The 144179-nt window shown below is 30.1% G+C and overlaps 5 protein-coding genes across 6 annotated transcripts; 2 read left to right on the top strand and 3 right to left on the bottom strand.

Annotated features, from left to right (window-relative positions):
- The first annotated feature begins 240 nt into the window (after window positions 1–240).
- LOC129967018 (THAP domain-containing protein 3-like) lies at window positions 241–3407 on the top strand. Its single transcript, XM_056081649.1, has 3 exons — window positions 241–698; window positions 1648–1742; window positions 2843–3407. The coding sequence occupies exons 1-3, from the start codon at window positions 395–397 to the stop codon at window positions 3329–3331; spliced, it is 888 nt and encodes a 295-aa protein (XP_055937624.1). The 5' UTR covers window positions 241–394; the 3' UTR covers window positions 3332–3407.
- A 6693-nt stretch (window positions 3408–10100) lies between these two features.
- On the top strand, window positions 10101–17760 carry LOC129967148 (THAP domain-containing protein 1-like). Its single transcript, XM_056081841.1, has 3 exons — window positions 10101–10607; window positions 13693–13775; window positions 15843–17760. The coding sequence occupies exons 1-3, from the start codon at window positions 10298–10300 to the stop codon at window positions 16326–16328; spliced, it is 879 nt and encodes a 292-aa protein (XP_055937816.1). The 5' UTR covers window positions 10101–10297; the 3' UTR covers window positions 16329–17760.
- Window positions 17761–19035: 1275 nt separating this feature from the next.
- Window positions 19036–44306, bottom strand: LOC129966611 (uncharacterized). Of its 2 annotated transcripts, none has more exons than XM_056081111.1 (9): window positions 44118–44306; window positions 37950–38033; window positions 35768–35856; window positions 35457–35642; window positions 33743–33880; window positions 32920–32975; window positions 29157–29293; window positions 27648–27769; window positions 19036–19213 (listed from the first exon to the last, which is right to left on the bottom strand). In XM_056081111.1, exons 1-9 carry the CDS (start codon window positions 44236–44238, stop codon window positions 19073–19075), a joined length of 1074 nt encoding a protein of 357 aa, XP_055937086.1. In that variant the 5' UTR covers window positions 44239–44306; the 3' UTR covers window positions 19036–19072. The 2 variants fall into 2 exon arrangements, with proteins under 2 accessions (XP_055937086.1, XP_055937084.1); XM_056081109.1 differs by lacking the exon at window positions 19036–19213 and adding an exon at window positions 23641–23831 and having other exon boundaries at window positions 44118–44305.
- Window positions 44307–46129: 1823 nt separating this feature from the next.
- On the bottom strand, window positions 46130–67316 carry LOC129966435 (uncharacterized). The gene is made up of 9 exons (XM_056080859.1): window positions 67196–67316; window positions 64122–64205; window positions 61182–61270; window positions 58414–58629; window positions 56836–56973; window positions 55822–55877; window positions 51728–51864; window positions 47826–47950; window positions 46130–46270 (listed from the first exon to the last, which is right to left on the bottom strand). The coding sequence occupies exons 1-9, from the start codon at window positions 67314–67316 to the stop codon at window positions 46130–46132; spliced, it is 1107 nt and encodes a 368-aa protein (XP_055936834.1).
- Window positions 67317–72842: 5526 nt separating this feature from the next.
- LOC129966437 (transient receptor potential cation channel subfamily V member 5-like) lies at window positions 72843–104181 on the bottom strand. The gene is made up of 15 exons (XM_056080860.1): window positions 103900–104181; window positions 102560–102743; window positions 100816–100974; window positions 99503–99657; window positions 98602–98745; window positions 94070–94151; window positions 93874–93989; window positions 84925–85044; window positions 83962–84072; window positions 81398–81549; window positions 80764–80873; window positions 78655–78770; window positions 76902–77063; window positions 75672–75857; window positions 72843–73958 (listed from the first exon to the last, which is right to left on the bottom strand). The coding sequence occupies exons 1-15, from the start codon at window positions 104179–104181 to the stop codon at window positions 72843–72845; spliced, it is 3195 nt and encodes a 1064-aa protein (XP_055936835.1).
- Between the last annotated feature and the right edge of the window lie 39998 nt (window positions 104182–144179).

The following is a 144179-nucleotide window of genomic DNA, read 5'->3' on the forward strand; positions in this document are numbered from 1 at the left end:
GGAGAATGATTCCACTTATTAAAAAAATGGTCGAAAATTAAGCTTCTAAAAATACAGGTGGGAAGAGAGAGAGAGAGAGAAGAAATCTGTAAGTTCTGTCAAAAATCGCGCCAAATACTATAGTGATGGCGCTAAATATGCATGACTAATAACAACGTATGCTGTGTTACGTCACAATTGACGAATGAACAGTGAGCCAATGAGGAAGTTCGGAATTCTGCATGGTCCGTATGCAGCTGGGACGAGGATATCAGGAACGAGCAGTCAAAACGCCCAAACCTGATTCGAACTCGAAGAAAACGATGTGATCGGTAATGTTTACAAACAGAACGCACTTTTTGACGTTTATTTCATCAGAGAGGAATCTGGTTTGAAGGAAACAATTGATTCTAAGATGACACGGCACTGTTCAGCCTTTGGTTGTACAAATACATCATGGAAAGAATCATGCAAAAAAAAAGGAATAAGTTTTCATTTTTTTCCTAAGGACGAACTATTATTGCAGCGGTGGCTTATAAATATTAGAAGAACAAATTTTAAACCATCTCGAAGTTCCTTATTATGTTCAGAGCATTTTACAGATGATAATTTTGTATATCAGCCTTTTACAAACCGTAGACAGTTAAAAAAAGATGCAATACCTACACAATTTTCATTTACAAAAGAAGAAAAATGGAAAGCAGTAACAGAAGAGACATGTGAGTACTGAAGTATTTGGATAAAATTGTTGTGTTTAATTTTGGTTTGTTATCATTCATTTCATCCTTCATTTCATATAGTTTTCCATTTCATCTTTTCTTTTTTTTTTGCAAAAAAAAAAAAAAAAAAAAAATTAAAATTCAATTATAAAAATTGTTATTTATCTTTCTACTGTATTTTCTTAATGTCCATTTTTAAGTAGATTTTATGTTATGAAGAGTATGCCAAGTAAATATCGGACAAAACTGTCAAATCAAAGAGAAATAGTCGCCTAAGAAATATGAAGTCCTGTGTGCAGGAATTTCTTCTACGTATGAATCTTGTACACAAAAGGAAGCTATTTATTGTACTATTATCAATGATGCTAAAAAGCAAACTTAGAAGTGTAAATTGAGTCATTTCAATAAAAGAGCTGTAGAAAAAAAAAAACAATAATAATGTGTCCAAGTATGCCACAAAGGTCCATTGACCATTAAAGAATGTTTACTTAAAATTTTAATTAGCTATGTGTTTAATTAGCTATGTGTAAAGTGTTGGCTTTCCCTATATACATCAAAAAATTTCTCCTTGAAAATATATTTTTAAAGTGTTTTGAGGAAAATTATATTATTTTTATAAATATTTAAAAATAAAGATGAAAGTTAATTGGGCTTTGATATTTTTTTTTCTTTTCTGGACCTGTTCTGTTGAATTAAAACTTTTTGTATGCTTTTCCTTCATATATTATTTTGTGTTCATTTTTTGATTTCCTCTTTTTTGCCCTTTTATCTTTCACATCCTTGTTTGTAAAATTTTGAATACTAAACTATGTTCAATTGAGTATTTTAAAATTAGTAAGTAGCTAAGTAATGAGAAAAATATAATCTTAAGAATAATGCATCTGTTATTGTAATGTTTTTAAAATTTGAAACTTTTGTTTTATGATTGTTTTTGTTTTGCTTCTTTTAGCTAATAATTATTTATCACATGAAAAGGGAGAAAATGAAATACATGATTCTTCTTCTGATTCTGAATTTACTGATAGTGATATTAGTTTAAATGAAGTAAGTTTTTCTTTTCATATATATCTCAACTTATATTTTTAATCTTGGTCTTAAAAAGAATTTTTAATTCTTTTATTTATAATTAATATGCTGAAATTAATGGTATTTTATCAGCATTTAAATTAACAGTAATTATAAGGTCTTTCATAAAGATTAAAATGATATGAAAGACCTTATAACCTTTCCTTTAACTTTTTCCTTTAAGTCCCTTTAAACTTTTGTTAGATATGGATACTTAATTTTTAATTAAAATGTTTAATAGTATAATGTTTAAATGTTGAAAGGAGAAATGGTGTAGAAAAGGAGAAATATATTTGAAAAATGCTCAGAGTTATATAATTTTAAGAAAGTTCAACTATTTACAAGGAATATAGTGGAATATCTTCTTTGTCTATAGATTTTGACATATCTTTGTAATTTTTCTTTGAATCATAAAAAGAAAAGAAAAATATGAATGATTTATAGTTCAAGGAAGATAGTGACAATATTGTTAAAAAAAATATTAGAATTGAGAAGAATTGGAATAAAGAATAAAAAAGTAATTTGACTTAAACTAATGAAAAAAAAATTCGGCAATTCTAAAAGAATTTTTTGAAGTTAAAAAAAGGAAAGAAAATTTTGAGTATTTAATAATGGCTATGACAAGTACAGTGCAGTGTATATCTCTATATTGAAAAACTTAATTATTGCTTCTTGCCAAAATATGTAATATGAAATGAATTTCTATTTGCCGTTCAACTTCATACAAATAATATTATAAATATTTTCACCCCTCTTCGCAGATGCATTTCTAATTGGTTACAGTGTTTTTTGATAAAATTAGTTTTAAAAAATTAGTAATAGTAAATGGCACCCAGCCATTATTAAGAAAATATTAATTATCCGATTTAAGCCATTTTCCCTCTGCATTTATTTCTAAATTATATGCACCTTTTCATAAATTTTCATGCTTTTTATATTTTTTAGTATTTGTTAGTCATTATTTTAAAATTTATAAAACATTATGAAATATAAATTTAATTTTTGTAAATATTTATAATTTATTCATTGCATTAATTAAAATTTGTTAACTTGTAAATTATTTTCTTATTTATATCTAGATGGAGAAGAATAATTCTACTTTACTTGACGCCTCTATGAATGAGAAGTTTTATTCTCCAGAACAGTTAGAAACTTTTACCAACAGTTTGTCAAAATACTCCAGTTTAAGTCCAAAGTGTTATGACATTCTCAAGAAAAAAGCTCTGCTGAAAAAAAAACTAAAGGCTAAAATTTTTCTAAAAGCTTTAAAAAAACAATGGTTGGATGCAGAAATCAAAGCAGCTGCTGCAAAAAGAGACTATTATGAAACAAAAAAATTAATGCTCACTAAACTGAAAAAGGATGTAGATTTAGAAAATAACTCAGATTTTGAAACAAATACTGCTCTTCAAAACATTAAAAGTCATCTAAAGAAAGAAGAACTTGCTTCTCAGATTGAAAAAAGAATGTTGAAGCAACAGCTAGAAGATGCAAAAATTGCTGCTAACTTCTGTGAAAAAGATTATTTAAAAGCTGAGCGTGAAATATCAAATTCAGATGATATATAATTATTATACTAGGTACTTTAACCTCTTCAATACTGTTTTTTAAAAAACTGAATAAAAAACCTTTGTTAGATCTCAATAGTTTGAGGGAAAAAAAGATTGTTAGTTAAAACAGTTTTAAGTTTTATAATTTTAAGGTACACATTTGAATACCTCAGGTCTTAAGCAAGCAAAAGTATCCTCGATAGAAAATAAATAAATAATAATTTTCCTGGCTATTTAATAGCTACATTTTTTCTATTTTAAGGCCTTATTAAATGAAAAAAAAATACATAATTTATTATAATAGTAATGTATTAAATTTTATTTTGAATGAAATTTTTAAACAGTTTTTTTAATTTACATAAATAGATTATGTATTTTGAACACTTATCTCTACTCCTAGATTTGCATCCTGGATATCTGTATTTTTATGCATATTTATTGCACATGTATTGTGGTAGATGGCTTTACATATCAAATCTTGTTCCTTTTAATAAGGTAAGAACAACTTGTTTTTAGGGGTATTTTCACCACTGGTGATTTCATCATCAATGGGGAAAAAATTTTTTTAGGTATAAAGACCACTAGTGATGAAATCTCCAGTGGTCTTTCAGTTGCATTTCCATCATTTGAGACCATTCTTCTACTAATTTGTTTTCATCGAAATATGATTTTTTATTTGCTCTTGATCTTCTTTTCTTGCTGATGAAGGGAATTCTCCCATATTTCAACAGGGCCCGTCTTATATATATTCGGAATTGCAATAAGGAAAAAAAAACATTTTTTGGCTTCATTCATGATAGTTCTGTATGTTATTTTCCCACTATTTTACAGTATATTCCACAATTGACTGCTACTAAATATATAAAATATGTGAATACACATGTTGACCACTTTGTTTTTGTCCTTATTGCACTGGTAATAATCAAATAACGATCTCATAAATCAATGCTTCCCATATGCATTTTATATGATTTTACAATAACAAGTTGTGTTACATCAACATTTTGTTTCAATTCTTTTGGCCATTTTCTGCAAATTTCAATTGGCTCACTACCTATACATGTGGATAAAATGGAGTAAGAAATTTATTATCATTCCAAACAAGGCACATTTTACTGTCTCCTATTATTCGTTTCAGTATTCAGAGATGACCACTTTTTCGACGATTCTATCTCACTAAGTGGTGACACATGAAAGGATATGCGACATTTCCGGAATTTATTTTATTGTTAAATGTAAACATCTCTTTTCACTCACCGTTATTTTGTCGAATTAAATCCATCCTAACGCATGCTCAAAGGCCCAAAGGGTTTTAGAATCCGTTGACAAACAATATGACCTATTCTCTTTTCATGCATTTGTCAAGATTCAATCTTTTAGATACATGAGAAATCTATCGTTTTCTCTAAAATCACTTTGTTCTAAAAGTTCAATAATCTCTGCTTTGGTTAAAACCCATAGGCTTAAAAAAATTGTTATTAACATATAAAATTCTGTACACTCTATATATGCTGGTGGATTGAAATATCAAATAAATATTTTTAAATTTATATTTTGTTACATTACAGAACATAAGAATTATTCGTTATAAAAAGATATACAATATATTCAAGAACAAGCAGTGATAATTTGAAAACAAGGGCTCAAAAGTTAAACATCACGACGGAATACAAGCAGTCAGGAAATGGATGTGTAAATACCTAGAATCAGGGGTGTTTGTGCTCCGGGGAAACCCCGGAATTCCGGGGATTTTGAACTTCGATCCCCGGAATTTCCGGGGATCGTCGTTCAAAAGGAAGTAGGAATAATAATGAATTATTTATTTTGATCTGGGTAATTTTGTTTGCTTTTAAAGTAGAAAACGCAAGGTCAGTGTGTGTGGTGAAAACTTTTCCTTTCTTTCTCCAAAGGCAGTGATAATGCGTGAAAAGGGGGGAAAAACTTCTTTTTTGTTCTTTCCTTATTGCGAGTTATGACTCATTCCCCCGGTTCTCGGACATTCTCTTCTGGATTCTTTTCGGCAAGTAGGCGCGGCAGAAAAAAAAGGGGGAGATTTCGTTCGACCAGATGTGCGATAACGTGACTCTGGGTTCAAAGGTCTTATCTCTACTGGCGTGGCGCCAATAAGTAGAGAAGGGGGATTTTTCGCCGTATTAGCTATTTGTCATTGATCGCTTCGGAACTTTTTTTTCTTCGCTGTGTAAAATTTTCGTTTCATTTATTGATGCACGTGTAAATTTTTCGTTTCGCTTATTGAAATATTTTTTTATTTATGTACGCAAGAGAATTTCATTTAGAAATTTCAGCATATGAAACAGAAATTACCCCTTAAAAATTCATATCTAATTAGTTTTACAGCATTAGATCCAGAGCTAAGAGGTAAAACCAGTACAATATTAGCTTTTGAAAAATTATCATCTTTTATGTCCCATATTTTTAGTGATAATGAAAAGTCAAAAGTAGAAGCTGAAATAAGGTTATACCAGAGTGATATTGATATCAAAAAAGAAATGCTCTACACATCTGATGAAAGTGGAAATCAAGTCAAGTGTACAATTGATAAATATTGGTCTAAAGTTTTTAATTTAAAAGATGATTTCACAAATGATTATAAGTATCCTACATTGGCTAAATTGGTCAAAGCCTGCCTTAGCTGCTTCCATGGCCCATTAGTGGAAAGTGCATTCAACTTAATGGATACACTTGTCACTGACTATAGAACCTCTCTTAAGATTGATTCCCTAGATGCAGTGCAGACTATTAAATATGATTTAATGGCTTCTAAAGAAACCTCATGTGAAAAATATGGCTCAAAAAATCCAATGACTGATCCAATTCACAAAGATCTCTTACTGAATATGAACAGAAGTTGGAAAACATATCAAGAGGACTTAAAAACATGTATTTCAGATGAGTCACCTATAAAAGTCTCTGAAAAACCTTCTACATTAGCAGAAAAGCAAACTGCTTCTACCTCTGCATGTGCAGTTCTCGAGGAAATTTCTTCAACTGTAAATGAGGAAAATAAAAGTCAACCTTCCTGCAATTATGAAGTTCACCACAAAAGAAAGACAAGCCCACAAACATCAGAAAATAAAAAAAAAGCAGCAGAAATTTGATAATTTTTTTTAAAAGAATTAATTCAGGTAATTTAAAAGATTTGCATAAAATGTAGTAGTTTATATGTTTGAAAATTTATGGTTATTAATTTTGCAAAAAAAGTAATTCATTGAACTTTTATAATTAGGTCATTCAATACTTCATAATTGTAATTTTTCATTTCTCCCCCCCCCCATCTCGAAACTCCAAAATGCCGGTAGTAAGTCCGTAAAAGTTTCCGGGGATTTTTTGGGGTCCCACAAACACCCCTGTAGAATATACATATGTGTACTCTAGTTCAATTTATATTTTCACTGATTCTATTATAGATAAGTTGATATACTTTGGTTATGATTTCAACAAGACATTATAAAAAATAATAAATAAAGTTTAGAGAGAAAACAGTCTCTCTGTTGCCAGCTCTGGTGTTGTCGGGTCATCTGATACGGATTAATCCTTATCAGATGACCAATTAATTCCTTAAATTCCAATATTCGTCGTAAATTGGCTCTCGGTTATTTCTAAACAAGTTGGCAATATAATTTAACTAGTTAAATTGAGTTTAAGGAAAAGTTTACATTAGAGGCACTAACATTAAACAACCGTCTTATATATGTGCCGTTTCATTAAAATCTCTTAGTTCTAGTACTCTTATATCTTTTTTGGTGGAATTTTTTATTGAAATAATCTAGAATGTTTGGAAATTTGTTCAACTATGTAGAACATGCATTTTTATGCTTGCCCAGTTTTTCAAAAGTTTTAAGCATATTTTTTTATTTATAAATATGTAATAGCTTGTTAATTTGAACCTTAAATAATTCCATACCCTATAACAGACTCAAATAAAAGTGTCACAATATTAAACTTATTTCATTGTTTAATCGCATTTATCATTCAACAGCTTTAGCTAATGCTAAAGTTAAGTTGCTTTCTTCAAACATTTTCATTTTTGCTTTTATTATGAAGAAGAAAAGCAAAAATTTTAAGATGTGCTCGCAGCATTTACAGAGTAAACACTGACTTTTAAATTTGCTGATTTCTTTAATTACCTGTCTAATTTTATCTTATATTTTTGCCACATTTTCAAACTTTTGAGGCTCCCAATTCACAAACACATCATATATATATGTAATGATATTTTAAACTCTTAATTTCATCCGAATTAATTTCCAAAGCTTTATCTTAATTTAGTAATTTCATGCTCTTATTTCTTGATCCTACTCCACTTTCTCTACTTAATTAATTCAAGAGAAGCTTTATAAAATTGCTGACTAAACGCCGACTCTTTCACACACTCTGCGTGAAGGGATAAAATACCGCTGCCTTTACAAATTTTAAAAGATCCCTGTGTCTCCCTTGCTTTTTGATTGGGATGCCATGGAAATCTCTATTAAAACATCACAGTATATAAGACAGGGATAATTTGTTTCTCGCTCTTTTTAAGCCCCTTCTTGACTAATTTGTTGCTGTGAGCGGACGTGATTGTCTGCGCCGCTTGTACGTAAACATGCCTGCCTGTCTCCCGGAAGAGAAAATAAAGCGAACTTAAAAACTTCCTTGAGTCTTTCAGTCTTCGAAACTGCAATCTGCTTCAAACAAAATAATGCTTACATATATACCATTACTGTTTTTCACTTTCAGTTTATTGAATAGCATTTTATTTAATTTAATAAGTGTGTTAATTTTTTATAGCATTAGTATAAATCCACTTCAAAGTTTTAAAATTCATCAATACAGATAAATGTTCAAACATTTCTTTTTACCTCACATTCCCTACTATACAGACTTTCGACATCTTTTAATATCTAGAATTCACTCTTTTCTCCCCCTCCCCTTGTTACTATTGCTACAATATGATCAGGATGCAAAATTCAAATGTTAAATATTAAGGAAAATGAATAGTAAACTCTTAAAATTGTATAGCTATAAGAAATTGGTGGCAAGTTTTTTTAATGAATTTTTTGAGGGGGGATCTAGGGATTTTTACATATTTGTATTAGGCATGGGCCATTTAATTTTATATATTTTTCTGAATAGGTTGTTATGTTGAAGTTCAATTATTTTTTTAATTTGTCTTGGCAGCATATCCCCACACCGGACCTGCATATGTTAGTTCTGGACGCAAGCCAGAGTAAATAATTATTTTATTTTGCCTACTCTTTTTGGAAATCTCGAGAAAGTAAGAGGGGTAATTTACGGAAATAATACTCGAAATTTTTTATAAGTGTATATAAAATGAAGCTTTCAAGTTAATTTTTGAACAAGAATTACGTCTAAATATTGGCATTCCTTAGATCATGGGACGGGAATTTTAACGAGGGGGGGGGATTGGTTTTACTGGCCTTAATTTCAATATTCCATTTCACGAACCAATCCTCAAGAGACTTAAGTTATCCGTTTAGAGCTATAGTAATGAAATTTGCATTTTTTTTTCTAGCTAGTATTGCCGTGGGTTCTTTTCCTGGTTTTAATATTCGGATAGCTGAAGTTTTTTTTCTATACAGACTGATAATGTCCTAAAATTAATATACTGTGGATGATATTAATTAAAAATTTAATAAAGTTATTTGGTAAAGATTTAAGTATTTTATTATTAATACTGTCTAAACCAGGGGCTTTTTAACATTTGATATAACCAATAATTTCTTCAGTTGTAGGGGCGGATATCCATAAGTCTGCGTGACAGGAAACTGGAACTGCGTTTGCACTTGAAAGCCTTTGACTGTATTATTTATAATATATTCTGTGGCGTCGTCTCTAAAATAATTAAGTTGGAACTGTTTCTCAAAGCTGTGTGCCAAGCAGTTGGCTTTTTCAATATCAGAATTTGCAATACTAACTGGGCCTTTAACGGAGGAATATTTTATTTTTTACTTTTAAATGGTTTTACTAATTCCCAGATTGAACCGTCTTCTATGTTTACATTAATGAGTTTGTTTATGAAGTCTTTATTTTCAACTTTGGTGTTAAGTTTTTCTATATCTTTGTTAAGTCTATTTATTAGTCTCTTGAAAACTGGGTCCCTAATTTTTTTGGAAATATTTCTTTGAAAAATTCTTATATCTTATAAAGTGATTATCATGATCGTTATTGTCCAGACTGTATAATAGGCTCACACAGCGTCATCTATATGCAATTACGAGTACCACTGACTATTATGTGAAATCGATTATTAAACAAATAGAGGCTGTGGTTTTTTTTAGAAAGCTTTTCTTTAAATTTAAAGGTGAAATAAAATATTCTCTATTACCATTCTTCGATTTAAATTTTCTAACAAAACACTCTCAAACTTGATACGGACGAAGTTGTCATCCACGATCATTACCATTAATCCAGGGAAGAGCAAAATCTCAAATTCAGTGCAAATCGCAGTTTAGATAAACTTAACATCATTATTATTCGGAAATTTTTTGCTCTCTTGATGATCCTGAAATAACTAGAGAATGAACAAATGGTTTTTTTTGTAGTTGATTTAAATGTTAATAAGATTTATAAAATCATCCAATAAAAAAACACAGAAAATGTGAAAACATTTGAAAAATGTTTTATTGAATAATTTTCTAAAATAATTTTTTTTAATGTTAGTTAATTTTTCAATCTTTATCAAGCTAGTGATAGAAGTTAACTTTTCGGTTGTAGAGAGCGCCATACCTGAGACAGAGCTTGAACAAATACTTGTGTCATTTAAGATCAGGTTTGGCATCACAACACACTAGCATTGTAAACAATTCTTGTGTACAATGTTAATTCTTGATTTAGGAAGTAATTTTTGATAATTATAAACAGACGTCTATTTTCTGTTGGCACGATTTTATTTTCATTTAGACAATTCTGGAATATGTATGGTAAAAGTTACAAATAAAATTTTCCTTGTAAAATAACAGAATGCCTACTCACTGTGCGGCTTTTGGTTGTACGAATTCATCACGCAAAGAATCGTGTAAAAATAAAGGCATAAGTTTTCACAAATTTCCATTAACTGACAAGATACTTCTTGGTCGATGGCTTGTAAATGTTAGAAGAGCCGATTTTCAGCCCACGCAATATTCTTATATATGTTCTGAGCATTTTACGGAAGAAGACTTCGAATACCAGCCTTTTACAAATCGCAGAGGATTAAAGAAAGGCGTGATACCTACAAGATTTTCTTATAATTTTCATAAATCTGGCCACAGAAAGAAGCAAGGAATATCACGTTAGTTTCAAACTTCTTAATTTATATATAATTTTAAGTCTTTTAATTAATTATTTCGTTTTGTATTTCATTTTTAATATTTTAGTCTTTTCTGTTTACGTTATTATTTTTGCATTTACAGGATAAATATTGTCACTTTTTAAGTATATAGTTGCAAGCAAAAAATAGTATTTCTTTCATATGTTGTTAATTTTTATTATTAAAAATTATATTGCCACCATTTTAAGTCAAAGATTAAGCAAGTAGCAGCTAGTATCTTTATTCTTGCCATGATTAAGACAAGATGACAAATGTTTATTGTAATATTAACTTCTGTCTCATAAATAATTTTGTGATAATTATCAGGTAAAATAAATAGGTTACTCGACTTATTGAACTAGGTTCTAAAAATAAATGAGATATTTAGAAAAAGTTATTTTTAGTTATATATATTCCAAAATAAAATTGATAGTGAAATAATTATTGCCTTCCTTTTATACCTGCATATTAATTGCATGTTAGTTCTTAATTACCAATGATGTCATGTTTATTGCAACTATTAGATAATCACCTGAGATGCCATATTAGTCTGTTGATTGTGTTCACCAAAAGCATGCAGTTAGCACAAAAGTTTCCCAGTGATTTGCAATCAATAGATAATCTGTTATTATCACTATAATCATCTTCATAAATTAAAAAAACCTGAGTATAATGAACTTAAATGAATTGAGCAGAAAAAGCATGCATGAGCAGAAAAGCATATAAAGTTACAACTTATTTAATACCAAGAAGGTAGAATATAAAAAAATATGATAGCCAGTAAAATGAAGGAAATGGTCCATGTAGTTGACAAAGGATTCATATCCCATTTCAAACTGTCATATGTTTCTTATGAAGGTTGATATGGTGTATAATTGCCAAATGCTACAAAATAATCAATCTGGACATGCTGCCTCAGTTATTGTTGATTTTAGTACTTTTATGGACTAAACAGTACAAGTTATGAGGCTATTTATTTTATAATTGAATCAGATTTGATGTCAATTATATCATAGGTTGATTGGTTTCAAAATTAATCAACATATTAATAATTTGTTTTCGGTTATTTTCTATTTTAATAATGTAGTTGAAATGTAAATGTATATTTATTTATTTTACTTCTTTTTTATTTCTGGTATCCAGATTTTTTCACAATATTATTGAATCCACCATCTGCTCGTCCCGCAGGTTTACAATCAGTCCATTTTCTATTGCATCTTGTGCTTTTTGCAGTTTAGAGTGTTTATTTTTATGATTACAGATTTTTATTATATCATATTATTATTGCATAACATATAGTATGAGGTCATTTTGTTCGAAAAATATTTGAACTTATTTGCAGATATTGGATCTGAATAGTGATTTTAAAAAAATTAAGCAGTCAGAGGGTTCTGTGTGGTTTTCAGTTCCTGGGATACTTCCATATCTATCTGACTACAATTTTATCAACTCACTTGTCTGTCTCTTGAAGATGAATAAAATGGCCTCAGAATCATGACCAATTATTTATGCAATCTCAGACTTATACACTAGTTCTGAACTATATTATATTAAAGTGGTTTCCTTTTAAGCAGACTATCATTTGCTCAGTTCCTTTCAGGTACTTTCTGCATATTGTGGTAACTTATTTCAGTCATTGTGTTATGCAGAAAACAGGCAAGTTATTCCAAAAAATATGTATAGTTCTGTTCCATCCAAAAATTTTGCACTTTTATGGTTTTTCTTTTTAGATCTCAAATATTTTAAATTTATGTGCATGAGGATATTTTTCATCCAGGCTAATTATTTTACTAGCCAAATTATGTTTAAATTACATATATAGTAAAGCCAGAATATAAAATTCTTAAAAACTAGCATTTAAAAATGGTTTTCTGGAAAATGCTTTATATTTTAAAAGATGGGGACCTTATGAATCTCTCTCTCTCTCTTTTTAATTATTATTATTATTGAATTTTTTATTTGCAGGTCAGAATATAAAGTTCATTAAAAATTCAGATTTTTTTTTTTTTTTTTTTTAATAAGTGAATGACAATGATTTGGATACAGTTGAAAGCAAAATATTTTCTAAGTATTCTACTTAGATGTTTGATAGTAATTGTATCAAATGATCAACTGCTGGTAATGAAAATTTCATTAACTAATGAAATGAAACATTTTAAAATGTTTTATAATATTATTGGGATATAAATTATCTCACGAAAAACTGCTTGATTTCCATAGACATTTTTTGTTTGTGGGAGGATGTTATTAGTATCAGTTTTGCTGTGCATTTTCCATGATCTGTTGAACCAAATAACTGATCACAACATATTTTGGATTCAAATTTTTTAATCTTCATGGTAATTTTCATAAAACTAGAATTTAAATTGTTAAGAATAAATACTGTACATTTTTTTTTCATTTAATAATGGGAAGTTTTACTTTTTAAATCATTACATTTTTAAAAACTTATGGCATTATATTTTTGGCATATAATAATTTTTTAATTTATAAATTCAGCTATTTTTCATAAATAGGAATGGTTGTTTTGCTTTACCTTAAAATTAATTATCTGTTTATTTGTATATCAGCATAAAATCTTTCATATTATGTTCAGTTCCTCAGTTGTGTAATGTATAATTAATATGCATGCTTTTGGCTTTGAGTTCCTGCTTATAAATGAGTTATTGATGTCTAATTGGCTGCCTGTGAAAATACATTTAGCATTTCAATAGTGCTAAATTATAAATATTGTAGAAATAAATTTTTCTTCAGTGAAGCTTGAACATAAAGTGTAGAAAAGTATTTATTTATTTTATTTTTTAATTGGTATGAGAACTACTAAAATTATGTTAAAACCTAGAGAGGACATAATAAATTAATTTTATTGTAATGAGTGGTAGTTAGAATTTTGTTGGTTTTTAATAAGAGTTAAGGATGGCTGCAAATACCATTTAAATAGTCCCATAAATGGTTAGAAACTGTTTCCAAATTATTTTTTTTTTTACACCTAAATGTCTCTATGTTATTATCAAAATATCTTTTTATAAATTTGATATATATATATACATTTCCTTCTCTTCTTAAGGTAAAAATCAAAAACCTGAAATGCATGGTGAAGATTACACGTGTGAACCTGTATTAATTGGAAATGACATGGAATCGAATGAAGTGAGTCCTTCACAGTAAATTTTTCTATTCATCAATAATACATCTTATTTTGTTTCATTTGTCTTCCATTTTTATTGATTCTGAAAATTTCTTATTTCTTAAAAATTTAATATAAATACACATAATGTAACTTAAAATTAACATCAGCATACTTATAGAATAGTGAACATACATTGTAATTAAGTTCTATTCTTATTCTTTCTTGTGAGCATATTCTATGAAATGAATGCTCTTTCTGAAAGTTTTCTTTTAAAAAATGATATTTCTGTTAAAAAATCTGATATTGTCTGAAAGAAAGGTTATTATTAGTAATACTGAAACCATTTCCCTTCTAAAATATTGAACCTCTTTGTATCTACTTCATTCAATAGGTGCTAAGTAATCTCAGTGCCATGTCAATACCCATATCACCTGGTTTGCCCAGAGATTCAAAACTTTGATTCAAGAATTCCATGATCCATCCCTCAAATCAAGGAAATTGTTCAATAGGTTTATTAATAATTGAGTACTATTAAAATGTACTATAGGGCATTGTATTATATGAAAATATTATATTTTACAACACTTATTTTGAATACTGAGAAAAGCTATTTTTGAATAAACATTAACAAGGCTTTACATTTTAAAATTATTTTAGTAACTAAATTATAATTTAAAAGTATTGAATGTGATATATTTGAAAATCATCTATTTTATTTTCTAAATTTTATATTATAAGCTATAAATCTGGTTCAGAGAATTGCATGGTTCTTATTATTGGTGATTGTATTTTAATAATACAAATTGTGAATGAAATTATTAACATTTTTTATTTTAACTAAAGAAGCCTGGCATTTTATTGTAAAATTGCTCTATTTTGGTGACTGTATTGTGAGGTTTTTGATTTTTTTTTATCAAGGCTAACTATGTTGGTGTAAAGAGACATTTTGTTTACCCTAGAGTTTTGAAATAAATGCATAATAAAGTATTGATAAGTAATATAATTGAATTATATAATAATAGTTGAAATTTTAAATTTGAAAATAGTTATTAAGTACATATTTATGAAAGAGTTTAAGGTAAGAGGATTGATTAAGCTTTTTAAGTTTATAAAATTTGAGAGATTTAAGAATTAGTGAGTTCTTACACACATTAAGCTGTGGATCATAACATATTTATTGTTATGATCCACAGTTATCCATTTGATTAAAAAGTTTTTGTCTATCCATTTTTATAAGATCAATTTTTCAGTGATACCAATTTTTTGCAAACCATTTTTTTCTGCGATTTTACCATTAAAAAAAAAAAAAAATATTTTCAACTATATTTTGCAAGTATGTATTTCATTCTTGTAGTTATTCCATTTATACTCCTCCATATTCTAACAGTATTAAATATCCTTTTCATATGCTCACATTATTATTGTTATATAATTAAGATTAAACTATTTAAAAGTGTATAAACAAAATTATTTAAGATGATATGGAAATTAATATCATAAATCAAATCTAAATCATTAGTATGCCATGATTTTTTTCAGATTAAAGTTTTGAAGCTTTTTAATTTTTCTTCATCTATAGTTTTTTAAACCTTTACTAGAAGTTTAAGGTTGCATTATTTCATCCTTAATCATATATGTATAAGCATGTAATTTGTAATTTAGTTCATAATGATAGTAAAATGTTTGCTGTAAATTTTTTGTTTAAACAAGGCTTTTTTTTATTTTATTTTTTTTATTATAAGTTGATTTCCCAAAAATATGGGTATCTGTGATTTTTTAAAAGTTAATATGAAATAAAATGCTGCTTAACATCTCCTTTTTTCCAGTAAATTTTCATTGCTCTCTTTTTATTAAATGTTTTTAAAAATCATTATGAGAAAAGGTAGAAGCTTAACAAATCTTTGGTTATGGTTTTAATTCAGTTCACAATTATAAATATATTAAACAAAACAACAAATTGGAAAATATTTATCAATAAATTACAAAAATGCACACAGGTAGTTTTAAATGTATATTTTTAAGAAAAATATTTTGTACATTTTTTTCCCATCAAAAATTTAATAAAACATCTGGTTTTTTTCTTGCAGGTTCAGTGTGCTTTAGTTGAAATTTCCATGAATGAAAAATTTTACTCCCCTAAGCAACTTGAAGCTTTGGGGAATGATTCGGCAGCATCTACTAGATTAAAGCAAAAGAGTAGTCATGCTGTAAGTGAAAGAATTGCTGCTTTAAAAGAAAGTTTGCATGCTAAAATTCTATTAAGAAGTTTAAAAAAACAATTACTTAATGCTGAAATAAAAGCAACCAATGCTAAAAGGGATTATTATGAAGCAAAAAAAGCAATGTCTCAAGTTCCAGATGTTTTGGATTCAGATGACAGTTCAGAATCTGAAACAGACTCTCCATTGGAGAAAATTAAATCTAAAATGGAGGAAGAAGAGTTAGCAGCTCAGATTGAAGAAAAAATGTTGCAAAAACAGTTAGAAGAAGTACAAATGCATGCAGCTAATTGTGAAAAGGAATATTATGAAACTAAATATGAAGCTAAATCGAGCATCTCATCTTTTAGTTGACAAATTGCATTGCATTAATCTTTAATCTTGAATTTTCTATTTTTTTATTTAATATGCAAAATTATCTTTATTATAAATATTCTGTTAAATGAAGTTGATAAATTATATTACTAATTTATTATTTGCATTGCTTATTTTTATTTTTGTATACACTATGCATAATATTTTTACTCATTTGTATTTACACATCTGTGCAGAATTTGACACAAGTTGTTTTTCTTTGTTATTCAATTATTGACTGTAACTCTATGTATAATATATATTAATTCTACTCAATCCTGAAACCAACACTAAATTGTAAATTTTGTGATTTTTTTTTTCATTAAAAAATCTGAATACATTAGAAAAATTTTGGAAAGGTGTTTCATTTTTTTTCTAGAAAAGTGCTTTTTTTTTTATTGATAACGTTTGGTTGATAATAGACTGTAGTAAATAAAAAGTCAGTGTTTTTTAAAATTAAAAAAATTAATTAATATGGTGGAAAGTTTTAAAAAAATATTTATTACTTCCCACAGATTATGGTATGATTGAGGACATTATTTATCTTGTGTTGAATTTCTTGTAAGATTACATATTGCTATTAATGGTATTGAGATGCTTAATCACCACAAAAAGATTTCCCTGAACTGATCAAGTTAGCCATGAAATTTCAAAGCTCAATCCAGGCAATTTATTTCTGTGAAATAACCATCTTTGTTTCCTCTCACTTTCAAAACTAAGTTAACCTGAGGGCATGTCAAAAATACCATTATTTTTGAATAAATTACAATCCTGCATATATATATATATATATGCTATATTTTTTGTTAAGTTATATCTATTATAAGTATTTTTCACCCATCACCTTCCCTAAAACATGCATTCTTATGAAATCTGATGAATTCTAGTTATATTTGTTCTATATTCATTATTTTAAAGAATTTCAATTAAAGATATGGTGAAATTTTTAAAAATGGTAGTATTAGACATAAGTATGGCAGAACTGCTGTGGTAATTATTTATTTTATGTCGAATTTTTTTGAAATCGAAAATTTATAGACTGTAAATATTTCCTGATTTTGCTGTAGAAAATTGATTTATATCAATTGTTAAGAAAGGGACATGTTAGATACTGTGCTTTAAGTTTAGTCAAAAAGTCCAATGTAAAATCTCTTATTTTGGTTTTTCTGATAATTTTAACAGAGCATAAATGATATTGTTAGCTTCTTAAGTCTCATTAAGCTCCTCAGTTGATGGCAGTATCGATTATGAATGACAGTTTTCAGTATTGATTGTGTGCTTTTTAAAATTTAAATTTCATATGAAATAAATATATTTATGCAGTTTAAATAAATATAATTGCTAGTATTCAGTTAAGTGACAAAAAAAAAAAAAAAAGAATTAATCTTGCTTTGAAATTCTGTTTCTGTTGCAGAAAAATTATAGATATCTGTGATGCAATATATATTTTATTTATATATTTTTTGTTTTAAATATGCCATTTTAAAACAACTTGAACATATGATCTAATTCTTCTTTTAAGTTGGTCATTTTTAGTTATATGTCAATGGTATTATTTAAAATTATGAATAAATATGATTTTTACATGGATACTGAATTAAGAAAGAATAAGGTAATATTAAAAAAGAAAAAGGAAAGCACAGTTTAGCATATATTTTATTTGATATTTTTATATATTCATGTAACTGTATTCAATATAAAGTTTGTCCTTCAGACATGAAGAAAAATTATTTCTCATACTTTAACATTGTTACATAATTTTTTCATTATGTGTCTAATAAATTTTTACTCGTCTTTTGAATTTCTCAGATAGTATCTGCTGTCATTGGATTTATGGTATTTGGCTATTTTGTCTTTATTGAGAAGGAGTCTTGAGATCATTTTAAAATATATAGCCATAGATTGTTCATTTTACGAATTTTTGATAATACTAGTTCAACATTAAAAAAAAATAGTCTTAAGCTTTTAAATACACTTTTCAAAGGAATAACATTGTTGCAGGAATTTGATCTTCAAGTTTTCATTTTTATTAAAATCCACAAGAATTCCAGCCACATGAAATTTTTAGTCTTTTTGATAGTTGGATGTAGTATTGAATAATTATCAAAATACATATATTAAGTATAGCTTTTTTATGAAACATGGTTAAAAAATTCTAATGCTGCATTATCCTAAAAGAAGTTATTGATTTTTAAATTGCCTGTTACATAATAGATAGGGATAGATTTCAATTTTACATTGCAGTTTAAACACACTTAGGCACAGTTACAGTGAAACAGAAATACATAAATTGTGGGATGTTTTCAATTTCATTGGTTTGTATACTTCTAAATGTTAAATAATTCCAGTTGTTGTTTCTACCCTTGGTTCAGAATAATTATGTTAAGTGAAGAGAAAGCAAGAATTAGCCTTTATTTATTTTTTTATTTTATTTTTAGGTAAAAAGTTTTTTTTTTTTTTTTTTTTTTTTTAAGTTTTGTTATTGCATATAAATTTTGGATATGTTCTTAAAATCTCAACTTTTCAGAATTGCCACAATTTTTTTCTTCTAATTAAATTTCATGAAAGGATTAATTATTATTGAATGTTTGCCAGATGTTAGATTCATTCAAAGTCATAAATTATTATTGATAAAAATTTAATTAATTCAGTCATTATGCAACAAATGTTTCATATCTAAATTTGTGGGAAAGAAAAAAATGAAAAGTGTATGTTAAAGAGTAGCATTTTATTTCTCATCTTTTTCAGCCTAATATCTTCCTGATCTTTTGTAGAGCCCATTCTAAATGTTCTTCATTCAAGTCGGAGTGGATCACACACCTGACTCGATTTTTATCCCTTAGACCAGCTTTAACTACAACTGCATCTGGATCTTGTTTGTTAGCCTGAAAAGACAGGGAACAACGTTTATTTTTAGACTAATTTTCTTTGGGTAATAGGGAATATGTACGAGTTTAAAATGTTATGAATTATGTGCACTCAATAAGGCTTTATGACTTTCTTATTTATATTCAAAATGATTAAAACTGAACTCGCACAACTAATAAAATTGGATTTTTGGCTAGCTAGACCATCTGACTTATCCAACTTGAGCATGAACATTATAGCAATAAATCAAACTGCCAGTATGGATAAAGTTACACATGTATCTTTAAGATAAATAGCCCTGAACATAATCGGATTATATTTAAAATTCTTTCTCTCCCTCTGTCTATACATATAAATTTAATATCCATTTCTTTATTTGTACCATATATAGTTCCACACTCCTTGACAGAATCAAATAACATTTATCTTACTTTTGAAAAGTTGCTATGCCCCCTTAAATGAAGGTAGAATGATTTTACATTTTTTTTTGCTGTGAATTCAGAACTATTAAATCAAAAATTTTCACATCATCCTAAAATTCAAAACAGTATTTCAGTGACATCAATTTCATTTTTGAACGACTATTTCACAAAATTTGAACCGATCTTTCAAATTTAATTTCAACACAATAAATAACGATTCGGTTTTACTATTTAATTACATCCATCTTTCGTGCACTTTTACCAGTGCAATTTTTTTCTTCAGAAATTTTCACTTTTTCTTTTTTTTATTGGTAGCTTTTTACCTTTAAATAGTTTTAAAACTGCAATTTCTTTTATAATTTGGGCTTAATATTGTTTCATATTTTAGTAGTTACAAATTTTTTCTGTCCATTTTTATATCATATGCAGTTTTTATCGCTTTTTTTTTTTCGTTTGGGCTCAAAGAATATGATTTTATTTTACTTGATAAGTTTGTCAATTTAATTTTTATTGAGTGTTATATATTTAATTGGCTAATTTCAAATTCCTATTTTTTAAAGACATCAATAAGCACTCTCTTCTAGCTCTGACAAACTGCTAATTTTTGGTCTCTTTTTAACTTTGGTAGTTTCTGGAATTCATGCATTTCTTTTTTAAATTAACCTGTACTATCGATATGATTGTATCGTTAATGTTCAAGCATCAGGGATTGCAAATATTTGATTAAACATTGTAGATTACATGTTTCTTTGAATAATATGGGTGTGAACGCAGATTACAAAATCTGCACAAAATCCAAACTATTTCCATAAAAATAATAAATAAACAACAAAGATATTTAAAAAAAAAGAATGGGTATTTTTATTCTGTTTGAATGTATTGTGCATAGGGATTGCAATACCGGACCAAAATTTCAATACCGGTATTCGGTATTTTTTAGATCTTAATACCGGGATACCGGTTTTAATACCGGTATTTGAAATTTTAGGAAAAGAAAGAAAACCAGGTGTTTCTTTGTTTTATTTGCCAGTTTTATAAGAGAGTGTAAATATCACAAAAAATAATATGTCACTTACAAATTATAACAGTATATAAAGAATCACAAAAAAATAAAGGGACAACTTATTTATTTAAATCACAAAAAAAGTGTTAAATGTCACTATACAGTCTTTGATTTACAAATTTTTGAAATGTGATCTTGAAAAACCTAATGCATGCAATGCTGAAAAGTAATTTTTTTTTTCAAAATTACCAGCTGTCGAAAATGCTCTTTCGGCATCTTCGCTAGTTGGGTGATACTGTTAGCAATACGCGATATACTTTTTCCAAGTATTTCCCTCTAAATCCCTCATCTTCAAATAAATCGATTTCTCGTCGGATGGTTTTGGATATAGCTGATTTCTGTATTGTATTTTGGTTTGTTGAATTTTTTTTATTTATCGCTAATTCTAATTTTTGTTCAAGAAACAATTCCTTTTCACTATCGACATTAGTGTCATCAATATCTTCGATAACTGAACCGAATTCTTCTGAATGTGGATAGGTTTGTGGGTAAAAAATTGTAAGAAAATTTACTATAAACTTAATCAGATTTGAATTGATTATTTTCTTTTTCATTTTTAAAATCATTATAATTATGTAAATACCATTAGACATTTTCTATTTCGGTATGCCTTTCTTCTGTGCGACTTTTCAATGTAATATGTAATTCTTCAGATAGTGATGTGTGCTGTTCATTTAGTGACTGCAACATGAAATTTATTGTTGCATTAGCTGTTAATAAATTAAAATCTTTCCGACATAATGCCTCTATAGACAGTTTTATTGGAAGGAGAGCTGATATAGTTCTGGATATCAAGTCGAATTCACTGTCGGAAAAATTTATTTGCAGGTTTAAGTCGATTATTGCTTTTTGGATTGGATTTCTAAATTTCAAAAACCGTTCCATCTTTAGGAGTAAATTGTTCCAACGTGTCTTAGAATCTATTTACTGCGGATTTGATGTTCTTTAATTACTACTGATCAACAAAAAAGAATCCACATACCTTTCTGCTGAACAAAGTTCGAACCAAAGTGTCCAGGATAGAGCTTGCCTACACTAAAAATATCCAATAACTTCTCTACTGACCACATGACAAAAGCAGTGAGGACGTTTTCTTTAACATTTTAACATTTTTAATGCAGATTATTAAATTGCAGGCACTCCTTTTGGAGTTGTAACCGACAACTAGTTAATTCCATAAAAAACAATATAATAATGATCCCTTCTGGCGCCACCAGACCGGAAATGAACAGATGCATCATATAAAATAATAAAAGCAAATAAAAAAAAGGAATTACAGGAAACTACGAAAATAAAAATCAAGTTTGTTCGTTTCCCGTTGCAATATTATTATTAACATATATTCTGTTTTATTTTCAGTTAGTATATATTTTTGTAATATGGCATTTTTTGTAGGGGAACGTTTAAATATCTTAATAATTTTTCGAACTTTATAAATTATAGGAAGCAATTCTTGATGGGTTAATATTTCATCCTCATTAGCAATATCTTCTTCCACAATTACATTGCCATTATCTTCATTGTCAATATCACTCTCACTCTTACTCTCTTCAATGTCGGAATATGAAGTTTCTATATCCACACTCTTTGGATTCTTCTGTTCTTTATTTTTTTGGTATAATACATCTATTACTCCTAATTGAATTCCATGAGCATAGCTCAATTGCTGATTTGCACCCATCAACTTTCCAAATTTTTTCATAACTGTTGCTCCATTAGTCGTTATGGATACAATATCTTCTTTCAGGTATAATCCATGTTTCGCTAATTTAGATTTAAGCCATTAATTAGCTAATTAATTTCGCCAGTTAGGAAGACATAAAAACAAAAACGTATACTATTTTGCTATGTTGGCTATCCCTGAACATATAGTGGAGACAATTTAAAAAATTTCTAGTAAATACCGAAAAACCGGTATTTAAACTTGTGAATACCGGTTTTACGAAATTGTAAAATAGCTCAAAATACCGGTATTCGGTATCCCGGTATTGCAATCCCTAATTGTGCATCTTGTTCCATGAAAATAATTTACTTGTCTATTTAAATATTTTAATTGTTGGAAATCTATTTTTAAAGGCAGTTAATATTAAGGTATCTATATATGTTATTATATTAAGAATTAAATCAAAAGTTTAGAGTCCAATCTTTTAGGTTGCTTTCGATTAAAATTGTTCATCTTAGAAGTTAAAGTTGCCAATATCAACTTAGAAACTTCATATTTCGCCCTTAGTCGAATTTATACTGCCATATTCTAGAGTTATATTCCAAGTAATCTTTATATATATATGTGCCAAATCATGACATTCATTTATCTGAAATATTAATTAATGTTGATATTAATTGAGTGCTATTCTAATAAGATTTGAAGGCTCTAAAATATCTTAAAAGCAGACGCAGGTGTAACGGCGATTTATATGATATATTGAAATAGTTTTGAACACAATTAATTTACTGATATTCTTTTCAATGACTCGCTTGTTTAAAATGGTAGTTGTTTAATTTTGTGAAATTCTACTACCTAAACGCATTGTACAATATCCGCTGTTAATGGTTTGTAAGTAAAGGCTCCATACCTGCAATTTGATTTGTCATTGGTTATAATATCTTTGAAATTTAAATTTTCTGTTTTATGCTTTTTCTCGATTTTTATAAAGTAATTCTGTCACATACTAATTCTTTTTATAGGTTTCTGCAATATATTACTAAGACAGAATCATTCTTATAGAATTAATGTAATGTTTCCATGCTGTTGTGATTGGGGTTATTCAAATTTTTTATCTCCAATCAGAACAGCATAGAAGCATTACATTAATTCTATAAGAATTACATTAATTCTATAAGAATGATTCTGTCTTAGTATTGTTTTTGTAAGAGTATAAAAAAAACATGATGTTCGTGTTGCTAAAATTAGTGCTTTTTTGGGAATATTATTCGAAAAAAGAAAAAAAAAAGCGGAGTGTTTTTTTTATAACTATTTCAGTGGTTTTTATTCTATTTAAGGATATTTTTTTACAAAACGATGGCGCGAATCTTCATTAGAGCACTGTCTAAATCTTCTTGAGTCAAGTCCGAATGTAGAACGCATCGGACTCGATTTCTGTACCAAGGGCAGGCTTTCACTACAACTTGTTCTTTGTCTTCTATTTTCACCTGTAAACATAGCGGAAAAAATATAAGCGGTTATTATTCCTAACTGATTTGCAAAATGTTTTCTTATTTAAAGAACAATGTGGTCCGAGTTTTTATCTCTAATTTTCCGTTTTTAAAACAAGATATGTAATCACATAAAACTAATTTCATGGGTTTGTAAGTTGTATTAAATACAATTCTACAATTTAGTTCAACATTCATTCCTCTTTCTCACTATTTCCAGAGCTAATATATATATATATATATACTAGCTGACCCTGCAAACGTTGTTTTGCCATATAAATTATTTCTAGTGAATATTTTGGTTGTTAATTAAAAAATAACGAATGTATTGTAAGTGTGTGGGGATGGGATCTATAACAGAAAGAGGACTGGAGCGCTGTAGACGATGATCGCCGATGAAAACAAAAAAACGCCAGCCATTCATTTTCTCAATACAATGTATTTTCACTAACGTAATGAACATACACATTGTTTGATCTCTTAATAGTTAAACGTAAAGTGAAAAAAGTAATATATTTTTTATTCTAGGACAATTCAGTGTGCGATATTTTTTGTCAGTCCGTCATTAGCCAACACAAATAAGCTCGATGGTTTGCCCATACAAGAACATGCCACGTATAATTGTGTGTGTGAAAAACATGGTGTGCCCAAATCGAAGCCACAAATAGACATCGTTTGGCCTTCCGACTTATTGATTGTCATTGCGAATGCCAATCTAATAGAAAATTGAACGCGTTTGAATTCAATTGGCACATCTGTTAGAATCATTGGAATTCTTGGCAGCAAAACATTTTCGGTTCAGAATTTGCCATTCAAAATGGTGGCTTAGATAACGTTTTTTATCAATTTTTTAATGACCAATCGCGTGTCATTGCACAGCCATGGTGGGTTCAAATTTCGAAGTAAAATAACCGGAGATCCAACTTTTAGTCGTAGAAGGTGTGGTGACATGCCTGGCAAATCCAGTGAGTTCAAAAGCTCTGTTGGATAATCTACAACTTCGTTAGCATCGCAAACTATATCGATCGATTTGTATGAATGATACCAAGTCGCCTGGCAACGACTGCTGTATTTTGAAGTTTAAATCGTCGACGTCCACATTTTTTGCTGCCAAAATGGCTCTTTCTGCCAGCCACGCATGATTTATGTATTGTGTGCGTACATCGGGAAATATGCGGTCAACGGGAGCATTTTGCGAATTAACGATAGTGCAGAAATTAGTGGGCAATTTTATGCATCCAGTATTTTCATAGATAGCAACATTTCAATCGCCGATATCTAACAATTGGTCCGAGAATGTGTCAGCAGATGGATCTTGTAGCATTTGGACGTGCGTGTTTAATTTTTGTTGGACTTCAACATTACGCCACAGTGGCGATGATTTCAAGCAAGCGTTGATCTCATCAGTGTACGTTGAATGTGGAATAACGGGAAGTGTTTGTCTGAAATCAATCACCTGAAAGGAGTAACAGAGTTCAGCCGAATAGTTTGTTATTGTTTTTTATATCTTTGAGTGTTCTGTTCAACGCATCAAGAGAATGTTTGTGTGCCATAATGCATTCATCCCAGATGATAATTTTGCATTTTTTTCAGTACCGTAGTCATGGAGATTGTTTTTTTATGTTGCACACTGCGCTTGGGTTATTTTGAATATTCAGTGGCAGCTTAAATGCTAAATGAGCTGTTCTGCCTCCATCCAATAAAGTTGCTGCAATGCCAGATGATGCAACGGCTAACGCGATGCCATTATTAGATCGTATTTGGTCGAGAATTAGCGAAATGAGAAATGTTCTGCCAGTTCCACCTGGTGCATCAAAAAAAAAAAAAAAAAAAAAAAAAAAGAATCCACCTTATCTCGCCGAAACTGCCAGCATAATGCAGTCCGGTCGTAAATGATTTTTTGTCCATGTGTCAGTAGTAGGACACTGCGAGTAGCAATCGCTGCCGTTTCTGCAGTATCCTACTGCAGTTCACGATTCATTTCGGTGTCCATTAAATCAGATGTACTTCGATTTGGCGAACTCATACCGAAATGACTGAGTGATAAATTGGCAATGACAACTTGATAGTAATCAATGCTTTATTGTACATAACGTAGCTGAATGTAATCGTTAGATCGTTGCACCGTGTATGAATTCGATACAATATATCGTCAGTCATTGAATCTTTGTGCTTATCCCACAACGTGTCTGCTCGTCCCGGGAAACCTGTAGTCAACACTGTAGCGAATAGTAAACGAATTTGTGTTGCTATACAGCCCAATGCTGCTTCAGCAAGCATATCGACATGCATCTTTATATGTTGGATACTGTTGCCCATTCACTTTGCATATATCTTGGAATGATCGGTGGCATTAACCAACAACAGTCGCACACCGTAATTACCTAGCGTTATGAAATATACTTTACGACCTATTCTCATACCTACCAAATAGACATAAAAAATTTCATAAAAATCGGTCGAGCCGTATCGGAGGAGTACAAACACAAACATCGTGATACGAGATTTTTATATATTAGATATAGGAAGTGATATATGCTGTAAACTTGTTTTACGGATGGTGATTAATTGAAGTATTTTAGTTGGTTTCGATTGTGAGAGATGGCGACGCCAATCATGTCAAGTCAAATCAGGCTAGGTTTTGGCATCCAATAGGAGAGGCTAGCGCGCGTGGGACATCAGGGCGCCTGGGGAGGCTCCTAAAGGTGTAACACTCGATGCTTGCGGTGGCTATGGACGAGTGAGATCTGACGCTGTTTACGTGCTCCCTTTACGTACCCTTTACCTGCTTTCTTTACGTTTGGCATCCCCCATCTCAGGTGAATCCTGCTCCTAATTAAATCTTATCCCATTTCTGTAAATATTAAAATGTTTAATTATATGTAGTCTTAATAAATTAATTGTTTGTTAATTCGGATGTTATTATTTCTTTCTTTATTCAAAAAATTCGCTTTACCCCTAGACGCCGTCCTACATACACACACACACACAGAGAGAGAGATTTCTAATTTTTGTTTTTTAACTTCTATGTGCTATTTTAAATTTTTAGAGCCTACCATCTCAAATTGATGGTACCAAGGAAGCTGTGGAATGAATCACAGGCAGAGAAGAATCTTGCACTGCGTTTCTACAGATCACAAAGTTTCCATGATACAGATCAAACAGAATCCCATATAATAAAATAGCATTCATTTTAAATGCAGAGCTTCATTATAACGCATATCGATTATGACTAAGTGTTTTTATGACTAAATTCTGTTAAATATATACTGCTTATTTGTAAATACATTAGAATCATATGCAGACTATGTAACTAAGCCTTAAGTTATTTGCAAAACTTTTCATGTGCTGTCAATTTCAATTATTACTGATAGCTGGACTACTATAAAAAATTCGCTCAAATGAAAGCAGATTAAAATATATTCGATGGTTTAATTTCTTTTGTTAATTTTTTAATTATGAAAATGTTTGTCCCATTAACCCTCTGATTACGTAATTTTTTAAAATCCCTATTTATATGCGATGTTTCCAAATCTGTTCAAACATTTTTCAAATAAAGTGAATTGATACTATCTATATGTTATACGATAATAATATGATGTAATAAAAGTCTGTAATCGTAAAAATAAACACTCTAAACTGCGAAATACGCAGGATATAATAGAAAATGGACTGACTGCCAACCCGCGGAAATCGCTGGATAAGCAGCTAGAGGGTTAAAGAAAATCTGTCCCAATTGAATAATTTTTCTTATTTATTTATTTATTTGTTTGTTTTCCACTGTTTTTATAGATTGATTCAGTAATAACTTACCTCAGCCATTCTTCGAACAAAATCTTCATTTGTAAAGTTGGGTGACGGAAATTGAAGCAAAATCATGTTTGAATCGATCGCTGGATCACAAGTTATAAGCTTGCTTTTCAAATTGTAGATCTCTGAAAGTGAGCAATAAGAAATTAATTGACTCTGTCCATTCTGTGAATTTGCATTATATTTTTTTCTGAATTCTTTAGATTTTTTATTGAAGGATTGAAGTTAGATTGCTAATTCAGATTTATTTATTTTATCATTACGAGATTTCCTCCATTGCTTCTCATTAGACGAATTATGAGCGAGTTTTAGTCTGCCATGCGTTGATTACTTCAGAACTAAATTAATATCAAAAGGAAAAAAATTGATTATTATGTCAGAGACTATAATTGCATCAATTTTTTGTCGCCACAACATTTCAGTTTCTTATACCAGTTTTTTTCTTTTCTTTTCTTCCTTTGGAAAGGCAATTAAAATTATTAAAAATGCGTCTTTTTCTTATTCTTTAACCACAAAAATAATCACAAAAGACCAATTACGGAATTATTGAATAAACGCTATAAGTTTTCAATATCCAACTGTTAAATTATTTAAAAACAAGTATCTTTTTTGTACATTTTCATTTCCTACAATTGTGAAGTGAAGTAGTTAGGATAATTGAAATCTTCACATGTGGTTCGTCTTTCGTGCAAATAGTTAAAAGTATCCAAAAAGCATATAAACATGTTAAATCTAAACTTGTATTGGAAAAAAAATGTGAAAAATTATTATTGAAAAATGTGTTTTCGGTTTTCGAGTCCGAAGTTTTGTCAATTTCAGTGGACTCAAAGTGTATTCTGAAAACTTTTGGAATGATCTGCTTTAATGAGATTGTGCCTGAATATGGGAAATGTTCAACCCCTTATTCTTTTATCAAAACGATTTGCAAACAATGCATTCGTCAGAAATTCAATGAGTCCTGGTTAAATTCACTATATGAGGAATTATTTGCCCAATGGTTAAAAAAAAAAAATCTATTATTAAACATCGATTATTTTATTTTTGTAAACATTTATTTAGCCTTGTTATATTATATATTATTATTTATATAACCTTCATTTATATATAACTTATACAATGTAAATACACATTGTAATCTTAATATTTTATAATTCGCAAATTTTTATTCGTTATATATTTATGTATTTAACACCTTGGGTCTTTTTACTCTTGGGCATTCTTTACTCGATCTGCCTATGCTCAACTCTCCCACATTGGCCTTAGCTGATTGCAAAATCGGAGAAATGCTACTGTGTGAAACTAAATGGGTTGAATAATTTATAGGAATACATGTTAATGCAGTCAATATACCCAGGACCGCTAAAAGCTTAAATTCACGTCGGATTTTAAGTCTAACAATCTGTTCTAACAAAATGCTATGGATGATTTTTGCATTATGTTTGTTGTAATTTACAGAGAGTATGTCAATCTATAAGCATTAGCATGTTTAGAAATCGAGCGATGTAGCATTACCTTGAGCAAATTTTTTCGTTCGCTGGTGGTCGATTCGTATCCTTTCCTCTGCAGACTCTAGCGCGACGAGAGCTGCAGCTGCCAAGACGCCGGCTTGCCGCATAGCCCCGCCGAGCACTTTACGGCATCTATGAACCCTGCAGGAGAAACAGATCAACTACTTTTAAAATTACAAAAATGTGCTTTGTTAAATTATCAGGCATTTTAAGCTTTTTATTTTCTCAAATTTTAAATGTTCAAGTTTCTAAAAGCGGATTATATTTCTTTAGTTTTCTTTCAAACGAAATATATTAACCAGAGACAATCGGATATTATGACAGAATGTAAAATATCTTTAAACATGGAGAGCCTAAGTGCTGTATAGCCTGCGAAATATTATTTATATCTTTAAAGAAAAAAAGATATGTGAACATTTTAAGTTCGATGCTAATGTTTTTATGGATAATAAATGGAAATAACTAGGTAGCTTTTAAAATTTTTTGTTGCTAAAATTGCTTACAAAACTTAATGGGCATTTCGAAATGTATACGCAACGATAAAAAAAAAAGAGAAGTATTTGATTTCTTTATTAAACAAGATCAGAATTAGATCTTATTGTTTGCGCTTTTAATATTCTTATTTAATGAAAACGAATCAAAATTTTCTCTCTTTTTTTTCATCTATGTTTCTCTATTTTTTTTTTTTTTTTAATATTTTTTTCGTTTTGAAAAAATCTTAATTTTCATCCAGAATGAATTTATTTTCATTTTGGCACTGGTATCAAAACCCAATTGGAAATGGTAAGAAAAGTGTTCCAATTATATATTTATTTATCTTATTTGTTGGGGATTTATTCTATTGTTTCGTTGATTAAATAGACTTTACCGGTTGATTTCTGCTTTTATAAAGTGTAAGTTTTTACCTCCAAATCGTTGACGGGTTCAAAATACAGCAAGAAGTTCTGTGAGTCATATTTAAAAGTCATCACTCCTTCAATAATATTACCAAACAAATTGAATGTTTTATGTGCCGTTTAAAAAAACGAATGGAAGAAATACCATAATTAGAATTCAATCCATCCCTGCAAATATTTTACATAAAAAAATAAGTTTTAGGAAATTTATTTGTATGAATTAAATAGCATGATTCTTTGCAGCCTCTGTTATGAACTTGATGCCCTTAATAACTAATTCTTAATAAATTAATTTTTTTCACTTTTCTTTTTTGCCTCTGTAAAATAACTACAAATCTCTTGTGAATTTTTTTATCGATAAATTTTCTAGTTCTGCTTGCAATATAAATGTAATCGGATTTATTATAAAACAGAAAAACTTTTTTTTTAGTTCCGTTCTAGCCGCTTTTGGTGGCACGATTGTTCTTTCGTCTTGGTTTTATTCATTGAATTTGACTCACTTCTATTTCTAGCATATACGGATGGCATACTTAATATCCGTTTCTGATAAACAACTTTAATAGGAATTTTGAGTTCGATTCAAATAATTTTTTCATTTGTGCTAGCTTGTCCGTAAGCAGATCGTTTTATGCTATCACATACTTCATTTAAATAATTTAGAGAGCCTGTCAAATAATTTTTAGTAACAAATGTATTTTCTTAAAAGTCTTGAAATGTTTGTTTTATATCGTACATTAACTTTATGGTTGTGAGATAAAGATGTTATATGGCCAATTTATGATAAGAATGAAAGTAAGTGCACGAGCTGATAACATTCTGCTTCAAGTGGATTGTTAAGTAAATATTTGAGGCAAACACCAAAAGATAATTGCTGAGTAATCCATTTGCGTTGAATTTATTATTCTCACGCTTTGACTTTCCGAATATCATTGAAATGCCAAACTGAGATAATTTTTTTATCTTTGAATAGATTACCCTAGAAGGCCATAAAAATAATAAATGATATGTAAAAAAATCCTGTTTTCAATATTTTTTGTCATGTTATAGATATTTAATTATCAGTGCTATTAAATTAATATTCTTGCATATACTATTTTTCATTTAATGCTCATTTATTTAACAGATTATAGTTAGAAGAACCATTTAATCTATTCTGCAATTTAATCCTTTTTTGGACATAATTCTGAACCATTATAATAACTTGCCATACAATCTTATATTATTGTCTTTACGTAAATCACACTTTAAATTTTATGCACCCCATTCCATTATCCGGAAGGTAGACTTAACCTAACGGTTATCGATTTTTTTTTTTTTTTTTTTTTACAAAATACAACACCCTAACTTTGTTTTAGGCATTTAGTGATTTGTTTTTAAATCACAAGAACACGAAAACTCATAAACGGATTCCATTGAATTTAAAAATGTCAACGAAATTACTTTCTTTTCTTTTTTTTTTCATCATTCATTTCTTTTAAAGCACAAGAACTTACATCCTGAACTATCCTTTGTGGAAGCGAAATTTTCCGATGTGTTTCTAAATTACTTTTCCCGTTAAAGGACTTTTTTTAAAAAATTTCATTTCATCTTAGAAATGAAAAAGAAAACTATAACTACATTAATTACTCCCTCTCATAACTGCTACTGAAAATATCGAGATTGAAAATAATAGATATTCTGTTTCGAAACTACTTAACAATAGAATAGTAATACTACTGTTCTATTGTTAAACATTTATAATTAAGTATATAAAATCTATACTACTATTATAAATGTGAAAGTTTGGATGGATGGATGGATGTTTGTTAGTCAATCACGCCAGAATGGCTGAACAGAATTGGATGAAATTTAGCGGAGAGATAGATTATATTCTCTGGAATAGGACATAGGCTACTATTTATTCAGTTTGATTGAGTGGTTAATTGTTTACTAATTAAAAGCTAACTTTCCCGCCAAAAATCGCCAAATGAGTAAAGCTTCATTTTTTTTCCCCACGCCAATGAGATTAGGCTTAACATGATTTTGACTATTATTTCAAACGATTCTGTTTATTTTCTTAGTGTTCGATACATTTAAAATTAAACGTTGTTAATTAATCGATCGTTCGGATTCATTCTGAAGTACTTTTGAATTAAAATAAAACAGAATAAAGGAAATTAAAAATTTCTAATCTATATTGCGTTACCCCAACTGGCGTAGAAAATTCATACATTTGTGTTGCCCCAATTGACGTTGAAAAAACACGCATGCGCAGGAGTAACAAAAGATAAAGCCATTGATGCTATAAATTCCAATCTATTTCCACGCGTACGAAGTCGCGGATAAAAGCTTGTATTTTTCTAAAATTTAGTATTCTGTAACGGGTTTATTATGTTTAATTTATTTTTTAATTTAGATAAAAAAACTTGTTGTTAAAAAAACATTGCATTAAAATTTTTAAAATATTAATTGACGTCTGCTCTGCATTCAGTCACCCGAAGAATATCGATAACTATGGTTTTTAATTCTCAGAGGTCATGAAATCAAGGGGAAAGAAAAATATAAAGATACATTTTTTTAACTGATAACTATTAACCTGTTTGTCCGGGAATTTACTTTTGTTCAACTTGCTTTTACAATGAAAATAATTTTTTTTTTCATTTAAAATTTTTGAAAATTTTCACGATGCCAAATACTATTATGTTTATTGAGGCATTTTTTTCTGATATACCGAAATATTCCATTAAAATCATTTTCAAGCTAGATGCTATATTCTGATAACTCTACAATGCTAGTTAGAATATCGGGCATTGTAGAGCATACCTATGGAAATATTTGATATCGTCAGTAAAAGAAGTTCTTTATTCTACGCATAGACAAAGACAGGATTACCTTTCGATGAATTGTTTGGAACCTGCCACAACAGAACCAACTGGTGCCCCTATGCCCTGAAAATGCATATAGTTTGATTCAGTGGAGATGAAACAGGTTTTGTAATTTTGAGAAGACGTATCGGATGATACAAAAGTTCATTTACTGAATTTGCTAAGAAATGAAACACAAAAAGTGAACTATACCTACCTTAAATAAACTGATGGGAAAAAATCATTCTAATGTGCTGTATGATATATGAAACAAAATAAATGAAGCAACCATTAGGAATTGTCACCCTAAAACTTTCTCGTATTTTCTTTCGTTGCATGGCGATGGTGAACGATAGTTAAATATAAATCTTTAGTGTGAATCTAGCATTTAAAAAACTATAATTGTAATCACATATCGAATTTCATCAAATCATTCTGATTATGAGTTATTGTGTTTGAATGCTTGCAAATATAGATAGTCAAAAGGTCACCCGTTCGATGGATTTGGTTCAAAACTTGATAAGTAACTATATTTTAGATGATAAATGTGTACCAAAATTTAATGATATAGTTCTTTACGTTCTGACAAATTTTTTTGTGCATGGATTTCGCTTAAAATTTTATAGAAATTTACAAACTTAATTTAAAGATCAGATAATAAATATTATTCATTAAAATTAATACAATTTTGAGTTAACTTATTAACAGACATAATTAAAAAAATGTGTTTTTCAGAAATAAAGAGCTTTGAAATGTGGAGATTCATCTCGAAGACAAATATTTTGGGGATTGCAATATTCTTATTTTAACTACATCACCTACGGGAACAATCAAAAATTGACGCAACTCACCTTAGAAAGACACATAGAGACGGATGCGCACTCTTTGACAATCTCATGCGCTGGAACGCCGCAGTGTACGGAAGCATTGATGATTCTGGCACCGTCCATGTGAACCGGGATATCATTATTGCGAGCCAGGGCGCAAACCTGAAAAAATAAAATGCATTAGCAGAGAGTAATTAGATAACTGAAAAAAAGTCTTTATCCCAAAGAATTTTTATTCAATATGATTTTTTTACATGTCAAAAAATTATTAAAAAAATATACTGTTGAGAAAAAGCATCTATTGTTTCTAGTTCTTGAGAAATGAACAAGCTTTTAATTTTATTTGAGATAAGATTTTATCTTACTATTGTTACAAAACCTGTAATTTTGCTTCCCAGCATGAATAGTTTCATCATAAGAAAGACCGTTTTACAGTCATCTGTATTGGATGCTGTCGGATGCCGAGCCAGTGATCCCATAGCTTGGCGACCATTTTGCGACAAAATGGATAATGCTCGAAACTTCGATAATTTTGTCGATCCGACCATTAGGAACCGAGATACGCCTGATTGGTCTAGAAGATTCCAGGCCCGTATCCCGGGAATTATAAAAGGCAGACACTATCAAGCTGTGGTGTTGTCGAGAGTCGTCGTCGTAAATTATAGTCGGAGGCGCCGACAAGTAACGAGTCTTCGAGAGGATAGCGAAGCAACAGCGGAGTGCCAGCGTTGCGTGGAGCGAGTTCTGAACTGCTGTGTGCCGAAATTCTGTTTTCTACAGTGGAAGCAGCGTCGTATCTTTTGTGTAGTAGCCAGTTGGGAGAAGTGGTGAGGCGGCAGCTAAAGTGAGAATTTCAGTCGTTTGGAGAGACCGTAGAGCGAAGTTCTGAGGATCCCCTCTCCTGCTGGATTCTGTCTAGCCGCTTCGTGTGCTGTGGTAAATTACTACTTGTGGGCTACTGTCTGCTGTAGTATGCTGTTGTGTGCTGTCCCGTGTTCGTCTCGGCTGTAAATATTTGTCGTCTTGGTGTACTCGTGTAAATAAACGTCGTTGTTTTCTACTGAGGTCTGCTGATTGTATCTTCATACCATACACTACACTATAGAAATCAACCCATCGGTGAAAATCCGTAATACTATTAATCTATCTGAATTAAGATTGAAAAAATCTTGGAAGTATGTTCCATTTTCAAATCGCGTCATTCTTTCCGAAAATTTTTATTAGGCTTCCTATATTTTTCTGTTAAAACAATTTTTGCAAACGCTTTTGGGGGTGAGCAGAATTTTATTCCCACATATATCTCTGGAATATGATGCTTCTTCCCTACTGAAGGGAATAATCCTATTTCGATAGCTGCGAAGCCCGACTGAGCAAATAGCTGTAACACTTCTGTGGATTACAGGCAAGCGAAACATTCCTTTTTATAAACATAATTGTCTTTTTTATGTGTAATAGCCGCGATACTTCAGTGGGTCATAAGCAAGCGAAAGAATCATTTTTTATAAATATAATTGTCTTTTTTCAAATGTAATAGGCAGCTATAAAAGCTGGATTGCGATGGCAAATAGTTGCGATACTTCAGTGGCTCATAGGCAATGAGAAACTTTCATTCATTAAAAAAAATTATGTGTTATTAGCAGATCTTGAAGCTAAGCAGCGTATACCTATAAATCTAACTCTCGTCTTCTAGGTGAACATACATAAAATTTAAATCAAGTATACTTGAGTGAGTATTTACTTCTCGTATATATGACAGAGGCAGAACCTTCCCACCGCATCTGTTGTGAGAATTTTCGAGGCAAATGAGACCCGTTGAAGGCTCGTGCATATTCGGGTTCCGCGGACGAATCTTTTCCTTCAGTACCTCCAAGTCAAAGGTCCCGTCTTCCAGAGTGGGTATGCTGCTAACGTGGACACCGGCCAGCTGGGAGAAAACAGAACATAACAATGTTAGTTCAACATTTGTACAGAGATAGGATCACAGAATTATCAGAATTTCATGGAAAAAAGTGTGAAAGTAAATTTGCCGTAACAGCACAAGAATCTTACTGAAGAAATCCCTCCTTGCTCATACATGAACATATGAGATTGATCTCCCATAATTATTTCTTGTCCTCTTGTCCAGCAATGCGCCATCACTGAAAAATCATAACGTGGAATTAAAATGCATATTAAGTAGATATACATGGTGATTCAAAACTTATCGTTCAAATTTCGTGGGGAAGTAAGGAATACGTCAGGAAACTGATTTCGCATAGGAACGTATGTCCGCAAATATAAGCATGCGTATATGTCGACTGTGATATCCACTTTTCTGGGCACTATTTCTGCGCATATCCGCTGAGATATGTGATATCAACATGACGGATTGGGCTATGGGCTCCAGCCCATAATACAAATGTTGCCTGTGATTACCTGAACCGAACATTCGGAGCTCGATGGATCGACAGAGGCGGATCGATCGATTAGCCACCCAGGTCACTTGATTTATCGTTCGTGGATTTCTTTTAGTGGTGGGCCATGGAAGACTATGAATATGAGGTCCCCTTCTGTAGTGAAATTGAACTTGTGGCACGTATAGTGGCCGCCTCAGGAATTGTCCGTGATATGCCAAAGTGTTCGTTGATTTTTGAAAGTGCTCGTTGGTCAATGCAATAGCGCTGTGAATTCTACGTTCATGTAAATGGTCGCAATTTTGAGCACCTGCGAACTTGCATTTTACCTTGTATGAATTAAAATCACATTCATTAATCCACTTAACTGTACTGTTTCCTTATGTTCACTTCACTTGTCCATTTTGTTTATGCAAATGCCGTTTACGGACATACTTTCCTATGTGAAATCGGTGTTCTGACGTATTCCCTGCAGTCCCACGAAATTTGAACGAATTTCGAATCACCCTGTATACAAGTTTATATTTCATATTCAGGTAATTTTAACTATTTATAGGTTACATTACATCAGATGGTAAATCGAGGTGCAATATTATGATTCAAATAAAGTTACATAATTAATTTAATTTATACGGAATTTGCATTCTTCGAAACGGATAATAATATAAATTATTTTTTAAAAAAAATCGGTTTTAAATCTTAACAGAATGAAAAAGACGATAGAAATTATTGCCACTTTTTTCCTTTTTCATCTCTTTTTTTTTTCAAACTTTGATGCTGTTTCTTTGAACTGCCAAAAATAGTTTGAACAGATAACCAGTGGGAGTAGTCTATCCGAAACTTCTTTCTCACATACTCTCACACAAAAATTGTTATTCCCTCGCTTTTCCCGTCATTAAATTGTGCGTTTTGGATTAGCCGTGAATGTCCCGAATGCTCAAGTTTCTGGTTTTAGAGTCTCGTTTTTACTAAGTTTTGTACAAAAGTGAAAAAAGAAAATTGAATTTCTTTGGCTGCATTTTTTTTTCAATTTATTGAAACCAAAATTAGACACAGAACTACAATTTTAACAACAGGATCATACATAGAATTTCATTTATTCAAGTCGTTACGTTTTTGAGATCGCGTTTGCATGCATGCGAGAGGACTCAACAAAAGAAGGTCATCTTTTGATAGATTTGATTCAAAATTTGATACATATGATACTAAAAATGCTAAAACTGTGCACCGAATTTTATACATTTCATGCTTTAAATTTGTTTATTATCTTATTCATTTGTACTCCTACAGTCAAACCGATTTTCTGCGACTAGAATTCATTCAAAATTTGACAGAAGTGTACAAATTTGGCATAAACATCGCATACAAATTCCATCCGTCTTGCTCGACATTTGTTTGAACTGTCTTGCTTACAGACATAATTTCATGTATGAGTTTTTCAGACTCAGAGAGATCCAAAATGTGGATATTTGTCAAAACTACGATTTCAAATCTTTTGGCAATTGCAGTATTTTATGTTTGTGTATTTTGTATAACAGACAGTGAAATTGCTAACTCTATATCTAAACTGGGTAAAATGAATTAGTTTCAGGAATGGAAGAAAAATACCCTATTTTTATTATAATAAGCATTTATTAATAAAAGGTTAACCTTTTAAACTTGAGGTACAAGCTTACAAATTTTGCCTTTCACTGTTACGTTTTTTTCCTACTTTATATTAAATCGCCCCGAATGTTATGCATTTTTATAAACCTTTTTTCTCCATTATGCAGCAACAAGACCTAATGCAAAAAAAAAAAAAATATTAATAGAATAATTTTTTTAAAAGTGAATGTTACCTGCTGAAAGGTTCCCCATTGTTCCGGATGCGACGAAGAGGGCTGCTTCCTTGCCAAGAAATTCTGCAATTTTTTCTTCCAGCTCTGGAAAAAAGAAAAGAAAAATCCCAACATCTTTAGTGACATAAAACCAAAGTTTGTAGAAATTTACATATGTGGTGTGAATCGGTAAACTTTAATTGCTCTCAAGTATTGTAAAAGACGTGCTGCTTAAAGATAATGAATTTATTGGAATGCAACAATAAAGATTTTAAATACAAATTTACATGAAAAAATGGCTATATCATTACCGAAATTATTAAATTAAGAGACAAATTATTTTAAAATTTATTAAAAAAATTATACAACTAATTTTTCAAAAGTATGCACTAATTTCACGAATATATACTACTTTGACGAATTGCCTTGTTCAAAACTCTTCGTTTAGGATTCAGGAGAGGAAAAAAATTAAAATGAAAACAAAACGATTCAAAGTATAATTTAATATTTAGCTTATTTGTTGCAAATAACATTTATCAAGCATAGATATTTCCTCACAAAAGTTCCAAAGAGATATTTATAACAAGTAAAATGGACAAATGTAAAGTGTAATTACACCTTTCAGAGTTTTCTACACTATGAGACAAAGATAATAAGAAGGGTTTTAAAAACTCAATAATAAAACGAATCATCATAAAAATATATCACTTTAAATAATCTTCAAGTAAACGATTTGCAAAATAACAAATGAGATAATGAATCTAATAACCGCTCTTTTTGGAAATTAAAGAAATGATGACAAATAGATGCAACTTTTTCTCACGATTATATAATTTCAATTTCGAGAATCCCTCGATTGTAAAACTAGAAATTGCAAATGGATTAAAATTCAAATATTACTTTAAAATTCACTTTATAACTTAATTTTTATAGTGAACTAGCGTTTTCTTGCTCGAGTTTTTAATTCTGTAGATGCTTTTCTAATGAGATGTGCATACATTAGTACGAATTTGAACTTTTTTTGGTGCCGCTAATTGATTTGTAAATTATAGATCTTTGAAACACGTTTAATATAGAATATCCCGATATTCCTAATTATAAAGAAATAGCTATCATCTTTTAAAACAAGTTTAATGGATACCAAATTCAGTGTGCGCAAAGTCATTTTCTGCAACGCCGATGTGAAGTAAGAAAGATGATAAAGTTATACATAAAAAAAAGTAGCATAGCCATGGCATTTCTTTTTCTATAGCATCAGTGTGGAGTGGAATAGCATTTTTCTAACTATGAAAACCTTTATTATTATGTTCATTTGCAGAGACAGCATTGATTCATTTCGGTTAAAACGAGTCGCAAATTATATTTGAATACGCTTTAATTCATATTGTAACGAAACTTGTTCTAACCTGGGGCGGACTGAATGGCTCAGAGATAGAATGCAATGAACTGAATGCGACAGCTCACAAGTTCGTTTCTGACTGCAGGAAAGTTATTGATTTTTTTTTTTTATTTCCCATTTGTTCAAGAATGCTCTTATAATTTCTGTATCTTTCTAAATCTGGAAGATTTATTGGAATCTGTTATCCGGAAGATATTTCTTTTGTGGATAAAAACAGATGTAAGGTATAGTAAGTCTCGATTTCAGATGAGCGATTGTTACCTTTGACTTTAGTTAACATTTAGCGGTAAGAGATGCGTGAGGATTAGAACCAGCAGTCCAGTAACTTAACATTTATACCAAAACGATCGTTCGGGTAGAAGAGTTGTTAACTGGCTTATATGTTATTCACCACAGTACTCTCCCTCCAGTGAGGAGGAGGTGAGACGAACGATAAGGCTGTTGAGTGGTGATGTATTAAGTTATTAGTAGCTGTTGTGTTAATGGGCCTACCCAGTTGATTAGCGCCAAGCGTTATGGCGATCGTTTTGTGGGTGCTGATGCGCCAAGCGTTATGGCGATCGTTTTGTGGGTGCTGATGCGCCAAGCGTTATGGCGATCGTCTTGTAGGTGCTGATGAGCCAAGTGTGTCTGGCGACTTTTGGGTTGCTGCGTCAAGTGAGTCTGGCGACTTTGGGTTTGCTGCGTCAAGTGAGTCTGACGACTTTGGTTGCGGGTAGATGGCGCCACAACAGCTATTACGAAGGTTGAAGGTTAAGCGTCGAGGTCACCAATGTGGCGGTATGGTGAGGCGTGAGTATAGAGCCTGGGACCTTGTGGTTAGCAGTCCAGTGACTAACCGATTATACCAAAATGATCGCTCGGGTAGAAGTGTTGTTAACTGGCTTATATGCTATTCACCATAGTACTTATTGGCTTGTATGCTATTCACCACAAACACACGGTTTATCTACGTTTTCATCTACGCGACAATATTTTTTTATAGAATTTTAAAAAAAAGTTGGTAGTGTTTCTCATATATTGAAGTAGAAGAGAGCAAAAATTTCTCAATCCGTGTAGCAGTTTCCAGAGAAAAAATACATCAAATACTGAATTTGACACCAAGTTGCCGAGAGAGGAAGGATGGGAGGAACGATAAAATGTCTCAAGGCCAATATCAAGAAGAGAAATAAATTTTATGCGCGAGTGTGAGGCGAAGGATATATATATATAAATATATATACGTCTGTGTGTGTGATGAAATCGTTTATATAAAATATAAACGATTTCGTGTTTATATATATATATATATAACAAGGAAAATAGATAAAACTGAATTTGTCTGAATTAATGCATAAAAAGAGTAATTATCCTGCCATTTAATAAATACGCATCTTTAAACTTTACAGATCTAAAATTGATCTTTTGTTCAGTTTATTGCAATCAAAAAGAAAACATCTGGAATGGTCTTCCTAAAACTTTATGTTATATTCTCTAATAAAGCTGTTGTTATCCCAGAAAACGTCTTGCATGTCATTGGCGTCAAATGATTGCACAATATCAACCTTTGGCGTAAATTTAGCATTTTTATTGAATATATCGTGGCATTCTTGGAGAATATTTTGTCGATGAATCCCTGAGATGCGGTTAATAGTATCCAAAAATCCAATTCGTATTTTAAACTCGTTTATCCCAACTTCTTGAAACACAAATTTGATAGAACACTACACTTACAGTCACAAAATCCCATACCGAATTTGATATATTTAAATCTTTGAGTTTTTGAATTATCGCGTTTACATGTTTTTGAGGCTACAAACCGACAGACAGTAAACCTTTTCTTATTTTAGGTATTATACCTGTGCACTGAATTTTTATCTATCTTGCTCTCTTCATTCTGTAGTTATCCTATAAACTTCTATCCTATATACAAGTTTGGTATAAAGACTACATACCAAATTTCATCGCTCTAGCTCAAAGTCCTTTTTAGTTATCTTTGTTACAGACAGACATTTTCCAAAAGTGTGTTTTTCGATCTCGGGGAACTTCTTCTATACTAAGTATGCGAGAAAGTATATAAAACTGGTATTTAAAACGGAAATAACAAAAGCAGAAGTCCTCATACAATTATTATATTACACACGACTTTGGCAGAAAACATTAGTCAGAAATTTCGATAGATTCAGATTACAATACCATCTCTATATTATGTATTCGAGGAAGTGAAAAAATAGATGGGTCGAATTTGCTAATGCTAATTTCGTATTGAAAAATGCAAGAATAATAATATTCTCATTAAGAATAATAGAATTATTCTTCAAGAATAATTCTATTCTTATCTGCATTAAAACTCTAAAAGGAGTTTTGAGAAGAAGAAGAAAGAAAGAAAAAAAAAAAAAAAAAAAGGAAGAAAGAAAATTTGAAAAATACACTTTCGTTGAAGCATATCCCAAAAATTTTAGAAAACATTAAAATAAAATTAAGCTTTGAATAATTAAAAACCTTTCTTGGAATTTTCGATTGCATTTATAACAACATTGTAAATAAATGGATCTCGTTTTCCATGAAAATATATAAACTCATAAAGTAGATTCAAAATTTTTTAAATAACTTTGCTTCATATAACTAATAATGTCTCAGTTTCACATTAAGTGACGTTAAATCAACAGCCAATCTAAAAATAAATCATTATTCGTTCCACAAATATCAAAATTATGCTGAGTTTACTTCGTTTGCAGGTGGTTAAATAAAGTTGTGCAATTTCTTACTTTTTTTTATTTTGTATATATTTGTATAGAAATGAGAATCTTAAAAAGTGTAGAAAGTATGAATAAACTAGATGCCAAAGATAAAAAAGTACATGTTTCAAAATCTGCAATGATATATCAGATATTTGAAACAGTTCAATTATTTATCGCGTTGATCAGTGTTTGGAATTCAAAATGAATGCATTCAATGTCAAATTATCTAGGAAGGAAAACTTATTTCTAGTTAATTTATAATTTTTATAAAAATATGTCTGTTTAGCTTAGACTGATTAGAGAATTTCTACACATTCATCTTAGTCAAAGGACCTAGAACTGGTAATTATATTTCGAAATAAGAAAGTTGCCAATAAAGTGTGATAAAAAATAATTGCGTCTATGATTTCGGTCGCCAAATTTTCTCCATTGCCATAAAGAAAAATTCCATAAAAGCCACACAAATTGAGCATATTCAATATCGATTTGAAATTTTTTATTTTAACTATTTTTTTTACCCATTCTTACTTTTATTTACGAACAATAATTTTAAAAGCCATTAAATTAATTAAAAAATTAATCAATAATTTAATTAAAAATAGAATTTAACTAATTAATACTAATTTAATTACTAATAAATATAATTAATAATATACTTATTAATAATTTAATATAATAATTAAATAATAATTTAATTAATGTTAAATAAAATTAATAATTTAATTAATTTATTAAAAATAACTTTGGAAACAATTTGGATGAAAGCAAAATTTCCAGCAATTAAACATTTATAATTATTTCAATAAATTATTTGTCAGCTTTGTTTCTCTGACTTCATTTATGTTAAAGTTTATGTTAAAAGTTATTTTTAGATTTAGCTTATAAAAGCATTTCCTGTTTATAAATTCAGTTCATGAACAGGAGATGTTTTTCATCATACAATTTTCCCGCTGTTAAAACGCATGACTTTTCATTTTTACTTTATTCCAATCCACCCTGTTTTTGAAAATAAAATTCCAGTTCCAGTCACAGGTTTTATCCAAAATGTAGTGTTGCTATAGTGATAGGGGTCTCATGTCAAAGGTCATCCATGAATGACCTTGCATTTTTATATTCACTTACGCTCAGACACAATATTGAAAATGAATTTTCTGTCTCAAAATAAATTTTAAAATGATGAAATTCGCTAAAATTGAGAGATTTTTGACGTTAATAGTTCTTCCTATGTAAATAAAGATACAAATCAGTATGAATGGTCTCCTCAAAAATTTCTCGCATACTTTCTAATAAAGGCATTATTTTAGAAAACGCCTTGCACAGCATAGCCGTACGATAGTCCCGAAATATTAATCACTGACTTGAATATCTGGCATTTTTAATGAATCTATCGTGTGATCCTTGGAGATTCTGGTAATTAATATCAATCATGCGATTAATAGTATCTGAAAATCGAATTTGTGTTTTAGGTACGTTTTTCCCAAAGGATTGAAAAAAAAAATGACAAAGGACTGTTGCCACAAAATTCCAGACCAAATTTGATATATTTAAATCATTGCGTTTTGAGTTATCGTATTTACATATTTCTGAATGCACAGACCGACAGACGGTCAACTTCTTGTTGGAATTTGCTCAAAGTTTAATAGTTTAATAGGTATAAGAAGTATGCAAATTAAATTTTTGCACCGAATTCTATCTATTTAATGCTCTTCGTTTTGCAGTTATCATGTTAATGTATATTTGGACAACCGGGCAGATAGACTACCTATGAATGGATTTTACACAAAATTTGAAAGAAGCTTACAAATTTGTTGTAAAAATCATATACCATGTTTCATCCGTCTAGCTCAGAGCATTCTTTCAATTATCACATTCACAGACAGAGAGCCATAATACTAAATGTGTGTTTTTAGAGCTCCGGGAAATCTAAAATATGGATATTCTACAAAATAAATTCGATTTTTTTCTTTGATGATTACAATACTTTTCCCATACTTTGTTTAATAGGAAGTCAAAAGGTAAAATTCCATTTTGCATATTTTTTATTCAATACATTATAAAAAAATGCCTCACCATTAATAGTTGGGTCTTCTTTGTAAACATCATCTCCCACCACAGCCTCAGCCATTGCCTTCCTCATGGCGGGGGTCGGCTTTGTCACTGTGTCGCTCCTCAGATCCACTTCTCGTACCATGTTGCTCAGCTGGCAGGCAGAAACAAACTGAACACTTCGGAACAACCTTCCCGTGTTTCCAACGCTCTCTTTTTTCGTCTGCCTTATCTCGCGAGTGATAAGGCGTCGAGAAGTCTACCATGCGTCAGCCTTATGCCATTACGGAACAGCTGTCAACTTTTCTAATTGGAAGATGGACGGACTGAATTTCAAATGAAAGGATCCATTCATCAGTTACTTCTTTCTGACATTTGAAATATGAGAGTTCACTATTTACACTATGAAGAGAAGGATTACAAACGGTCCGAAAATTTTCACCCGCCATATATAAAAAATAAAAATAAAAAAAATTATTAGCTCAATAAAATAAAATGCGACTTCGTAAACACAAAACAGAATGGCTCTCCAGCAGTGATGGGGTCTCTTTTTATTCATTTAAGTTCGTTGTTTAAGAAATAAGTAATTAAAAGCGAAAATTTTTCAGAATTTAAAGTATTTGCTTGAAATAAATGCATGCTGGATTAAATCACAGAGATTCATATGGTATGAAAAACATTGGACTAAAAATAATCAAACTTGTAAATATTATAAAACAGAATGTCTTGCAAAAAATAACGAATTTAAATTGCTGTCTTTGGAGAGAGCATCAAAGTTTAGTATGTATTTTCGACATGGCGCGATACCTATGCTCTCTTTCTCTCTCCCTCTCTCTCTCTCTCTCTGTGTGTGTGTGTGTGTATGTATGTATGTATGTGTGTGTGTGTGTGTGTATGTATGTGTGTGTGTGTGTGTGTGTGTGTGTGTGTGTGTATAGCACACGGTTCTTTTGAAAAAATTGTTAGGCCACTGTAATTATAGCATTAATTTAGAAATGACAAAATTTTTTGATAAATTATATGTTATGAAAGTATTATTTTGAATTAGGTTTGCATAATAAATAAAACATTTTAATTTGTTAACTATGCAAGGAAAGTCTTGGAATTAGTTGGTGAAATCGATCCAATTGTCGAGGCCGGGGGATTTTCATAAGAAGTTTTATCTGTATGTATATGTGTGCTTACATATAAAAAAGATCATTCTCCAGTTGCTCAATATTAATATAAACCTGAGCAATATTAATTACAATAAATATGTAAAATACTACTATTTTCACAGAGAATCATAGGCTTAAAACAGTAAAACAAGCAATAATTCTGCAACAATTTTCATTTCTGTCACAATCATCTTTTAAATATAAAAACGATATAAAAGCATATCAAATATAGTTAAAAAGAATTTCTTAAAGCATATTTTTCATATGCTCGTTTGGAACTAAATTGCCATGAGATCGGGCATATTTCTAGTCAAAACTAATCTGAACAAAAAAAGTTTATTTTATTTGATAGCCAAAAAGTATTTGAACTCGAACTATCTAAGTCATGCGATAACTATCTAAGCGATCCAGCCCAAGCAATTAATTTTAATACGCAAATATTATGTTAGCTACTGCAAGTAGTTAGAAAATACTGTAACTAATAGAAGATTTATCTGGTTGATTAGAAAGTGCTAAATAATTTTTAAATCAGACTGATACCCTACAAAATGATGATATTAGTTGTAATATGTAATTATATTACCAATATCTTATATAACAAGCGTAATGACGTTATTTTTAAAATGTGAATTCAATTTGTATAATGTTGGTGAATGTAAAGCGTGTCTGTAACATTGTAGCTGCATTTCAGCTATTCATTTCAAGTTGCAAGTTTTTGAATCTTATATTTAAAAAATATTTTAAGATTTTCAGTTTTTAGAACGGTATTAATATATTTTTGGGGATCAGTTTAACATAATGCATCATTTACTCAAAAGAAAGAAAACATGTTTCTGCTCAAATTTTCATTGGGTTTATTTGACAGCTGGCATGTTATTTTTACGAAACGATGTCCCGAATTTTCTTCATTGCGCAGTCGACATCTTCCTGAGTCAAATCTGAATGCAAAACGCATCGCACTCTATTCTTGAACCACAAGGAAGCCTTCACAATAACTTGCTCGTTGTCTCCTTTCTTCACCTGAAAGTGAAGATAAAAGGATTGTCACTAAGCACTCATACATCACACAAAACACAGTCGAATTCGAAGAAAAATTGCTGTTTTTTTTAAAAATCTGTTGTTGGGATTTGAAAAAAGAATATTAATTGAATTAGAGTATTTATTTAGAATGTTCCAATATTCTAAATAAACCGAACTACAATATTTATAGAATTGAGAAGAATCTATTTGAAAGAGAATATTTAGTTTGAAAACTTCTAATGTTTTCTAAAATTTCTTGATGTGTTGTGCCAAAGTCGTGTTAATATTGTAGTGAATGCCTATCATAAATCATACATATCTATCATAAATCATATCAAATATCTGTAAACTACAGGCTCTGTCGAAGCTGTGTGTGACGTAATTGCCGCGCCTCTCATCATCCGGATATGCTTCTAAAAAAGTTATTCTCTCTCCTTCTCTTCGGAACTTTCTCGCTCACTACCTCGGTGAAGCTCGTAGTAAAAATCAAATGTTTAATTTCTTAGTTAAATTGTAAATAAAATTATTTTTCTAAATAATTTTTTTCTATTGAAATAATTGGAGCTTTAATAAATAATATTTTTCTATTGCAATAATTGGAGTCGCAACCCTAATTACGACAATATAATAATTGTCTGATAATTTTTTGCTTTTATCGTTTCTGTTTTATTTACTAGCTTTTTTATTTTTTCGTATAAGAAGTATAGAGGAAGTATTGCAATCGTCAGGAAATTCAGATTCGTGATTTTGACAAATCTAAATGCTTTAGGTCTCCTTGAGTTTCAAAAACATCTATTTCGCATTATGTATGTGAATACAATGATCTATAAACGCTTTGAAAGGGACGAAAGAAATTTGGCACATGATTTTTATACAATATTTGTCAATTTCTTTCAAATTTTGAACTCCATTCAAAGGAGGTTTGTTTGTCTGGTTATTCGATTACAAGCGAATTAGATAATTCTAAAATGCAATTTACTGTTTAGGTTTAGCATCGAAAATATACATTCTTAACATATTTTGAACAATCCGTCGGTCTGTATTTTCTCAAACATGGAACTTCAATAACTCATAAATGAAATGACTTAAACAATAGAACTCGGCATGTTATCTTGCGACTGCAACTCTAATTCTGTGTCAAATTTTGGCTTCATTCCGCAAAAAAGCGTTCAAAATACGTATTTGCACGATAAATTCAATAAAATTGTTAGATTCACTCCAAAGCGAAATGTATTTCATAATTATTTTCGTTTAATAACACGCAAAGCATTTGCGGGAGAAGATATTATTCTCCTTGGAGAGTATATGAGAGTTTCCGGGAGACCTTTGCGAGTTATACAAATGTTATGTTAGTAGAAAATTTCTATTCCATTAATGTTATACCGATTTGTACCGAAGCTAAATGCATTAATTAGTCATTAGAATAATAATTGCCTTTAATCAGCAGTGATATCAAAACTACAACAAAATACAACAACAAATGAGATCCAAACTTTTAATATTCTAAAAAAATTAATTACCATCAACTTTTAGACTTCAGCCCAGAAAAACTTACTTGGGTCATTCTTTTCACGAAGTCTTGAGATGTGAAATCAGGAGATGGAAATTGAAGCAGGATCATGTTAGTTTCGACCAAATCTGGATCACAAGTGACAAGGTTGCTTTGCAGATCATGAATATCTAAAAAGCAATTATAAATCGCCGTGTTTGCTTTGATTGAAAATAAATAAACAAACAAACAAATAAAATTTTTATCATTTGCGTTTATAAAAAGAGTTTGCTGCTTTTTCTTTTATCATTGCTTACTCCCTTTATGCAGCATTTTTTGAATATTTGGATATCGTTAGACATAATCACTGGTTTAAAATGTTGATAAAAAAAAGCGCTTGATGCATTGTAAGGTCAGTTTGAAACTCTAAGTCTAAAGAAACTTCATTTTTATCCAATGAAAGTTTCAAGAAGAAATAGATTGCTATGCGACGTTCATAAAATTACCGTTAAAGAGAGCAAAGCATTGTTAAAAGCTTACATAAGATAAATTTAATCAAACAGAAACATGGTCTGTTGACATATAGCTACCACATTTGGCACCTAGATATCTTAAAGAGTGAGAAGGGCACAGTTCTGACAGAGTTTTAAAATGTTTTTTAACTATTTTAAATAATTAAAGATGTATACTGAATTTTGGTGTTCTTTCGCGATAATATCTGAAAATATTATTGCACAAAAATGAGTTTTACATCATTTCAAAATTTAAGAAATTGTCTTTTTAATGATATTAATTTAATATTTGTTTAAATATTTTCTTGTATTGACAATTTCAATTTTGATAATTTTTAAATTTTTAAGTCAAATTAATTTTTTGACAACTTTTTTTTTAATTTTTAAGAATGCCATGAAATTTAAATCTTTTCATTATTTCATCAAAATATTAATCGCATAGTTTTCTTCCATTGTTGAAGAAAGATTCTGAAAAGATAAAGAAGAAAGATTCTGTTCAATATCTGTATAGTTTACGAGACAAATAAAAAATGAAGTCACAATATCGAGAAATTTAGAAGATAGATGAACCAGATGTTTACGTTTTCAATAAAGCTGTTGCGAGCGTCGGAATATATTTACCCAACATATCCCGCTGCCCCCTAAAATATTTACATGATAGAGAAAATAGTGTTTGTTAGCTACTCAAACTGCTTATAACTCTTTTCAAACTTCAATCCATGTAAAACACAACAAATCTGACTCCATTTATTTTGAATTCTAAACATCTACACTGTTGCTACTACCGAAGAAGGAAAAACGGCAGCTGAAAAATAATAATACATGGGGACATCACAAGCGCTATGATGTAATAGGATTGGGCTCCATTTTAAAAATTTATGTACATTCAAAATAATGTGGCTTTGATGTCTGCCAGCTTGGCGGAATCATGGGCATGAAGTTATATCTGCACGATTTAAATGAAATTAAATATACTCAATATTCTCGGTAAAGCAGCTAGTGCCAAAGGCGACTAGTAGTAAAGATGAATTTGTGTGTGTGTGTGTGTTGGAGTTCTACAAGCCATATTATTTGAGTTGCAACTAACTAAATTTGGCTCGTACTTCCATTTTTTTTTCGAATTTTTAATTTGAATATTAGTTAAGGAAAAAAATAAGCTGAGTTCTGCTTTTTCTGCACGATAACTTCCAAAAATATTATTGCAGAAAAATGAGATGTATATAAACAGGATAGGAATGAGTCGTTGCGTCGAATCAAAGTCTGTGGAATTTTATTTCTATCCTGCTTGGAGAAGAGAAAGGAGGACTAATTAGATATTTTGATAATATCCAATCAACATAGATGCTTTTTTGCTTTGTAACAATATTAAAGTAATAATATCATTTTATACAAAAAAATAACCGGCATTATTATTTTTTCTTATTTATCAACTTTTCATATCTATATTTCATTCATCAGGTAAGACTACATTGTTGGTTACTGTATAGTTTCCGAAATATAGTACTAGATACATTTTTCATTATTCTTAACATTCCTTAAAATATACCAATCAATATAATTAAATTCGATTAAGTCTAAGTTTTTATTGTGTCAAAGAAGATTAATAGATAATTATTGTCGATTATTTGCTTTTAAATATTCATGCAAAATTTTCCAAATAGTTGAGGAATGAAGTTGTCGTAAATTTCACTTGTAGAATAAATAATTCGTTTACTATTTTTCAGTGTAGCTTCAATCCATTTAGTGTGTCTTATGCTTTGTATCAATCATTTACTATAATCTCGAGCTTTCAGGAATTCTAATCTACTTCTACAACAATAAAATGTAAAGCAAATATTTAAGATCAACAGGAGAAATCTTTGAAAATATTTACACACCATTGTTTTCCCTCGTTTACTTTGAGAAAGATTTTTCATTTATATTCAATTGAAAACGCCATTTTGTTTTCTTCAAATGGTATCTTAAAAAATAAGATGGAAGGACGATTATCAGAACAGTGACAAAACAGATTTGAGAGCAGCCACCTGTGTTGGTCTCATATGCCATGAATATCTGGATATGTATAAGATTAAGGGGGGGGGGGGTGATATTTCCTGATATGCTTGCTTTCTGTTGCATTTTTCTGATCTCATAAGATTTTTAACACGTTTGAATGATGCGCGTTTTAAAGGATTTACTCATGGTGCTGCGATGGTTTTTTTTTATTATGTGATACATATAATGTTAAGATATTATCTACAATGGATTATGAATTATTAAATTTTTATTTTAATGAATTTATTTGATGAGAGTCACAGGTATGTTACAGGGAATCTTGTGACTCCATTGCACTGAACGTGTTAATAACCCTCGTATGTATCTGAGGTGCATCTGTCCGTTGACTGTACTTGAAATCTGAGTAATTTTTCGAATTTAAGAACGGTTTATTTTGTTCTAATCTATCATCAAATTAGCGCTTCACTGATTACTTCAGCATTAGTAAATTCGGAATAACTTTCTCTGTTGGTCTGCAATTAGAGATGGCTCTATCAAATCAATGAAACATCAAACGAATTCCTGTAACCATTAATTTTGATATAAGATAATGACTTTGTACGAAAAATAATCTCTATGGTACTTTCATAGAAAACTATTTAACACATCATCTGTTGTATTTGTTGTAAAATGAAAAATGTTTGCAGTAGCGAATAAACCCGAGACATTCCACTTGACTACTGATTATTTGAAAAAGAAAAGCTGCCTCTTTATCCTCCGAATAATTGTCAGAACAATCTTATTGATGTCTATATACTCATCAGCAAGAAGTTACAATTTTGATCTGAATTTCCTCCTCTCTAAAAACTATAATAATGTCACTTTTTATGTTAGGAGCATTCAGTCACTTAGTTAGGAGCATTCAGTTCATAATTTACTGTCAGGTAATGACAGTAAATTAAGAAAGTCTATGTTGTATTTATAATATTTTTTTTTTTTTTTTTTTTTGGAAAAGCGATACAAACATTGTTCCCACTTTCCATTGTTCCCACTTTCCAAAACACTTCCAATTACTTAACTTCTTACTTGGGGGAAACGAACCATTAATTATCATATATATAGCTTTATTTTCTTGTTTTTTTTTAAATCAATCTTTCAATGATAGATATATTTTTTAATCATGTAGGAAGATCAGATTAAATATCTCTAAGGTGGAAGGGGATACTTTAATCTTATCTTATTCTAATATAAAATGGGAACAAAATAGTTTTTTTTTGTTTCATCGCTAAAAATTCACTTTTGAAAGGAAGGTTTAATCCTCTCATGAACTAAAGGCTCAGTTTGTAAGATATTTCGCAGCTGAAAAACTTTGTTCACATTTTATATATTAAATTAAGCTTCTTGAAGATTTGTCATGAAAAATTAAAATAAGTGATCTTTCTGTAAGGATTGATCAAAGCCAATGATCGAGCTATTCTGTACCTTGGGCTAACTTTTTAGTCCTCTGGTTGTCAGTTCGCATCCTCTCTTCGGCTGACTTTAATCCAACGAGAGCGGCTGCAGCCATGACGCCGGCTTGTCGCATGCCTCCACCCAGAGCCTTCCGGTATTTATGGACCCTGGTGGAAACAAATATATTTGAAAACAATCAAAGGGAGTAAAAATGATTATAGAATAAAGGGAGAGAGTGGGCATCAAAATCTGATTTTTTTAGTTGTGATCTGTCAACTGTAGGTGAGATTCATCATTATTTCAACAAAATGTGCTGAGAACATCAACAAACAACGATTTATTATTTATTTTTTGTAAGGTTATTAAAAATATATATGTTATGAAAAAGAATGAGATCGAATCTTCAAATAGCTTAAATCAATCCTCAATAGCCTTTAAATTGCATTAATTATATCTAATCTGTACATATAGTGTCGTTGTTGTTATGGCAGGATTATGCAAAATTGCAATTCATTATGATATTCCATAATTGAAAATTAAGTTTTTTTAATGTTTTTATGCTAAATTAAAATGGATGTTTGTCGTTTAGAGCAACATGTTTGAAATATTGAGTTGTTTCTTCATTTTTAATAACTTCAACCGATCACTTTAAGGACGATGAATTGTCGTTACCAATCTAAGTTAACATTTCGTTGCATAACAAGTAGAGTAACTATAAAGTTTTACAAGGAAAAAAAAAAGAAACACGAGTTCTTGCAAGCAATAACAAATATTTCTAAATTTATTTTCAGATTTAGTATGCATAACACATGTATGTTTAGTTTTACTTAGTGTGTAAAAAAAAGATATACTCTTTATTCTTTGCCAAAAATATAGTCTTTTTCTTGTTCTTGTTATACTCGTAAAACTGAAAGAGTTGGTGTCGTTTCTGAAGCAACGATTTTCTGAATTATAGCACTTTTGCCAATATTTATCATCAACAGTGGTTTAATTTTATTTGCTTCGTGTCACAGTAAAACTGAAGAATGAAAAAAAAGTTCATCATTAGCATTTTTTATTGCCGCGAAGACAGGAATGTTTTCCAAGACATAAAAATGAAATGCAGTTTGCCGAGACAAACGAGCTAGTACAATGGTTTCTGAAATTTAGACAGAACGAAATTTATGTTTAAGACCAGTCACATTTTTGTATGTTATCATTGGTTGCTGACGGCCAAATGAAGGCAGTGATCCCAAATATCCAATTTGTGCCACACGTAAAACAGCAACAAAGACCGAAGTGTCAAATTCGATAATTTATGTACATTTAATTCGATTTGACTTGAGTAATCATCTTTGTTTTTATGTATCCCACAAATTAAGATGCCAAAAAAAGTTTTTAAATGGATTGGATGTCCACAAGAGATGAAAGATAACAGGATATGTAAAATAGGTTGGCTATAATATTGTATAGAAAAAGTCGAGGAGAAACGCAAGAAAGCGGTTATGAACCAATCCAAAAAATAATACCCTTCCTCAAAATGTTATTTCTATTACTAACGCGATTAGTTGAATATTTTCTACTATGAGCTAGTGTTTCCTAATTATGCTATTTTAGCCTTTTCTGTGTTTGACATGTTTATATGAAGTTTGCCGGCGTCCTGGCATAGGGGTACCGAGTCTTCCCCGTGATCTGAGCGTCCTGGATTCGAGTCCCAGTTCGGGCATGATTGTTCTTCCGTTGTTCTATCTGTGAGATGTGTGAATGTACCCTCCTGTAAAAAGGGGTTGTACAAGCGAATGAGTGATGCGTGAGTAGAAAAGTCGTACTCTTGGCACCAGTTGGCGCTACTATAAACACAAGAGACGCTCCCCCACCGGCTTAAAATCGCTGTCTTCGTAACAGTGGGCTTGTCCATGGCAAGTGCCATAAGAAACAACAACAATATGAATTTTAGATTCCATTTGAAAATTTGATATTGCGCTATTTTTATTCCTTATGCTTCGCTGTTTAACATTTGTTTCATGTTTTTTTTATCTTGCATCATAGCTCATATGTTCAAGAATTTTACATACATGGCTTCACGTTTTTAATCAAATGTATGGCGCAGCTTAGTCAGATATGGCTTTTGTGCCAATAAAGTTCAAATTCAATTCAATTCCTAATTACGCAATCAGTTTGATTAAATAGAATAGCCAGTTAGGGAATTTGAAGTAAGCTATTTCCTAAAAGCAAGCAAAATGGAAAGTTTTGAAAGCTTAATCCAGTTGAGATAAAAGAGAAAGTTTTTAAAGTTTGGCTGGGATGTCTTATTCTTCTTTCCATGCAGTGCTAACCGGACACCTTAGGAATATGATATACTTTCCTTTTTGCATAAATCGCTAAAGAGAAAGCATTTAAATTTTCTGTTGGTCTGCCAATAGCACTTTCAGTAGATTATTTGCGATTAGGTAGGGAGGTTAAGATAAGGAAATATCCAAAAGACATAACAAATTATTATTAAATAAAATTGTACCTACTCATATTATTGGATAAACTTCATTGTTTGCGCAAAAATTATTCTGCTTAATTCATCCCCAAAACATACTGAGAACAATATGTCAAACTCCTCAGTATCTGATACCAGATTATGCAAAGGAGTACATATACATTTTGATTTGTTCCCCATATAAGAAAAGTTTCAAAGCTTCTCTTATACAGAAAAGTGAAGTTTCCAAACCAAAAGTTGATTCTATTTCAGTAAAGGTTTAGATTGTTCCAAATTTAAAATTTGTCTGCCACTTAAACTTTCTTGAAGACATTGGCGTTATAACAAAGCAATAAAAAACAAATGACTCAACACACAAATTGAATTGCTTTGTAATTTAAAGATTATGTAAAAAGTGAAGAACATGTGCAATTGGTTCAATGCAGGATAATTTCGTATGTGCAGAAATCTACAACATGGATTTTCAAAGGAATTTTTCATTGGCTATGCTGCACATAGGGATCTATATTTCAATAGATATTATCCAAATACAGTATTCAATCTTTTCCTATAGTATCCAATTTGAATACAAGATCCATATATTCGCTCTTTATAAAATATTATTAGTTTATATTCATATTCTATTATATCTCTACAACTTAATTCTTATACGTTTTCTTTTTATTTATTTAACTATAAATTTTCTATTATATTGATATAGTAAGCACTGGCAGTTACGTTTCCCTTATAATCGTGGCAAAACATTTTATTTCATTATAAAATATACTGAGTTATTTATATAAAACAAGATAGTAATTCAAAATCATTCTTCTTTCCTATGCTTTTATGAAACGAAACAATCGTCAACATATTATTTGTTTTTAATATGTAAATGTCAGATTTTCGATAAAAGTTATACGCTTTTAGCTCTGTTTGTTTGTTAGTGCGTAAGTAGGTAATAAAATAAAATATTTATTTTGTAATTCTTAAGTACTTTTTACTACTTTTAAAAATATTTCTTTGTAAATAATTTAACTACATTTTTTTGTCAGTCGTCCGATGGGGTTCATACATATGATTTTTCAATCACATAGTGAAGACATGCCCATTTCATCTAATTATGCTAATAAATGAGGCGCCTTAAGAGATTGTGAGCAACCGGAAGCCTTAAAGTAAGAAATCTTGAATTCTTGATTTGCAATTTTCTTTGCGGTATAAAGAAAAGTAGAAAAAAAGCATGTGTCTTTTTGAATAAAATTGATGAAAGATGACAAAGATGAAAATGCAAATTTTCTCTCTCTTTTTTTTACTGAGCATTTCTTGCCTTATAAGCTAATTCTGTTAAATCATTTCTCAACTATAAATATTAAGGATGGAACAGGAATTTGCGGCTGAAACTAGATACGATCTTACTACATTAAGATGAATTGTAAATTTGAATGGAACGCAGAGCCAAATAGTGCCGAGCAATTATTTTCATATTTCTGGAGAAATTTTCAAAGTATATTTATTTAACTATATTATTAAAATTAGATGTCAGTATCATTTCCGCATTTAAAAAGTTTTTGTTCAACATATAAGAATATTCATGTGTATATGCATAAAAGCAATCTTTTATGGTTTATTCGCTTATTTCTCACAATAGCTCTTAAATTAAATAAAAAGTGAACAGTGCTACCTTTCAATAAAATGTTTTGAACCAGCCACAACTGACCCTATGGGTGCACCAACTCCCTGAAAATAGTAATAATTTGGTTAATATGAAAATTCCTTCATTTTTTGTGGAAAGAAATAGACACATTTGATAATAAATTTGAAAACATTTCTTTTTTATGATTTCAAAATTCATTTGCTCTATTTGCAAATATGAAGGAAAAAAAACTTGGGTGGTTTCAACTTAATTATCATTTTAAAATAGAAATTCACTCTTTAATTGATTTCAACATCACATCAATGAGCTTACAATTTGTTTACATTGCAAATTGGAGCTGCAAAAATAGTTCTTTTCATATGTTAATTAGGCTATCTAAATGAATAATTCTTTAAACTTTTATTTATTTTTATCACTTCTTTAGAACTGATTCCGAAATATTTAGAAGTAAATATTAAAAGTATTTTAAAAAGTAACACTTAGAAAATTTCAAAAGGGGTTTAAAGAAAAAATATCAGATAATGCAGCAGAAAATATTCTAATATTGCTTTTTTTGCAAAGCACGAGAAAGAGAACAAATTGCTTGATTGTACCTTGAATTTTTTGGTGAAATGATAATATTTGAAACAGGATAATTGAGACCTGAAGTGACATTCATAACAGCATTTTAAGATACCGGTGTTGAAAAGATATTTAAAAATATATTTCTTAAGACTGAATTATATTTACTTTCAGAAACCGAAATATGACATAAAGACGTTATATTTGTATAAATAATAGTTCAATATTCAATAACTGGAAAAAAATGTCAAGATTTAACTAACGCCTTCAAGTCAACTATTTTTTAAAATTCAGTTTTAAGATTGTAAAATAAAACTAAATCTTAAAAAAAAAATCTACTGATGGTTTTTATAAAGCAATCATTAATGATCCGAGACAGGTTTACATAATGACAATAATTGTCATTTTTGAGAAATTGTAATTTGAAAGTTTCAAGAAGAGGTGAATCATTCATTTGAAAACTGGTCACATGACCCTTACCTTGGAGAGACACATCATGACAGAAGCGCAATCTTTGACTATTTCATGCACAGGAACGCCGCACTGTACGGAAGCATTGATGATTCTGGCCCCGTCCATATGGACGGGGATGCCATTGCTTCCAGCTAGGGAGCACACCTGGAAGAATTAAATGCTAATTACGAAAAACGATTAGATATACTTTAAAACAGAAATCTTATATGATGAGAAACTGTTGCACTTATAAATAGACTTAAAATAAAATACAAGAAATTTAACATTAAAATGCCTTAACCCTTTGATTACCAATGAGATATACACATCCTACTTACTTTTTAAAATCAGTTTAAGTAGTTCTAAGAGAAAGTAGTTTTTTCAGTGGGAGGGGGGGGGGATTATTTGGCCATCATGTTCTATACACGGAGATTTAAAAACATTTGAAAAAAAAATCGAATAGATTTTTCTAATACAGAAGCTATTATCTTCATTTTCCACGCGATTGCAGAGAAAAAGATTTTAAAAAATGGATAGTTAAAGGGTTAAGTTATTTTGCTTACGCTATTCTTTGATACCTTTTCAAATATGTTGGAGTTGTTAGATTTTGAATTACTGTAAAACAATAAAAAATGTGTTTATTATATTGAGTGAACATCCATTATATAGCAAAGCTAATGAAGAAAAAAAAAACATTTTTAAGCTACCTTCATTCACGTCAAATTCATCACTAATATGAATTATGCATTGTTAAGCGCATTCATTTCAAATCAGTAGCTCAGCTAAATACAGTCAATCTGCGCTGAGAGACGTTATATTAACCCTTTAACGGGCCATTTTTTTCTAGTCATATTATGTTAAAATATTTTTTGGCTTGAAATTAGAATAAGAAAAGGGATTCATTTAGCGTTATTAGATAAATTTAATTTGATTCATTAATTAATTTGGTTAATTAATAATTAAGTGACAAACTAAGGTATATCATTTTATGTGAGATAAAGAAATGAAGCATCTAAGTTTCTGTCTTTCTAAAAAAATGTGTCAGAACTTATGCCAACCTACATAATTTCATACAAAGATTGAAAAATTTGGTGGGAAGCATACTTCCCAAGGCCTTAGAAAGGGTTAATAAACATATATCGAAAAGAAATTTCATAAATTAATATTTATTACATATTATTACTTACATTTTTTTCTTTCATAAAACATTGGACAGGCTAAAACTTCAAGCCGAAGTCTCCACTCAACAAGACGTATCCAAGAATCGACGAATGCTCATCTGCACTTGATCAATATCAAACTTCATTAAATCAAATCTTTTTAAAATCGGAAATGTTAAACTTCAGTTATTAATAGACTTTGTTCTACGACTCAGTCATCGGTTTTTCACAAAATATGCAATACACTTACAACAATTTTACAAGTAGCTGTTTCGAATTATTGTGAAAAATGTTTTAGTGGCCTTAATTCGAATACCAGTGCTGTTGGATAAGAAAAGCGAATATGTGTCTGCAACTATTACTCAATCTATTTATAATGCATTGGTAATAGTAACAATTAATTCTAAAACTAACACATGGATAACAAATGTAATAGCAGTCTCACCTGTTGAATGAATGAGATAGGCAGGATTCTTCCACCAAGTATATTGTGAGGGTTCTCCAAGCATATGAGAGCAGTGGAAGGTTCGGGATACTCGACATCCATCTTGGAAGAACCCCTTATATGCGGAATTCGAGGTCGTATTTTCTCTTTTAGCTCCTCTAAGTTAAATGTGCCGTCCTCTTGAGTTCGCACGCAGCTCACGTGAAGACCTCCCAGCTGAAAATAGAACCATCGCATTTGAATTTTTCTTTTAAATAGTTCTATATAATCCGAATTTGTGAAAGTTAATTAAAAGCCATCTGATACATAGAACAATATGCATAAAATATGAAGAGTATTTCATGCTCAGCGTTTTCCTTTGTATTCTGAGTTTTGTACTTTGTGTAACACTGTTTTCTTCGAAATATTCTATTTCTTTCGTTTTCTTTTTCTTGCCAAATAAGAAATTTCTTAAACAGGCTTTGTTTTAACAGTGCTTATGCAACATTGATTTTATTTTAACAAATAGTTGCCTTTGACGACCAACTGGTTCGCCAAAGATATTGGTTATTATATTTAATATAAATCGTTCAAATAAAACTTCACGCTTATGATACCATCAGATTATTAGATATTACAGCTGTGTTATTTTAATGCTCTTATAAACGTTCTATTCATCCTGCATATGAATTGAGACCATATGACCTCTGACATCATAGCTCTATTGTGTCCGGTTTATCTCCAACTGTATTTAGCGATATCGTAACTTCATTTTTTGTTTGTCATATAAATTGTATAGATATTAAACAGGATTCTTCTTTCGCTGTCGACAATGAAAGAAAATCACTCGACGAAATATTTGACGAAACAATGGAAATACGATTTCTATTTCATTTACAACAATGAAAATATTGTTCTTAAATATACTTAAAAATTTGTTTGAAAATTTTTTAAATTTTATCTAAAAAACTTCACAACTAAATTGCGTCATTGAAAAGATAATTATTTGACTTTGAAACGGCGTTAAAATAATTTTCGTGCGAGAATATTTTCAGAAGTTATACCAAGAAAACATCAGAATCTAGCTTATTTTTAATTAATAAATTTTTTTAAAAAAATGCTCCAAAGTTCAAATTAGGAAAATCTTCTAAATTATATCTAGGCAAAATTAGGAACATGTAAAAGCGATAATTCAAAAACAGATTGATTGCAATATATGAAATTTGGTATGTGATTTTGTGACTACAATCATAGTTTTGTTCTACAATCATAGTTCTTCTACATTTTGGTTTTCATTTGATCAGAAAAATGCATCCAAAACACACATTCGGTTTTCTGGTACACATGTCAGCGATTAATTGCCAAAGATCACGCTCTAAATAGGCTATCGTAACTATTGTTCGTCAATGAAATGTAGTTAATAATACACTTTTATTAGAGAATATGCAAGAAAGTTTCAAAGGGGCAACCCCTCTTGATTTAGGCCACGCATTTAAAAGAGATGCAGAGGTCTTGCTGGCTTCTCTTTTAACCTTTCGGGAAATGACTCGTTAGAAAAAGCAAAGAAAGCCCCATTTAAGCATCGGAGCCTCCCTCCCCCTCCTTCAACAGCATTCATGGTGGATGCACTTGCCAGATACCATGGAATGATGAAAATTTGGAAGGATTTTCAATTAAAAGTCCCAACAAAGCTTACTGTTTATTCATTCACGGTAAGTCTTGGAGTAGAGTAGCCGTACAAGATGCCCTTTACCTTATAGATCCTAAGACAATCCACTGGAATTTGCAGTGAGGCCAAAAAAGTATCCGATACTTTTTTTAGAAATCGGACAAAGATTTATATCTTCTAAATGAATTAATTTTTGAGCTAATACTGTATTCCTGTAAATTTTGAGAAAACATTATTTCTACTTCTGTGATAATTGCCGGCTAACATATAGAACATGTTACCGCTTTCCAACCAAAGCGGTAAAATAAAGCAAGTAAATTCCCAAGATAAATATAATATTGTTATAAATCTGTGATGTTGCTTCCCAGCACGGTTAGTTCAATCACTGGAAAGCCCGTTTTACGATCAACTGTTGTGTGCTGATCGGGCGCCGCGTCAGTGATCTCAGAGCTTGGCGACAAATTTCGCAACTTTGGCGACAAAATAGACATTACTGGAAACTTACAGAATTTTAGCATTTGAATCAATAGGAATCGAGATACGCCTGATTGATCCAGAACTTTCTCGGCCCGGCTCCCGGGAACTAAAAAAGGCCGGCAGTCTCAATCGTAGTCGGAGCTGTAGACAAGTATCGAGTCGTCGAGAGGATAACGAAGCAACAAGCGTTGTGTGGAGCTCAACCGATTGCTGAACTGAGCTGTGTGCCGAGTTCTGGTGTTTATTGTGGAAGCAGCATTGAGTCCTATGAGGAGTAACTGTCGTGTAGTAATGTGTCGGCAGTTGGATACAGCTAAAGTGAGGCAGCCGTTTGGAGAGGCCGTAGAGCGAATCTACGAAGATTCCCTCTCCTGCTGAATTCTGTCTGGCCGCTTTGTGTGCTGTGGTTGTTATTGCTACCGATTACTGCTTGTGGGCTACTGTTAGTTTTAGTGTGCTGCTGTGTGTTGCCTGAGTTCGTTTCGGCTGTATGTTTGTCGTCCTCATCGACTTTTGTTACTGAAGAACTGTTTATTTCATCGACCAACAAATCTTGAAAGAATGCCGATGGAGAGTAACTCGTAACAATACCTTACTTTACAGCCACATTCTATTGTTCAATGAATAATGGGGTGCATCTTACCTGTGCGATTCCTCCCTGTTCAAGAATAAATATGTGCGATTGATCGCCCACGATGATTTCCTGTCCTTTTGCCCAGCAATGCGATATCACTGAAAAGTCATTTCATAAATGACAGAAGATTTGTTATAGAGGTGGTTCGAAATGAATACAATATACAGAGCATCCCAAAAAGGTCGAAACGCAGTTTAATGCTTTAATTATTATAGATAAATGGTCAATGTAAATTGCAAAGCAGTTCAAAGTAAGGTGTGAAATAAGCAAATGTTAAAAAAAGAAATCCAGATAATTTTCCAAAAGTCACACTTTTTAAACTCTAAGACAAAATAGATCTCTCTACACAAATTTAACTTATCAGAAAGTTTTAATTTTTTTTATGCAACAACAACATTATAAAAAAAACGCGATAAAATTTGTTACATACAGGTCGATTATAATTAAAGTTCCACTTTGAAATGGTCATAAAAGGAAAACTACTGGATCAAATTTTATCAAACGGTAATAATTTAAAGAAAACCATGGGAATTTCTTTTCTACCAAGAAAAAAATTCAAAAACTCACCAGCAGGGGACAAATGGTGCTGTATGTAATATTATTAAGCTAAATAGTACATGAATACATCGGTTTAAAATGTGCTTAAGCGTTTCTGAAACGTGTTACAAAACATGTTCACGTAACATTCCTCCTGATATGCTAAAAGCTACTGTTGAGAATGCAGTAATGCGATTTAACTTGCTTTCAGAAAAAGATGGACATCACATTGAACATGCTTTGTAACACGTTTCAGAAACAATTAAATACATTTTAAACAGATGTCTTCATGTCCTATTTTGTTTAACAATATTGCATACAGCGCCATTTCTCCCCTGATGGCGAGGTTTTGAACTTTTGTTTTGATGGAAAAGGAATTTTTATGACCTTCTTTAAACCTATTACCAAGTTTGATAACATTTTGTTCAGTAGTTTTTCTTTTATGACCATTTCAAAGTGGAACTTTAATTATAACCACCCTGTATTTTAAAAATATAAAATGTGTAATAATATTTATTAAAACTTTTTTTGCCAACTTAATTCATATTCATGGCGCTATTACATATTCTCAATGTTTTTTATGTTCAGACTGCCATTTTCAGTTGTAAAAATTAAAATGTAAATTAAATACAAGCAAATAATTTATTGTCAAATTTATCATAAGTTTTCAAAAAGGCATTCCAACAAATTAATTCACAGACGATTTATTTTCTTTAATTTGACCATTTCAAATATTTATGTTAAAATATTTTTTAACTGCGCAGTGAAATATAGACAATTTTCTTTTACCACAAGGTCTTTCTAAAACATATTACATAAAATATCTATCAATTTGTATGCAGGATTTTTTATTATAAGCGCCCACTGCGAGACCGCATAAAATAAAATTGAGAGCATCATGTCCCACGCTGAACATATGCAGACAATGTTTATCTTGGTTTATTAAACTTTATCTAAAAACATTTGAATTTTGACGCATGTTATCGCATTTTTGATCTAAAAATTTCCATTATCAATCTGCATATGGCCCTATTTTTACAGAAAAAAAAAGAGTTTTACGTGATATGAAAAATGGCATAACTCATTTTTTTTCTGTATCATAATTCACTTGGTTTTAAAGATATAGTTAAGCGATTTTTTTAATGATCTTGTTGGATGGAAAAAAAACTTTCCAGTTGATCAAATTTTTCTAGAGAAGGCATGTAAAAATTTTTAAAATGTAACTTTTTGATAATTAAAGTCAGTTTTTTTTATGAATTTAACCTTATTTCTTATTTTTTTCCCATTATTTTGAACTATTTTGCAATTTATATCGTCCACTTATTTCTAATAGGTAAAGAATTAAACCACGTTTCAATCTTTTTGGGACACTCTGTATTTTTAAAGCATTTATATGAAGCAATAAGTTTTTGTTATCCATCAGTATCTGTCACAATCCCATAGCCGTTCAATGTAAGGAGGTATATTAGATATTTTTGTCGATTGCATTTTGATATTCATATTTGAAATAAAATTGATATCTTTTTATTTACACATCCGTTCAAATATATGAGTCTTAATTCCTACTTCTACCAATTCAGTCAAAAAAATTCTGTTTAAAAATTAAAATATCATTAAATAAGCATATATGAATTAAGGAGCTCAAATTATCCATTTTACGGGGCTTTCAATTCCGTTCTTAAGAGTTCCATACAAAGAAATACTCATCAGATTATGTTCATATTGGCTATGAAGTGTATGGCATATGTGTGTACGATTCCATTCCAAATTCTTATAATAAAAAGAGGGAAAACTTGGAGCATCTATAACATTTTGTCAATTTTAAATAGTAGAAAATTCTACTTTTCCAACATAATTATGAATAATATTGAATTTGCATCCAAGTGAATCTGAAAAACTCTTGGTTTTAAAAATAGGTATAGTTTTCAGCCTAGCACGGAGAAACCTGAAATTCTTTTAGAGTGAGTTAGTTTTTTTACATTAAAACTGGTTTAGAACCTGCGACGTTTTTCTTTTTAGTTACTATTACTTCTTTTATGGCTTAAATTATATAAAATACAGACTTATATTTTAATGTAATTATGAAAAAAATTATCTATGAAATATTTAATATATGATGTTAGAGAGGTTTTTTTTCCGGATAATATTGAATTTGCTTTTTTCACTTTCTTTAACTAATTGTAGCATAAAAATAGTTTAATGAGATAGAGGTAAAAAAAAATTCGGTTTTTTTAATTAGAAGAAGAGGGAAAAAATTCTTAAAAATAGATATAGCAAAAAGATTATAAAAGAAGTTTTTTGATTTTTCCCTACTGAATGTAGTTTTTTTCGATTCCCAAAAAATTTTGAGAAGAAATTTCTTTTTTTCCACGAATTACAAAAGAAATGTTCAATTCGTATTTGATCACTCACCGGCAGCAAGATTTCCCATCGTTCCTGAGGGAACAAAGAGGGCATTCTCCTTTCCAAACAAACTGGCGACTTTCTCTTCCAATTCTGAAATTGAAATCGTTGATAATAAATTTCCAATTGAATACATATATTACGTACAATATAATTAAATTGATATGTTATCGCAATATGTATATCATCGAGGAGTAGAGCAGTATTAAATCTTAAAATTAGTTAATATTAGTTTAATAGTAAGATTTTATATTAATTTTATAATTTTTATTAGAATTTGAGGTCAAGTGTATTTTGAAAATTATTTTTATCAATCTATACTTATATAAAGCTCAATGTGTGTGTGTGTGTGTGTTGGCGCTCTACAGGCCAGACCGTTTGACCTACAGTTACCAAATTTGGTATATGTATACCTTGGAGGTCGGGAATGTGCACCTGGGGTCCCTTTTTTTGAATTTTTAATTAGAATTTTAATTATTAATTAAAAACTAACTTTCGCGCCAAAAAAATCCTTTAATTTTCCCCGCCTCCAAATGAGTAAGGCTTCAGTTTTTTCCCCCACTCTAATGAGGCTAGGCTTAAGATTTTTCGGTCGATTATTTCAATCGATTTTGTTTATTTTTTTAATGTTTTATGCATTTAAAATTAAACATTATTAATTAATCGATCTTTCAGATTCATTCTGAAGTGCTTTTGAATTAAAATAAAAGAGAATAAAGGAAATTAAAAATTACTAATCTGCATAGCGTTATCCCAACTGGCGTAGAAGAATTCACGCATTTGCGTTACCGTAACTTGCGTTGAAAATTCACATATACGTATTGTGTTCTGATTGTTGACAATTATTAACAACGGATGCGGACTGAATTTAAATTATTTTTAGGTTAGTTGCATGCTTTTGCAATTAAATTGCATTTATATTAGTTATATATTTTTTGTATATGCTTATAGTTTTAAGTACATCGTTTTTTAAGTAGTTTTTTTTAACCTGTTTTCAACCGATTATTTTAAACGATTCGTTTTATTTTCTTAGTGTTTGATGCATTTAAAATAAAACATTGTTAATTAATCGATCTGGTCATGATGAATCTGAGAAAATTGTGTTGAAAAATTCTTGAAATATATACATAAATTAAGAAAGATATTCTTTAGTGCCCGTAAAGTTTAAACGCTCAGTGACTCTGTTTTCAGTAATCATATTATAAAAAAATGCTTTGTTTCAGTAAAAAATATTATTATATTAATTGCAGACTAATCCTTTCCACTTTTATTTAAAGTATAAATTCTATGGAAGCTAACAGAAAATTAGAGAAATACATATTACGTTATGACTGAATGCCTTTATAATATTATGAGTGAATTAATTATATGACTATCAAAATTCGAAGTTTCAAAATATTTTGATGAAGAAGCTATTAAAGTAGGAATTGCATAAAATATTTAATTATTAAAATTTTAACAAACATTAAGATTGGCGAACCGGCTGGTCGCCAAAGGCTAGTTTAAAATAAAATGAAGTATTAAAGTTATTTTTCTGCCAATACATTGTGCACCACATGCAAAAAAAAAAAAAAAAAAAATTAATGGAGATTCGGAACTTAAGGCAGAAACATCGGAGCATGATGTTGTATTACTTTTGGTTCGTTTGCTTTTAAAAATTTTCTTGGTAATGTTGCGAAAGCTTGGCATGGCATTGGCGAAAAATAATTACAAAATATAGATCCTTGGCGTAAATCTAGCATTTTTTCAGAATCTTCCGCATGAATATATATTTTTGGCATTTTTCTGCGAAGTGACTGAAACCAAAGTTTGACACGAAATTATAGCTGTAATCAGAAAATTACGTACCGAATTTCTTGGTGCGAATATAAAGATTGACAGACGATCAACCAGATGACAAATGCTTAATCTCTGTAGTGGCGCCAATTCTTTGAAAAGCCACCATAATGAAAATTTATTGCGGTTTATTGGCTCAGAAGCTACCTTTTTTCGATAATATCGGGTTTGGCGAAAATGGTCGCCGGGATAATCGCAAAATACCAATTTTATCTATCTAGCTCTTTACATTTTGTAGTTATTATGTTCACTAGAACTCGATTCAGACAGACAGGCTTCCTATGAATCTATTTTGTCTGAAATTTGATAGAAATTTACAAATTCTGTGTAAAGTCCAGAAATGTTTTTCTTCCTATCTCAGAGCATTTTTCTCAGAATATAATGCTAAAATTTTGTTTTTCGAACTCCGGAGATTCGAAAAAAATCTGGAGTTCGAAGTTTTCGATGATTATAAAAACTTCTCTACACTTCATATATGGGAAAATAAAAATGGAAGACGGCTGTATTTAGACATTATATTTTGCGTACAAAGACAGACAATAAATACATGCACATTAATTAAGTATTCAGTTCTTTTTCACCACATAACGAAACTTTTACATAAGGTATTTACGAATCCATTTGCTTAGAAGTCTATTAGTCGAGTCGATTAAGTCATTGCGTTTTTGAGCTATCGCGTTTACATGTATCTGAAAGTACAGACCGACAGACAGTCAATCCGTTGTTGGATTTGTCTCAAAATTGGACAGATGCTTACAGTATAGATGTTAAATCTGTGCACCGAATTTTATCTATCTTGCTCTCTTCATTCTGTAGTTATCGTTTTAACTTATATTCGAACAGTCGGACTTTCTCTGAACAGATTTTAAGCAAAATTTGATAGATTTTGATAAATCTGCAAATTTGATGCAAACACCGTACACCAAATTTCAATCATCTAACTCAAAGCCGTTCAGTTATCTTTGTCACATACAGACAAACATTTTCCAAAAATATGTTTTTCGAAATCAGGAAAATCTGTAACGTGGAGAATCATCAAAATCTTGAGTTCGAATTTTTGACGATTACTATAATATAAATACGAGAAAGTAAAAATGAATATTCATCTTTTCACATGAAAGATGAATGTTGATATTGCTTTAGCCTGTGCTTGGGGGCCTTTGAACGAAACTAACAAAACGACCTTCATTAATTTCTTTTCCATAAACGAACAAAAAAAAAAAAAAAAAAAAGCACGGCGTACCTACCGTTTACTGTGGGGTCTTCTTTATACATGTCATCTCCAACTACAGCATTTTTCATTGCTTCCCTCATATCAGGAGTGGGTTTTGTCACTGAGTCACTCCTCAAGTCTATTTCTCGTGCCATAGTCTCAACGTTTTTAAACAAGACTGAATAGATAAATTTTTATAGCATATTTGTTAATGAACCTATCTTCATTGTATGAGTAACCTTCTACTGCGCTATAAAGAAAATCTGCAGTCTTTTCGTTTGAATTATGATGCTTAAAAAGAAGGAATATCTAGATCAATTTTTGTTAACTATTGCTGGAACCTTGAAAAATAAACATATTTACTTGTTGCCACATATTTAATGGTGATTTTAATTTTATTCAGGAATTATCATCACTTTCCCATCAAAATCTCATTAACAGTAATTTGGAAAGATATAATTCTGAACTTAAATGGGTGAAAATATTTTTCTTAAATACAATCGAGAAATTACAAAATAAGTACATGAAATTTTTATTTTTATTACAAAAAAATTTCCACATTTTATATCAAAATTTTTTTACCATGCCCTTTATATTGAAAAACCTTTACAAATATGCTTTTATCAGTTGAATTATATTTTAATTAGTAATATTAGTAAAAGCAAATACATAATAAAACTTTTGTTTCAATCCAAAATAATAACTTAAAAATCTGCAGCATTTATTCATATTTATAAAATTTGTATTATACGATTTAACAAATAGATATTTTCATTCAATAAGGAAATAATTTTTTGATTCTTAAATTTATTTATGAATATTATGGGAAAAGATCATCGTAATTTTATTAACTTGATAAATCGATTTTAAAGCTAATGCTGCTGTGTGAATAATGTAGAAAAAAAAACATGATAATTCTATAAAACCTTAGATGTGTCAAAAGTACAAAACATGTTCTTGTATTTTCCCCCCTTAAGATACACTAAATATAGCCTTTTTCTTTCTTTTTTTCGTTTTACTGCACGCCAAGAAATATCTATTGCTTCCAACACAAAGCCACCTGTTGGAAATTTTGGGATGAAGGCGATCACCGCCCAAGGCAGAATAAGAGATAAGAACTTTTACCTCTTCTTCTCGAAGGTTAGGTTTTGGTCTCTTGTTGCTTTTAAGTATTTGAATTTCTGCTTTATACCTTTCTGATATTCATCGGAATGATATCCGTTGGCTGATATATGTTATTGGATACGACAAGTCTGAGTGTGTACACAAACTAAGTTATGAAACTGCTAACCGTTTGTCTGTAGGGCACATTTTTTCTTTTAAAATCGGAATTAGGAAAGCAGTTCTCATGTCAGAATCCAACAGCTTCGATGCACCTCTAATATATCCAATTTCAAATGTATTTAGGATATTTCATCATAGGACAGCTGATATAAAAGCAAGGATTCATCTTTCTATCAATTTTAATGGGCTATAAATGGTTTCTTCTCTTAATTATTTAGTTTCAAAGTGTTTCCTTTATTTTGTTTTTGAAATCTTCAATTTTTGTCTTCTAGTTTCTAAGATCTGAAAATCGTCTACAGATACTCCAGGAAAAAAACCTCTCTTTTCTGATCATAGCAAATGCAGGTTTCTGGAATCGAGAATTCTAGATATATTACAACTGTATAATTTATACAATTGCAATATATATACTTGCAACTGTAGAATTTTGTGTTTGGTGATTTGGGGAATAAATGCTAGATTTGATTTCTCTTCAAGGTGATGTCTGATTAATGGTTCCTTCCAAACTTCGACTTAGGAAACGTTGAAGGACCGTTTTGGTGACTTGAGTCCATTGCTTCTTTCAAATTTGTAGGATCCCTTTTGTCTGATGTAGAAATAGATTTATTTTTTCTATCTTTTTCCACATTGTTCAATAAAGAATCTTCTAAGTGTTTTGACGATCTTTGATTTCTGTTTCGTTTGTAATAATTGTATTTGAGAGTATGATCTTATCCGTGTCTGCTTTGATTTCGCCTACAGAACTATCATTGCCTTCATTATTTAGGAACTTTCTGGATTACTTTCGTTGAGAAAGTTGATAGTAGAAATCTGGAAGGCAATAATACTGTTTTATATACGAATCATTACACTATCCCTCCGTCTAGAATCTATAAAAGGTAACTTTATAGCTTTTTCGTACGGGGAAATATTTTCCTGAAATTTCACATTTCTGCTGTTAAAGAATTCATCCTTTTTAACATTACAATGCAATTCGTATGCATCTTTTAATACTTTTCACATATTCAATCATTACTCATTCTTCAGTTCTAAGAGCCAGTTTCTCCTTGATTTTTATGTTGTCCAGTCTGGAAAGTACTCTGCTGCCAAATACTTCAAGACGATAAATGTCGGACGTCTTAAACGTTCCACATATTGTTGAATATGTTGCCATTCAATGCTGTGATTGGACATCGTTTCGAATGTAGCAGGCGGTATTTACTGCATTATACCATTATAATTTGACACTTTTGAACGTTTCATCAAGCAGCGTACTATGTCGAAGAGAGTTTGGTTGATTCTCTATGCGTTCTCTATTTTATCATCGAGCTTTTGGCATTGTCAATTGGCGAGAAATCCTGTGTTTTTTCAAATAACCTCCAAACATTTTATTTATGCGTTCTACGCCATTGTCGCTGCGGAGAATATTGATTTTAATTCCATGGTGTTTTCTACTTTTCTTTTGTATTCGTTGAACTTATCAAAAATTTTACCTTTACATTCCATTCGTTTCACAATAGTGTATATAAAATAATCATCAATAAAAGGTACTAGGTTCCATGAACGTCTTTTAATGATAGGTATAATAAATTTAGAGATTAAGTACTAAACGGTAGCAATTGTAAATTGTTCGAGTACAGCTGTTATTAATGATTACAAAAGTGGATTCTCAAGCAGGAAACCCAACTTCAGGATTGTTTTCTTCATAGGCTATTGAAGACTCGAATTTGAAAAAAATACTTGTTAGAGTTGTCCAGTATAAGAAAAGAGCTACAGTACGTCAGACTGTGTGGAAATCTTAATCAAGGAGCAACTTTGAAGGTCTCTGAAAGAAATGTTTGCCGCACATTAAGTCAGGGAAACCGATGACCTATTCGGAAGACTCTATTGTCTGCCTTGAACACGAGTAAACGTCCCCATTTTGCAAAATAATACAAGGATTGGTCAGCAGATGATTGGAAGAGGATTATGTGGTATGATAGATCGTGTTTTCAATTGCACCATGAAGATGGCGAGGTGCGAATATAGAGAAAACAGCATGGACCTCAACTGCATAATTATAACCCTTCAAGCTGGTGGAGGCAATATTATCGTTTGGGGCATTGCATATATTCTTTGATTACTGTGTAGCAACATTTGAATGACTAAGGATATATAAGTGCTGTCGCAGATCAACACGTAAATATCCTTGTAATAATGTATTATTATAAGTTGTTTTGTTAATAATGCATCCTACCAGGGATGGATATTTTCAGAACAGGGCTTCCTGTCATAAAGCTGATATTGCTCATCCTGGCTTAGTTAGCCCACACAGGCAGCAGATCTCATCCAACTGAGAATCTGTTGGATAAGATAGAGTGGAGCATCAGGCAGTTGAATCCAATACCATCAAATTTTAAGTAATCGGAACGTGCAGTTTATCGATATTATCTCAGGTTTCTGATAGAACTTACCAATATTTGTTAGAGTCAGTGCCAAGAAGAATCCATAAAGTATTAAGAGCAAAAGATGGTACAACATTATATTGAGGGGGGGGGGGGGGGAGTGAACATCATAATTTGGCTACTCATTGTATGTATAGATATTTCATATCTTCTTCTGAGCGAATAGACTAATTTCAATAAAAGTGTCCATATTAATTCTTTAAGACAAGTGGAAAAATACTGTCATTTAAAACATCAAAAATTAGTTAAATATTCAATATAATTAGAAATTAAATTCAATTTTGACATTTTTCTGCAGAAATTTCGGTGCAAAAAAGCTTATTAAAATATTTCAATTCCATCTTAAAATTCAAAATTTTATTTTTCAGTAATATTTGTTTCTTTCTGGCATATCCTTTCCTTTAATTGTTATAAATTTTTAAAAAGTTAAATGAATTAAAATTAAGATTCATTTTGAGCTATTCTACCACTATTTTTTCATTTCTGTTTATTTTTTACTTATCTTATTTTTTACCTACTTTACTTAGGTTTTCGTTGGTTTCAACCTAGCAATTTGACTAGATGTTCAATAACAGCAACCGGTTCAGGCTATGATAAACTGACGAATATTTTACTTTCTTCCAAGAATAAATTGTATCAAAAAATTTACAATGTCATAATATTGAAAATTTTAACTTTTTAATGTTACCAGTAACCATTTTATATATTTTTTTCTTTTAATTGTTACAAATGTTTTAGAAAATATAATGCAAAAAAAATTAAAAATTAGAAATTTTTTCAGAAAATATGCTTTTAAAATAAATTTTTCGGTATTCTTTTTCTCAGCAACGTTGAGGCTTTGAACTATTTTACCGTAATTTTTTAAAATTTTCCTTTTATTTCTATACATATATCGTGGAAAAAACGTTTTGTATATTATAATACTTTATGCAAAAGTAATTTCTACGTTGAAATTGTTATACACGAAAAGATTTTAATTGCGAGAAACGCTCAGTATATTAACTGATATCTTTATAAAAATGTTACTGTATAGAAAGAAAGAAAGTAAGATTTTTTTTTTTTTTTTTTTACTTTTTCTTTGAGAGTTTGTTTTGCTGTCTATTTTCTGGATAAAATTATGCAACGCTGTTCTGTTTATGTTGAGAATATACTCAACTTTACTTCACATGCTTCTTTGTATAATTTATTTTGAATGCAGAATTAAACTATAATTAAGTTGTTATTGATATATAAAAAGGAATATAATATTTATTTAGTTATTTATTCCTCATTTTAATTCAACATGATGAAAATCATAATTGTGGTCAGATGACTACCACTATAATGGGTTTAATAATGAATAAAACTAATCTTCATATTTCTAGGAAGAAAGAAGGTTTTACCAATTACAATGTCAAAAAATAAAAAAAATAAAATAAAATGAGGAAGCTATGGACATCCTGTTTCTTATATATAATCCCACACTCTTTCCTTTTATAATACTCATTCATTTTTATAATCAATAAACATGTGTGTGTGTTTGAGTTTCTGGTCTCCGGTTTGTCCATTCTTAACAATTAGTAACGTGATATGCACGCCAGCTGCAAGTAATTTTACCTACATAAAGATTACTGAAATTAATCATTTTCATGCATTGAGGAAAATATACACAACATAAATGATTATGACAGTAAATGTTTTAATTACTTAAAATAAAATTATTTTTATTTTGATCGATGTAATATAAAGCAAAAATGTGTTACAAAAACAATTTTGTCGCTATAATATTAGGTATAATTTTGCATTTAAATACGTAATTTTTAAAAGTAATAAATCTAGAGAAAAATACGACTTGACTAAATTAATTTTCTAACAAATAATTTGGAATGTGCTTGCTTCCAACCATTAATGTTTTTTTTAGAAAGGTTGAACTGCATTTAAATTTATTGAGAGAATATAATTTCTGCCTTATAGTCATTGCCTTTATTATTGTTTTTAGTTTTGAGGTTCTTCTTCACTTTTAGGAAGAAATAAAGGATATTGATCTGTTTTCTTCGGTGTGTCTACATTTGTCTTGTGAATCGTGGTTTCCATAGAAATTGGAAAATTATACGGTAAATTGTCCAGAGATATCTTTTCCTCGTAAGAAATTTGATTTCTCTTCCTTCGTCTTTTGTGTTTGACTCTGTAGGGCAGATTGTATGCTTTTCCGCCTCCAATCTTCTTTTTATTCGATGCATCTTTTTTCGCATCATCTGAAGAACTTCCAGAATATTCGCGCCTTCTCAGCAGCAGAGGCATTTCCTTGCTTCTGGGGGTTCTGACTTTCGTTATTTTTGTGCTGATTATTTTGGTCTGAACATTTACCGATATGCCACGTTCTTCGTTTAATGGATCCATAGATGATTGACCGGCAAAATTTGTGTGTGGTGGGGCCATATCGGATGGTCGTTGCATTCCATAATGAGATATATTGGCATATGGGACAGGTGGTCCCTCACCAGGTCCATGATCCATTGAAAGCTGTCTTGTCAAGTTTGTTGCTGGTATCAGATCACCCGGTGGTGGCACACCGGAAGTAACTGTACTGCCATATGGCATGGGTGGTTCGCGAGGCGTGACAGGAATATTACTACCATTATACATCTCATTGGAAGTTTTGAACGAATTCTGTCCTCCCATTTTCACTTGCATATCCGGTTTATTAGTAAGAATGTCATGCTCATAAGCTAGATTTGTGTAGCCTGCAGATTGAATAGCACATTGGTTGTATTCAGGCAATACATGTGGTATGCCTGATGAATTCTCTTCATTATTTGGAGCTTTGTTATCTTGAGCAGGGTTTGGCTTTTCTATGTCGATACCAGACGCAGAGGTAACTTGGGATAGGAGATCGTCGAAACCAGCATTCGGTTGATTGGATTTTCCGGTCGTCGCAGGCTTGAGCGGCTTGTAGATAGGAGCGGGTATAGGATTCCATTCCAGAATAATTTTTCCATTACGCAGACGAGCTGTCGGTTGTTTGGACGGAAATAAGTTGTACCTTCTCCGGACATCCGCAGCACTTCCGCCAACTCTTCGCAGTTCTTGAACCGTCCGCTTGCCAACACGCTGTAAAAAAAAGGAATATTTGAATGAGAAAAAGAATTGAAATATTGTAAATCACAGAACTCATGGCTGAAATGAAATGAAACAAAAGCAGACTTTCTTAAACTATGAGACACGATACGAAATGGGATAGAATAGAACAATACTGGGAGTGAAGGAATCTTCAAGATACCTGTAAGCTTTTGATTATAAATAGGAATAGACAAGATTTGAATGAAAATTTTCTAAAGGAATTTATCTTAATTTAAATTATTTCAATAAAGTTTGTAGAAAAAATTTCAATGTCTTGTATTATCATTTATTGTTTATTAGCATTAAAAAATGACTGCAACATTACGTTTATATTAAGCTATATCTTTGACTCAAGCCAAATAGAAAAAATATATTTAATGTAAATATTATTTTATTCCCATTGAATATTTTAAATATTATATTATTTTATTTTCATTAAATATTCTAAATATTAGATTATTTTATTCCCATTAAATATTTTAAATATTATATTTTTTTATTTTCATTAAATATTTTAAATATTATATTATTTTATTCCGAATTAAATATGTTAAATATTTTATTATTTTATTTTTATTTAATATTTAAATATTATATTATTTGATTTCCATTAAATAAATTAAATGTTATATTATTTTATACTCATTAAATAATTGAATTAAAATTTAACTAATCACCTTCGGCAACTAGCTGTTCACTCAAGTCATTATATTTAAAATAATTGACAAAATCAAAGAGCTTATCCCCAGCAAAAATCACTTTATAGATTTCGTGATTTTTTTTTTCGTATGAAAGATAATGACACCTACATATATCGTCATTTGTTCGCTATTTTCAACCACTTTCTATTTTCTTAGAAAAATTGCACAAGCTCTACTTCATTATACATTCCCTGTATGGAAAATCTTAATAGAGCTCCTCTGTCACAGACACTAAATAAAATATCTAAGATATATGAATTATGAAATTTTATGTTATATAGGAGTTCATGATCCCTAGATACATCATCAATATAATCATAATTTAAAATAGTATTTTCTTTTATTTTGATCAGATATATTTCGTCAACTTCAATCGAAATTATTTTATTTAAACAATGAATATGCTGCTAATAGTATTGCTGAAGGCGGCTAGTATTAGTAAGGCCAATTTAGTCAAAGCAGTTAACCTTGATGAACCTCCTATTATGACAACAAAAACATATTAAGGTAATTGCATTAAACAAACAAACGTAAATAAGAGCTTTTTTATTTAAATTGTGTTTGTACAGTGATGATAGAGGATTCTAATTGATCATTTATGCTTCAAAGTAATGAAATTATCAAGTTTAAGGAGAAAATCTATGAAATCGAGTCAGTTGCTAACTTTAAGGTTTCTGTCAAAAGTTTCATTTTGTATTATCATCCGAAATGGAAAAACCAAGTGTATATATCTAAGGATCATAGGGGCTCAAATTGGTACCATAAGGTGTAAATGGAGAATTGTGTCATAACTTTTCGCTTTAGAGAATTAACTGTGAAATAATTTTTCTTTCGATTTCTCTTGAAAATAGAAGGCAGTGGAAGATGACTATTGATGATGCATTCAGGGGCTTATAAGATTTTATATGAAATAAAACTCTTCGCATTTTGGTGTTGTAAAAGTTTACAGATGTCCTATGAGACGATTATAGTAAATAACGTTTAATACAAGCGATTCTCTTACCTTCCACAATAAAAGAGCCTGCTTCTTCTCCTTGGCCTTTGATTTTGGTTTCGATTTTATGACGATGACTCCTCTCACCTCGGTGTCTTTGGTTGAAGAAGGCATCTTGATGGAATAAGTCTGAATGAATTCCCTCGCTGATTCGCTATCAATCGATCTCTCCAAAGCGACAATTATATTGGCCCACTGCAATTTCGAAAAAGAAAGCCACTCAATTTTATTCAGAACTTATTAATATCAAATTCGAATTAACGACCAAACGGATTTACCCTTCAAAATTATTATTTCGTTTTTAAATAATCATGGGTTATTTGATTTATATAGAGAATTGTTGACTGCATACTAAAGCTTGCTTTTATAGATATGATGATCTGCAAATATTTATAATTTAATGAAGAATTTATATACACGAAGGGGCCAACATGACGGTCTTTTTTAGAATTATAAACGAAGTAAGATGTAGATAGGGAAACAACTGCTTATCAATTTTGAATTTGTCGAACCAAGGTATGCCTCTTCTGAAAGGTTAATTTTGTAAATGTTGGATTTAAGTTCTGACGACCAATAAAAAAATTATGCAAATTCCTTCAGTCTAAATGGCGTTTTCCTTTCGTTCCCTTGTATTTAATTCTTTTCTTCTACATTATGAGTTGTACTTCCTTTTGAGTATGCAGTTGTAAATTTGTTAACAGACTCAAAGCATGTGATATTTATGCATGTAAATCCACATGGTATCGTATTTCTACATTGTTTCTATTGTTTTTTATTTTGCATGGAATTGATTCGATGCTAATTACCTGCAGTAAGGTTTTTAACTATTTATTTTTAATGTACCAGCTTCCAATATTTCATTTTATTCCTTTTCTAAAGCTTAGTTGTTTATTTAAACGGCGATAATATTATGTACGGTTCATTAATTGACCTACCGATATCTGATAATTTTTTACATTTCGAATCCTTCAACTGAAATTTCAATACATTAAAAATTTATATGCAGTTGAATTATTACAAATAAAAAAATTCACATTTCCGTTTTTTTTTTTAATTTCATAAATAATAATATAAAATTATAAAAATTATTTTTATAAAAATTTATTTTTATGAAAATTATCTTATAAAACTATTTTGCAATTTTGCTCGGTAAAATCATAAATTTAATTTATAATTTATATCTGAAGTGAAATGAAAAAGAAATTGGCAAAACATTGCAGATGAATAAGAAAGGATCACCTGCTTCACCCATTCCTTTTCGGACTGCGTGATGACTTCGCAGTACGTGTTCCCCATCATGGCTATCAGCATGTTGAGGAGCAGGATGGGAGTGAGAACCATGAAAAGCGCAAAGACCAGCTGCGTCAGCTTTTGGTAATAGGTTTCTCGGAATTCTTCGTACTGGAAAAACAACAACAAAATCAGAAGAAAAAAAAACATAGCAAACAGCCACAATAATGCAAAACAACGGAATATCTTCATCTCATAAGATGGTTTGCTTTTTATTTTCTCGTGTACGTAGTATATTAAAGTACAATAATCGTCAAAAAAATTCGAACTTGAAATTTTGACGAATTCTCCACGTTTGAGACCTCCCCCCTGAGATCGAAAAAACATTTTTGTAAAATGTCCATCCGTCTGTCTGTGACAACGATAATTCAAAAAATGCTTTGATCTAGAAGAGTGAAATTTAGTATACGGTCTTTACATCAAATTTGTGAAGTTTTTTTCAAATTTTGTGCAAAATCCGCTCAGAGGAAGTTTTTCTGTCCAGCTGTTCGAATATAGTTTAACACAATAACTACAAAACGAAGAGAGCTAGATAGATAATTTGATACCCAGTATTAAGATCTATAGTCTAAATATCTTTGAAATTTTGAGCCAATTCCCACAGGGGAGTGGCCGTCTCTCGGTCTGTACTTACATAAATATGCAAATGTGATAACACAACTAAATAAATATATCAAATTTGGTATGGGATTTTGTGACTACAGTTGTAGTTATGTGTCAAATTTTTGTTTCAATCCGTTGACAAAAACGAGTCTAAAATACATATTCGATATTCCAGGAATGAATCGCCAAAAATCTAGTCAAGGATGAGACGATAGGTCCGAAAAAAAGGCTATGTTCACGCCAAAGGTTAATATTTTGTAACTATTGTACGCCAATGCCATTTAAGGCGTTTTCTGAAATAATACATTTATTAGAGACAATGTTTTTGCGTGACCACTTCCGTTAGTTTTCAATAAATCTATACTTTAAAATTACCAAAAAAAACACCGATTTTTCTGAGAATTTAAATGATGTAAATAAAAAAAAATAATGCAAAGTATGGAATTATGACTTAATACATAAATGTGAATGGTATTTTAAATTATTTTCTGATAGAAAATGCAAGAGTTTGTTAGTCCTAATGGATTTTTAAATTTTGAAACACATTCTGAAAATTCCAAATAGAAACCTAAATTATATTATTTAGCTACTTTAATTTAGTCTTATAATACTCAGTAATTTCCTAAATAAAATCGCCAATTATCTTGTTTATCACCGTTAAATTATGATGATATCTTTGCAGCATGACTGTTTTTTCTGATAATATTCAAAAGAACCCGAAAAATTTAATTTCGAAAGAAAGTGGAAGATATCAGCTAAAGATTGAAAAAATTAGCCAATTTTTAATTAACTTAATTAAGTTATTTTAATTAATTAAATAGTTGTTAATTAACTTTTTAATTAATCGTTTAAATTGGGCATTAATCATTAATTAATTTGGGTATTAATAATTTAATTTACGTTAATTTTGTACTGGGTTATTCTACTCAAAATCTTTACTAACGTTACAAAAGTAAAATAAGAAAATTGAAGGTAAAATAATTATATAAATAAATTTTAATGTTTAAGTTAATGTTAATTTTAATGTGTTTAATGTAAAGAGCTGTTATGAATAAGCAAAAATCCTTTGTTTTTGATTTTTTTTAAAATTCGATCTCACCTCATAAGATCCGAGTGTCATGTGAAAGAGCCCCATCCAGGTGACTGGGTAAGTAGAGAATCTCTTTTTGCTGTCGGCTCTCTCGGTGGGCTGGCTCTTGAAGAGGAAGAAGAAAGCTTATAGGGAAAGAAAAAAAAGTAACAATAAACGAATTGGACAATCCAGGAAATAGATATGTTTGCAAAAACAAATTTCAAAATGGATTTGGCAAACCTTCAAGATTTTGAAGTTTTTATTCTCAAATATTAACTGAAGTTTCCTTCATTTTATTAGGCTTAGCAAATAATATACAAATAGTCTTTACATTTAGGAAGAAAACAAACGACGTATTCTTATAGGACATTTCGTCGATAATAATTATTTGTATTTCAAAATTGATAAACATTTGCTAGTGTCTTCGTTTGCTAAGAAATTCTCATTTGAGAATCAATGTTGCTATGCAAACTTGTGTGGCTTCATTATTGATGAAATAAATGCATTCAACGAAGAACGATTACTTTTTAATTTATACGCGAAGAATAGCTATTGGAATAGCAATTTTTTTTTTTTAAATATCAATAATTTAGACCTGTAAATTAAATAAAAGAATTCTAAGTTCTTATTTGTGTGTTTCTCAGACTTGTGAATACCATAATTCAAGAACATAACAAGATGAATGAATGAAAATGAGCACGTGACATTCATTCAAACTAAAGATCTATATCAAATTTCAAAACAAATAAATTGGCGGGAAGAGGTACTTGCATAAACAGAGAGTAAATTAATTCATCTAAAAAAAGTTATATTATTTCTTTTAACAACAAAAAGTATAATTTAAATTTATGGAAGAATAAAAATAGGCAGAATTTCCTAATAACAAAAAAGTGTTGTTAATATTTATAATAAGGAATACACTTTTAAAAGATTGTGGAAATTAGAAATAATAGCACAACACTCAAACGCCATCATTAAAAGAAACTTTTCAATTTACTATGCTAGGTTGAATAATGAGCAGTAATAGCATACAGTTGGAATAACGCTTTTTTAATGATATTTTTCATTTGGAATTGCAATCCATTATATTATCCATTTATAGTGTCTGAAAACAATTTTCATAGTAGATCAGTTGCTAAAAAGATTTTTTTCACTTTTCTTTCCCAAAGTGAAATGCATATGATGAAGTACTACTGCAGAATAAGAGGGCGTACAATCGAAGTAGCGAAGAGCCTCCATGATCGCTAAAATTGAGCTTAGTGATCATAGATTTCTTTGAACACGTGAAAATAAAAGCATACAACAAATTTCGACTATATCGTTGGATATTTGGCGAATTGAGATGCGCGAGGATAGAACCTGGGACCTTGTGGTTAGCAGTCCAGTAACATAAACAGGATGCAAGAGCTTACGCTCGTGTAGCGCAGCTGTTAACTGGCTTATATGCTATTCACCACAGTACTCTCCCTCCAGTGAGTTGGAGGTGAGACGAACGATATGACTGTTGAGTGGTGATGTATTGAGCTGTTGTCTAAATAGGCCTGTACCCAGTGTGTGTGGGTGAGTGGTTGCTGCGTCAAGTGAGTCTGACGACCTTGGTTTTTGCTGCGTCAAGTGAGTCTGACGACTTTTGTTGCGGGTAGATGGCGCCACAACAGTTGTTACGAAGGTTGAAAGTTCATTGTCCAAGGTCACCAATTTGGCAAATTGAGATGAGCAAGGATAGAACCTGGGACCTTGTGGTTAACAGTCCAGTAACATAAACAGGATACAAGAGCGTACGCTTTTGTATCCTGGTTATGTTACTGGACTGCTAACCACAAGAACCAAGGTTCTATCCCTCGCTCATCCCGAATCACTACAGATATATCAAATATCGTTGTGTATTGTGCTATCAACAAAATCAAACCATAAAATCATCTTTAAAATTATGTGAATGGTGGGCAGTGAAACGAAGATGGTTGACAAAGGTCATCCTCAAGGACGTTTCAATTTCCTGTCAGCATGAATGATTTGTAATCCTTTATTCTAGTACAAATGCTGTCTGTCTTGTAGAGTCTCATCAATAATTCTTGAATGTGTTTGAATATTAACTGTGAAGTTAAATTTTAATGGAACGTAGAATAAGAACCGAACCTTGAGTGAATGCAAACATGAAGATCATGTAGATGATGCTGAATCTGAACATGTCTCCGACCAGCATGCTGTAGATCATCGTCACGAAGGGTCCCGTCAAACGAACAGCCCTATTAAAGATATCGTTACAAATATATATATTAGTATACATTTCAAATGAAAAATAAGTTTTGATAATTGAATACTTATTAATGTTTTTAATCGATTTCCCATAATATCCACACGAAAAATCTTAGTCAAAATGGAATCTTACATTCGTTTGATATGAATCGAAAATTTAAATAATGACATGATGCACTCAATCAAAACAGTTTTTTTTAAAAAAAGACTATACGCTGATTTTTAAACTTATGTACATTTAAGGCACATTTGGTCAAATTTTATTTTCAAAATTCCTTTTATTGATCACTGCGTTACAGAAGCTCAGCAAGTATTTAAATACAAAGTGTATAATATAATAAATTACACCTGTTTAATGAAATTCTTAAAGCAAAATTCAGTTAATGAGTCAATTTATAAAATTTTTGAACGATTTTATTTTAAACTTAAAATTGGAATAGAGAATTTCACAGGGAAAAAAAGGAAAGGCTATGATAATTAAGAAAATAACTCCATAACAATAATTTTATAATACCCGGCAAAGAAAATGAGGTAAAACCAAGATCCTGGAATGGCCATGACAAGTAGAATGTCTTCCGTTTGTCTATCTCCAATGACTCGACAAGGAATGCAGGACAAAATCAGGAAGCAGGATAGCACGAAAGTGGATTTAGTTGGGCTGGTTGTCTGCAAGGAAAGAGAAACATTAAAAGATTGGTGTTTAAATGATGTATTAGAATGACGCATTCATTTAACACAAAGAGAAACTATGTATTAGGACTCAATTACACCCTACTTTTATCTATTTATCACATGTATCCAAGTAATTAAAATATTAAAGCTTAGTAAAATATTTTTATGACCACGATGGTTGTAATGATAATATAAATTAATGCATATTAAAACATATGCATCCCATATGCATATTTTTTTATTGAAAACTAAACAAACATCTACATGTGATGTGTCTAAAATTCTATGAATAATTTTCCGAATTTTTATTTTTGGGCTTAAATTGCTGTTATTCCCAAAACAACTATTTCTTTATTGCAAAAGCCGCCATCGGATGTGAATCTGATCATCTTATTATTATTTTTGTTTCAACTCTGTTCATGTTCTTTATGTATGTTGGGAAATTAATTTCTACTATCAGACCATCGTATAAACTCAGATCGTGGAGCAAAAAGAATAGAGAATAAAAACTTTTAGATCTCAAATCATGTTATCTTCATATTTAATAAATTATAATATCAGTGACATACTCTGTTTGATATGATTTTTGCATTGGAAACTCAAGTACGGTATGGTATAGTTCAGGTTTTCTGGTACAAGGTTCAATTTAGGACAAGCTGCGCCATCCGCAAGGATATTTAAATAATTCCATTATAAAAGTGTAAAAGGTGTAAATAAAACAAGGATACATTGTAAGACGTCAAAAGTTAAGAAAGTCTGGCAAAGTTTGGCACAAGAATAGAAGAATCTCAAATTTTAAATGCTATGAAAGAAACCAATGGCTTTTAAGTCAAAAAGTTTTGAGTGAGGTTTCTCACCCTCCAGGTCCTGTAAATTTAACATAGGCGAATGAAAGCGAGTTAAACGATCAGAAGTAAACTTAGGACAATGAGGAAGAATATGTGCAATAGAATTGATCACTCCACAGTTCGTACAATGAGGGGCTCGTTCACCAAACAGCAAATGTCTATGCGTATACCTTGTGTGTCCGATTCGTAGACGAATTAATTTTACATCTGCGCATCGGTTTGGTAAAACTGACCACATATTTATTTTTGGTTGAATAGCATGTAGTTTGTTGTCAACCTGCGTGTCCCAAACTTCTTGCCACTTTTCTTAGATATATTGGGAACTCAAGAAAAATCTCTCAATAAATGATAAATGTTGAAAAGGAAAGGCTGCACCATTTGAAATGAATTGAGATATTGAAGTGACTTGTGGCGGTTATTCAATTGCAAAAGACTTCCTTTAAAATGTTATGTGATCTTTAAATCATTCATATTTTATTCCTATAGAGAATAAAAAGATATATTTAGCATATAATATGATATGGGAATGATTAAAACAATAGATTTCAAAACTACTATAAAATCAAATTGACTAAACGAAACAATTAATGGGAATCTCAGAACAAATCAACTAGGTGAAGTATGGACAACTTTAGAAATATGTGCTATTCAATCAGTTTTTCTTTTGAAGGTTTTACATAATAGCATTTATCTATTTTTTGCCCCATAAGACTAACAACAGAGAATAATATCCAAATATATTTAATGTAGAAGTCATGCCAAAAGGTCAAAATTTATTGGAATATCATAAAAAAGTGGTAAAATAGAAACATAATTAAGGAAATTTTAATAATTAGAAATATATTGTTCTTAGAGGAGATAGTTTAAATAAGTTGTACAGAATTTAGACACACAATTTTCTATTTAGCAATTAATTCTTTTTTGCTACAAAAGAACCCCCATACTTGTGTTCACATATCTTGGCAGACACTTTAATAGCTATTCATTCAGATGAATAGCTATTAAAGTGTCACAGCAAGTCAATTTGCATCCGTAGCAAAAATTGACTTGCTGTGATCAGATAAAATGTTGTCTCCGAAAACTGTCAATTGTGAAATGTCAACGTAAGCAATATAGAAATAAGATAGGCGGAAGAATAATTTAAGAAATAAAAGTTGAATGCTAATGTACAGACATATTAATAAGTCTTTATAAACGATTCGATTACTGCCCAAAAGAACATAGTCTACATTATTGTTGACAAAAATGAAAATCCCCATCTTATCTCATTATTTTTAAAGCATTCCTGAGGTATAGTTTATCAAATAAGAATAAATCATGTTCTACTTTTGTCATAATGTTTTTTAAATTATTTTACTTGTTTCAAATAAAAAAATACATGCTAAAATTATTTTACGGGTATTTTATTAGATATATACTTTGCTGAAATACTTTAAAAAGCTTAATTACAGTAATTATAAAAAACTGGAGAAGTATTGCAATTTAAATTCTGATGATCAAATCAGATTACTAAATTTCATTGAAAACTGTTTAACAAACTTAAGTATTCTAAATTTACCAGGCAGTACAAAAATCCCAGAAGCCCTTGCGCAAGGATTTCTTGTACTTGTTGAATGATTCCGAAGCCGACGCATCCCAGGCACGTAGCTATTTCCGCACAGTAACGAATCTAGAAATATTTGAAACATTAATAATTATACTTTCTGGTATATTTAAGTAAAATACAAATTTTGAACTTGCACATTTTTAATGGAAAGAATTTAGTTTATTAAAAAAAATCAATGGGAAGTGGTCTCCTCTAAACTTTCGCGCTTGCTCTCTAATAAACTTGTCATACCAGTGAGCGTCTTCCATGGTATTGGCGTACGATAATTAAGAAATATTAAATTTTGGTGGGAATTTAGGGATTTTACTGAATCTGTCATGTTCCTTGGCGATAATTTTGGCGATTAAACCATGGAATACAGTTAAATGTATCTGAAAATCAAATTTGGGTTTTAGACGCGGTCTTCCTAACCGATTGAGCAAACATTTTTACACATAAACTACAATTGTTATCACAAAATACCATACAAAATTTAATATAGTTAAGTCATTGCATTTTTTAATTAACAAGTTTACATGCTTCTAATCTAATACAGACTCACAGACAGCCAACTCCTTGGTCCAAAATTCAATAGGTATCTACACTATGTATGTTAAATCCATGTAAAGAAATTTTAATTATGCAACTGTTTTTGTTTTGTAACTATCCAGTTAACTTGTATTCGGATAACTGGACAAACGCCCTCTGAACAGACTATGCTCAAAATTTGATAAAAACCTATGAATTTCGTGTAAAGACCGTATATAAAAATATCTCCAGTTCAAACTTTTTGACGCTCACAATACTTTCTCTATTGTAATACTTTAGCTATTCGCATACCAGAAAGTAAAAAAAGACTTTATGTTGCGTATAAAGAAATCTGCATCCGTAGCAAAAACACGCGACTCAATACTGATTCATTTCGGTGATACTTACAATATTTGTGGCATCGGTTTTCCCCAGCAAAGGCTCTCTTGTAGTGGGGCGAAGAAACACAGCAATGCTCAGATTCAGTAGGTGCACAAGCATCATGAGGAGTCTCTTGTAAAAGCATCTCTGCAACAATAATTATCATTACAAATTAATTAAATTTTACTAGCCCCTGCTATTCGAAATAGAATAAATTAAATACTTCAATTTATTAGAAAAACTACAAAAAAGAGGAAATTTTCAGTTCCTTTTAGTTTGCGAAAAAATATTTTACTGCATTACGAAAACAGTATTAACAACATTGTTCTCATAATCGTCATTTCTTTTTAAAAATGAATAAAAAAATCCAGGGACACTGGCCTTTCTCAAACATTCTTGCATCCGCTTCGCCACACCCAAATAAAAAATTTTAACCTTGGGCAAGGTCATAAATACCGCGAGTGTTTGGATTTTCATTTTCAAAGTTTCACTTACGACATTTGCGTGTTTCCAGAAGAAAATTGTTTAAAAAAGTATTTTGGACGAATTTTCATTATGCCGAAATTTGATGCATAATTACAGTTTTGGTAATCAGATCGGATGTCGAATTTTACTAATCTAGAATGTTTCAGTTGAATATTATCACGTATATGTGCATTGCATATCATGCACTTTTTGTTCAGTTTGACAAATCGGTCAATGCAAGGATGGACAATGCTAAAGATAGCAGTCGGCCACAACAAATCCTGTCGATACTGCTACGTTGAGTGGTGGCGGGGTGATCGGCTTTACGCAAGAAGAAGAAGAAGCATGCACTTAAACGTGATATACACAACGAGAGACTATCAACCCTTTGACGAATTTGGTTCAAAATGTGACGCAGATCTAAACTTTTGGTGTTAAATCTGAGCACCAAATTCTACCCATCTGGCTCTTTACATTTTGTAATTTTTGTGTTTACTTGCATTTGACATTGAAAAACATGCCCTTGAGTGCATTTCTTTCCTTTGGTTTTGCATAAAGCATATCAAATTTCATTCTTCAACCTCAAAGCAAATTACGGTTATCCTTTTCACAACACACACTAGTAATTCAATGATGTGTTTCAGATCCTTGGGGTCCTGAAATATGGCAATACTTCAAACTCCCAGACTTGAATTTCTTTTCAAATAATTATAATTATTTATCTTCCCGTACTTCGAATACAAGAGAGAAAATTTCTCCTCAAATGTAATTTTTTAAACATTGCATTGGATTAATTTAGTCTTATTGATATAAATGTATTGTTTTAAATTTACGCGAGAATTAAATTGGGAGAAATTTATAATTTTGAACCTTGCGCAAGTAAAGGGGATGGCATGGATACAGGCATCCACCTTTACAAAATTTCGCTCAACACATCAGCGGAAAGATGCTTGACTCTTTATATTGTTACAAATTTTTTTTCTACAAATACCGTCAATCAATCGCAATAACGCAGCGCATTTAATCGCTAGTTCAGCAGTTTGCTTGCTATCTAATCCTCTAATTTCGTTACTTGTCGGCAACTGCGACTACTCTCACACACGACTTCCCTGAAGCTTCAGAGTGCCTGTTTTTTATAGTTCCGGGAAGCGGGGTTTGAATCTTCCAGACCAATCAGGGCGTATCTGTGTATAACTCGGTTCTTAGTGGATGGATCTTGAAAGTTCTCGAACTATCCAGTATTATCCATTTAGTCGCCAAATTCTTCGCCAAGTCGCCAAATGGTCGCCAAGCTCTGAGGCCATTGACACGGCACCCGGTCAGCAAGCACAGGACAGTTTTACAACGGTTTTCCCAAGATGACACTATTCGTGCCGGGTAGCAAAATTACAGATTTGTAACAATATGTTTAATATGTGAAGTGCTCGGTGGATCTGTAATAGAATCTAATATTGAAATAGCAATTGTCCTTAGGATGGAATTCGAGCATCTGCATGACCAAAATGACCTTCAAGTTATATTAGAAAAAAAATATATATATATGAAATTCCTCCAACCATCTGGGAGGGGATTTTCACTCATTAGTCAGGACAAAATCAATTCTTTCATCAAATCTTACTCAACTAAATCATTTTAAATGTAATTCTTACATGCTTCAAATAAATTTATGTTTTTGATCATAACTATGCTTTAAGTATGAGTTATCGAAAATATATATAAAGGAACTTTACGAAATTAAAATAAATATTGTTTGATTTCAGATTCACGTTCTGAGGCACAGACGACAAAAAGAAGAGTGTAGCATATTTTCCATCCCAATTTCTATCTCTCCTAGGTTTATTCATAGTTCATTCCACTGGTCAAGGAATAAAATCTAATCGCAGATAGAGATGCATAATCCACGATTTTTTGAATAACAAATAATATTGCTATTGTTATTTTTAAATATGCGTTCCAAATATCTGTTATTTCAATCATATTATTAATTAAAAATTATTACTTAATATTAAATATAAAATTTATTAATTGTAATTAATACTTAATTTACTAATTTAATTAACGTGTGATTGAATTAATTTATCTGTTTCGGCTTACTTCTTAAATTTTATTTTTTTTCTCAAAACTATTTATTTAATTTATTTATTAGAGTGAACCATTTTCTGGAAAAGATGAGTTAAAAATATATGTCATTTCTTTAAAATGTTTACTTTAGTCCTATATTCTACCAACAGATGGCGGCAGCAGTAAACAGAGTACATGTAATCAAAGTCAATCATGCCACGAGCAATTAAAAATGATCTGTATGGAATAGTGCATCATCAAATACGAATATCGGTCACTCCCGTAAAGTGGAGCGGTGACTTCGCACTTTCCAGTGAAGCCTCGCACTTTCCGGTGAAATCACCGCTCCGATAAATTTCAGTGATATGCAATTCAATGATACGATACGATAATTCCAATAACTGGTCCGTTCACTTTTCAATCCAATCAGATTTCTTTCGAGAGCTGCCATTGGACAGATCGTATCGATTGTTACTTTCCAGTGAAGTCACCGCTCCGGCAAATTTCAGCGATATCGTATCGATTGTTACTTTCTATCGTGATCCAAAACCTGTAATCGAAACATCATCAGTAAGATCGTATCAAGGATTTGAATCACACCCCTCTTTGAAAAGTATTGATCACTTGTATTTGTGACTTTTTGATATTGGTTACGTAATAACCGCTCTGACAATATTCGTCATCCCTAATCGCAGATTAACTTCAAGAAGATAAAGAAATTCTTATTTTTTCAGTGCATCAGAAAAATCTAACAGCAAACAAGCCAGTTTGTCTTTTATCCTCGACATTCTCTAGTATAAACAAAATTATGCAATTCTAGTGAGTGGAACAAAAGTAAAATATCATTTAACGAATTTAGAAACTTTTGTGATGCATTATTTTGCTAGATTAATAATTAGGCGGGCCAATACCGTTGTTTTATTTCGGCATAAATGATACAGATCTTCAATATTAATAATACTTAAGCGGAAAATAATACTTATCCTTCTCAGTATCTCAGTTTTTTTTTAAATTCGAGAGAATCGATCCGAAAAAAAATTTTAACATAGAAGATCTAAAAAAATATTAAAATCAAAGTTTTTAGATCATTCCGATAATTTTTCAGTATGTGCAACTTCTTACAAGATGAAAAATATTAAGCGACCTTTGGAATACCATGAAATAAAAGACGAGAAGAAGAGAATTAATTATAAGAGAAGCTGAAAACTTTAAAATAATTTTTTTAACTAAACCCCACTTCTCGTTTCTTTACATGATTTACCCGTTTAATTTATCTTATTATTTAAAATTCTGTATAAAGTAAGAGTTAATCATTTGCTTCAAAAATTGTTAAAGGTTTAACAAAATTTTTTTAGTTTTTGGAGGAAGTGAATTCAAAATTTCATAAAATACATAATATTAATTTCCTTTACAGATATACCCTCCCTCCCTTTCCAACACAGTCATCGTTGTCAATTCTAATAACTTTTCTTAAAATAACAAGAATAAAATTCATTTTAATATCTATTGTTGTCTATTATTATACAAATAATGTTTTAACAGCCAACACTACTAAACAGTGTCAAAAATATAGCAACAGAGGGAACAATGAAGTTATCTTTAGAGTTTTCTGTTGAAATTCATTTACGATTTTGCAACTGAAGTAGCTTGTTTAATCTGCGTTTTTTTTACTGTTCATTGAGAAATTTAATATGGATTTGTTAATGATTGTGGCTATTGCTGCGACTACTTTTGCCACCTTGTTGTTTGTTTATAATTATCTAATGATGTTTTGCTCGTTCTGTATAATACCAGAACTCGGCGACATCACTGCGGTGGACATTGATCGCTTGAAACCACCAAAGCGCACATCCATTCCCACTGTTCAGTCCGTCATGGTGTTTAAGATGTGCCAAGGACTGGGAATACCAGTTAAAAGGGCTGCTCCTACAGTGGTGAATGCACCGGAGGTTCACTCCGTCATGATTTTTAAAATGTGCGAGGGGCTTGGAATCCCTGCCAAGTTAGCCTAAAAAAAAAAAAAAAAAATCTAAATTTTGTCACTCCGCATTGTTTTTTCTGGACTTGAACTATTTATTGCATCAAGCGGAGTTCCATTGGAATGAGTAACAAAATTTTCTAACTGCAAGCAACAATAGTATCCATACATTCAAATTCAAGAAATAGCCTCAATAACTATCTTCGCATCTATCATCTGCCTTCATTTCTTGCATCTGGAGCTTCCCTGCACTAACATCACTGCAGAAGAATGACTCAAGAAAATACTTTTTTCCCGACATTGACTTTTATATACCTGAAGGTGACTTAAAAACTACCTATCGCGTAAATGGAAGTGCTGCTATCTGATATCGCACCATAACATCAGGTGCCAAAGGCTGCGTCCATCGTAAGATAATGAATGTCCACTATCTTGACGAAAGATAAACGAAAAGTGGATGGCGCAGCAGTGATGGGAGGGTTGGCGGGAGGGGAACGAGAGTAGCCCACCTCCACGTGGTGTTCCCCGGGAAACGATGCAATTCTTCTGTTAATTGCAACGGCTAAGAGGCTACTGAACAATAAAGGAAGAAATAAATTTATAAATTCGATACAAAATTAAAGTTTGATCTTATATGAGAAATAATAAACAAGCTTGCACGATGTTCCAAATATTTCAGAGAAACAAAATTATCGCTGTGTTAAATTCTAGTTATATCATTTATTAGTTTATAAATAAAATCTTATTTCATTTTAATCAATTTATGAACTTTGCACCATTGAAACAAATATAGAGTTTCTTTTTATGCAACTCATACCCAAATTGAAACAAGCACCAGAAATAAAAATTTTTGGTTAGTCCAGTACGAAGTTTTCCTCACATTGTTTCATGCTGGATTCAAAAGAGCTTTAATCGTATTTAAATCTGAACTCATTTCAATCCTGTCCAAAATGTTATCATTTTTCTTTGGGGATTCAAATTTGGAGTGATACAAACACATGCACAGAGAAAGATATCCTCTAGATAAATCACAGTAGAAATCTCGTATATAAATGAACACTCCCAAGTGTTGTTTTATTTCCTTCTGATTTTCAAAATGTTTTAGTACATTTCTGAATTCTTAGCACTTGATACAATGCCTAAGCTCGTAAGAAGTCGAGTACACTTATTTTTTCATCGGTCAATTTTAATCCTATGACACTTAGAAGAATGTACTTCTGTTCTTTTCACAAATCATGTCAGTATTACTGAAATCCATCCGATCTATCCAGATCAGAAAGAAATTGAGAAGAAAAAGAAATCTTCTGTAGTCTTCATCTTTTGTTTGCATTTTTTAAGTCTTCTATTTATATGAAATTTCACCAGTTACTCCTGTTAATTTATTCCTCTGAATTTTATATTTTTTATTTGCTTACTGCATGAAAATAACCCGGATATTGTTTTGAAGTACATATTTATAATCCTAATTTATCATTCACTTTCGAGCATATCTAGCTTGAAAATTAAATAGATATGGATTACGTTCGTTGCATTTTTTCGAAGAGAAATTGTACTATGATGTAAAACTTTTCCTTCAGCAAATCTGTGTTTTGTAGTAATACAGCTGATTTTACAAAATTTAGGCTCTTTAGTATTTCAGACTTGAATTTGTTATTTAAGAAAATTTTAGAAGTCAATCATTGAATCCAGGTTTTCTTGGAAATTCAAAATAAAATTCAAATTTGCGTCAGTCGAGGATTTAAATTGTTGCCAGAATATAATTTAAAACTTTAAATTTGATTATAAATAATTGCAGCATGCGGAAAATAAAATGTAGAAATTAAAAAGGCAGATATCGTGATAGCGGTCTGTCTCAGCCTAAAAATTTCAGATCATGAATCATAAGTATAATAAAAGTAAAAAGTTTTTATTTTCAGCGAAAAAAAAATTATTAATGGGTTTACCTTTTTTTAATAAAATTAATTTTTACAAATTTACATGAAACGATATTTTTTAAAGATAAAAAAAAACTTTAATTAATTCGTTTACCTTTTTTTTAAAATAAAATTAATTTTAAGTTTACATTAAACGATACATTTCTACGATATAAAAATGAGTATATTTTTCGAATATTTTACGATTATATTTATGAAAATATTAATAATAAAAAAAGCAATTAGAAGATAATTCTAGTTTAACGCAATTTCTTTTATTTTTATTAATTCATTTCAATTTCTTTTTCCTTCTAATTGGTGTATTTTTCAGTATCACTAGTATCTTATTTAATTGAAATTAGAATATTTTTACTTCATGGTTTAGGAATTCCAGTTTTTAATGTAAATAACTATTTTTATCTACATATATGGAGTAGTAGCATTAAGCAATGGTAAGCTGACTGCGCAGTAAAAGTCAATCTATCGTTATCGTTTTCGCAGATAGATTCAATACCGAGAATGTATTTTTAGGACCAGGAAAGGTCTGAAACGTCGAAAATCTACAAAAACTCGAGTTCAAATTTTTAGACTACAATACTTTCGCTATATTTAGTATACTTAATACGGAAGTGGTCTCTCCAGAACTTTCTTGCGTAATCTCTAATAAATGAGTTATTCTCCTCATAATGCCCGCATAAAATTGCGGGCATTGGGAAAATCAGCAAATGCCTTGCATTTCGATGGCGGACAAGTAGTTTTAAAATATTGATCTTTGGTTTGTTTTTAACAAATATACCGTAAACGTTTTAGAGATTAACCAGGCAATCAGCAATATGTAACTTCAAAGCGAATTCGTATTTTAGAAGCATTATTTTCAACCAATTAAAACTAAAATTTGACGCAAAATTGTAGTCACAAAATCTCATATCAAATTCCATATATTTAAGCCATTGCGGTTTTGAGTTTACAAATTTATGAAACTACAGATCAACGGAAAGTCAAATCCCTTGACGGATTTGGCTCCAAATTTGACAAGTATTTACGCTTCAAATGTTAGATCTGTGAACTAAATGTTATTCATCTAGTTCTCTTATACTAGAAAGTAAAGATCACAGCTTTGTAAAAAACTTCTTTCCACTCACATTTTTCTTTATTCTTCTAATGCCATTTATTTTTCTTGATAAAAATAATATTATATTTATGTTTTTCATTATATAAAACTATGACTATAATTCAATTCAATTATAATTAAATTATAATTTCGATTTTTATAACATCTTTTTAAAACTACTGCTTTATATTTTTGATGTGTTTCTATTAATTATTTATTATTGAACTGTAAGGCTTACACACGATATGAAAAAAGGACACATATTTATATAATAAAGTTCAAATTTAATAAACTACACATACAAAATGACAAGATCTTTTTAATGAACAAGTAGATAATTCATGTGAATTAATAGCGAAAACTGTCAAATGCAAATTTCAATATGAATTGGATGATGTAAAATGAATGTGACACGAATAGAGTGAAACGATTAAAAATTCAGATTCGTGATGTAATCAACAATACACGAATGTAGTATAGTAAGCACCATTAGCAACAAGATTGTTCGTCCAGAATAATTTTAATTGGCCGTCAATTTCCAAATGTAAGTCATAGCGAAAGTCATTCGGCGATGGTTAAGCCTATTTTTGCTCTCGGTTAATTTTTCTACCTAAAGTCTATTTCTGGATTCCTAATACGTCTTCTTTTCTCTGACTGAACGGAACTTTTTGGAAACAGTGGCGAACCCTCTCCAGAGCATTTGTAACTCCATTTTGCAGTTCCATTAATTTACGAAGCATTGAATTAAGTTCAACTATAAAAATCATTCATTGAAGAAGTCTGAAACGTTCGGTTGCATATTCATTTACATTTGACTGTTGTCATTCAATAATAAGTAATAAAAACGATTTCTGTGCCACATGTGTTAGCTTTATATATATATATATATATATTAAGAACATGTGTATTATCAATACATTTATACATTAAATATTATCAGAATATATACATCAGAAGGGATAAGAACTTTACCAAATAAGCTTATCCACATCTTATAAATGGTATATAGAGAGAGAGTTAAAAAAATTATTATAAGTAGTTTACGGGTCTTGTATGGAATAAACCACTTTTGAAGATTATTAAATGAAAGATTTTGGAATTAAAGCTCCTCAACCTCTTTATTCTTTCATAATTATGCTGCTTGAATACATTTTTAGATGAAGAAATCTAAATTGGTAACTCTAGAGAGTCATTCACATTTCTACAAAGATATTGAGAGAGGTAAGAAGTACAAAAACAAGCCAAAATCACAGAGAAAATTACATAAAATTGTCTTTGAATTTTAGATCTATATCAAATTTTACAGCTAATCGATCAATAAGAAATTATGTAAAATTCACTTTAGAACAAGATTAAGCTGAACACAAAACCCATGATGTATTGCAAAAACCATTGTTACTATCAGAGAAGGGAAAAATACTACTGTCACTTTTTCTAAACATTTTTACCTGGGCAAACGTTTTCCACTTCTCTTCGAGGAGACGTTGAATCACTCCCCCTTCTAGCATGTCGAGATGTTCGGTGGAATTTCCTTTCAGAATAATCATCAGAGCCGAGTTAAGATCTGAAAGAACAAGCACTCACTCGGAAGTGATTCAAAAAACATTTCACTTCTAATTAAAGATTTAGCAGTTCTGTTCTTACTTGCTCGGCCATTGGGTTGAAGGCTGTCCAACGCATTTAACGGGTATCCAGAACAAGTGATGTTACTGTAACGCCAAAATTCCTGTAAGAAAAGCAGTTAGGACAATATATATATATAAATATAGTTTTGCTGATGCGTGGCAGAAAAGAAAAAAAAAATTGAAATTTTAACGTCGATTTGTTTCACCATGGAAATCAGATTTTAAGAATCAGAAGAAAGAGCGATAAGAGATGCGCCAGTTTACATCGCGATACAAGTGTGAAATTTTTCCCTTCGGTGATTTTGCTATAAGATTCTGATAGGACCTTCTTTGACAAGTGTCAATTTGGTCAGTGGAGTCTTAGGTACCTTTGAAAAGTATGTAAATGCTAGGAATTTTTATCATTTAGTTCCTAGTTTGGGAATCATGGAATCAGCAGTTTTTTTAACGAATTAAATAAAAAAATAATTGAATTAAGAAATAAGAATGAAATTAAGATGGGTTAAAATAAAAGTTAGGAAATTAATGAAGATTTAAACTAAATTTTAAAATATCACTGCGTATATATAATCGGTTTTCTTCAAAATTATAACGATAAATCAAACTTCAACTATATTGTTTTACTTAGGAACACTGGCGAGGTAACGTAAAATGCACATGTTAAAGGGTGCTTAACGATGTTAAGTGAATTGGTCAACATATCAAGTGCCATTATTCTCTCAAAGAGATAAGGGAAATAGGATGAAGTTGTTTAATAATATTAAAATTGCATATTTGTTTATAAATGCATATCGACAACCAATAGGCATATGTATTGTGAAAGATTTTCTAAAAGACTTGTGTCTCACCATGAAGTATTTACACCAACGGCTATAGCATTTTTCATGATACCCTCTTTGTGGAGGACGTTTATTAGCAGATGGCAGCTATGAAATTTCTGGAACATTCTTTAATGAACTCTTTTTGAAATCCATATTTTCATTAATTTAGATTTCATTCTTTTTGTATCACCTACTCAACGTTCCCGTTTGTGTGTTCATGTGGGAGACTGATTTATTTTGGTGTGTCTGAAAAAGTCCTTACAAAGTGACATAGGGTAAACAGTTTTTTTAAAGGTTTTTAATATATTGGAATCAGTTTGACTTTTAATTTTAAATTCTTTTTTACAATGCAAAGCTTTGTTATCCATTCGTATTTGTTGCACGCTGTTTCTACTTTCATATATTTAAATATAACTTTCGCGTATATTTAAAAATACTTTTTTTTCAGAATGTATATTACTTCAGTTCATATTTAAGCTTACAATTTTCAATTTTAGAAATATAATTATTATTTATTATATTAAAACTCGTACTGTATAAAATATGGGAAAGAAAAAACCATGCTGAGAAGATTAATAATTATAATAATTGTATAACTTTTTAAAAATTATAATTATAATTATTAAAAATTTTGACAAATTCTATACATAATATTATATAAATTAAGAAAGATATTCTTTAGTGCCCATAACTTTAAACGCTCAGTGACTCTGTTTTCAATAATCATTTTATAAAAAAATGCTTTGTTTCAGTAAAAAATGTCATTATATTAATTGCAGATTAATCCTTTCCACTTCAATTTAAAGCATAAATTCTACGGGAGCTAACAGAAAATTAGAGAGATACATATTACGTTATGTCGGAAGGCCTTTATAATATTATGAGTGAATTATATGACTATCAAAATTTGAAGTTTTAAAATATTTTGATGAAGAAGCTAATACATTAGGAATTGCATAAAATATTTAATTATTAAAATTTTAACGAACATTAAGATTGGCGAACCGACTGGTCGCCAAAGGCGGCTCGTAAAACAATAAAATAACTGAGAGCTATGCATGTCATAAACTGGTGAATATTCGCATCCAAACAAAACACTTATTTCTGAAGAGGCTAAACACAGCTGTAGCATTTTTTTATCCCTTCAAGTAATTATATCTTTTAAATGATGTCTCAAAGTGTCTTTAAACCAACCATTTGCTTTATAACATGAAATTTTTTCTATTATTAGAAAGTTTTATCTTCAGCTCTCAATTCGCACTGACACTCATTTAATAAGCTTTTTTTCTCTCATGTCTATGCTGTTCATACGCTTCCGATTTTCCTGTTAAAATAAGTTTGCAGAATTTGCTTTGTTCAAATCTCAATTCACTACAAATTAATATTTTACTAAAATTATTACAGAACTTAATAACACTTAAATAAGAGAAATTTTACAATAATTATTAAAAAATATTTTTTTTTATTCATTCCCTAGAAAAAAATTGCAACCAAAGATGAATTACTTATTATTTATCAATCCATTGCTCATCAAAATTTTCTTCATGTGCTCTAAAAATTTAAAAATAAAAATAATAACTCCTAAAAATAGTATTCAGTCTCCTTGTAATAAAGACAACTAAATGAAAAATTTGAAAGTTCTTTTTACCTTTAAATTTCTTTTTTATCTTTCAACATTCACCTGTTTATAAAAGTTACAAAAATAACTGACCTTCAGTATGTTTTTCTTATATTTTCCAGCACTGTTAAGCGGAAATTACAATGAAAAAAAAGTGATGATTTTTCCATATATAAGTCATGTTTTCAGCGAAATAAAACGACTCGAAAGCGAAAGATAATTAGCGAACATCTCTTCTTCTATATTCCAACAATCTTCAATTTTCCTTTATATGTAGGTCCTTGAGGAAATCGAAATTTCCCCATGTGAACAGATCATCTGAATCACGACAAACCAATTCTGTTCCTGTGTTCTTACAAGATCAATGTTACAATCCAATCTCACGTCTTGTCACGCACGTTTTACTTCGTTCATTTTTTGGCAAATTTCACGGAATATTGGCAACCTTGACATCGGTGAATACTATGTTTCTCGCGTCCTCTGCGATTCATTTTTAGACATATTTCATGCATTTCACGGTCAATAAATCGTAAATTATATAAGATATAAAATTCGGAAATTGTTAAGAAAATATTCATGATTTCTTTTATTTAACATTATAAAGAATATTCATATAATTAAGATGTAAAACATAGATGAATTATTATTTTTTTAAAACTTATACTTGTTTAAAAGTACTATTCTTATTCAATGGAGTTAAAGTTACGGATTACAGAGTTATCAATACCCTGTTTTAAAGCTCTTATGCAAGAAGAATCGCTTTATCATATAAACATTTGATACTATGATTGTACCGAATAATGTAATATCGTAGCTTCAAAAATTAATTGTCAAAATTAATTGCCATGTCCAGTTGACATGGCAATTTTTTTTTAAATTATCCTTTCTAAGAGTGCAATTAAAGTTTGATTTTTTTTCAAAAAGCAACTTATATTTGAGCTAATCATAATTAGAATGGGTCATAATAAAGTTTAAAATTTAAGGAATTGAAGCAAGGAAATTTCAGAAGATTGAAAAACTGAAAGTTAGATAAACAATTAACCGAGTCAAAGCCTTTCAAAATAATATATTTGACCTGACATTACAAAATCTGTAAAAGAAAAGAAATGGCCCGTATTGAAAAAAGCGGACTTGGTTAGAGCAAGGAATTAAGAAAGGTACGATCTAACAGCGTGGCGAGTATACTATAAGAGGCATTAAAAAGCAAGGATAGAGACCGACTTATATAAGGCTTATACATAGTCAATGAATGACTTAATTTTATCTCATAAGTTCTAAAAATTCTGAAAGGTATGCTAAAAGGTAATCATGCATTCAGGGAATTATTATTAATAATAAAACAATAATAATAATTATTATTATATTATATTATATTATATTCTTCTTAATTAGTATATTGTGATGTGCTTATCTACGAGTAGAGTAACGATTCTCAACTTCTGAAGGATGACAACTATAAAAAGGTTTTTAGAGAAAAATTTATTCACTTTGATGAGATAATTATTCGACTCTTTTGAACTAGCTACCCATTTTTAACAGTTAAGAAGATATAGATAAATGAATTTTAACCCACCATCATTTCCGCCCCCTTTAAACTAGATGACTTATCTATGAATATATCTCAGTCTTCGGATGTTCAAATGCGATCAAATGTACGTCATTTTGTTCAAAATTTAATTTATTTTTCGGAAGTCGTGCCATCACAGCTAATACGAAAGTAAATTTTACTAAACTTATTCTAGTTAGTTAACGTGTAACATATAGGAACATGCTAATAGTGCATGATGTCTTTCAGCAATTTGACAAAAGATGTTGCATGTAGGAGACAACAGTTTCAAAGACATGTTAATATTGTTTCTGTGGTAATGAGTAAAGTATTATAGACATGTTCTATATAATCTTTTGAAAAAGATTTTTTTTCTGTTTACCATTTGCAACGTCGCAATGTTGCGATGTAATTTTTGTTTGAAGCAACGTGTTTTAAAGAATAATCCACCAATCAGTTAATCTAACTGTGTATATTATCTGAGAATACTGGGAAAAATATTGGAATTTAGGTGTCTTGATGGGACATCCAGAGCAGATAATTTGTTCTACCAATTACGTGCTTACCAAAGAACTGAATTCCAACATCTCTCTGAATATCGTATTTCGTCCCAGTTTGCAAGCCAAAGTCAGGGGTGTAAGTCCAAACTTGTTGCACAGGTGATCGGATGCTGGTCGAATAGGATGCCGTAGAGCATAACCATACATTTTCTGAAGAAATAAAAAAAACCATACTGAAAATTAAAACTAATCATACATTTTGAGTGGCATTAAAAAAAGAAACATGCTAAAAATTAGAACATTTGTATAATTAGATAAATTTCAAAGTGTTTCTAGTTTATGCTGTCTTCCATATTATCTTTTGGTAAGATTTGCTCACTACTTAATGTTTATAATGCAAAAGCTTGAGGGAGGAGCGTTAGTTCAGGCTCCATCCTTAATCCCTATTCAAAATTGCGAGATTCGTTCTAAAACAATCTTTATATTATATAATATTAAATTTTGCTTAACTTTATAAATGAGAATGGAAACTGCCAGGATCCATTTCAATCGAGCTACAGTGCAAAAACTTAAACGGAAAGCTATTATTTACTTTTGAGAATTATGGCGATTGAAAAAAAATACAATAAGACTGTCGAGTAAAACAGAAGTGGGGAAAAAGTATAGTCCTCGAAAGAACATTTAAACACTGTTTATGAGGTCCAAATTTTTTATTGCATAAAATTTGTTTGTTGAGCATTTCAGAATTGTCTCACCCGTTTTGATTGATTTTCATTGTGACCTGTTTCAATTTATAATTAATAGCATTTAAATATCTACTTTATGTTTTTCCAATAGTTAATGCGGATTTTCCAGGGGAAATCCCGCTCTTTATTATAAAACTTGTAAAGATCGCTTGCTTTATATCGGTTTCTAATAAACTAGTGATGTAAAATTGAGAACAACATTAATGAAAAGACACATTTACCAGTTTATCTCGAATAACCAGGACATGCAGAATGTTATTTCCAAAAGTATCTTGTAGGTTGGGGTCTGCGCCATGCTTTATCAGAAGATTGTAGCTGGGTTCGTCGTCGCAACAAGCTGCCCATGACAACGGATATTCTCCGAAATAGCTCAACCCTAAAGAGAAAGATTTCAATTTTAAAGCATGTTTAATAAATATAAGTTATATTATTATTTCAATGAGAATTTTGTACTGAAAACTGTTAATTTTTTTCTGCGTTCATCCTTACAACTACATGGGTTAGATGGATTCTTCAATAAAAGAAATAATAAAGTTCAAGACATAACATGTAATTCACATTATTACCTTATTTATTAAAAATCATTACTGATGTCGACACTTTGTGGAAAAAATACGGATCAAAATCAATAGTAACAATTTATAATAAATTACAATGCGAATAAATACAAAAAAATTTAGAAATCTATGTTTTGTGTATATATATATATATTTATTTTATGAATTAGGGTTTTTTTTTTTAATTTCATACAATAGCAACATTTAAAGCTGAATTTGAAAGAACATCGAAAAATTTCTTAAAATAATTGAGAAAAATCCCATTTACGACTTTATTTTAAACTGAACTGAATTTGAAAAAAAAATTACAGTTAAATTGTACTATTTGATATTTCTGTATTCTCTTAACTCTGGGAATAAATTTAATTTTTTAATTTCAGTACAGTATGGCAAGTTTAAGCTAAAATTAAAAAAAGTATAAAGATGTACCATGAATAGCTCATACACACACTAAAGCAGAGTAGAAAAATTACATATAAAAGTAACATTATTTTCTTTACACATTGACACATATTCAGGATTTGCGATGTTTCATTTCTCACTGCGACTGGTTAAAATCTCAAACAACTTTTATAGAACATTATTCTGTGCTTATTGGCAGTTATACTAATGTATTTTCTTTTCATAAAACGCTTTACCATGATTCTATTATTGAATTTTTCGATAGCCTATTTGATTTTTGAAGGTCGTGATTACGGTCCTGTTTTTATTTGTTAATACGGTTTCCTATTAATCCTTTTTGTCTCTTTTTGAAATATGGTAAGAGGGGGTTGTACAATAGTCTATTAATCTTAATTTTTGAATTGGTTTTTTAATTTTGATACTCTAATGACAAGAAATTGTTATAATTAAAATTGGGCCGTTTTAAGGAAATACCAGATAAATCTTTCCACGTTATATTCCATTTTTTATTTTTAATTGCTTTAATTTAATGAAGTTGCATTTTGAGTTGTTAAATAACTATTGCAAGATCTTACCTTCGAAATTTGTCTTCGCTCTCGGGATGGGCCACTGCTGGTCGATGGGCATGAAGAATTTCCCGTTCGCCCTTTGATGAAAATCAGCTCCGATTTCGACCAGCTTCTTCACTAGTTTAGAGTTTTCGTAAGCGATGGCGAAATGCATAGCAGTGGCACCTGAAATAAATTTAGAAAGAATTAATAAGGACTGTGAAAAAGATCTCTGCGGGCCAATTTGTATTGTACTTGTACTAAGCCATCATTTTTTTCGATTTCGAGTTTACTATTGAAAACAATATTAAAATATGTTTAGTTTGCAATGTGCCGTTGATTTTAATTTAATCTCTTTTCGCAATGCATTAATTAATTTTTAAAAAAATGCAGCATTAGAATTTTTTTGTAATAAATTTTTAAAAAATCTGTATGTCAAAATGTGTATGGCACCGGAATTCGATATCTTGATCCGATACCGGTTTTATTTTCAAAGTTTGTGTGCCTACACCAGCGAATAAGTAATAACAAATTCTAAAAAGCATTGAATCGTTAATAAATCAACAGAATTGATCTCCTCAAGTACTCTCGAATATATGTGTTATTTCCCTCTCCCAGAATGAAGTTGTGAACTTAGTAAAGCCGCGAAAACGTTGCATTGTATTGGCCAACAACAGTTATGAAATATTAATACTTGCGCGGAATTGACGTTTTTACTAAATTTTATATATTTGGCTATCCTTGGCGATATTTGCCGATATTTTAGTGATCCTTGGCGATATTTTAGCGACTGGATTTGTATTTCAGACATGTTGTTTCAAACCGATTGAAATCAGAAATTGATGCAGAACTACAATTTTATTCATAATATCCCCTTACAAATTTCATCATTGCTTTTTTGAATTATTGCAGTTGCATATTAATGAAAGTACCGATTGAGAGATAGTCATCTCTTTGACAGATTTGGTTCACAATTTGACAGAAATCAACATTTTAAATATTAAATCTATGTACCGAATTTTGTACTATCTAGCTCTCTTCGTTGCGTTGTTATCGTGTTAAACTTTATTCGGACAGCTGAACACACAGACTTCTTCCGAATGGATTTCACTCAAAATTTCATAAGAATTTAGAATAAAGACCTTAAATGAACTTTCATATGTCTGGCTCAAAGTGTTTCTGAGTTATTTCTGTAACAGACATATAGACAGATATAAAGCCGAAGATGTGTTTTTCGACTTCAGGGGGATCTGAAATGGGGAAATTCATCAAAATCTCGATTCTTTTTTTTTTTTTTTTTGCGATTACAAAAATGTACTTATTATTTATTTATTTACTTATTATTCATTTATTACGATTATTTTTCAACAATACTTCATTAACAAAAAATAAAAATTCTTATTGCTAAAGTATTTCTGCACTTATCTGGGGCATGTTATTGGATTAAAGGATCATGCATTGATAAATGGTATATTTGAAACGTCCATAGATTTCAGAGTAATCTTGAAATGTATGCATACAGGTTCTATATTAACCCCTTAAGCATCATGTCTTTATATTAATATGCAGCGAATTATTACTTCTCAAACTAAAATTATCTTAAGTAAATACAATTTGATTCAAAAATTGCACATAATTTTCTCGAATGCGTTAAACATTTTATACATTCTTAGATAAGTCGATAGATGCATATTCTCTAAACGGAAGGTATCGTTTAGTTATAATATTACTAAAGAAAATAGAACAGTAAAGGTTCATTATTACGACCTACCATAGTATTCTTCTCCCTCTACTATATCGTGTGCCAATGCAGGATAGAGCTCCACCAGGAACATGGCGATCTGAGTGTGGGCGTCCGTGTTGCATAGCACCAGCACGTGCAACAGCGATTCCCCCAGCATGCCTCGCTTGTCCAGCTTCCAGCACACTTTCCGACTCTTCTGCTCCTTCGTAGACTGGAGACGAACAATGTTTTATGAGGGAAAAACAATATTTAATTCATTAAAAAATAGAAATTTCATAAACGAATAATTTGGTAGAAACATTTTTACTTGATATCCTTACATATCAATAGTATAAAAGTAAATAAATTTTAATTTAATCTATGCATAACCGTTTTTCCAATTGTTCTTCTTTTCATCTTTTTTTTCTTTTAATTATTAGCTGTAGCTCCTACTTTCACTGATGTTCTGGTTAATATTTGATGATGAATCTCGTACAATTCACTCACAGGCACTTTTAATCCTTTCACGCCGTGAAATTAATTTCGCAAACCGACTAGGTTAATAACGCTGAATGAAAAGTTAAAAACTGAAAATGGTAATATAAAGAAGAACGAATAAAATCTAGTTTTCTTTTGTCAATATGCAAAATAAAACCGATGTTGTAGCAATTGCATCATTCTGTCTTCTCTTTTGGACAACAGATGGTGGTGTTTGATTAGATACGGATCCCATAGTGCATTGCGATTGTAATAATAATAAGAGATGATGCTGTTCTGCTAAAATGCGCGCCTGAATATCTTGTCTTGTCTTCGTGTTTTGTGTGAAATGTGATCAGTAAAGAAATGTTTCCGAAAACATGCGTCCTGTTGCTTCCATTACACGGATCATATGATCTTCATTCCACCACAATGTGATATATTGTTAAGGTTTTTTGCGGTATATATCCAATATAATTTTGACAGACGCGTTGTCGAAAAGGAGGCACTTTTAGAACAAACTTCAATTTATCTTTTCACTGGAAAGTATGGTTATACAATAGAATAACCGTTGAAAAAACGTTCCTTTTCACACCAGGACACAAGGGGAAAGTGACATAACTTTTTCCCCATTCCATTTTACTGACAGATTCTAATAAGGAATTCTTTAACACGCATCAACTTAGGAAAGGGAATCTTAGGTAGCTTTGAAAGAAATGCATTGGTGTTATAGATTTATATTCCTTGACTTTTTGTGTGAGAATGAAAGCAACAGCAATACTTTAGAGCGAGTGCAATATCTTAGAATAAAACAAAATATATTCATTTAAGAAATAGGAAATTAATTAAGAATCAACTTAAATTAAAAGGTATCATTACATATATTAATGTTTGCAGTTCAAGGTATTTACCTCGTCAACATTCTCCCGTTCTATCATTTCACCTTCTCCCTCCTTGTACATGTACTGCTTTAGCTCGTTGAGGGCGATGCTCTCGAGCTCCTTTTGCCCTTCGAGCAGGTAGCGCTCGATGAGTGAGCCAGATTTCTTGAAGTTGGCCAGTAGGTAGAGCGGACTGAGGGATTGGTTCGCCTCCTCCTTGCTCACGATCTCATCCAGGAGGGAAGTGGCTAGACTGGACGCTCCTCGGTCCGAGAACTTGAGGAGATTCTCCACCGAGTACTTGGCTCCCATAATTCCTGGAGAAACACATATATTAAGATGTAAAGCGTGATTGCTGCATTTTTTAATTACGAATTGATTTTAATAGAAATTTCACTAATTAGGATTGATATATATAATGCTATGTATTGATGATATATATTGAAATATATAATGCTAAACGAAAAGCAATGAAGAATTTTATCTTACTAAAAACTGCATAAAAATTCATTAAAATGTTCCTGCCAATTTAATTTTGTATTTTCTATAATGGTAAAGTCTCCTATCACATTTCATTTTCATGGAAGACACAATGAATTATATATCCATCATACAGTACTAAATAAATTTGTTTTAGAAATGCTATACAAGTTATTGAAAATATTTCTTCAGTAAATACAAATGCCCAGCGAAAGCAATACCAACGATGATTTAAAATAAATCGAAAGGGAATCAATTTAATTTGTGAAGAACGGAACACATGGTTAACCAATGAAAAAAGATGAAGTTCAAATGAAGATAATGATGGCGATAAGTCCACTTAATATCAGTAAGGAAATAAGTACGAAATTTTACTATAAAATGTAATGAAATATATTCAAAACGCATAGGGAAGCCTATCTGAGTTAGTTTATAGTTTTAAATAAACCCTTGATTATAATGCTATAAAAACAACAAATACTATGATTATTTTTTTTTAAAGAGAGAGAGAAAAGGAAAACAAGATTCTATCAAAAAAAATTTGTACTATCTAATGTAATATAAACCGTACTTCATAAATGATAATAATTTATTATCATTCTTGAAGGTGAAAGAGGTTTTTGCTAAAATAACCTATGCTGATTGACAGGATGATCCATCAAATCGATAATGCTCTACTCAACTTATGTTTCTGATGAATTATACCTCATTCAATAGAAGCATAAATTTTTTAGGTAGGAAATTCCTCTTTTTTGCATTTTATGACACAGAGCATTTTCCCGCATTATTGTTTGTTTTAATCATTATAGCTTTTTCTAGATAGCAAAAACTTCTACAGTAAGTAAAAATTGCAATAAGTTATTGTAATAAGGTATGTAGCAACTGCAGTAAATTATATCTAAGCCGAAAGAACCTTCAAGGCAGGAATAGAAAATGTCTAAAAAGAGGTGACAAAGCTGTATTAAGCATTCATCTTTTTCATCAATTCAATTCTTTACTTTAAAAATTGCCCGTCTTAATCCAATCTAACTTTCTTATCAATCTAATATAATTCATTTAGAATTTAAGGAAGATGGAATTTAAATGAAGAATAAGATAAGAGATACTAACAGTGTTAACTAATATCGAAATGATTATGAAAACTGACGGAACTCCTTATTCAACTCCTTGCATCTAAACGACAATTCTTTTTCCTTCATATTCGATAACTAAGGTTCTGCTTTCTTTGCTTTCGTTGAATAGAAAACCTACGCTTCTGAACTTGCTTCTCACTCTCGAAGTTAAGATAACCTTATATTTTTAAAGAGTTTATGGCTTATACTTTTGAAAAGAATTTTGACATGTAAGAATATCTTTAAAATTATTTAATCAAAGCGAGATATATAAAATTGATAATCTCTATTTCGGAATTAAGCTGAAACATGTATTACCATATGGAATTCGAACTATGAATTTTCATCAATTTATGCTATATTTATTAAGATTAATGCTGAATTGTTGTCCTTTGACCTCAAAATTATCTGGTAGATAATTTCTTATAGATATTAAGCAGAAGTAGAAGTAAAAGAAGTAATTATTATTTTTGTTTATGGACAAAGAAAATGTATATTTATTTGGGATATTCCTCTTTTTTTTCTTTTTTGAAATTTTATTTCGATGGAAGATATTCTTAATTGTGTATTTGTTATTTATTATTGCAAATTTTTAATGCTAAAACCGTTATTATGATATAATTTATTGAATATCTGCAATGCATGTACGTTCTTTAATTTTAAGCAAGAAACATAATTTAAACATTATGTAATTTTTTCTCCAAAACAATTGATTATAGATCCAGACATTGTATAATACCTTATTCCAAAGTTACCGTTCCAATAACTACTTAATGCATCGTATATTAACCGAAAATACAAAGTTTAATCTTAAATAAACAGCATTAATAAAAACGCGATAATTTAGAGATGCAGTGAAAAAAATTTCATTCTGTAAAATTCAAACATTATGTGCCTTCAGACGTCATTGTCTTTTAATTTGAAAATAAATATCTTATTAAGGTATTGACATTATTATATATCATCCGGCATTATTGTTTAGGTTAGATTCAATTATTGCCTGTTTTTTTAAAACAGATTAATCAAAAGAAAAAAGGTACTTGATACAAGTTATAAACGAAAATTCCAAAAACCAAATCGAAATGCATTTGCCAAATTATGAATCTCGATTAGTTTTTTTCATGTACTTTTTTAAACTTTAAATAAAATTCCAAATTGAAATGATTGATTCTTAGAAAGAAACTTTGTAAAATAGTGAAACTTTGAATTTAACTAGAAAAGATCGCGATGTGACTAGATTGAGGTGCAATTAAAAACATAGTGAAAATACTGCAGGTATATTTTAATTCTTTTGTATAAAACTAATGAATAGAAAATTCCATTTTAAAAGTTAATAAAAAATAAATTCCAAACTACCTGAATTTTCTTCTTAACCTGCAGTGTTCTTCGAGTAGTTTTACAGATTTTTTTTCATTGAACTTTTATGCCAACTTTAATTTCCATTTGCATGGATTATTTAATCAAGAGTAAAAATATCTTAGTCATTTGAATTTAGATAAAGAACAAATAGTTCCGAAACACCCTCTTCCGTATCTCTGTTGTAGCCCTTGGAGGTCGAAGTAGAAGCCGGCACTACTGACCTACATAACTTCAAGAAAGTGCCAGGGCGCACGCGTTGAGGTAAAGAACTATTTCATTGGACTTTCCGCTCTGAACGTCATTTTTAAACAAAAGTCATATTCTGGTATAATGGTAAATAATAATTCAGATATGTTAAAATGTACTCTTTCCTGGCTTGTAAAAAAATCGTGAATTTCAATGAAAAAGCAAATTTATGTTACCAGAATTGAATTTATAATTATTCGATCCATAGAAAATAATGAAAATTTGTTTAGAATGTGTAATTTTTAAGAATTATTATGGGGCTCAAATGAAAGTTTAAAAATACGTTGCATGAAACGAAAAATTATTTTCGCCATAGATGCTTTAATAGCTATGAAATGAATACTCAAGACGCTTGCAAAAGACAGGAAATATAGCTCTTAAAAATCAATGTATGAACAAGATGAAGATGTATGAACAAATGCAAAAAATAACAGAAAAAAAGTTAAATCATCTCTAAATATGAAAAAAAAAATTGAACATCAGTATGATTTCTATCTCTATTTGTAATAAAAATGAATGTGTGTGTGTGTGTGTGTGCATTGGTACTTTACAGTCCAGATTATTTGACTTGGAGTTACCGAATTTGGCAAATATATAATTTGGAGGGTGGAAATGAGCACCTCGGAGCGAGTATTTGAAATTTTAATTGTTATTCAAATTAACTGAAATTTTTCCGTTTTCTCATGATAATTTCCCCACATAAAAATGAATTTCACGCCATTTTAAAAATTGTGTCTTTAATTATATAACTTTAGCAATCCTTAAAATTTTTCTTAAATTTTAGCATTTTTAAAAAAATAATTTGTTGCTTAATTTCCAACAAGAGTTTACACTTTTTCCCTGAAATTCGAACCAATTTCATTGTTTCATCAAATATTTAATCACTTGATTTGCTTTGATTCTTGAAAATTAAGGAATAAGTATTCTGTTTAATATCTATGCAGTTTAGAAAATAAATAAAAAAGAGAAATTACAATATCACGAAATTTGGAAGATAGATGAGTAGATCTTTATGTTTTTAATAACACTATAATGTTTATTGAGACTTTTCCGTCAGAAAGATACATGTATACAATAAATCAGTAATCCAGTAAAAATAACATGGCTTTAATGTCAGATAAATTCGCGGAATCATAGACATGAAGTTATATATAAACGATTGAACTGAAATCAAATATAACCAATTTCCCCGGCAAATCAGCTGCAAAGTGTGACATTAGTAAAATAATAATAATAAAGTTACATTAAATAAAATTTCTACTCATTATTACCATATATAGCGAGAACTATTCTTTCTTTCTACGTATACTTTATTAACAATCTGCAATTATTTAAAGATTTAAAACAATTGGCAAAATCAAAGTACCAGTTCTACAAAAACAAGTATTCTAACGATTTTGCCAGTTATTATTTCATGTAAAATCTCATCATCATCTTTAATAATCACCCCAAGTCCTCTATTTTTGACAGTAAAACAGTAAATTAATAAGTAAAACGGATTTCGTCAATTTTATTCATTTTATTAAATTTGCCATTTTGCAAGCATAGTTTACAAGCATTGCAAGTATAAATGCAAGTGAAATAATATCCTATTTTTGTTTTGAATGGATGTTCTATTTTTTCAAAACCTACAAGACATTGACAGGTATATCAGATATTGATGAGACAATGAAAATGGATTGAACTTCAAGGCAACAGTGTGAACTATTGTTGGAAATTAGGTAAAAAATATATATTTTTTAAAATTGCCAAAATTCTGTAAGCATCTGCACAATTATTAAATTGGCTTCATTAAAAAGAAATTTCTTTAAATTTTTGAACAGTATGAGATTTATTTTTGTGCAATGGTATTTTCGGAAGTTATGGTGGAAAATCCCAACATTTCGATTAATTTTTAATTAATTAAAATATCAAAAAAATCATTAAGAGGTGCACATTTCCACTCTCTAAGGTATACATATGTCATATTTGGTATATCACATTTGGCACTATAATTTACATGGTCTGGCCAGTAGAGCTCCAACACACAAGTTCGCATACACGTACACACATTCATTTTTATTATTAATAGAGATGATATTACTTAATTTAAATTTATTTACGTTTATTAATTGACAACACAAATGTTTGATTTTCCTGAAAATTGCACCATTTAAAACATAATTGCAATGATACAATAAGACATAATGCATCCATTCTTTAGAAAGCTGTAAATAAATAAGAAGAAACCCGAGTAATATGGGCCAAAGAATGATGGATCTCTCAAAGAGGGTTTCGAATGTCGGATGTAAGTAAGGTTAAGCAAATACTGGGTTTATTCATTTTCCTAGTGTTTACAAGCTAGGTGTAACTGAAGAATTCGGATGTTCGAAATCTATGCCGATAGAAGCGGATATTTGCGATAAAGACCGTTGACATCTCTGTTTCGAATACGATTATAATCATTAGATGGAATCCGGGATACCTTAGTCACTTAGAAAGAGGGGAAGGGGCAAAAGGTGTGTAAAATTTAAGGAGATTCGAACTCCCTGTCCGAAATATTGCAACATAATTATCTTTTAGGCTGATTCGTCTATTTATTTCTTTAAATATACCTTTAATTATGGCAATAATGGCGTGCAAAAAATGTACATTTAATAAGATCACAAAGCTCAGGTATATAAACGCAGTTACTAAAATATTGAAAAGTAATAGCATAAAATAAAATTAAAATATTTTTTTTGAAAACTTAATAAATTTTTTAAAAAATTATACATTAGTAAAAGTCACATCAATGTAAAAGTAATATTTTAAATCTCATAATGGTATAAAAATGCGTTTTGTGCAATAACACTCTCCGAAGTGATTGAAAAAGCTTTGAAATCACTAAGCTTTGTATCTATTAATTTTTAATTTAAATGTTCTTAATGTTTGAGAATATCCTTTTTTGCGAGATCAACCACCCAACTAGTAGTTAGATGCCAGATTTAAAAGTTAAAAGTCCAAAGGAATGCCGTATAGAGCATTTTGAATAAACTTGTGTCATGTGTTATGAAATTTAAAATAATAACATCCAATAGTAAAATAGTGTGATGTAAGCATTATAATGATAAAAAAAAATTTATTCTTTACAAAAAATTTTTTTCTTACAAATTTCTAAAATTTACAATAGGAGGTTAAATAACATTTAAAAAATGCTATATTTCTAAAGTTCATGTGGTCTTTTTCCAGTTTGGTGTAGATATAGTTGGACTTTATTAAAAAAAATTACACTGCAATCAATTGGAAAGGTGTAAATGACAAAATATGAATACATATAATATAACAAAAAATGGTAAAAACTAGAAGGAAAAATATCTAGAGTACCATAAAAGTGGATGAATGGACTTGATAATATATATTATGACTAAAAAAAATAAAAAAATTTGTATTAGAGAAGGCTTAAGAATACTATGAAGCCTACCAGGAGTATTAAAATATTGCACGGAAAAATTGATTATTAACAGTGTTTTTATTTTTCCTATTTAACTGCATATTTTTTTTTCGGTAGATGCATTAGTTCCAGATAGGATGACCAAATTTAATCTCTACTAATAATAATAACGATGTAAGTGTATGTGTGTGTGTGTTGGCTAGACCGTTTGGCTCTGAGCTATCAAACTTGTCATATGCTTACTTTGGAAGGTGAAAATATGAAACTCGGGTGCATTTTTTTAAATTTTAATTAATTAAAATTTAATCGAAATTTTGGGATTTTTCTGTGAACACTTCGGTAAATATTACTGCAAAAAGAATTTAACAGCATTAGTAAATCTCTACTACTAATAAAGATGAAAGGGTGTGTGTGTATGTACATGTGAGTGTGCTGATGTTATACTAACATTCGAAAATATAATTACAAAAAGGTGAATTTTACATCTTTACAAATTTTTTTTAAAAAAATGTCTTTTTAATGATACCAATTTAAGAGACATATAAATTTTCCTAAATTTCAGTAATTTTTAAAAGTATTTTTTTTTCTTTTGCAGGATTTTAAATGATAGATTACAATGTTGCCCTGAATTTCAAATTGCTTTCATTTTTTCATAAAATATTTAATCGCTTGATTTTCTTTCATTTTTGAAATTAAAGAAGAAATATTGTGAAGTGAAATAAAAAAAGGGAATTTACAGTGTAGCGAAATTTAGAAAAGAGGCGAACTTAAAATTTACAATTTTAATAGCGGCCGTATTTGACAGGAGTTTATTGAGAGCCATTTGCTTTGTCTCTATTAGAAAGTTTCATGCACACGATGTGTGGGGTTGAACATATTACAATTAAGTACATCCTGTAAAAGGACATGAAAACAAATTATCCTCAAATCGCATACAATGTGGCACATTTCAGATTTAAAAGGCGCTTGAATGAAATGCCACTTATTTTCAACAACTGTAGAACCCGAAGATAAGAGCCTTTGGGATCCATGAATTCCAATAACATATTATCACCACTGATGCACATCAGCCATTTATAACATCATTAAAAAAAATACATTAACTGTTTTAAAATTATATGATATCAAATATTGAAATTTCTTTATAAAAAAGTATATTTAGTAGAATTCATGGATTTTTATTTTTAATAGGTAAAAGAAAAAAAATTAGAAATGAAAGTTAACTAAAAGAAATTGACGTTAAAAATTTGCAATATTATTAAAATTTCAGAAATTGGGAACAATTATAATAAAAAGTGTTCAGGCCAATAAAAAGCCAAAAGATATCAAGAACAACCTTTAACCCCAAAGGTTATTTTAATACTTCTAAAGTATTTTAAGATGCAGAAGTGAGAATTTTAAAATTATTATTTATTTAATTATATATGCGTGATCTTTATTTGGAAGTAAGATAGAATGTCTTGATTCACCAGGCATTTTTAAATCAAACATTACGAATATATGCTTTAAAACATTAAACTAATTGGATTTTGTATTTTAATTCTTTTTACCATTTTATGTGCGAAAATTACAAGAAATGTGCTTGTCTGAAATTTTCAAACCACATTTGTCCTTTGATTTCAAGTGTTTTCCTTGTTTGACGCAGCAAATAATATGAGCTACTAACACCCTATTTTTCAGAATAAAACCAGGTCATAGATTTCCACCAGAAAGTATAAATGAAGGGCAAGAGAAACATAATTTTTTTCTCCCCTTCCCCTCTTGGAAAGAGACACGAAATTTTCGAGGCTGTTAAATTATTTGTTGTTTCCAGATAGTTTGCTTTAAGGTAAGTCAGTTGCTTTTATTCTGTATTTTGGTATCGTTTTATTAAAAATTTGGCTAGTTATTCATTCATTAATAAAATTTTATATTTAGAGAAACATACAGCATTTTTCATTCTTGCAAATTTTAGATTTGCTTTTAACTTAAATCTTAAGGGATGCAACACAGAGCACTCGACCTAATAATTTTTTTGTTGCCCAGTTGTTTATTTGTCAACCTAGGAATTTTATTTTTTAGTTAAATATTTTACAATGAATTTAAATGTTTCATAAAATGTGCTGTGTGTACAATAGTTACATTAAAAATAACGGTGTATAACATCTTTAACATTTTATGAGTGTAAACAATTTATTTGTTTTCTGACTATTTAATTAAAAGAAATTACTGCAACTAGGTACACATCTTTACACTATTAATATTTTTATCAATTGCATAGTTAGAATTTTAATTTATGTAAGCATATAAATGGAATATAAAATTAACATAAACATAATGTAAAGCTCTTTAATGGATATATTCTGAGTGTTGTAATCTCTTTTGACGTGATCTCATTCTAGCTATTAATGTCACTGCACTGACACCTGAAATAGAAAAAACGTTTATAATAAAAGATCAGATTAATCATAATGTTTACATAGAAAAATAAATGAATAAAAAGTAATAGTTAATTAAATAAGAATAAAGGGAATTGAAACTACAGCATGCATTTTCAATTACTGCACTAAAAACAGTTAAGCTAATTTAAGTGAAAGTAAATCCGATTTTCAAAAAACTGAATAAAGAGATGTGTAATAACCCAATTTCATCAATCATGTAAATACGTAAATAATTAATAGAGGAAACGTTTTGAATGCCATTATAATGATAGAAATTAGTTTGATAATTTTAAAATTTTCAATATTTAATTTAATTTTTTAAATTCATTATTTCTTTTAAGAAAAATTATTAATACTTTTTCTTTGAAATAAATTTAAATGTTTCCAAAGAAAAATTCTTTTATGAAGAATAAATTTATTATATTAAATAAATTACATCACAACAGACACATCAGTTCTGTGAAAAGTTAACTTCATAAATTCTAAAATGTGGGAAAACTTTTTATGGATCTATTAAATGATAGTATAAAGGCTGTTTCTTTTTTATAGAAATTAAAATATTAAAAAGCCTTAGTCATAGATATATTTTATTATTCGATGTATTATAAACTTTTAGATTCATTGGTCTCAGAGAGCAGTCGACACTGGAAAAAAAATTATGAGTAATTTTTTTTCCGTTTGTAAATTTAATTATTTTTAATTTTTTTAAATTTTTTAATAATTTTTAATTTTGGGGGTAGTTAACTTCTATATATAATGATTATTGTTTTCAAAATTTCATTTAATGAGGTGACATGTGCTTGCTTATTTTTTATGGAATAATATCTTTATAACCTTTTGATGCGCAGGTCGTTTCATTTACCATTTATAAATTTATATCGGACATTTACAAAGAAATACTGTATTTCAAAGCCACTTAAAGAACTCTTTTAGCAAAGCAGATTAACAAATGCAGTTCAGTTCAATAATTGCGTGGGTTTGATTAGAGTAGAAAAATAATTAAAAATTCATACTTAAATTATTTTATTCCCTGTAGGCGAATATGTAATTAGAGACGATTCCTTTTTTTTTTTTTTTCAAATTTATTTCGCATGACTTATCAGTTCCGTTTTTTTTTTTTGTTTTTTTTGCAATGGAGGCAACTTCTTTCCATCAGAGTCGTAACTGCGCATGCCCTTTATTAACCTAATTTCACGTAGTCTTATACTTTTAATTTAACGTTTAACGTTTTTTGCACTTATCCTCCTTACAAGGTGCACATTCTATTTGAAAATGAAACTACTCGGCGTCCTTGACTTGTGTCATATTAGTATAAACACTATTTGGGCTAATTTCCGTTCATAATTTTTTAAATAAGTAGGAGGTTTCAAAAATTGTTTCACCATTGTACAGTTTTTCCCAATCAGTATAACTGAAACTCAATATTTCTAACACCAATGGTTAATGAAATATTAGCATCGTAGAGATAATATTTAAATATAATAATAACTATTTTTGTTCATATTTCTAAATGTGGCAACACATCTCAGATCAATCTTATTATTAGAATAGATGTTTTCAATCAAGATTTAATTATTTGCATCAATATTTAAAAAAGTTAAGTAACAGCAGAAATCCTAAATGGTGAGATTAACAAGTTTTGTCAAGAGAATAATATTTGTCAGTATCTAAAAATAAAGAGAATAAATACATTTTGTAATTTTTAGAACCAAGAATGAAATCAATATTGTTGTATGTCGATTCGATTTTGAAACTTTTGGAATAGAATCAATATTTTCAGCCCTCTTTTAAGTTCGAAAACAATTTTATGTTACCAGATTTTCATAAATGAAATTAATATTTGTCTCTATATCTTTAGTCAAACCTCGTTTTATATGTCACACTATTTAATATATTTACTGCTCTATTCTTGTATAGTTTCCTTCAATCTTTTTTATTGCCAGTTAAAATAATAAAGGTATATTTTTTCCCACTCAGTAGGTAATATTAGCCCTCTTTTTTCTGCAACCACAGTGAACTTTTAAAAAATTATACTTTCATTTCTTAGTTGTCTCAAAGCATTAAAATTAAATATTATATGCTGTTTAGAGTGTTAATGCAAGCCAAAAAAAGATTTGTGACCAAAATATACATTGGTCTCAAAAGTGTTTAGAATTATTACATATTAACAAAAACTGTCATTGAGAAAGAAATCTCAAAAGGATATTTTTCATTAAATATAAACAATAAATAGAGAATTAATAGGCCAATGAATTGAATTATGCATTTTTTTGCAGTAAATGAGAAAATAATTTCATTTTTATTCAGATTATTATTTTAAATATTAAGTTTAAAAGCAAGTATATATGCAAGCGCCGAGTTACGCTGTCGGTTATAATAACCAAATTAGGGATTGAATAAAAAGACAGAAAAGTTCAGAGAATAATACCTTCAAAAAAATAATTATACAAAATAATGTACATTGTGAATGTAAATACTAAAAAATATTTATTGAGCAAATTTTAGTATTTTTTCACGCAAATGTGCAAATTATATAATCTTTATTCATAAATGTTTTGTACAGATTTAAATTATCTTGTTCAATTCTTTTTACATTTATCACAATATTGTATTTGATGCTGAATAATTTTTTTTTCATTTTTTTTTATTATTTATCTTTAGAATGCTTCTCGTAAAGATATATTTGACCATCGGAACTCTTTTCCTCATGAATTTGGTCTTCATCCAGGGAAGGGAATCAACAAGTAAAATTATTTTAATTTTATTTTTCATATTAAACAGTAAAAGAATTTATATTAAAACACTGGATATCTTGTATTACCCCAGATAATGCTTTACTTGACACTGGCGTACAATAGTTATGAAATATTGAACGATACGACAACTTTAATTTAGATTAATTGTTGGGAAGAATTTAGCATTTTTACTGAATCTATCGTTCATTCTTGATGAATTTTTGGCGATTAATCCCTGGCGTTATTATTAATATTATACGAAAATTGAATCTGTATTCTAAACGTGTTTCTACCAACCGTTCAAAAACAAAAAGTTGTCACAAAGCTATACTTGTAGTCACAAAATTACATATCAAATTTCATGCGCATGTTTCTGAAACTACAGAAAAGTTGAGCCAACCCTTGTTGGATTTGGCTCAAAATTTGATCGGCGTCTACACAATAAATGCTACATCTAAGTACCGAATTTTACCCATCTAGCTCTCTTCGTTTTGTAGTTAACGTGTTAACTTATATTCCAACAGCCGGGCAGATAGCCTTTCTCTGAATGTATGTCGCTCACGATTTTATAGAAATCTACAAATTTATAGTTAAGACCTTATACCAAATTACATCCGTATAGCTCAAAACGTTTTTGAGCTATCTTTGTTATAGATTGCCAGATAGACAAACATTTTCCAAAAATACGTTTTCGAATTCAGAAAGGTCTAAAGCGTAGAGCTTCGTCTAAATCTCGAGTTCTAATTTTTTGACAATTACAATACTTCTTCTCTACTTCGTATACGAGAAAGTTACAAAGAGCGATTTTAGAACTTTCCATCCACCGTCTTAAAGAAAATACGACAACCAGTCCTCGGAGTGTCTACAAGGTTGATTATTAAATGCATATCTATTTGGGATTGTATGTGTGCGTATTTATTGGCACTTTACACCCCAGACATATGACCTAGAGCTACCAAACTTGGTCCAGATATACTTTGTCGAATTTAAATGTGTACGTCGGGAAGATATTTTTGAAATTTTAATAAGAATTTTAATTAATTAAAAATTAATCTAAATTTTATAGATTTTCTGCTATAACTTCCGAAAATATTATAACAAAAACAGATTTTTACATCATTTTAAAATTCAAAAAGTAATATTTTCAATGATACCAATGTTTTAATCTATAAATTAAGCTTCTAATTTTAATGAATTTTAAAAATATTTTAATTTTTTAACAATTTATTCCGAACAAAATGGAATTAAATTTAACCTACACGAGAACGTTATGAGCGCGTGGGAAAAATTAACTTTTATCAGCACGTTGCTATCACGTTGACAAAAGCTCAAATTGGTAGATTAAATTAACTCTTACTGCAAACTAAACCTAGGAAAATGTGATGATCAGCAAGTGTTTGTGTGAGATGAGACAAATATGAAATGTCATAGTCTCTTTAAAAAGTGAACGCAAAAAAAATTTCTGTGACTTTTTAAAATAGCTATTAATTCACTAATTCATGTTTATTTAAGGCAAACATCAGGGCCAAACAGCTAATTTCTAAAACTTATTATTTGGCATATATATCCAGTAAAAACAATCTAAATGAAATAAATAATTATGCTTTATATAGTTTATCTGTACAGAGAAACTAAATAAAATACAATAACTAATAATAAAATATAAAAAACTACACAGTAACATGTACTACAGAGACAATTGTAAAAATCTGATTAATGGAATTTATATCAATTGCAAAATTATCAACCGAACAGAAATTTTTTTCTCTCTCATGGACTGATGAAAAAGTAATATTCAGATTTTATTGCCTTCAATAAACTATTTTGTCCATTATCTCACTACAAAATGACACATAGATAGCTTTACTACTTCGTCTTGATGTGTCACTTCGGGTATGACGAATATTTTAATGTTTATTTTTTGCAAGTCTTCTTATTTTCTGAGATGAAGTTTATATCGAGGCATTTTCTTTCAATCGGTCCTTTATCATGCAAGATGGAAGTTCTCGAACATTTTAAATACATAGTTAAAAAATATAGAGTGTTCATTAATTATTGTCGGGGTTTCCGTACCTCATAACTTTCAAATAAAAAATATTACACAAAAACCGATTACGTATTCGTAAATTACAACTCAAAGAATTTTACGTGGCAACAATGCGATCTTAGTGCATTTGCAGTCTGGGTAATTATGACGTCATAAATAAAAATGGCGAGCGTGCAAGAAAAAGCAATGTGTGTATTGTGGTTTTTCGAAACTAAATCAGTCATAATTACTCAACGTCGTTTCAGGACCACGTACAAGAAAGATCCTCCTTCGGATAATTCTATCAGACGTTGGTTAACTCAATTTCAGGAAACTGATAGCGTTCTACACCGAAAGGGAGCGGGAAGACCGAGCACATACGACGATATGGAACGTTCTCCTTAACCGCCTTCAACCGAATGCCTACAAAGTGCAAATTGTGCAAGCTTTACATTTTAATATCATTAATAAAATTCTTTGAGTTGTAATTTACGAATATGTAATCGGTTTTTGCGTAATATTTTTTATTCGAAAGTTATGAGGTACGGAAACCCCGACAATATTTAATGAACACCCTATATGTTTAAAATGTTTTTTATAACTGAATAAAAATCGAAAAATGAAACGGCAAAATTTGGTATCATTAAAGAGATAATTTTGTGAATTTTAAGATGATGTGGTTTATTATTTTGGTGTAACATTTTGGGAATATATCATGGAAAAACGTCGAAATTTTTCTTAATCTTTTAATTAAAATTTTAAAAATCCCCCAATCATATACCTCGGAATATAATAAAAAACAGTATTAATTTTATAATAGCGTCATAAGATAGCGTAATAATTATTCCCGGGAATTTAATAATTATGTTAATTGAATTAAATTTCGTCTTATGATCTGTTCGGTAGATAGCCAACGCATACACACACGCACACGCACACATATTCATTTTTATTATTAGTAAAGATAGAAATTGGGTGATATGATGTGTGATTGCTTATTCCTTTGATTAAGCAAAATATACTAAATAATTTAAGTACGCCAGAGATATTTAAATTGTTCGTAACTTCTTATAGTTGAAAAGAATTATTCCTTTTCTTCTACAATTTTTTCGTTTTGTTTCTATGTATAGGTAAGAAAATAAACTGCGCAGTGACAGTTTGAAAATAAACAAAGAGGAAACTTTGCACAATGCTGAATAATTTATTTTAAATTAAAATATTTTCTTATTGATATTTTCTTAGATTCCTTGCCAATTAATTTTTAACTGGCAAATATATATATAAGAAAAGTTCAGAATAAGCATGAAAAAAAGTTAAACATTTCATTCCAGATATCAAAGATACCACGAGACCATCAGGCTCACATTCGAACCACATTCAGAAACGCAGTGGGGGACATTATTATTACGATTATCCGGAGAATTCTGCTTACTATGACTACCCAGGACACCCAGAAGAATATGAAACATACGGTGGCAATCCTCTAAAAGTTTTGGGAGTCGCTGGATCAGCAGGTTTAGGTCTCAAAGCTCTGAAAGCCAAATCTATTCTGAAACTATTGAAGATACCGCTCGGTATCGGGCTCGTGGGAGCGGCCCTGGCTGCTGGTTTGGCACCTCCAGCCGTCATTGGGAGCATCAGTTTGCCATTCCAGGTAAGGCGGTCCTAGAAATGTAATAAAAATAATTGTTCAGTTTCTACATTTTCTTATAATGCATCTGATAATACACACAATAATTAATAGAAAAGGAATTTTGATTATAAAAACCAACTATATTTTGGAAGAAAAATTTTTAATCATTTATTTTACCAGCATTATTCCTGCTAATATTGAAAATAAAAATAATTCCATAAACATGCTTCAATCACTGTACTAAAAAGCTAAAAAGTAAAAACGTTTTTATTAAAAAATATGAATACATCAAAACAAAATTATAAAAGTATAAGGTGCTGATAGTCGTTTTCTGAGTAAGTTGAGATTCTTCTAACGCGATTTTATTTGATTTTAGGGCAAAAGAAAGAAAAGAAGCACCGATCTTCAGAAACTCGATCCGCATTTTCTTCATCTTCATCGAAGTTGGTGAAAATTTGACAGAAAGAAGTATTGTAAACAGTCTTAAAAATGGAGTTAATTTTTGTATTTAAGCCACACAATAAAATATAAATTAATTAATGTATAATTTTGTTATAAATAATTTTTGATTACTCCTTATTTAAAGTATTGACACATGAAAACAAATCAAAGAAACAGTAATAAACATTTTTTTAAAGAAACTTACTTATAAAGTTCTACAGAAAGGGATAAAATCTGGATATTGATATTTATAAATATTTATAAATCCCTTTTGCAATTTATTTTAAATGATTTATGCCCTAAAAAAGAAATTAGATTTTTTTTTTATTCTAAGCAGTTTATACAGACAGACAGACAATTTAACAAAACTAAAAACAATTTAAATTATTGAAAACCTCTTAAATTGTATAATATACCCAGAAAATCTATTTGATCTGTAAAAAAAAAATGCTTTTTTTTTTTAAAAATAAAATAAAATTAATCTAAAGAGGTGTTAAATTATATTCCGATATTCGATTATATATATATTGATAAAACAGAAGAATTTTTTGGAAGATTATGTAGGTTAAAAGATAAATTAGACATTAATCATTGCATATTAAACAATTCATTATTTTATAAAATGTTGTCTTTGTCTTTAATCTTTATCAGACCACGTAACAAAGCAATTTATTTCAATAGCAATTAAGACAAATTGCACTTATGATTAATTAGTAAAAAAACTTTTATAAAGAGATATTATAAGGTTTCTTTTTATTTATCCCATATCATTTTGTATTTTATTTATGCTGTAGAATAATATAGATATGGCAGCCATTTTAACTTTATCCTGCGCTGCCATCTGTTGGCCAACAAACTCATTACAGACTGAGTTGATTTTAATCCTCCCCACTTCAATTTATTTTGAGATTTTCCATCTAATCAAGTAAAAAATATTCTAAGAAGCACATTCTAGTAAATTTTATTTTACCTTCTTGTGTTTGAATTTGCTTTTCACTGCAATTGTTACGTCGGCAGAAACTCCTGCTGATTATTCTATTTTCAAATTAAATGGTAAGCTGATGTTGCTCACGAAAACAAATTTTCTCAAACAGAGCTTTTGATGCTTGAGAAGAATTATAATAATTACGATGATGTTGGCTGAGATACTAATAGAATTGTAAGATTTTATTAATTTTAGATGTGCATAAAATAATATCAAAAAACCAAAATCGGAGGTGCTGAAGGAAAACATCATATCAGCACCTTGTATGATAAAGTAATATGAATATATATAAACTGTGCTATAATAATTTTTGATACAGTTTAATAAAAAAAGGAACAATGGTCAGTACTTCTGTACTTCTTCACATATCTTTCCACGTCCCATCTGTCGATTCTTCATATAATTTTACACCTTGGAAAATTTCCAGAAGGATTTTTAAAAAGAATTTTATCGCATAACTGATTAATACGTTAAAGATTAGTCTGTAAAAAATTCGAACTTCTTAACATCTTTAATATTTAAATATGACATATTCAACATAAGTGAATACCATTCTTTAATAAACAATATTAAAATACTTAAAATATTGCTTACTTAAAATATTGTCTATACTTTTTAAAATTGTGTTTCTAAAAGTGGACGATGTCTATTGAATGCAAGAATGGATAAAAGATCAATTTTAAAGAATTTTTTTTAAATTCTTCTAAAACTATTACATTTGTATTTTTCCAATATACTTATTTGTAGTTATATACATATAAATAGAAAAATAGAAAATAGAAAAAATATCTGACTTTAATTGTTTAAATATTTTTCTATTTATACAGTGGTGGCCAAAATTGTTGACACTTTTGAAAATCGTTATATTTTCTAGCTTTTTATGCTTACAGAAAATATAACATTTCACAAAATGCAAACTCTTACATATAATTTTAAAGATAATTCAATGCTGATTTCAATACAAAAAGCAAAATTCAAATATTTGGCCAGGAAACAGTCCTGACTTTAAAATTATTGAGAACTTATGGCATCGTTTGAAAAACTCTAGTACATGTGAAGCATTCATCAAATAAAAGAGAATTAATTGAGACTATAATTATTTCCTGGCATCAAGCAATAACGAAAGAAGAGCTTAAAACTCTCTTCAGATCAATGAAACATCGATGTGAAGCTGTAATAAAAAATAAAGGTTACCCTACTAAGTAGAGATAACTCACCGCAGTCATCAGCATCAAATGTATATCGATAATTATAGCCTGCTCAACTTTTTTTATATTACAAATGTTTGAATTTTGCTTTTTGTATTGAAATCAGCATTCAATTCTCTTTAAAATGGTATGTAAGAGTTTGCATTTTGTTAAATGTTATATTTTCTATAAGCATACAAAGTTAGAAAACATAAAAATTTTCAATTCAAACCACAATTTTGGCCATCACTGTATATATAAATAAAAATAAGTGTATTATTAATTTGATATTGCTTTTAGTTGTATTCAACAGACTCAATTTTTATTTTGTATAATGTATAGCTTTTTCATATAATATAGATGAAATGTTAATTAAAATGGCGGTGCGATACTAATTAAAAATTGTATGTTAATTGTGGTGCAAACTTAATACATGAAGATTACTAAAGCCTCACTTTTCCATGTAATCGTCGTTATAGTAGTAGGGAAAGTCATCTCAACTTCCGCTGGAAGTTTTGCTTTAAACTCTGAATTTGGTAGACAATGTGGAATCTATCACACATTGACTTTCTGTGCAATTCAGAAGACACTATTACTGTTGTATGTTCACTATGAATATCGAAGTTTGTATCAGCGGATTTAACATGCAGAAACTTTCTTAGCCATTCAGAATCGAATTGCGATTATCACTTCAACGAATTTTGACATTCCAATTGCTATAATGCATCTAAAAATCTATGAACACTGTCCACAAGCACATCAAAATACTTGCACACAATTTAAAGCCATCATTCGCCTTTTGAGAGAGAAAAACTTACATACAAGATTATTTATTTTGAATAATATCTTTGTGTCATTAATATCTTATTTCTTTCAAGAATACAATAAATTATGTAAAAGTAAAAATCAGAAAAATTAGAAAACCATCACAAACTGTTTACACTAATAAAATATATTAAAGAAAAGCATGATGCAATCAATTCTTATCGTGGTTCGTTAAAAAAAGGGCTTTATAATTAAATTAATTTGCCATTTAAAATTAGTTTATTTGAATTTGTTATTGAAAAGAAGTAGCAATTGTAATGATTAGTAGGAAATTAGAAAAAAAAGGAAAAAAAAAACAGTACGAAATTTTTTTGGTTGCCTCCCTTAAACAAACATGCTCAAATATATCCACTCACGTTTCAAACAAGAAACAAAATTCAAAAACAGGAACAAATTTGCAATATAGACGAAAAATATTCCTGATAATGTCCAATAAATAAACAAAATTATTCCAGATTATTTTCGAAAATGTTTGATAGATTTTGGAAAGGTGAAAATTCTAATTCATTTAACAATAATAATAATAATGATCCTTTATAAGTAATAGATGAAAATGCGCCCGCTTAGTATTCTATTTGAAGTCTATTTAGTATTCTATTTCAATATCTGGCAAATGCATATAGTTTTATGATAATTTCAAATGTGCATCTGCCAATTACCATTGTTTTTTTTTTTCATTTGTCTGCTCATATTCGCGTGCAAACTGCATTCGTTTACACACTATGGATTTTTGCGTTTTACGTGTTTAATAATAACTTTCGGAAAGGTAGACGAGAAAATGATTTTCTTTTTTAAAGACGGTGCTTTCGCCAATAATATTAAGAAAACGGTGAATTTTGACAAAAATTGATTAATTTTTAAAACTTTAACCTATCAAATCTGTGTTTATTTGTGAAAAAGAAATGCACGTGTTGTTAAAAAATCTCGGGGAGGTAAATATATGTTTAATGATTTTTTTTCTCAATGTAATATTTTGCTTTCGAATTTAAATTTATTTGAAATGCTCCCGATATTTTAAACCTTGATTAAATTATGGAAATTCATAATGATGATTTCTTTTATATATTAAATCAAATATGGCCCTGCATTTTAGGTTGCGATATCTTTCGAATAGTTAAAAATCAGTTGTAATTCAGGACAAATTCTATTGAAAATTTAGCTTATATATGCATAAGAATATTTCCAGAAAAATAACTGTTAAACTATATAGCAAGATAGTATTTTGCTTTGTTCCAAATGAAATTTCGTATGACAAAAAATTAAATAAAAAATAAAGCATTAAATAAATTGGAAATTTTTTTAAAAAAAGTATAATATTTAAAAAAATGCAAAATAACTTATTCAATATAAAAAAAGTCTTTTGGAAAGATATTCTAAGTATATATACTTTAATATGTTTTAAAAAAATAAAAATGCTTAATACAGATTATCATCTCTTAAGAATTAATCTCATTTTATTAAACCCAATTATACAACAGAGAAGTAACATAAACATTACCAATCCAGTTATCCTAATTAATTTATTACCATAACAACAGGATAAGAGCTGAGCTTTTGTTTCGTCTCTATTAATTCGCTTATAAAATATATTTTACATTAAATCTTGAGAGTTTATATTGTTACTCATCTACCTAGCTGAAATTATTCGAAAGTTGTTAGTTCCTTGACAAGACAAATATTGAGTGTCCTTTTACCACGTACGACGCTTCATCACATTTACGACCAAGAGCAAGGGTCTTCAGGTCCATTACTCTAGATTGGATTTTTTTATTGCCAGTGAATTCATTAAGAATGCTTTAGAAGAAGCACAATGGAAATGTGGAGTAGAATCAGCTGAATTATCTAACTCTTAATGATTCACTTCATAGAGTCTCTAGTTTTTTCTTTTAAATCAAAACAAGACAGTCATTTAGGAGAAAAAAAACCACTTCAAACATTAGAAACAAAAAAATATCTGTAATAATTTTAAGATATTTCTAAGAAATTAAAAAAAGTTGAGTTTTGCATATTTCTTGACTATACAAATAATACATATACAAATAAAATAGTATATACTTATCTAAAGAAGCATATAATCGAACATGTATATATGAAATTTATGTATTTTCAGTGTTTAAATGTAATTTCACCAAACCTCTTTTTTGAGAAATATTTTTAGTAGCACCATTTTCAAGTAATCAAACGGGGAAACGCTTTATTTGAAAGAATTGATAACAACTTATTCTAATTATTCTAATTCAACTTATTCTAGAATGTATATTTAAAGCGTAAAGAAAAAAAGTATTTCTTGAATTATATCGTGAAAAACAAAACATTTCTCCCTAGAGGGAAATATTACTTCGTGATTTCATTACGAATAAAACACAGAAACACACGGCTTGCTAAGTTAAATATTTAAGATATGCATAAATGGAGGAGGGGGAGGAATGCAAGAAATTTATGGCTGAACTCTTTTGATAGAACAACTTAAAAATTGCCATTTAGTCAAAAAAAGATATTAGCAAGGTTTCAGCACCATTAGTTCAAGTTAAGCCCTGTTTTATTCAGTAATATGGCATGATTTGTAGAAAGAACAGAAGTAAAATTTTTTAAGAGATATCAAATGATAGTATCAATATGGATTAAGGGAGAAATAAGCTCACTTTTTACGAGCTTAGACATTATATCAAGTGCTACGGACTCAGAAGTTTATTAAAACACACTGAAGATTCGTAAGAAAAGAACGCTGTCATGGGAGTGTTTATTGTACATTTGTGATTTTCCAATAGAATATCTTTTTCTATGCATGTATTTGCATTTTATCAAATCTGGATCTTCAAAGAAGAATACTAATATTTTTAGACTGGACTGCAATGAGTTCAGATTTAAATACGATTTGCGCACTGCGGACACCAGCATGAAACAATGTTAGAATATTGAAAAATGACAAACAGAGAAATGACATTTCTGATGCTTGTTTTAATTTCGGCATAGCTACTTCGAGTACAAATTAATTAGTTCGATCGGTCTTTTTGTGGTGTAAAAATGCATTTATTTCAGGGCAAAATGGAAGAAGCGATTACTCAATGTATTGTTTATCGCTGCTTATTACGTTTTCTCACCTCACAGGCAATTTTCGAATTCCATCTTTAAAAAAATTGCATCGTCTTTTGAGTCTATCTAAGTTAGGAGTCCCTTTTTTTATTTTTGCGAAATAGTTTGAACCGGTAATCTGCCAAATCGTGCTGTAACCGCCAGTACAGCTAGCCATCAGAAGGAGTAATGTCCGGAAAATACGTCGGATTAGGTAAATTATCCTACTTGCGCGTTTCGAAATATTTTAAAGATTTTTGCACTATGGGGCCGAGCGTTCCATGCAGAAGAATAACTTTTTCATATCTTTGCTCGTATTCTAGCCATTTTTTTTTCGTCATGCACGTCACAAACGAATTAGTTGTAGCCTATACCGATCACCAGGTTGAACAGTACGCCGGGAAGTAATAATAGAATAATAGAATCGCCAAGTTAAACAGTTCAGATTGAACACTACGCTTTTAATCCCACCAGATATACAGCATAATCTTCGAACTATGAATATTCAGCATTGTTGTTGATGTTGATGTTCATGTTGATTGCAACGACTGACCGAGCCTAGCGTAGTATATCTTTTATTGGGGTTGTCTAGAATAGCTCATCCCAGTCACAATTTGACGTAAAAAAGTCCTTTCTTTGTTGCCTTTGAATCAGTTGCTAGCAAATGAAAAATCGCTTTTCAACGCCTCTCGGTTTCAGTTAATACAGCAAACACATTCTTTTACCTTTTTGCTTTTGAATCTTTTGAATAATTCTCATTGATTTTCAATCATCCAGAAACTGCTTGCTGGGTCATTCCCGATGATTCTGCAAACTCCTCTTGCGTTTGACTCGGATTTTCATCGAGTAATGCCTCCAATTCTTTGTCTTTGAATTTTTTTGGCTGTCCAGAGCGAGATTTATCTTCAGTTCTAAAATCATCATTCTGGAAACGCCCGAACCATACCCTGCTGGCTTATTAGTTGGAGCATTGTCATTATAAACTGTTACAAGCATTCGATGTGCTTCAGATGCACTTTTCTAATCTAATGCTAATGTTGAATAGTTAACACAAAATTTGACATATTAAACACAATAAAAAACAGGGTCTTTTATAAAATTCAAAGCGATATAAGCTAAATATTATAGATAGACGTCTAACCTCTCTGAAACCATCAGAATCAGCTGTCACTATGAAACATCCATAACAGCAAGAGCCATCTTTCGAAAACGGACTAAACTAATATGTACTCCGAATACATAAAAAAACTGTGTATTTGCATCAACGATGAATGACCCGTCAGTTAGTTCAGCTAAAGTAAACTTTTAATTATAAACTATTAAAGAATTTTTAAATTAAGAATTAAATCTATTTTTATAGAACAATTTTTTAGAACTTTTTTTTTATCTCAGAAGAATTTGGCACAATGAGTACGAGCAATTCCTACTATATCAATATATTTCTTAGTTTTAATCAATCGCAATTTGTTTATTATTTTCCCTTAAAGAAATAATTTAAATTTTTAATCGGTCTATTTGTTTTGGTCCTCATCTTAGTTCAGTAAAATATATCTACGTCAATTTTGGCGAGATTTCTATTAGAACACGGTAATGTTTCGCCAACCGTTTGTCTTAACCAAATTCAATCTCAGTAAGACATTTATTATTTGAAAAATATTCAAATTCATCCTAATGTAAAAGTTGTTTCTCAAATGATTTTTTTTATACTTTACATTCGATTAGTTTAGTTTTAACCCTTATGTTCATTTTGTATAGTATACCATATATACAACTTTATAAAAATATACGTTTGTACCCCTAAATATGTATGTTTATTATAAAATACACATGCCTAAATGTTTGTTCTTACACATTTTTATATATACATACCTATATACATTTTTTTTTGCTTGTATTCAAAAATGCAATCTTCCCACGATAATTAATTGCATTACTTCTTGTTTTAATCTTATGCCAGGAATTTGCAATTCTGAATCTTGTGCAGATCACGGCGATGAAATGGAAAGAGCCATCCGCCCCAAAATTCCATTCAGCACTAGCAGGAAGATGCTACATCCTTCATAGATTTAATGTATGCATGGCATTGTGGAACTGTTTTAGAATCCTATCTCAAAATTGCGATCGTCCCTTGCAAGCAATTTTAGCACTTTAGTGAAGCCAATATGATGTTCTAACTATGTTAGAAAAAATTTTTTGAAGCACCTTTGATAACCTTCGCACATTTTTTAAGCATATTAATATGTAAAAGATCAGTCCTTTGATGGCGAGTGGATGCCTATGCTTGAAGAGTATTAAATGTTATGAGATTTATGTTTACCCAGCAAAATATTTTTTAATGCAATTCTAACATGTTTCAAATTAATTGATATTTTTTTTACCATAATTGGGCTAAAAGAATGAGTTATCGGAACTCTGTGTAAAGAAATTCTACAAAACTAAAAGGAATGCTATTCATTTCCGAGTTCACTTTCGGAAAAGTTAAAAAAATCAGCAATACATTTTAAGAGTTAAACCTAATTTTCAATTTTTTATTCATTCCCCTGATTTTGTTTTGTGGGAAAAAATGCAATTTTCTGTAGAGATATAAATTACTAAATTACTTCAAAGACGTTTTTAATTGAAAGAAAAGTCGTTAATTTCTAAAGGGAATGTATGCAATATTTCATATAATCCATAATATCAAAGTTTTATCAACTACAGAAATTTTAACATCCTCCCAGAGCAGTTAGCATTGTTAAACAACAAATCTTCTTAAAAAAATAATGAAAAAATTCTTTGTTTTGATTATTATTGTTAATAATAACATATATGATATTCCAATAACCAACAATACGAAACAGTGTCAAAAATAAGCCAACAGAGGAAACAATGAAATGATCTGTTTTCTGTTGAAATTCATTTATGATTTTGAAACTCAAGTAGTTCGTTGAATCTGCGTCTTTTACTGTTCATTGAGAATTTTAATATGGATTTGTCAATGATTGCAGCTGTTGCTGCGACTGTTTTTGCAATTTTGTTATTTTTTTATAATTATCTGATGATGTTTTGCTCGTTCTGTATAATACCAGAACTCGGCGACATCACCGCGGTGGACATTGATCGCTTGAAACCACCAAAGCGCACATCCATTCCCACTGTTCAGTCCGTCATGGTGTTTAAGATGTGCCAAGGACTGGGAATACCAGTTAAACTGGCTGCCCCTATAGTGGAGAATGCACCGGAGGTTCACTCCGTCATGATTTTTAAAATGTGCGAGGGGCTTGGAATCCCTGCCAAGCTAGCCTAAAAAAAAAAAAAAATCTAAATTTTGTCACTCCGCATTGTTTTTTCTGGACTTGAACTATTTATCACATCAAGCGGAGTTCCATTGGAATGAGTAACAAAATTTTCTAACTGCAAGCAACAATAGTATCCATACATTCAAATTCAAGAAATAGCCTCAATAACTATCTTCACATCTATCATCTGCCTTCATTTCTTGCATCTGGAGCTTCCCTGCACTAACATCACTGCAAAAGATCGACTCAAGAAAATACTTTTTTCCCGACATTGACTTTTATATACCTGAATGTGACTATTAAAAACTACCTATCGCGTAAATTGAAGTGTTGTTATCTGATAGCGCACCATAACATCAGGTGCCAAAGGCTGCGTCCATCGTAAGATAATGAATGTCCACCATCTTGACGAAAGATAAACGAAAAGTGGATGGCGCAGCAGTGATGGGAGGGTTGGCGGGAGGGGAACGAGAGTAGCCCACCTCCACGTGGTGTTCCCCGGGCAACGGTGCAATTCTGTTAATTGCAACGGCTAAGAGGCTACTGAACAGAAAGGGAAAAGATGCTTTGAAATTGATGGAAAAAATTTCTATAACTGATAATCCATAAAAATTTATTTTTAATGGAAAAATATTTGATGAATCGGGAAATCAACTACAGTATTAATTTAATATTGTTTACACATAGAATCAGGCATGATTAAAATAAAATTTTTCGGTTTCATAGCTGAATTTCAATGTTTTGAAGCAAAAATGTATCGATGTTGGAGAAAGAACCATGAAATTTACAATAGATAGTACTGATTTCTAGCACATAAATATAAAAATAAAGCATTTAAAATACTGGATGAATTTTATTTGCTTTTTCAGAGCATTCAAACTCTAATTACTGTGAAAGTACATTTCTTTTTGAAATGTACAAAGTGTATAGATATCATAGCTTTCAAAACTATGTTTGAAATCAAAATTCATCCATTAGCAAGAGGATTTTTATTCAGTATTTTGATGTGTTTTTATTGATTTATTTGAGTATGGTTGCACCTAAGAATATAAAATGGCTGAAAAATATGAATTCTTTTCACGCAGCAAAAATTCCCTTCAAATTCGTTTGTAATCCAATGATTAGTAAAACACTTTCTGTTTTAATCAAAAACAAAATAATCGGAAACATATTTTTAGAAGGAAAAAAATCATTTGCAATCCCCCCCCCAAAAAAAAAAGATGGACCAAAAAATTAAAGTTTGATATTAAATAAGTAACAATAATCAAATTCTGATTAATAAGTGAGAAATGTATTAGACATAAATGAAACAAAGTAAAAAGTGTTATTTGATATTGAATCAAATACTAATTTTATATTGAATCAAATACTTAGAGAAAAAAATTATTCTTAGTTTTATAAATCATTTAGTATTTTATAATTAAAAGCTTACATATACTGAGCTAATTTTTGGATCTTTCATCGTTGAAACTAATACGTACTTATTTAATATAACTCATATCCAAATTGAAAGGAGCATCAAAAATTAATTTTGCTTGGTTACTACAAATTTCCCAGAAATTGCTTCAGACTGGAGTCAACAGTTCGAAAATCTTATTTAAATTTGAACTCGGTTTAGATGATTCCAAAATATTAGTTCTTTTATTTAGACGTCCAAATCTAGGGTCAAGCAGATCAACACAAGTAAAAGAATGTTATGCTATTGAAAAAAAAAAAAAAAAAACGCATATATACAATACTCCGAAGTGCGACTGGTGAAAGTGAATTTCGAGTATGTTTTAATATAGCTCTTATTCCGTAGCACCTGATATAATATCTAAGTTCATAAAGAGGTAAGCGGAATTATTTATCCCTCAGTTATTAATGACTCTGTCATATCATGCCGCTTAGAAGAATACATTTTTATTCTTTCTATTAATAATGTCACTATTACTGAAATTCATCATATCCATTAAAAAAGAAAAACAAGACAAGAAAAAAGTCTTCATCATTCGTCATTTTTTTTTTTTTTTTGTATTTTTTAGGAGACAATCTAAATTTTTTTCAATTTGACTATTCTTTTGTGTTTTGTATGTTTTATATCTTATCGCTTTAAACTATTATGGATATTTCTTTGAAATGTAAATTTAGAATTCTAATCTATCATTCATTTCGGTGTTAACCGAGACTGAATATTAAATATTTGCTTGTCTTGATTATTTGGGCTTGCATTCTGAATTTTTATCCTGGATAAAAGGTATTATAATATTTAAAATTTACCTTAACCAATTTGTGTCTTCCCGTGTGATTCCTGATTTTTGAAATGCTGATCAATTTAGCATTTCAGACAACAACTTGACATTAAGAAAATTTGAGTAGTCTTTCAATTCATCTCCATTTTTCCTGAAATACAAAATAAGATGCAGCTATTCAAATTTCCATCAGATAATGGTTTAAAACTTTTCCAAGTAACAATATAAAGTGTAATTTCAAATACCGAGATAATAATATAAATAATATTAAATATAAACGTAATTTAAAATAATTATAAATATACGTAATCGGAAAGAAAGAATTGGAGCAACATGGCGAAAAGTGGGAGACCAGACTAGTTTTAGACTGTAAAAATAAATACAAATGATCAAATCTGCTTACAGACTAATGGCACGAGAATAATGCTAAAAAGATACGATTGCATTATTGCCTTTATGTTTTAAGCATAAGTTTTAAAAAATTAATGTTAATAATATCTGTTGAGACAAATGGTTAGCTATTAGTAACGTAAAGAAATTAAAAGCCAGCAATTGAGATATAGCTGCAGAATGCATGTAACACAGAAGTTCATTTTAGAGTGTATTATAGAGAATATGCGGAGAGACAACAAAAAGTGATTGAAAACAATGCAAACAATAACCATCTATCCAAAACTTTCTTGTATACTCTCTTAAGAAACTGAATTTGTATTTTACACGCGCTTTTTCCCAACCGATTGAAACTAAAATTTGATAAAGAACTACATTTGTAGTGACAAAATCATATACCAAATTTGATATATTTAAGTAAATGCGTTTTTAAGTTTTCGCGTTAACATGTTTCTGAAAATACAGATCGAGGCACCGTTAATCTCATGTTGGATTTGATTCAAGTGTCTTCATATAGTGATAAGTTCCTTCATTATAGATTTTAAAGGTACTATTCCGTTAGTCAGGAGCAAATGTCGCCAACTGTGAACCAAACGCGAATTTAGGGTAAGAAATTTGGCGACATTCTACATTATTTGGCGATTTTTCCGCTTGCGCCCGGCTAACGGGAAAGTACCATTTTAAATCTGCTTGCCAAATTTTATCCACCTAACCTCCTTCGTCTTGTAGTTATCGTGTTAACTTATATTCAAACTGCTGGACAGACAGACTTCCTCAGAACGAATTTTGTTTGAAGTTCCATAGAAATCTACAAATTAAGAGTAAAAACTATATACTGAACTTTTACCTATTAGCTCAAAACATTTTAGAGATGTCATATTCACAGATAGACAGAATGCCAAAAATGAGTTTTTGGAACTCATGGATGACTAAAACGTGGAGATTCGTCAAAATCTCGAGTTTTTATTTTTTTTGCGATTACTATACTTTATACTTCGTATAGGAAAAAATACAAAAGGGGTTTATTCTACTATAAGAAGTATTAAATTACTCCAAATATAACAGCATAACATCACGTTCTTTTACGATGCTTATCCTGACGGGTGAAAAAGTGAAAGTAACAATATAGTTTACAACTAGCTGCAACGCTCGCCAACTTGGCACATTTCAAAGAAATTACTTAACAATGTCGATTACTAACTGGAAATAGAAATACTGATTAACAGTTAACAGACAACGTGAATAAGAGCTTTCTTTTGGCACGCTCTAAGCACCATTAATAATTCCAAATTTGTCACAAATTTAGCAGAAAAAAGCCACTTTCATCATCAAATTTTCACTCATTTCATTGATATTTGTATACGTATTATCTGCATTTAATTTAAAACTTCTGCAAGCATGGATGCTTTCCAACACTCCCAAAAATAATTTATTTGGTGTCTTCTATTTGACAGGCTCAATACATTATTCCGCAATTTTTCCCATTCTGTTTGCCTGTTCCTTGTAGGATTTTTACAAAAATCAGGGGGTTTTTTTCAACCCGCCATCTATCACTGCCTTGGTTTTTCCCATACAATTATAAAATGTTTGACTTAAAACAGAGTAGGTCCATTTTTCCTAGCTACATTGCGAGTCTAACTCGCTGAATTCTCCTCTGTAGACAGGCGAAAGTTTCAATTATGCATGATCTTGCGGGTAATGGTTCGGAACCTTCCGCTCGAAACGAGTGTTAAAACAAAGGAGAGATTTATATGCCGGCTTCCGCCGTATTATAAATTCCGTCAAATGCTAAACCGAACCGGACTCCAAATTCGGGAGAAGTCACGTAGCGAGACGCATTTGAAATGATTGGTCAAAACGATTGGCTAAAACCAAATATGCATATAGAATTTTTCGCAGCCCATCCATCACGTGCTGTATCGGATTCGCTTGCGTTTCGAATAGGAAATGTTTTTATTTTTTTTTTCTCGTATACGAAGCTCACAAAGAGATAGTATTGCAATAGTCAAAAAATTCAAACATGAAATTTTCACGAATTTTCACGTTTTAGATCTCCCTGCGTTCTAGAAACACATTTTTATGCATTCTGTCTCTCTGTGAACATGTTTACACTTTAGATGCTAAATCTATAAAAAAACTGCTAGTGAATTCTGCGTATTTATTGACAATTCCTCTATAGTTCAAAATATTAGTCATAATGATGTAGATAATCCAATTGTGTCATTTATTTCCAAGTCCAATCTTAATAATTTTTGGACTACTATTAAAAATTCATCGAACCTCGTCATTAAACTATTTTCAGAAAGTTATAATAGCAAATTCTTCCCATACACGTTTTCTCCCTCAGTATATAATATCATGTTCCTTTTATTTAATTTAAAGCCATTTAAATATTATTAGCTTTATGTTAGAATATTTTGATATCTAAATGTAAAATACTTGTTATGCAATTCAATGTGGAAAGATTTTTCTTTAAAACGTGATTCCAAAGATTCTCATTTACATCGCTGTAATGAAAGTTGCTTATTTTATGGCCTAAACCTTCATATTTACTTATAATAAAGATTTGTGTGTGGAGGGGGGGGAGGAAGAATGCTCTAAAGTGCAGTCCGTTTGGCTTGCAACATATACTACACTGAATGGTGAAAATGTGCGCCTCGGAATGATTATTTTGAAATTTTCATTAATAAAAATATTAAGAACAAAATGAATAAACTAAACAAAAATTAGACTTGGGGGGGATTTTCCACGATTATGCACCTAAATATTACAGTATAAAAAAGATTTTTAGACCTTCTTAGAATTCAGTAAAACTATCTAATATCAATGCTTTTTAATACATCAATGAAATTTCTATTTTTAATCAACTTAAAAAATATTTTTAGCATAGTTTCCAATAATTTACTTCAAACAAAATAAAAATAAAATTTATTCTACGCGTGCATATTATACGTGCAAGAGAAGAATTATTTTTTTATCAGTAAGTTGCCGTCACGTTGTCAAAAATTCAAATACAAAAATTAAATTAACTTTTATTGCAAACTAAACATAAAAAAATGCAATTCCAGCACGAGTCATAAAAAATATAATAAAAATTAAATATATTTTTTTCCAGAAAGATAAGTAAGTGTAAAAATAATTTTTCTGTCTTTCTTTCTAAATTTTTTAAAAAAATATTTATATTATGAATTTAAATAATTCTATGATAAGAATTAATTCTGTGTTCTATTTAAGATAAACATAGTTTAGACATAACAACACATGCAGGCTTGTGTGGGGGTGAGTGTAGGTGGATGGAGGGCATGTGTCTTCGAGCATGCGCCTCTGGAAAATGATGGAAATGAAATAAAAAGTACTATTTCATGCACTTTGAATGAATAAATGTTTTAATGAATAACAAATTTTATATTTGTATACAAACTATCGATCCTATGAATCAAATTTAGTTAGTCCTTAATACACTAACATTTTATATAAAATGAAAAGTCCACTTTATTACGAGTGAGTTATGAAAATCTGAATATTAATATCCTATAAAAGCGCGAGATATTAAACCACTTGGTTTCTCTCTCCTCTAAAGGTACATCAATCAGAACCCCGAGTTTAATTAGTGAAACATTAGGAAATTGCTGATTATCCTAAAATAGTGGCACTCAAAACTCCATTACTAAACTCTATCCAAAACTCCAAATTTTCTAATGAAGAAGCTATTAAAAGACCTAGCTATATAAAATATTTCATTGAAAATTTTAGTGAATATTGCCTAATTTAAGTGATTAAGATTCAAATTCAGTATCTCTTCAATTCGAAAAGGAGCAATGAATACGGTAATGTCTTGATCTAGACTGATCAAATAACGAAGCTGAATTTCCAGACAATTCTTTATTTTACAGCCCTATATATACAAAGAACAACTTCTTCTAATCTTGGTTAAATAAATAGTTATTTACACCTGTAGTAGGAGATACAACAGTTAAAATCGAAAGGTTTCTTGAAACTCAGTTGGTTCACGGACTCCGAACACGTGGGCGTCGTCCAACAGTCTCCCTACAATTCGTTTCTTCTCTTCTCCTAAAAAAAAAAATCTCCGCACTTTATTTCGGCGACAATCTCCGCCTCTTAATTTACATTGGTCATTTGAGCTCTCTTTTGGCCAATCGGAGTTCAGCAATATGCTCTCTCAGCGGTGCCAGTGGTCGTGGGAAGGTCCTTTCAGAAAGAGAAACATCTAGCATCCAGATGTTTGGGCACCCCTTTCTCTTTGAAGGTACTATAAATACTTCTTTGTCGAGGAATTCCGCATGTGGTCTTTCACTGTAGTCGCTAATGAATAGATGCGAGACCACCCAGGTGAAAAGATCCACCATCTGGCTATCTGGAGGACTTTAGTAAGTAACAGCGACGACGCAGCTGGCTGTAAATGTCTTATCAGTACTGGGAAGCGGGCAATGTTACAATACCAACCAGAAGGATAGTAAGAATATTTAATCCAGAAGAAAGTACTAAAATTTTGTAGGAACATCTAAAATCTACTTAAACGAATAAAGATTGAAAATTAAAGTAGAACCAGTGTTTTATTTAATTTTGTATTATTTCTTCGTAGTATTCTTACTTCTCTTGATAAGCCCCAAGATCTTTTGTTTAGCAGACAGGAGCGTTACCTTCCATTTAAAAAACCATTTATTTTCGAAATTCCACCACATTGTTAATATAAATTTATGTCCCTATTCTTTCTCTTTGTACGCTTTTCTTTTAACAAATTAATTCTAAAATCGATTTATTTTTATAGTAGAACTGAAACTCTTCGAAACTTACGGAGCTATAAATTTGAGCAAAACTTGAAAAAATTCTAAAAATTTTATTTTTTTAAACTTTTATTTATTAATTCTACATAATATTTAGCTAATTTCGAAATTAGAAGGTATTCATAATTTGTACCTTTTATTTTAAAAAATATATTTTATAAAATAATTTCTATATTCTATTTAAAAATTTCAGTTTGAAAATGCGAAATATTTCTTAATATTCCTAGATATTATCATTTATTTTTAAAACTGTTGATGAAGCGTTTCTTGGAAACAAAATAAAATTTAAAAAAAAATGTTTTCTTTCTAAATAAATTCTTTAACGATGCGAGAACTTAAAATACTTTTTGCTGCAATTTAAAATACTATTCTAGATTTTTCCCTAACCGAAAATAAAATTTAATTTTTAAAAGTTGCGAATAACCCATTCTAAAGTTTACACATAAAAAAAAAATCAGTCTGTTGAGAATTCTCGGTGCAAAAACTACCAGAAGTAAAACAATGACGTTTCTGGTCGTAGAATGAACAAATATTTCACCGGAATTCGTCCACTGCCACTGAAAGGAGAGCATTATACCCTTTATTTTAAAATTCAAGAACGGAAGTTCTCGAAGAAGCAGCGGTGGATTAATGACAGTTAGATAAAAACTTTTCCTGCGAATCTATAGCTCTGCTCTCTTGTGGACCCAGTAACAGCCCACGTGGCCTTAATAGCCCCAAACGAATTCTGGGCAATTTTATTTCCATCAAAGCCTTGTCTTTGCGAGGAAAGGACACCCCACCTGCCTTCAACTGCAACCGCAAGTCCCGTTGTGTCGATGAATATTTAAAGGAGTGTTTAAAGGGAGCGATTCAACTGCAACCGCACGTAACCCATTCCTGTTCCAATAATTGAAGGAACGGTTCCTTTTCTTTTTCTTGGTCCATCATTTGGGAGATGACGATTCGGTGTTTCCAAAGTTTTAATCGAATAGGGGCTCCGTTAATTTCTTCGCTCTCCCCTTCTCCTCCAATAAAAGTCAATGGGAAAGGTCAGTTTATTAACTAGCCAGAAAAGTTTGTTCAGTCTAATCTGATTATATTGGAACGCGAATTCTTTAATGGAGATGGGTGGTCCAAAATGACGAATTAAAGTAAAACCCATCAATTAGTTTACTCTTTTCAACCCATAGAATAAAAACAACTATTGGATATTAAGATGAATGGGTGTTAAAACATTTTAGGATCATTTGTTTTCGAAATTGATTTAATTGAAAAGGATGTGAAGAGTATAACGTGATTATGTCCTTAACTTAAGTATACAATTATTGTTCCAATTATTCAAGGTGTTTATCACTGGAATAAAAAAATAAGTGCACAAAAAATATTTTTTAAAAATATGTGAAAATATTTATATCTATGGATACTTCCATTCGCTTAGTTTTATTGCAGCGCGCAACAAAAGTTTTTATAAATTAAATATTTCTTATTATTATTTTTATTTCTGTAAAAACGGTATCGGCGTGTAAAAAAGTAATTTTGCGCTGTCGGCCAAACAACTAATAATGTTCCTGTTGAATTGTTCCGAACATATCCTGAATTTAATCACTGATTACTGAACTATTAAAAAAGATAAGTAAAACAAATGATAAAGATGTTTTTAGAATGTTTTAGCATAACAACTTTACGATTGCTTTAAAAATTTTTGCAGCTTCTAATGGATGTTTGTTACACTTTGATATGAATATCATTAGCAGCTCGGACAATATCACAACATAGTATTTTAATCAGATAATACCAATTTTTTCTGTGAAGGAAATAAAATTTAAGTATGCTCTAGCCAATTTTATATACAACAGTAAATCTCTTCGTATTAGGTATATTTCAATACAAAAATAATGTATAGCTACCTTTTATAATTGCGATTTTCAGATCCTTTTTTAAATCTTGTTATTAATTTATGGTCATCTTGTATTTACCTTCACTCAATAATATATTTCATAAGGGCCAAAATATATTTATAAACCATGCCCGCATTTCTCACCCAGCATGTGAAGTGGATTAAGTTCAGAAAGGATTTAATCTAAAATATAATCATTAATTTAATACTTCATTTAATTTTTATTTAATAATTATTCTGTGACAAAGCATGAAATTAATTTTTATCTATTTAATAAAGTTGTTAAAAATTTTTGTGACAACTGTGAACATCAACTACATGTATGAAATTGAATTACTACGGTAACGAAAAAAAAATGAAATAAACGAAGCATTTAATCACGTACGTCAGCTTTCGTTACTCGACAATTCATCACACTAAACTAAATAGGAAAATGCATTTTTTATCCATTTCATTTAGCTCAAAAAACTGAGATAAGTGTGGCATTCCTCGAATAATTACTTGTCTAATTACGAAAAAAAAGAGCTTTACTTTTTTATGGAATAATTAATTGCTGTTACAAAGTTGATGAACTGTAACGTAGTCTTTTTGTCGACAGAAACGAATGTTTTATCATTTTTTTAGCATTTGTATTCTTGTACAGAGTGGCTGAGCACACAAAATTATAGAGAAATAGTAAGAAAAAAGTAGCAGGGATATATTAAAAAAAAAGAGAATTAATTTAGAGATACTCGTTGATCGCGCAAATCGGCATGAAACATGTGAAAAGTCTATAAAGAGTCCCTGAGTAATGGGAAGAGGTCATGCAATTTCCAGCTTTCTTTGGTCCATGTATACGTTAAAAAACGAGCTGGTCATACGGCGAAGAAATTGTTTTTGCTGGATAAAGAGTTGGCCAGCGTTCTATAGTTCATTTGTAATTTGTATTATTCGATGAAATATATCGTCTGTACATCGTTTGTTCTAGATAATTTGTAATCCTTTTGATTGCCGGTGGAAATGAGACGAAAATCTGCCAGATTTCTGTTTGCCGAACTAAAGACTTTTTTGGAAACTTGTTTTTAAAATGGGCAAGGAGGGGGGGGGGATACAATATGGTATGTTTTTTTTAAAATAGATTTTTAAAAATTTATTTATCAGGAACTAGGAATTAATCAGGAACATGTCGGAACAAAAGTTGCATCCGACACACAAACGAAAATAAATTAAAAAATAAATTCAATTTATTTAATTTCGAATCTATTAACAGTGTAATTCGATTATTTAATGAAATTTAACAAAATAAATTATATTAAATTTTATTATAAAAAGGAAAAAAAATAAAGGGAAAGCAAAAAATAAAATGAAAATCAATAATAGTAATTAAAATTCATGAAATAAAATAAAGCTATAAATTGAGATTAAATCCTCTTTTATTAAACAAAATCAAATATTAAGACCTTAAAAATTGAAGAAAGTTCTTGTTGGGATGGGCCTGGTAATGTCACGACAATAGAGCGGGAGAGCTCAGCTTCGAAACCCGCTTAGGTATAGTTAATATGTGGGTTCTATGCTCGTTAAATTTCACGTCCTGCGCCTTCCGTTGGCGAGAAACAGAAGGTTAAAGAAGGAGTTGCCAGGTATCGTCCTTGTTATCTGAAAATTATGAGACCCATTGCAAAGTAATCCTATTATTGCTTTCAGACGAGATGTTAATATATCTGAACAAAATACTCAAGCACTCAAATAGAAAGAAAATCTCCCCTTCCATTAATTACTGCAATTTCGATGTTTTGATGCATTCAGTGTAGTTGTTAAATTCATTGGATGTTTCTTAATCATATTATTTATAACTTAAATGTCTCGTTTCTTAAACGGTCCTTAAAAACAAACGATATCAAATAAGAACAGTATACTCTTTCTTAAATAGACTTAATTATATTGAATTATGCTAAAGCTAAAAGACTAATTATGTTTTTTTCGCAATTTTTTATTACTGTTTCAGTCGTGCAGATTCTCATATTTTCTCCATCCTATGAAACGCTATGCAGCAGTCATTGTATTGTCTAACAAACAGGTTTAAATATTAAACATCAATTATGGAACTAGCGTTTAGCTCATTTGAAATCGTAATGAAATCTTCTTTATTAATGTTGTTTGATCTGCCGTCGTGCAGTTGCCATTCACACAACAGACCTCTGTTTCTTCATTTATAGAAATGAATTTATAAATTATTAGGAGCAGCTTGAAGAAATGGGATAACAAATTTGATCCTTAAATATACGAAAAGTATTGGAACATCGCCTACGGCAACGCTGTATTTAGTAACAGCATTTCTAGAGAAAAATAAAATAATTAAAATAAGTAATATTAAAAGTAGATGTAACAGGTAAAATATTCCAAAATAATGAATTCAGTATTTAATATATCTATGAAAGTAAAATTAAACTAATTAACTTTTAAAGCATGTAAAATGATTTTAAAATTATTTTGAAACTATGAATACATCGCTTTACACATGCATTATCATTTCAAATAACTATAAACAACAGCCTTTGCTAGATCGATCACTGATTCTAGTGAAACTCCGTTTAGCGAAACTGCCCAGGTAACCAGCCATCACTCATGGGCAAGTATCTTGATCGATAAAGCGTTAAGTGCCTCGTTTCTCCTTGATGTATTGGTTAATTGCCATGACAATGGTCAAACAGTCGACAACGAGGATGCTGTTGACTCAGGGAATGACACGTGTTGAATCGGGGTTGACAATGATCGAGTTTGTATAGACGTCAACTGAACTTCAATCAACTCGGTGGCTTCATCATTCGTTGAGACAATATTACAATCTACTTAAATGAAAACTTTGTATTCCAGTTGTTTAAGTTTTAATGACGATATTTAATCTGTACTAATAATAAAGGTGTGTGTGTGTGTGTGTGTGTGTGTGTGTGTGTGTGTGTGTGTGTGTGTGTGTGTGTGTGTGTGTGTGTGTGTGTGTGTGTGTGTGTGTGTGGGTTGGGGTGGTTCTGTAGGCCAAACCGTTTAACCTACAGGAAACAAACTTGACACATTAGCACTTTAGAGTAAGGAAATGTGTATTCCGGAGAGATTTTTTTTTGAGATTTTAATTAGAATTTAATTAAAAACGAAGATGAATTTTGGCACTTTAGTGTAATACCTTCCACAGAGCTCCAACACATGATATAGCCATGTATGAAATGCTAGCTCTAATAGAGTAGTTTAAACTTTACAAAAAATAAAAAAACTGGCTGTCTTTGATGATTCCAAAATCAGTTTGTGGAAGACTAAGCATTTTACTTGAAATAAATCAATGATTAATTATTGTTCTTAGATGGAAATTTTAAGTTAATCTTGTCCATGGTGGATTTTTATGAAACGCAGAGCATAAAGTTCATCGTTAAAATGTTCAAAGCAGAAAAATTGCGTGAGAAGTGGGCTCATATATTTCATGCATTTAAAACGAGACTTCCTCATTTCTACTAAAATCAGCAACTCTTGGTATTATCAACGTTATCGGTGCTGCAAGTCTGATGTCATAGAGTTAAAGTTGTTATAATCAGGTTTTGAGAGATATGAGAAACATCAAATGATCACGTGATTGGTTTGAATAAAGAAGTATAAGGAAATTAAGTTTATTTTTAAAAATTAAGATTTATTAAAAAGAATTTATTTGAAATTGAATTGATTAAGTGCATAACATTTTCGAATGGTTCGTAAAATGTTTATTACAGATATTTTCATATCTAGCGAACGTAAAAATATCCAAATTTGAAATGGCTAGTTAGAAACGTGACTGAACAAAATAGACAACAGCAGACTTTCACCTTTTATGACAATTAATATGTCCTACATATGCCTTTAAATACTAACTTTAGCCAGAAACACGACTTATTTTGAAGATTTCAAGAATAAAGATTTTGCCTTATGGTGATCACAATAAGTGTAACGTACATAAGATTCTTTAGATGAAAGGAATAAATGCTGCATTATGAAGTCAATATTCTCAAATCTATTATAGATTCGCTCAATGTGTAATAGAATTTATTTTTATGATGTAACTGCATGTGCCATCTAGTTATTGTTGTTGTTCCCGTGCCATTGATTAGCAGCAAAAAATGACAAAATAGCAACAGATAATTAAAAACACCCAATACACTTCAAAATATATAACTCAATACACTAAAATCCTACAAACATTCAATAAATTAAAATTTTAAGACACTCAATACCCTAAGAATTTAAAACACACCAAAGATAATATATATATGTAATGTTATTTTAAAATTATACGTAACATTACTTTGATTGAAGCAGAATGCAGGTTCGAAGCAGTGCAGAGACTTTGTATTTTTAATTCCGTTTTATTCTCTCTCGGGAGGCAAACATGATTATTTACAAGAAGGCTCAGCTCGGCACAAAAGCAGAAAGCAAAAAGGACGAAACAAATGATCACTAGTCTTATATAACCGAGGATTTCCAATCACGCGCCGATGGAATACATATGTTGACCAGGAGAAGCTCAACGGAAGTATCACTTTTATTTGATACGTAGTTCTGATCGCGCATTAGTTTTATAGAGGAATTAATTAAACCGAAAGTGGATTTGGATCACGAAATAAGAGAATATTTTTAGAATGAAGTTACTATGGTCTAAATTAAGATAAAATCTTGGAAATTAAATTGGAATTAGAATTAAAATATCATTACATATACATCTTTCTTTTTGAAAAATTTTCTTGGGAGGAGAATGTAACCCCTAAAGAGCCTGTCTCCAAGTGGTGGATTGGAGAAAAGGCCTCCAATGGATTTTCCTTTGGTTGGTAGAAGGAAAATAAAATACAATCCATGAACCAACAGGCAGAAGTCCTACCTTTTTAGGCTCTAGCATCTCTTTTTCCATGGATAGTGAGTAATCTAGTACAAAGATATAATAATATATTCAAGAATGAGGAATTCAAACCAAAATAAAATTGACAAGCACGTTATGAAGATCAGGGAAACATGAATTGGAAAATTGCATTTCTTCGATGCATTGCGTCATTCGCCGCTCATTGGGATATCAAAAATAATGGAGTCAATTAAAGTCGCTTGATAGATATAAAATAGAAAATTATAAATGTATCAATATGATGAACAGCACAAATAAATGTTTACTAAATAATAATCGATATGATATAATTACTCATATAATTTCACAAGAATCAATCATCTTCGTTATCGACGTCCGATTATTGTCCGATTACGAATAAATAATTTCAACATGATATCCTTCACATTTACGCAGTATGGAAGCTTTAAAAGTGCCCAAACTTCTGTTTAACATTTGTCTTCGATTCTAAAATCTCCCAGATGCAGTTGTAAAAAGGATTTAGAATTTATAAAGCAAATAGCCATTGTTCTCACTTTAGAAAATTTGACAATTGCTATGAATTAAATTGTAATAATCTGGCTTGGTTCAACAGTGTAGAATCTTGCTGAAATAAACAACTTTTTTTAGAGATATGATCTAACAATATGAAACAAGGCATTGAGTCGTTATCTCTTGGTTGTAATATTCTGGATTAATTTAATTTGTAATATTCTGGATTAACTGTTTAAAAAAAACTATACATTTTTATAACTTGTCTGAGGCAGACAACATGAAGACTAATATTAGGCATCATTTCCAACTAGAATGGTGTGTCTATACAAATTAGAATTTAAGATATCATGTTTCAAAAAATAGGCTCATTAGCTCATTAAATATTATTTAATTAATTAATAATTAGTGTAATATGGTTTTTCTCTCTGAAAT

This window comes from Argiope bruennichi, chromosome 4 (genome assembly GCF_947563725.1).
Source record: "Argiope bruennichi chromosome 4, qqArgBrue1.1, whole genome shotgun sequence".
Lineage (NCBI taxonomy): Eukaryota > Metazoa > Arthropoda > Arachnida > Araneae > Araneidae > Argiope > Argiope bruennichi.

What these genes read in the sequence shown, in the direction of transcription:
- LOC129967148 (XM_056081841.1), top strand. Translation starts at nt 10,298, where the DNA reads ATGCCTACTCACTGTGCGGCTTTTGGTTGTACGAATTCATCACGCAAA. An exon ending in AAAGAAGCAAGGAATATCAC is followed by an intron (nt 10,608 to 13,692) that starts GTTAGTTTCAAA and finishes TCTCTTCTTAAG; the next exon opens with GTAAAAATCAAAAACCTGAA. An exon ending in ATGACATGGAATCGAATGAA is followed by an intron (nt 13,776 to 15,842) that starts GTGAGTCCTTCA and finishes TTTTTCTTGCAG; the next exon opens with GTTCAGTGTGCTTTAGTTGA.
- LOC129966611 (XM_056081111.1), bottom strand. Translation starts at nt 44,238, where the DNA reads ATGGTACGAGAAGTGGATCTGAGGAGCGACACAGTGACAAAGCCGACC. An exon ending in TCCAAACAATTCATCGAAAG is followed by an intron (nt 29,294 to 32,919) that starts GTAATCCTGTCT and finishes TTTCTCCTGCAG; the next exon opens with GGTTCATAGATGCCGTAAAG. An exon ending in AACGAAAAAATTTGCTCAAG is followed by an intron (nt 27,770 to 29,156) that starts GTAATGCTACAT and finishes GCTCACTTTCAG; the next exon opens with AGATCTACAATTTGAAAAGC.
- LOC129966437 (XM_056080860.1), bottom strand. Translation starts at nt 104,181, where the DNA reads ATGGGAGCCAAGTACTCGGTGGAGAATCTCCTCAAGTTCTCGGACCGA. An exon ending in CATGTTTGCATTCACTCAAG is followed by an intron (nt 78,771 to 80,763) that starts GTTCGGTTCTTA and finishes TTTCCCTATAAG; the next exon opens with CTTTCTTCTTCCTCTTCAAG. An exon ending in AGGCTCTTTTATTGTGGAAG is followed by an intron (nt 73,959 to 75,671) that starts GTAAGAGAATCG and finishes TTTTTTTTACAG; the next exon opens with CGTGTTGGCAAGCGGACGGT.
- LOC129967018 (XM_056081649.1), top strand. Translation starts at nt 395, where the DNA reads ATGACACGGCACTGTTCAGCCTTTGGTTGTACAAATACATCATGGAAA. An exon ending in AGCAGTAACAGAAGAGACAT is followed by an intron (nt 699 to 1,647) that starts GTGAGTACTGAA and finishes TGCTTCTTTTAG; the next exon opens with CTAATAATTATTTATCACAT. An exon ending in GTGATATTAGTTTAAATGAA is followed by an intron (nt 1,743 to 2,842) that starts GTAAGTTTTTCT and finishes ATTTATATCTAG; the next exon opens with ATGGAGAAGAATAATTCTAC.
- LOC129966435 (XM_056080859.1), bottom strand. Translation starts at nt 67,316, where the DNA reads ATGGCACGAGAAATAGACTTGAGGAGTGACTCAGTGACAAAACCCACT. An exon ending in AACAGGGAGGAATCGCACAG is followed by an intron (nt 58,630 to 61,181) that starts GTAAGATGCACC and finishes TTCTATTTTCAG; the next exon opens with CTGGGAGGTCTTCACGTGAG. An exon ending in TCAAAACATTTTATTGAAAG is followed by an intron (nt 51,865 to 55,821) that starts GTAGCACTGTTC and finishes TGTTTCCACCAG; the next exon opens with GGTCCATAAATACCGGAAGG.